Here is a 121,896-nt window from a genome sequence, read left to right as displayed (position 1 = left end):
AGATAGGGGCGGAGGTCAGGCGCAGATAGGGGCGGAGGTCAGGCGCAGATAGGGGCGGAGGTCAGACTCCCTGTCCAGAAACATCCTCAGGATGGGGCCGCTGCATTCAGCTGACAGTATGGTGTGGGGTTATCAGGCTACAAAACAATAAATAAAAAGGCTCTAGTACAGTGCCATGCAAGTGTCTTTTTTATGTATTTCTTTTGATGTTTCTGTCTTAGATTTATACCTTACTATAAACCCTTATGAAAATAAACACCTTTTACTATGCTAACATAGTTTAAACCACACTGACTTATTTGTAGTAATCCTGTGGCTGTACAAATGTTAACTTTATTAGTCCAACCAAAGAAACTTGGTTACTACACTTTTACTATAGTAAAAGCATATGGTTCATTTTCATCGGGGTATTTTTGAGTATTATACATAAGTATAAAATTAAGTACAAAATACGTTAAACAATAGTTATACTATAAACTTTAAATATTTTAAAATAAGTAGCTTTCGTTACACACTTGGCACATGAACGTCATTTTTTTTAATTTACCTGTTAAGAAATGTGTAAAATATTTAGGTATTCATATCTGCAAGGATCACAAGGAACGTCAACAACTTAATTTTTTACCTAAATTGAAGAAAACTAAAACAATTCTAAATTTATGGCTTCAAAGAGATATTTCTATTTTAGGAAGGATTCTTTTGACTAAAGCAGAAGGGATTTCAAGATTTATTTATCCTGCTCTCTCTCTTGATGTTAATGATTCAATATGTAAAGATATAAATAACATATTTACAAAGTTTGTGTGGAAAAACAGACACCATCATGTTAAAAAAGCAGTGCTCTCTGGTTCTAAGGATGAAGGTGGATTTGTACTTTTGGACTTTTGTGACTTAAATTATACCTTTAAGGTTAAATGGTTGAAGGAATGTTTGAAAGCACCTGAGTCCATATGGTACTTTATTCCCAACAACATTTATAATAGTGTAGGAGGCCTAAAATTTTTATTGAAATGTAACTACAGTATTACAAGATTGCCGCTGAAGCTGTCCCAATTTTACCAGCAAGCTCTTCTGGCCTGGAAACTTTGTCATTCGCACAACTTCTCTCCACACAAGTCCATCATTTGGAATAATGAATGCATCACTAAGGGGAACAAGTCACTCTATTTGCAGAAATGGATAGATAGAAATATTATCTTTTTAAAAGACCTTTTTGATGATAATAATCAATTACTTAATTATGAATCTTTTCTCAAAGAGAAAGCATTCCCAATAACGTTCAAAGAATATAACTCGGTTTTCAAGGCTATACCTAATGGCATATTAGAACTAATGAAAGGTTATAAAAAACAAAACGAAATTCTTGGTTTTAATTTTACTCTTTATATTAACGGTATGGATATTATGAGTAGAAATTGTACTAATAGGCATATCAGAAAATGTTTTTTAAATTTAAAGAAAATAACACCTCGTGGGAAATTTTTCTGGAATTCTCATTTTTCTGAAATTAATTGGCATGGGGCGTGGCTTGTTCCTTTTAGATTTTGTATCTCAAATAAAGTTAAGGAATTACATTTGAAAATATTACACAATATATATCCCACAAATTTGTTTATTTCAAAATTTAAACCGGTTGATAATCTTTGTAGTTTCTGCAAGACAGAACAAGAATCGTTAACTCATCTTTTTTATAGTTGTTCATTTTGCACGACTTTTTGGAAAAGTGTTGAAAGTTATCTGGCTTTTAAAACAAAACATTCAATAACAATTGAAGGGAAACAGATTATTACATATTTTGATTGTAGAGATAGAAGTTTATGTAATATTGTAAATATTTTTATTTTATTAGGCAAGTTTCATATTCATAAAGCTAAATTTTCTAAATCAAGACCATGCTTTAAATTCTTCCAAACTGAAACTGAAATATATTTTGAGTCTCTTAAATTGGTAAAAAATAAGAAAGCTATGTCAGCAACTGATATATATTCCAAACTTTTCAATTGAAAATATAAAAAACTTTTTTTTTTTTTTTTTTTTTTTTTTTTACAAATAATAAAGTTTGTAAGTCTGTTTTTTTTTTTTTTTTTTTTTTTCTATATATTTTATGTAATTATTATTATTATTATATATATATATTTTATTATTATTGTTTAATATTAACTTGTATTTGATGGCTCTGTTTTGTATCTGTATATATATATATATATATATATATTTATTTTTTATTGTGTACTATTTGTTTACGAACTGTGATGTTTGTATGTTTGTTAATTGAATTCTAAAAAAAAAAAAAAAAAGTTAAATGACGTCATCGAAGTATGTCCCAGAACGTGCATACTCTTTTGCTACACACTCAAAACCATAACGATGTACTTTTTCCTCACAAAAAAAGTACATACTTTTAGGTCGTAGTATAAGTAGGCGAACTGGGACTCAGCCTAAATGAATGTGAAATTGCCTTCGCCGAAATATTACCTGTTTTTAGTTCTGACGGTCTTACCGTAATAGCCGGTGTATACGCGCACTGTGAAATATAGGGGCGGCTAGTTTACCGCTCATTTCGAGGTGGCGGCTGGCTTGACCGCAGTGTCAGCTCTCTCTCTCTCTCTCTCTCTCTCTCTCTCTCTCTCTCTCTCTCTCACACACACACACACACGGGGAAGTCTTGGTTTCCTCCCCCATCAGCACGCACACACACACACAATTCCAACGCTCCTCTAACACAGAGATTACAGAGCAGTGTTTGACTGATGACCGTCATAAACATTCCACACACACACACACACACACACACACACACTGAAGCCCGGACAGTGTCCATTCATCAGAGCTTCAGTTCGTCGGTAAAAACACAGATCAGATCCTCCTGATCACCACACACACACACACACACACACACACACACTGGAGAAAAAGAGCGAGTCTCCTGCTGAGATGATGATGATGGAGTTTATTAAAGAGGAGTGTGAAGACATGAGTGAAGGAGTGAGAGATGAAGACACTGAGGAACAAAGAGGTTCGTGATCTTTCTTCAGTAACGATAGTGACTAACTGTGTGTGTGTGTGTGTGTGTGTGTGTGTTTACAGGGATTAAAGTTCTCCGTCGCTATGACGGATTTCCGTTTATTGCAGGGTTCCCTCCTGCCCTTGTCTTAAATTCACTTTTCATAATTGTAAGGCTGTATATGCTTGCATTTCTCAAATGGTGTAATATTTTTCTCTCCGTCCGTCCACACTGAGACGCGTTTCTGTTAATGAAAACTAGCTTTTTGAAAACGCACTCCGAAGTGGATACATCTGAAAACGCCGTCTTCGCGTTGTAGTCATAGACTGTATTAAAATAGGTTGTAGTGTGGACTGAGAAACCGGTGTTACAATATATTCGGTTCATAAAAAAATATCTGGTTCCAGTGGGCGGAGCTATCGCGGATATCCTCGAGACCATAGCGTGGGCGGGGCGAGGGGGGAGTTATCAGCGCGAGCGCCTCGTTTTGTTTTATGGAGTGTTTATTTCAAACAGGTAATAAAGTTGAACGAAGTTCAGAAGACAGAAGAACAAGAGCATGTTATAAATGGCAAAAATGGCATTTACATATTCAAAGAAAATGAATCAAAAAGCCAATTATTCAATAAGATTGTTTATAAAAGAAGCCAGGTTCTCTGCATTCTTGTTATTAATCAATAATAAAGAGTTATAAAAAAGTTTCAGCTCATTCCTCCATTTTGTCTTGAAAAAACGACATTTAGGCTATGTATGAAATGTTTACTTAACAAAATTACGTTGTTAATGCCAAAATCACTGTGATCATTGCGAAAAATACCAAATTTTATTTCATTAATTGTTAGATTCATCATCTGAAGTCCTTTGGAGACGAACACTTGTTGAAGGTCCTGCAAAACATACCATTCATACCATCAAAATCTATTGCATTACCACCGTCCTCGTAAGCAGACCCCTTCGGCACAGGATCAAGGGTTAACCTTTGACCCGACTCGCCCTTGATCATGTAGTTTTGACAGAAAGTGTTGATCGTTTGAAGTAGTTGTTATAATAATAATAATTCATGGTATCTGACAGAAAGTGTTGAAGTCTTTTGAAGTGTGTATCACAGGATAGGCTACTCCTCCATATTCCTGAGCGTATATGTAGTGTGTGTGTGTGTGTGTCTGTACTGTGAAACTGATAAGGGAAAACTGTGGAAGTTTATCTCTCACAAACGTTGAAAAACATTCAGTTCTTTTAAAAGAATATAAAATAGCTTACTAAAACCTCACACAAGAAGTTTGAATAAAATGGAGTTAGAAAAAAGTGCAATGAGTCTCTCAAAGCATCGTCTCAAAACATAGGGCGTGTGTGTGTGTGTGTGTGTGTGTGTGTGTGTGTGTGTGTGTGTGTGTGTGAGCTAGCAGGAAGCATGCCACTGCTAGATGGGAGGAATCTTTAACAAAAAAGCCTCCAGAATGGAGGAGGTCAGAGGTCATGCTTCCTGCGATAGCTCTCCCCAGAGTCTGTTCATGTGGCCAGACAGATTTTAAACACCGGATTTACACTTCTACATATATTTAGAGCAGATAACCGAGAGTATATCCTCAGTAAAGTGTGTTTCCGCACTGATTAAGGATAGTTCGGGAGATACAAGTAAAAATGATCTTATACGTGTAATAGATCATAGCTACCAGTAAGATCATGCTTTGAATTAAGACGAGTAAAATTAAATATTCGCTCAATTCGCTGTGAATAGGATGTTGTATCAACTCCGAGCCACGAGGTGGCAACCATTCCCATCCCGTGCCTGGATGCGCTGCGCCACGGACCACAGAGGCACGTCTCTGAAACATGTGTGAGTGTGAGGGGATTTTCCAAATGATGCAGCTTAGTCTAGAAGTCCTCGGATTCCTTAAAAACAACACGTTGTGACAAACGTTGACAACATGTTGTATGGACAAAAGATCTAAGATCTAAGACGACTGAGCGCAGTTTTTCAACAATCTAAAGTTTTTGACGCTGTTTAGTAAAAATAATACCTTAGGTTAAATTTACGCAAAATCATTTACATCATCCATAAGTCTTCTAAGGAGATAAATAGAAGATATGAATGTATTCAAACTTTAAAGATTTCATTTGAACAGTCTTTTAAATGAGTTTAGCATAAACTCTGGATGCAGTATATGCTCTGGACTAGACTAGCTTTACTGTGAAGCGTCAGCTCACTCTGTGGTTTATCCCTGAAGGGTCTGGGGCTGTTTTGTTCATGACAACTGAAACTATTTGCTTTTTTTATCGTTGCACAAAGAACTACTTCATTTTTACTTCAGATTTAAGACGACTAAGTACAGTTGTTCAACAATCTAAAATTTTTGAACAGACATTGTTTAATAACAATTATACTTTAGGGTCACCGTTAAACAAAATCATTACAGTAACAACCAACGGCCACACACGCTCTCGTGCCTCTGAATATGCTGAATATTCATCGTTCGGGTGGAGTAAATGAGTTTAAAGGGATAGTTCGGCCAAAAATGATATTTAACCCATGATTGACTCACCGACAAGCCGTTCGAGATGCATATGTCTATCTTTTTTCAGACGAACACATTTTCAGTTAGCCTATTTTAGAAAATGTCTTACATCTTTCAGTGGTTATAATGTGAAGCTATGGGGTCCACAACGTTGAAGTCCCAAAATGTGCATATTGGTAAATCTATTTTTGTGTTTTTATTCTGTCTCCCAAATTTGTCTGCATATTATTAAAATAGCCTTTAAATTATAGGCTGATAGCTCAAGACAACATAAGAACTGAACATCTTTTTCATACACAACCTTTACTTCATCAAAGGTTATCATAAATGTTAAGCTTCAGATGCATTAACAGTTGTTTTCTCCAGCAGCGCTTTAGAACAGTGGTCAAATTAATTGATAATAATAACTAACCATTAAGCATAAAAATAGGCCTACATCTGATCAGTTTAGTAATGTTATCATTCTTATGTCATCTGGTGTAGAAGGCATGGGTATACCAGCAAATTAAGGAAAGGTATATTTATAAATACATATTTGAATAATATAGTAAATATTTTATTAGTCCTGCTGTATTAATTTTGTCCTTGATCCCATGTTTTTCTCTTGTTTAACATTCTCGTTTTTACAGATGAATATGAATAAAATATGTAATTTTAAGACACTGTATCTTACTATAAAAGTAACTTTTTTTTTTAAACTTTAAGTAACTTAAAGGCAGATGTTTTTGTTTATCAATTTTAAACAGTCTAGATCATATTTAGGATGGGTAGATACTTTTATGCATATTGTTTTATATTATAAAAATTATATATATATATATATTATATTCTTTAAATGAGAATACTTTTTAATTATATGTCCATGACCCACCACACCTGAGAAACTTCTTTTCTGACCTCTGTTTCTGTGCACTTTACTATTGTACACAGCTTTGGCCAATACATAATTGGTTCAGTACATGTAGTTTGTGAAGCATTCAACATCCAATTAGCTATGGTGAGTCTTAACCACAATTCATATAAATAAACCTACCCATCTTTGTTGAATTTGTCATTTTGGCTGTCAATATAGATAAGGAAAAGCTTCAAAACCTTGATGAAATGAATTGAACAAATCTGGAAAGGTTGCTCAGTGTTTCTAAAGAAATGAAAGATATGTCCTTCTCTGAAGGGCACAGAACTTCACAATGAGAGGTGAGTTAAGTAACACTTAGTGATTTCTCTGTCTCTTCATGATCAAAACATACTACTTTTAGATGAGGTCTTATACTAAATTATACAGTGAGGTTTTTATTTGCCCTAGATGCAAACACCCTTTATTTTGTACTCCCATGCATGATATCAATGACAGAAATTTTGAAATATGGCAGTGCCAAATAAAAAACAAAATTAAAGAATCAATTTGCTAGAGTTTTGTCTCTGTTTTATTACAATTAAGTGCACTTACCTTTGGAATGGTACATTCGAAACTACAAATTGCACAAACTGAGTATAACATTACTTTAGTTGGACCTTGCAATTTATACATCAATACAATTGAAATAATTATCACTTAATTTGACCAATGTTCTAAGCATTGCTAGAGAAAACAACTGTTAAAGGGGTAGTTCACCCAAAAATGAAAATGCTGTCCTCATTTATTCTCCCTCATGTTGTTCCAAACCTGTATGACTTTCATTCTTCTGCTGATCACAAAAGAAGATATTTTGAAGAAAGTCGGTAACCAAACGACTGATGGACCCCATTGACTTCCATAGTAGGAAAAAAAAATACTATGGAAGTCAATGGGAGAGTAAATGAGGACAGCATTTTCATTTTTGGGTGAACTACCCCTTTAAAGCAGCTGAAGCTTAACATTTATGATAACCTTCGACAGCTGTGCATCAAAAAGATTTTCAGTTGCGTGTAAAGCAACATAGCATGCAACTCCAAGTAGCCTATGCTGTCTTGAGCCATCATTCTATAATATAAAAGCTATTTCAATAATAGCCTACAGACAACTTTGGGAGACAGAATCAAAACACAAGAATATATTTGTAAATATTTATTTAAAGGGGTCATATAATGCCCTTTTTGTACAAGCTAATATGATTCTTTAGGGTCTAAATTAAAAGTTTGTAATATACTTTAATTAAAAATTCTCATTAGTATTGTAAGAAAACACTAATTTTATCTGGTCAAAAACAGCTCTGTTTTCAGAACGCCGTTTCAGTGCATGTGTCTTTAAATGATAATGAGCTTTGCTGACCCCGCCCCTCTGTTCTGTGCGTACACCGTTTGTAACACAATAACCATAAAGTGTTGTTCATTATAAACGTGGGATTATGAATTATATTGAGAACGTCGTACATAGAAAACATGCCGTAATGTACCCTGAGTGTAAACCTTAGATGCATTCATCGTGAAGCGTGCAGCAAGAGATTTGCAAAGATTAATATAAATATTAATATAAAGGTTAATAAAACGTTACACTCACTTCTTCTTCTGGAGGTTCAGCAGGAACACGAATAGTTGGTACCGATCCTTTTTTCAGGAGCTTCTTAGCAGAACCAGCTTTATACTGACCCTCGCTTGTAAAGCAGTCTGGTGTGTGAAATGATTCGCACAAACATGAAAGCATTGACGTTGATCGTGGGGAATATTCCCTTCGAAAACAAACTCAGCCACTGCGTCTTCAGCGGTTCGGATTTAGGAACATCAAAATGATTCTGTGTTCGTTATTACACCCGAGAACAGAACACCACAATCACTGAGACGCCATTCTGCTCACAGACAGCGCTCCAGTATCAACAATGACGCGCGGACTATGATTGACAGCTCGCTCACGAGCGAGGGCGGGTCTGTGTTGAAATGCTGCTGTCAATCAACAATCGTGGGAGGGGCGTCCGACTGTGTGATGTCACACGGTCGAACGGCTTGATTTAAGAGAGGGGAAAACATATAAGAAGATTAAAAAAAAAACCACTGGATGGATTATCATTTTATGATGGTTGTGTACAGGCACTGCCAACACACATTTCAGTGCAATCAACTTGTAAAAGTGCATGTTCCATTATATGACCCCTTTAAACATGCAATAATAGACATTTAAAAAGCTTGATCTCAGTCATTCGTGAGAAACGAACAGTTAGGAGTAGTTTAGGACAAAATGCGATCTGAGGCGCTCACGCTAATAACTTCTGCCCCCTCGCCCCGCCCACGCTATGGTCTCGTGGATATTCGTGATAGCTCCGCCCACTGGAACCAGATATTTCAGGAACCGAATATATTGTAACACCGGTGGTGTTTAAACACGATGACGTAAGTTTAGTCATGTGACGCATATTGTACCAAATGATATTCATGTTTATACCAGTATTGTGCCTGTTATGTTTTCAAATGTATCCGGATTAATGTAGACGTAGCGTAGACAGTAGATATAAACTGGACACAGCGACCCCATAGGATTCAACGGAGACAAGTGAAGTCAAGTAGAAGCACTTCTTCCTGATGGCTGAGCCAGGGCTCCAGACTGCGACCAAATGGTCGCATTTTGCGACCAAAATTTGAGAGTGTGCGACTAAATTTTACATCCAGTCGCACATGTGCGACCAGTAAATTTCATCTCGTTCAAAGTGGGCGACAACCGACGTCGCGTCTGCGATGCTTTGTTTACGACATCACGACAAGAAGACTAGCATGTTTAATTTTTTAACGGTCCTCCATGAAGGGTTCCGAGTGAATGAGTGTGTGTGTGCGCGCGAGTGAGTGAATGAGTGTGTGTGTGTGTGTGTGTGTGTGTGTGTGCGCCCGCGCGCAAGTGACGGTGCGTGTCCACTGGCGCGTTGCGAGCGGAGCGGAGCGAGCGTTTTCAATTCATTCCTATGGAAGTTGAGCTTCACGCTCGCGCAGTGCATTTTGGGATTGCCAGCGGACCGGAGAAAGCGTTGAGAGCGACCGAGAGCGTCAAAAAGGTTGGGCAGTTTTTGACTTTATGCAAATATCAAGCGAAAAACGCAGTCGGCAGCCAATTGCTGTGAGGTTCGTGATGTGACATCTGTTTCGAGAGTTTAAAAATATGCAAATTGTGCCGGAGTTAATGCTGGATTTAGTGCGTAAATCATTTTGTTTACAAATTAGACGCTTTGCAGTTGTTATATATGCTAAAGATTTTATTTTGGATGTGTTCATTGTGATTATATTGGCTGGGTTAATAAAAGTTTATAAAATTGAAAGGATATCTTTGCTTGGTGCATTTGGAAACAAAGCTTGCCTATTTCTAAATGTAATGGCGTGCATCTCTGATGATTATATTGTACGTGTGTTGTAAAAAACATAGATTAAACACACTCGCAACAGACACACCCCAAAGCGGAGACGTTACAGCGTTGCCAGCGGCACTGAGCGGACTTTTGCCGCTGTAGTGGACACGCACCGTGAGTGAGTGAGCGAGCGAGCGAGCGAGAGAGAGTGAGAGAGTGTGTGCGCGAGTGAGTGTGTGCGTGCGTTAGTCTATGTGCGTGTATGTGAGTGAGTGCGTGTGTACATGTGCGAGTGAATATGTGTGTGAGACGGCTCGAGATGACTGGTCGTAAAGCAATGTGTAGTCTGACAATGTTTCTTGTCCAGGACATGACAAGATTTTTAGGAGTCGAAATCGTGTAATCTGATACATTGACTATAGTAACAGACAAAAAAATAGCGTATTCTGAACCAGGCATAACTATAACTATGGTATACTGTGGTTATGAAAGTAGCCTACACATCTTTTTACAGCACTTCAAAACTATATCCTATTAAAATGTTGTTGTTTTTAATGTGTCGACCAAAACATTTTTGTTCATCCTTTAAAGATTGTCTCTATTTATAAAACTGAAAGTTTCAAGAAGTAGGAAAACTCACACTTATTTTTTTTTAAAAGAAGACTAAATTACCATTGTAAACAGCTGCTGAGGGTGCTTATTGGCTATTTTCACTCCCTAATATCTATTTTGTCACTCATTTTGCTTTTGAAATAATATTAAGACATTATGAAGGATAATAATTAAATTTAACTTTATCTATACACCACAAATTTAGCTCAGTGCTTTGTCATCCCACAGTGCTACCAAACACTTTCTGTAGAACTTAGAGCCGCGGCCCTCAGATGTTAGTCTGGAGCCCTGTGATCTTAAAATAAAACTGCACCATAATTTCTGTACGCTTAATCTATTTATTATCAAAGCATTTGTCTGTAATAGTTATTTAGGGGGAAAATGTGAAGGTGTGCCCCTAAATTTTCTGCTTGCGCTCCTAAAATTTTAAGTCAGGGGCTACAGCGCTCCTAATAAAAAAAGTTAGTCTGGAGCCCTGGGCTGAGCGACTGCGCAGACTCACACTGAGCTTGACGACGTAGATGTGCCGAGAGAAATCTGAACCACACCTTCCGAATCCCTCAGAGACGGAGAGCGTGAGTAGGAGCTGTCCATGAGCTAGGAACAGGAGCAACTTTTGCTAAGTATTCTGATTAATTACTTTGTCATTTTGCCTCTACGGCCCCCCCGATTGCCCGCGAGCTTCTCCTCCCGTCCATACGGTAATCTCTCTACAGAGAGTCGCGTTGGTATGACGCAATCGTTAGCCTATTTTTACAAAAACTGCTTCTACGGGGCCATAACGTAAGATACAAGGTAATGGAGCCTTTTATACATTGTCGTGTTTCTTTAGAAATAAATAATGGACAAATGGAGTCTTTAAACGCCTCAGATGTAAAGTTATTCGCTGTCAAAGTGACGCCAAAATGAATGGGAGTCAATGGGATGCTAACAGCAGGTGATGGTCCGCTAATCAATGGCGGCACCCGGGGAAGCTTCAGTTTCCGGCTGATAGATTACCCCCCTGAGATGTAGCCTTAATAGGTCTTAAATCAGGGAAAGACGAGGTGTGTTCACCCTGCTGAGGGGGATAAAGCCTGGAGTGGAGCTAAAGCACGTTCCTCTCTGAACTCTAAGCGCTCTGTAATCACTCCGCTCGGAGTCCACTCCGGGTCTTCCATTCCCGCTTACGGGAAAACTGATTTCAAAAGTTATTAATGTTTTTATTTTTTATATAGGCTGTATATCATGAATGTCTTAATTTATAATACTATATGTAACATTTATAATACTATATGTAATGGTTTGGAAAGTATTCTACACGTTTAATAAATATAATTACACAAATATGTCCAAATTTAGTGAACGCGCCTATAGAGAGAAATGCACATTTTATACAGATTAGGTGGGAGTAAGTCACACATGTGCAAGTCACAAGCAAGTCTCAAGTCTTAACCTTCAAGTCTCAAGCAAGTCCAAGTCAATTTTGTGAAAGTCAAGTCAAGTCACTGCTTTATGTCAAGCAAGTCAAGTCAAGTCGTAGCTTGGGTCACAAGTCACTGGCAAGTCATTCAAACGTTTGATGATTTCACTGAATTTATATATTACAATAAGTTAAAACTACAGAAGTTGTGGACTATGGTTTTATTTGCAACATTTTTTTTTTAAATATGCATTTCCACATACAGCTGAGTGGTTACAAAAAAAAATTCAAACTACATAGCCTAAAATGTAAATGTAACTGAAATTAGGCCAACATTAAAGCATGAAAAAATAAATATGCCTCAAACATAGCAGTAGACCATTAAAAGGTATTAAACAATTCACAATTCAAGTATAATGGTTCCTATGCCACCAAAGGCATTCTTCAAACTGGCATCCCCTTTATAAGTTATATATTTTTAATTATGAAGTTAAAACCACCAATAGGTGGCGCCAAATCACCATCTTAATGTACGAGTCATAGAAGCATTCATTCAACTGATTTGTTCAAAACGGCAGATTCGTTCTGGAACTAATCAACTATAGGTCACTGAATCACAGATACGCGTAACTCTTTCTGTGGCTTGTTTGGAACTATTGTCATTGGAGAAATAGAGCAAAAACAGAATATTTGAAATATGTCTAAAATGTCACATCTCAATATTCACTCTTTGTGTACTGAACGTTTTATAAAATCATTATCACATTTGCAATCGCGCCAATATTCTGGAAATATTTTTTTAATATCATATGTTATAGGCTAATTATAAAAATAACTCATACTAGGGCAATTTTTCCACCACATTTTGAATTTTGGGTGCATATTAATTCTGCTGGCATTTTTTTTTCCCTGATAACATCTAACCCTGCTTTAAGAGAAACATAAAACACAACAAAACATTAACAGTTTTCTGTGTTGTTTTTTGTCATTGGAAAGAACGACATATTTGGCTTTAAAGCATGATTGGAAAGAAATGTGGCAAATGTTATACAAAACATATGCCATCATTAATTATCATTTGAATATTGACAACATAAGCTACATTTGAAAACATAATTGTGTATAAAGAGGCATGCTGTTTTTGAGACATGGTGAATGAAGTTCGACTGTTCGAGGTTGTGATGGTCGTCCGATATCCCTTACATGTTATTATGCGTACAGCAAATCTTCTAGTTTCTAGAAGAATTTCTAGTGTCTAGTGCAAAACATTTCTAGTGTTTATATCCAAAAAGAAAGGATGCTGGGAGATGCTTTTGTATTTAGCGCAAGCTTGTTGATTTAAAAATCTGGCTTTCCCGTTGTTTAATTTCATGGAAACAGACACCTGTGATTTTGCCAAGAGATCTCTTATTTATTTGGTTTATAAAACATAGGAGTGAGAGACAATGGACTAAGCGAAGATCTAATTCAGCTTCTCAGTCATCTTTCCTACATTTCCATCTCTTCCTGATTTTCGGACAAAAGGCTTGGTCTTTATACCACTGACCAAAGAAAAAAACATCACCATAGGAACACATACATTCAGCAGAAGAACATATGGTTTCCATTAACATAGGAATGTATAGACTACATATACATTCCAGTCTCCAACTCAGCACACACTTCAGTCCAAAGTCTCCCTTTCTCCCTTTCTCACAAAATACATTGAGTACAAACAATTATGAATGTATATAAAAAGTAATAAAAGAGATACATAATACTACTGATTATGAATATTAATAAAAAGTAATAATAATACTAAAAAACATTAAATGATGAAATTTGAGTCTTCAGAGCTCACCGCGATGTATGTTTTTTTCTGGGCTTGTGCAGCGTCACGCAATCGCGCAGAATCTGATGACTGATGTCAATTGTTCCGTTGCTTTCATTTTGTTCATCAATTGATGTTGCGATGATTTATATAAAAATGTATATCAAGTCATTCTCGAGTCATACAGTTCAAGTCAAGTCAAGTCTCGAGTCATTGGATCTCAAGTCAAAGTCAAGTCGAGTCATTTTCTTAATTTAGTCAAGCAAGTCTCAAGTCCTTAAATTTGTGACTCGAGTCTGACTCGAGTCAAGTCATGTGACTCGAGTCCCCCATCTCTGCAGATTACACCAATATTTCCCTGAATATTGCATTCTAGGGCTGGGTATCGATTCAGATGTTCCAATTCGATTTCGATTCAATTTTCGATTCTCGATTCAATTTTTGATCTCGATTCGATTTTCTATACTCGATTCTCGATTCAACTCAATGAATGTAGATTTAATACAAATACTATATTTATAAAAAAAGAACAGTGAACATAAGTTTACAAGTGGCTAATTAATAAAAAGAAATTAAGAGCCACAAACCTGTATATTAAACTCTTTTATTTTAGGTGCACTTGGGTACATTAAAACAGAACCCATCTCTAATTTTCAAATGCATACAATTATGTTAAATAAATACAATACAATTTTGATGCAAGATGAAAAGTGTATGCTGAAAAAAGTCAGAACAGTCGCATTCCTCGATCAAACAGGATCAGGTTATTTCATTTTTAAGATAAAATAATCATGAAATCGTACAAAATTAGCTGTAACATGGAGGCTGCAAGCCTATGAACAATGTAGGACAACTAGTACTGGCTTATTGGTGATAGTTCACCCAAAAATAAAAAATTATGTCATCATTTATGTATGTATTCGTCATGTATAATACATTTTTTTTCTTCTGCTGAACAAAAACAAAGAAGATTTTTTGAAGAATATGGGGAACCAAACTGTTTTTGGTCTCAAAATGACTTTTTTCCCCCCAATATTATGGAAGTCAACTTTTGTGTTCAACAGAAGAAATTTATACATGATGAATACATTCATGTCCAGCGCGCCGTTCCACCTGGTCACCACGTCAATTTTAAGTCTGCGACAGGGCAAGTTCAGTAGCATCTGTTGCTCCTGTGAAAGAATGTCACTGCGCGCCTAACTCGACCCAGCAGCCGAGAGATGGCCGGAAGTTTCAGCGCAGATTGCGACGCTAGATTTATTGTGTGAGCAAAGCAGCCGATATGGAGCAGCTCCATCATCTCCACGGCACGTATCATTTTGGTAGCGTTGTCGGTCACAATGATCGGGTCTTTCTCAGTAAGCCCCCACTCTTCCAACGCATCTGAAAGCAATGCACATGTATTTGCCCCTGTGTGACTATCCTGCATAGCTCTGGTCTGCAACACGTTTGAAATGAGAACCCAGTCATCTGGTGTCTTGATGTCCAACGACGTCACATGTGAGGGCCACTCTGTCCGCTGACTGTAGGGACAGACTAATGTTTTGCTTCACAAGGCAAATAAGAGGGTGACATCTAGTGGAGAAGACTAGTAATCAGATTAACGTTAATCTTATGTTCAATGTGTGCGGAAATAAATATGGAAAAAGAAATCGATTCATGGCCTTTGAGAATTGATTTTGAATCGACCACATTTTTAAAAAACGATTAATCGAAAAATCTTTTTTTTTGCCCAGCCCTATTGCATTCCCACAAAGCAACCCATTAATGAAGGTTCATCTCTTAATGGTTTCATTTAGATTTCCACAAGCCTGTTAGTGTGCGCATGGCATGGGGCACAGAGGCTTCTCTCCACATTGAGGAAGGCACAGAGCTCTTCACTGATCTGTCTGCTAAACATACATTAACATTAATCTACAAAAAACAAAAACGTGTGAAACCATTACATTCTTGAAATTATTTTAATTTAACAAACTACAAACCTGGTTTACAAACTAAGTGCCTTGGTCAGTGAGTATCTCTTTGGTGCTCCAAACCTGTAGGAAAAAGTAATAATGCAGCGCGAGACAACATCTGCAGATTTATGTGGAACTGCATATGCCTCGGACCCTTTAGTGTTATAGTCAACGAGGACACAGATGTACTCATTGATTTTGGTGACTTTCCCCACTAAATCCATGCCTAGCAGTTCCAGAGGCGTATCCACCTTTGAATCAAAATAGCACAATAAATACATTTACATTATGTGAAGTCACGAAATACCAGTCTCAAAACCCATGCACATCTGTGGACAAGCTTACACATATTGGGATGTACTTGTACAAGCTCCTGCTAAATTGGCATCAGGCACACTGCAAAACCTGATGTTCAGAAACAAGCACATGAGAAATGCATTTCAAAACATGATCCATTTGTATGTTTCACAGCAAAGTTAAAGGGGAATAATTTAGTATGTAGGCTACCCATTTATCGATGTCCACCCCCATCCCAGGCCAGCAGAGCCTCGCTGAAATGGCCAGCTTTGTTGTTCCCGTTCCGCAGTGTGCTCCGTGTGGGCCGGCAGGGAACTCTGTGGATATTTGGTTGGCCTCTTTTTGTCCAACAACCTCTTTATAGTTTTATCACATATATACAAAAGCAACCAAACTAACAAACCAACTAACAAAAACTCATGAACAATCTGGAATGCCTTAACATTACAATTTGTTGAATGATACATCAGTACTTCAGACCTCGTCCTCGAATACAGTCCATTTCCCACATTTATTTGCACATTGATCCTCTTGAACTCTTATCTCATGAGTCAGCCACTCCATTACACTTATTTCAGACACTAGTTTCAGCCATTCGTCTCGTGTTGGTGGGTCCGGTTTGTACCATCTTTTTGTAATGGCCTTTTTACAAGTTGCTAACAGAATTTTAAACAGGTATCGGTCTTCTCTCGACACATTGATTCCTTTCATATTACATAAAAATACAGCACTGTATCATAACCCAGGATTTTAACAATAACCAAGTGAACATCCTCCCAAAACTGTGTAATGACAGGGCAGAGCCAAAAGACATGCGAATGGTTTACATTTACCGCTCCACACTGTCTCCAACATGGTTGGGGCACTGACAGAAACTTGCTCTTAATTTTAGGTGTAATGAAACATTTTATTACTTTTTTCCAACAGAACTCCCTCCATATACGCAGCGATGTGGTAGATTGTTGTGTATTCTACACAATATGTAACTAGTCTTCCCCAGAAATATTCATACCTAGCTGGTTTCCCCACTTCTGCTTGACGTATGATGTTGCATGTCCCTTCCTCTCCATCAGTTGCTGGTATAATGTAGATATTACTCTGTACTTCCTTGAGTTGTATATTCCTATTATAGGCTAGTTCTAATTATACCATTTTTTTCCCAGGTTTACTTTTGGTTTAACTTCCTTCACATAAAAATCCCTTAATTGTAAGTATCTGAAATCATCCCGGTTATACAATGTGAAGATCTGTTTCATCTCTTGAAATCTCGTAAAACTCTCATCCTTCGTTACTGTACACAGTGCTGTTATTCCACTCGGTGTCCATTGTTGGAATCTCTGGTCAAGAGTATTCGAGGTGAAGTGTCTGTCATAAGCTACCCATCTAAGTAGAGGGAGATCTGCCTCTAATTTATATTTGCGTATTATGCTGTACCACAATTTTAGTGAAAACTGGGTGATAGCATCTATCTGTTTAAATAAATCCTTAGCTTCCCCTTCATCCCCAGTAAGACTTGAATTTCCCTCCCCTGTACATTCAGCTCTAGGTTTTTCCGTTTAGCCTCGTGATCCTCAGCACACCAGCAGACTACAGGTCTAAGTTGAGCTGCATGAAAGTATTCCTTAAGATTTGGTAGTGCCATACCTCCTTTGTTTTCCAAGCTGTAAAGTTTCATACTTGATTCTTGGCCTTTGGCCACTCCATATAAACCTAGAGATAACTTTATCTCAATAGGCAGTGATTGGAACAGGTAGAGTCGTCGAGGGAGGATATTCATGTTTATAGTCTCTATCCGGGAACTAAAGTCCAAAGAAAGGACGTTCCACCTCTCTACATCATTTCTGATGGATTTATCCACTAACATAGTTGGCTTCATATAGATCATCCTTTCCTCTTGTTAAGGTTAACCCCAAGGTATTTCACTGTAGCTGCATTCCAGTTGAGATTATATTTTTTTGTTGTATATTTTTGGATGGTAGATAGTTAAATGGTAAGATCTGTGTTTTAGCCAAGTTTAACTTGTATCCTGAGTAGAAACCAAACGCTAATATTAATTAATATGGGAAGGCATGTGTCTGGGTCCTTCTATGATGTGGTCTTCATTCCCAACCCTTATCTCTTTCAGATCTGTATTCTGCCTACTTGCTTGTGCCAGGGGCTCTATTAACCCCCTGAGGTCGGCTATCGCGCCGGCGCGATAGGCTCGTTTTTTTCCGTATGAGTGCAAAAAAATAATAAAATAAAAATATTAATTTTTATCTTTTAGGCTTGTTTTGTACATCAATCGATTCTGTTAAATGTGTATTATTTTTGTGTATACTCACAATAAAAACAAAGTGTTGTGCTTTTTGCCAAATAAAGAAAAATAAACACGAAGCAAGTTCTGCCTTCTATCTGCCAGTGTCGTCCATTCTGAAACGCGTCCGAAAATGAACAATAACTCAGCGAATACTCAGTCAAACAGGCATTCAGACACACAGGCATGAAGCTTGAATTCTCTTCTCTTAAATGAAGTAATTTATATAAAAAACAAATATTCTCATTTTGTGAAATCTGTATTAAAAGAGAGCGATTCCAGTCGACCTCATTAGAGCTAATTCAAATGTAATGTGACTCCGCCTACGGAGAGCGCACGCTATTCAAACGCAAATGAATGAGGCAATCCAAGCAAACCTGTGAACGCCCACATATCAGTTTATTCAGATCATTACTTTAACACCGTCTCAGCAGCACTGTGAGCAATAACAATAATGAAAAAAGTACCTCAGAAGTGCGGGTATATCGAGGAGCGAGCTGAGGAATACTGTAAGTTTTTTTTTCTTCTCACGTGAATCGGGTTTCTGTTTTTGATGAATGAACGGCAGAGATGCGCGCTGTTTACCACAGCTCGCAAAAAGACAGTTTAAATTTAAATCGCGTGTGTGAATGAATGAGGATGTTTTAGCAAACTGTATTACTATGAGTAAAAATCGACTGAAATATGTTGAAATAAAATGTAGGCTATTTGTATAAGCAATACGTATTAAACTGCAATTTTATATGCCCTAATATTTCATAAAAACAACGTTACAGTCAGGCGAAATATGAAAGACAACATTTTGTTGACTAGATTTGAGTACAGTTTTTACTGTAGAATATACTGAATATATATATCAAATAAGCTTTTGTTTAGCAATTTTTATATATATATAAAATAAAGTCATCAACTAAGATGTTAGCTGTTCCAATTTTGGCTATATTCAAACTAATGAATACATAGATGGCATAAAATGTAGGCCTATAATCTTTTTTTTTTTTTACAAAGAAAGAGTACACTTGAAATATTGTTGAAATTTTAATTATTGTTGTAATTGTAACCTTTTTAATAAAATAGCAAAACATATTTACAAGATAGATGTAAGCAAAATCTTAAATGGTCAATATAAGTCTTCTAATTTTTTGTCCTTGCATTGTGGCTCAGTCAGTGTCACACCTGAATGAATGGCTAATTATGCAGAGTCATTATGCATAATGGGTGGGACATTTTGTATTCCAAGGTGTAAACCACTCCTCGTTCACGCCCACTCGCATAATGGCTTTCCAAACAAAACCTGTTTTACATCAATTTAAATCAATGTATGGTTTTATCTGAACGATAAAGCAAGACTATTTTCACATAATTTTGAAGCCAGAACTCGAAGGAAGAACATCCATTTCTCAAAAGTCTTATTCATGCATATTTATTATGAGTTTTGAGGTCTTCTTTCAGCAACTTTCATTTTTTATTTTTTCAATAACCACGCATAAGCATTATTCTCTTAAAAATAAAAAAATATACATGCATGGTGATCACATATTTTGGTAGCCCTGTTTGTGCTATATAGAGTGAATTTACACCTTTGCCATTAACATGTTTATAAATAACTGAAAAAAGCACAAATGTCAGAGCATGTCAGAACACCTCCAGTGCCCAGAAAACACCTCAGACTCCAGAGGGTTAAAAATTGCGAACAATGTTGGTGATAGGCTGCGACCTTGTCTGGTAGATCTTTCTATCAGTTAGACTACCATTAATTCTTATCCTTGCAGTCGGCTTTTGATAAAGTGTCTTAATGCATTGAACAGCTTTTTGATTCAATCCAAATTTTTTAAGTGTCTGGTAAAGAAATGCCAAATTAACGCAGTCAAATGCCTTTTCAATGTCAACACTTGAGGCTGCACTAGTATTGTTATGCTTAACATGTTCAATAATCAGGGCTCCAGACTGCGACCATTTTTCCTGCCGGTGCGACCAGATATTTATTTAGGTTGCGCTGGCGCGACCACAATGTTGCAGAGCAGCGAATGCAAAAAAAATGAAAGCGGAACGAAAGTGCGCTACTTATTTATGCTTCACGGACCGTGACCGTGATTAATTTGGACCAACAACAGACAGCGCAGCGAACTTGCCAGTTGCGGGCTGATCTCGATCTAGCGACACTGTTACTTGGAGATCCAGACTCTGGAGATCCAGTGAAGAAATCCAATGAATTCGCCTCAGAATTTTATTAACATCATCAAGACATCATTGAGAAAGACTCGTTGTAGAGTTCTCTGTTCTAAACCATAGATATCAGATCAAACAGCGCTGATGTGGAAACCAGGAGAAACACTTACAGAAGGCTTTCAGTCCACAAATCAGCAACATTCACCATGGATTCAGGCTAATGTAGGAACTCTAACCATAACTATGGTATTGTGAAAGAAAACATCTTTTTCCAGCACTTCAAAACTATATTATATGTTATTTTTAATGTGATGACCAACACATTTTTTGTTCATCCTTCAAAGATTGTCCTAAAACTAAAAATTTTAAGATGTAGGAAAATCTTTTTTCTTTTCTTTTTTTTTTTTTTTTTTTTTGAAACGCTAATAAAAAAAAAAAAATTACCATTGTAAACAGTAGGATGCTTATTGGCTATTTTGACTCCCTAATAAAAAAAAAATTTCACTCGTTTTGCTGCTTAATTAATATTAAGACATTATTAATGATAATAAAGTTAATTTCATCTACACCCTAAATTAAGCTTAGTGCTTTATTGTCCGTCCCAGTGCCACCAGATACTCTGTGCAGAACCCAGTGTCTGCGGTGTCGCTGCCCTCAGATGCTAGTCTGGAGCCTGTGAACTTAAATGAAAACTGCACACTGTAATATCTGTACGTTAAGTCTAGTTATTATTAAAGAATTTGTCAGTATTACAGTTATTTTGTGGGAAATTTGAATAATTGCATTGCAAGCTGATTTAAGGTGTGCCCCTAAATTTTCTGCTTGCGCTCCAACATTTTTTTTCAGGGGCTACCGCGCTCCTAGTAACAAAAGTTAGTTTGGAGCCCTGATAATATGTAGGGTTCTTCTTATATTATCATGGGTTTGGCACCCCTCCCCCCTCTTCTACACTCATGATGAAAAGAACTATAACATGTATTGTTATAACCAAACCTCTTAAGTTTCTCACATTCTTGCCCAGACAAATGTGTTTCTTGTAGATATATAATTTAAGATTTGTCTTTAACCTGGACATTACCTTCCGCCTTTTAATGGGATTATTAAGACCTTTAACATTCAATGACAGTATCTTAATGCTATTCTCTATCATTCCCACTGATGACAGATTGCAATCCAGACCTCAACATAACAAAGGTAAAGAAACCATTGAACATCAATTGAACATAGAAGTTTGCGACTTCCAAAAACAAGGATGGATTTTCCCATCCTCCATGGTCCCTGTTGGTGGGAGGAGGGAGGGGTGCCTCATTTTCTAGTAATGAGAAAATACTAATTTTCACTAGAAATGTCCAACATATAGCGCTTAAGCCAGCTCCTCAGTCGGTTTCATAAACTGTTTGGATTAAGTCATGAGTCTTTTTTTTCTTTTTTCTTCGGAATTGTAAATGGAAATAGTCAAAAACAAACAGAAAGGGAGTTTCCACAGGCCCATGGTAGCCTGTCTGAAAAACCTGCCCTGAATCAGATCATTAAAAGGCGTAGGCTAATTTTGATAATATTTGTAGCCTCATGTATTCTTCCTCTGGGCCATACCTATCTTTCTAACTATGTAGTGGCAGGTCTCTTCTGAACTCTGTAAGCCTCTCTCTTGCGCGTTGAGCTGCTCTGTCCGAAGTGTTGATGCGTTTCCACGGTGACAGCTCATTCAGACGTTCCTCTACAGCTCTTGCAGCGTTCCTCTTCGGCGTGGTCATCGTCATCTGAAATCCACGTTTAATCAGGTCCTGGGCCGCTTCTTCCGCCCTCCCATAGATCCGCAGTCCTGAGTCCCAGGGCACTTGCATCTTCGTATAGGGTGTCTGGTATCGGATCCCCCTCTCTTTCAGGGCTGCTTTGATTGGCCCATATGCTTTGCGCTGTTCAACGATAAAGTAATAAAGGATAAGTTTCAAAGTTTTGAATAGTTCACTTACAATAGTTCCGATTTTCCCTCTTTTACTTCTGGTACACCATACAATCGGATATTATTTCTTCTAGAGCGACACTCCAAATCCACTATCTTGTCCTGCATCTCCGAGTTTCGTTTCACGACTGTTATCAGTGCATCTTTTTTTCCAAGCAGGCTAATTCCAGGTCCGCTATCCGTGTTTGAGCCTCTGTAATATTTGCGTTTTGACTCTGCAACTCTTGCAAAAGCTTTGAATTCAACGAGGTCATCCTTCATAGTTTACATGACATCATTTTTAAATTCACCCAGGTCCTGTCTCATATCTTTCTTGAAGTCCATTAGCTCTTTGGACAGCAGCGCCAGACTTTCGAGCAGAGGGTTTTGGTTAACAGTAACTTTAGCGTTAGTAGCATTACCTGAGGCTGCGTCTTCGCCGCCATCTTCGCCATGCCTAGTATCTACAGCCGAGTTTACTTGATTTTTATTCATCTACTTGTCGCTTTTAAGACTTCTTTGCATTCTCCGTCCTCTCATACTCGAGTTTAGATGATTTTAATGTTTTTTTCTAGTGATCAGAGGTATTTTTCTAAAATCGACTGTGAGGCACACACCACTACACGTCCATCTCGCTCTCTTGCGCCACCCTGAAGTCAGGATAGGATAGGTTATTTTTGATGTTCTAGTTGCAGGCAAGTCAATTATAAGAAAGCTATAGTCCATGGACAAGTTTGAGCTTTTTGTTTGTATCACGTCTTATCTTCACTGTCTAGAATAATTGTAATTTAGAATAGATTACTTGCCATCAATTTGGAATTTGGAGCAATGTCTGTGAATGACACATTTATGGTCTTTTTTTTTTTATGCCAAGTGGGTATGTGCCAGTGTTGCCAGATGTACGATAATTATCGTATTTGTACGATAATTTTGACCTCTGTACGATGTACGATCAATAATGGAAAAAATCCTATAATGTACGATAATTTCAGAACTGTGTGACACTTCAAATGATGGTCGTTGTAATAGGGCTTCTCATTGATCTAGCTGTGGATTCTACTTCTACTGGGGGAAGAACGTGTAGAGAGAGGGAGCGAGAGACCTTGCGTGTGTGCGCAAGTGTGCCTCACGAAGCGCATGTAAGGACCCAACCAATCAATTGTAAGTGCGGGCGGGCTTTTATCTATACTCCCGAATCAGAACCGAACAACCCCCCCCCCCCCCCAACCAAAAAGGTTGGGAAGTCTGTCATTTTCACTCGTGTACGATCATTTTCTTCCAAATACGATAATTTTGAGCTTCTGGTACGATACTTGGACATTTCCAATCTGGCAACACTGGTATGTGCCTTGAGGTTTATAGTTCATGATTTCCTCATACATTTTTGGATTCATTGTTGGAATGTGCCAGTAAGAACATAAATTCAGGTGAAAATGTTGTGTGGTCATCTCCCCAATTTATAAAACAATTTATTAACTTGATTAATTGATTGATTTAATTAGTGCCCTCTGAAATTGTGAGTCCACAACTTAACTATTCTGATTTCTCGAACACTTTTAAAGTATGGTTTTGTCCAGTTAACCCTTTTTTACAGTACACTTTTTTTTTTATCAGTTAACCCTTTCCTGAATGCCTAACTTCCCTGTTAGAAATAAAAGTTAAAGGTGGTATCAGTGATTTCAGGCCCAAAAATATATATATATTTTTTCCCTAACGATCCGCTAGCTGCCCGCCCCATAAGCGTGCCGTCATAAACCCGTGTCTCTGTAGGCAGCCTAGGCTCTGAGATCTGCACACCAAAACAAATGGTTTAGCCAAACACTCAAAACCAAAACAAATAGTGTTCCAACCAATCACCGACAGGGGGAGGGTGTTGTGAGGTTTTGTGCTCGTGCACGGCTGCACGCAAAGTCGGAGCTGAAGAAAAAGCTGGCTCAAAACCTCATAACACCTTCCCCCTGTCGGTGATTGGTTGGAACACTATTTGTTTTGGTTTTGAGTGTTTGGTGAAACCATTTGTTTTGGTGTGCAGATCTCAGAGCCTAGGCTGCCTACAGAGACGCGGTTTTTTGACGGCATGCTTATGGGGCGGGCAGCTAGCGGATCGTTAGGAAAGATTAGATGAATGTGATAAAAATATTTTTGGGCCTGAAATCACTGATACCACCTTTAAGAATGAAAAAAGCCTACTTTTCACATTCTGGGCTATCGGATCTCACAAATCACAAATCAAGCGGTTAAGATGAAACTGGTTTCAGTCTTCTAAGTGACCAATATATTTAGCTATAGGCATTATAAAATTAAAAGTTTTCAGACCGGAGAACCGCATCACTTGAATTCACAAACCTTGTAGAATCACATGTGTTGTTAGATAAATCAAGAATTTCTGCCTGAATTTCAAACTGCATGCTGGGGTCACTCATTTCATATTCATTGTCAATTGAATTAAAATTCTGAAAAATTTAATTTAATTTGTTCCTTTTTAGATCTGATTAAAGTGGAAGTGGAAAGTGAAGAGGAAAGTGAAGAACTGAGTGAAGTGGAAAGTGAAGAACTGAGTGAAGAGGAAAGTGAAGAACTGAGTGAAGTGGAAAGTGAAGAACTGAGTGAAGAGGAAAGTGAAGAACTGAGTGAAGAGGAAGAACATCAGAAATCTCAGAATATCACAACTAGAGGAACATCTTCTAGTCGCTCAAAGACCAAAAAGAATGTTTCACAGAAAATAACTCAAAGATCAGGAGCTAAAAGGCCATCATGCACCTGCCTTCAGTGTGGAAAGAGTTTCACATGTAAAGGAAGCCTTAGGGATCACACAAGGATTCACACTGGAGAAAGACCTTTCACATGCAGTTACTGTGGAATAGGGTTTAAACAAAGCGGAAGCCTTACAGAACACGTAAGAATCCACACTGGAGAGAAGCCTTACACGTGCAGTCAATGTGGGAAGAGTTACAGACAGAAAGGAAGCCTTGGGATGCACATGAGAACTCACGCTGATGAGAAGCCTTTTACATGCCCGCAGTGTGGGAAATGTTTTACACAGAAGCAAAACCTTAACCTTCACTTAAAAACTCACTCCGGTGAGAAGCCTTTTGTCTGTCCTCAGTGTGGAAAAGCTTTTAGTCAGCCATCACAGCTGAAAGTCCACGAGGTTGTTCACAGCGAAGTGAAGATGTATCACTGTGCTGAATGTGACAAGAGTTTCACCCAAATGTGTGGCCTTAAAAGACATTTAAAATCATTCATGCATAATAAATACAGGTCCCTGGAAAAATTCATGATCCCAGCTGTAGCCTCAGGTCATGGTTTTCCCTCGGGAGCAAATGTGTCTCAACAGAGCAATATAATAGGGTCGTCTACTAAAGCACATTACCTGCAGTGAGAAAGGCAGTACAGGGGACATGAATGTATTAGTTCAGAACACAAACAAATCATTAAGGCACGTCTGCTGTTGTGAAGGGATGCTTTTCTTAAATGTTCAGCTGTAAAAACACTTTTAAATGAATAAAAGTACATGTGTGGTACCATTCAAAAACAAGGTCTGTTAATTAATTCTACACCTTAGTAGTTTAATGTCTTAAAATAAACATGTTTGCACTGAGAATTGAGAATATTCACTTGTAATGATGTTAGGAGTCTAAAAGAGGATGCCATGATGTTGCAAAAGAAAACCAATCAAAACTAAAAATGTATTCATTTATATGCCTTTCTTATAGATTTTTACAATTGATAACAGTTTATGAAGAAATGTACTTTTCTCACAGCTATAAACACAATCTGATAACTACACCCCAATCTGTACAAACCATATTCCATATTTCAGTCAAAAGCATATTCACTTGTAAGATCGTGACACACAAATACACGGACGACTCCACTGCCATATTTAAATATTTACTCCACTTGAACACAAGCCTCAGTCATCAGTGTCCGAGCGTCCTGCATGTGTTTGGATTGTGTACTACAGTGTTGACTGGCTATGAGAAGAGAGCACTTGGGAGGCTACCGGCTCGACACAAAGGCTATAAAACCTAGCGAAAGTGTTTAGTGTGTTGCCCAGCCAGCAGCTCTTCAGATATATCTGTCAGAAACCCGACAATCTGGTCATGCTTTCCCAAGAATTTTACGTCTACTGCATCGTGATGTGCGCCAATCGAGGCAACATACACTTTGAGGCTGGAGGGGGAGACAGCTTTCACTCCAAGCCATCTTGGAGGAAGGAAACCACAGTACTGACCAAACATCTTCGGGGGTCTTCTCGGTGAGAACAGCACTCAACGAACAGGTTCCACTTCAGAGCGTAAGCGTGCCTCGTAGAGGATGCTCTAGCGGAAATGATGGTGTCTACGACTGCATGTGGTAGATCACCTAAGTCCTTCGCGTCCCATCCAGGGACCAGACATGGAGTTTCCAGAGGTCTGGATGCGGGTGGCACATAGTGCCCCGTCTCTGAGAAAGCAGGTCCTTCCTCAGAGGAATGGGTCAGGGAGGGGCTGTCGAGAGGAGCATCAGTTCGGGGAACCAGGTCCAGTTGGGCCAGTAAGGCATGACTAGCAAGACCTGCTCCTCGTGCTCCCTGTCTTTGCACAGTGTCTGTTCGAGAAGGCTCAATGGGAAAAACGCATACTTGCATAGGCCCCCGGGCAGCTGTGTGCCAGCGCATCCTTGCTGAGGGTCCCCTCGGTCAGCGAATAGAACAACTGGCAACTGGCCCCGAAGTGGTCCCATACTCTGCCAGGGCCACAGGCTGTCGTGAGAGCTTGTCGGCGGCATGATTGAGCAGGCCAGGGATATAAGTGGCACGAAGCGACCTCAGATGCTTCTGACTCCATAAGAAGAGATGGCGGGCGAGTTGCGACATGCGAGGGATGCGTAGACCACCTTGATGGTTGATGTACGCAACGGTTGCAGTGTTGTCCGTACGGACCAGCACATGCTTGCTGAGCAGCGTCTTCTTGAGAGCAAGGTGTACTGCTAGCAATTCGAGGCAGTTGATGTGCCAATGCAGTTGTGGGCCTGTCCAGATCCCCGCTACTACATGCCCATTGTATGTGGCCCCCCAGCTGGTGTTGGAGCCATTCGTGGTGAGCACAGCATGCCTGGACACTTGTTCTAGGGGCTCTCCTGCCTGGAGAAACGAAGGGTCTGACCATAGGCTGAGGGTTTTGCGACAGTGTAGGGTGATAGTCACACGGAGCATGCCGCTCTGCCACGCTCATCTCGGGACTTGGACGTGAAGCCAATGCTGAAGCGGCCTCATATGAGCAAACCCAGTGGCATTATTGCGGCTGCCATATGCCCCAGGAGCCTTTGAAAAAATGTCAGTGGGACTGCTGTCCTGCTCTTGATATTATTCAAGCAGTTCAACACTGACCGGACACGTTCCTCTGTAAGGTGTGCTCTATCACACCCTTCACCAGTAGGAATGCGATCTCTGTCCGCATGACAGGGGCCTGTTCACTCAACACGGAAGTGTAGTGAACACCCCTGAACCTGGGCGGGCGCCGGATGAACTGAATCGTATAGTCTGATGGTACGGAGGAGCCAGCTGGACAGGTTGGGAAGCGCTGTCCATGCTTCCACAAACCAAGCCAGGGGACATGGGGCACCACAGACGTACCCGCGGTGGGGCAGCGAGGTGGAAGACAGGGACCCGACTCGGAAGGTATAGCGGCCCGAAGTGGGGTCTGAGACCCCAATAAAGACATTGTTTATTGTTTAGGTATGAATAATAAAACAAACACTTGTGTGTTAACCCTCTGGGGTCGGCAAACGCTACATTAACAGGATAAAACACATCAAGTTTAATAAGAGTCATGTACTTTACGCTGTGAGGAATAATACTATCGTAATAATAATCCTGGGAAATTTACCTCACAAGTGCTGGTTTAGTTTCACTTCGAGGAGCAACAGATTCAGCTGAAGATTGTGAATGGTAAGTTCTTTATTCTTAAGTGCGTTGTTCTAATCGCGATATGGAACAGTGTCTGTAAACCGCAAAAAGACTTTAAATATGAAAAATACGCGTGTCTGTATGTGAATGAATGAATTTCTGTGATTTCTGTTAAATAAAATGTTATTTTTACATGAACACATCTACTAATTTAGTTTTTACCACACTATATTGCTATTCTGAGATGAGTAAAAATCGACTGAAATATGTTGAAATAAAATGTCTTTGTATAAGCAACGTATTAAACTGCAAATTAACATTTATATGCTGATATAGCATAAAAACGATGTTACAGATGAAATATGAATGTGAAAGTATTTATGAGTAAATGAAAAGATATCGTTGTTTAGTTTTTACTGTAAAAATGACTACTGCCACACCAAATAAGGTTTTTTATTTTTATTTCTGCTCACATGTTATGGGATGTTTTGTCAAAACTAAAGTAGGTATATTGAATTATCAACTAAGATGTTATTTTAGTGTTTGTTTCAATATTCAAACTAATGAATCCTTAACTTTAAAATACGTATGAGAAAATGTATACTTTTTACAAAAAAAGATTACACTTGAAATATTGTTAAAATTGTAATTGTTGTTGTAATTGTAACATTAATAAAATAGCAAAAAATATATTTACAAGCTAGATGTAAACAAAACCTTAATAGGTCAATATAAGCCTTCTCTTTAAATTATTTTTTTTATTGTGTTTTATTAGTGACAAATTTGGGAAAAATACAATAAGAATTAACTGCACAATTACTAGAAATGTTTACCTTGGATATTATACAATTTGCATGCAAACAAAATTTGTGGAAAAAGACAAAAAAAATTCAAGATGTTTCCAACTCTAACTTTGAACCAATTCTATAGAATGAATATATATATATATATATGTATGTATATATATATATATATGTATGTATATATATATATATATATATATATATACATAAGGTTTTATTTTTATTTTTTATTTTTTTTTGTTCTCGCATTCTTTCTTGTGGTTCCCTCTCAGTGACATACCTGACTGAAAGGCTCATTATGCAGCTCATTATGCGGGTCATTGTCTTCTCAGGTGTGAATCACTGCATTATTCATGATCATTCACGCACCCACACATATTGCCTTTCCAAAAAAAAATCATTCTTACAAAATTTAAATCAATGTATTGTTCTATGTGAATGATTAGGCAGGATGATTTCAGATAATTTTGAAGCAAAAACTCTAGGCGACAACATCCATTAGTCAAAAGTCTTGTGGACATATATTTAGTATGTTTTTTGAGGCTTTATTTCAGAAACTTTATTTAAAAAAAAAAAAATTCAATAACCATGCATAAACATTATTCTCTTAAAATACAAACATGTACATATATGTTGCTCACATATTATGGTAGCCCTGTTTGTGCTAAATAGAGTGCAATGACACTTTTGCAATTAATATGTTCATAAGCAACTGAAAAAAGCACAAATGTCAGGGCATGTCAAAACATCTCAAGGACCCCAAAAACACCTCAGACCCCAGAGGGTTAAACAGCAAGCATAAATATCGAAAAGTATAGTGCAAGCCAGTCCGGCAGAGGGCGCTTTGCGAACATTGCGAAGTCCTTTCATTTGTAGTGATGCGACGGGCAGAAGGAACTCAGGACTTTGAGTCTTGTTTGCAAAGTCAATCTTGCTTTGGTGGGTTTGTGAGTGCAAAATTATTGTGAGTACGATCATATTTACGCACTATATATATTTATTGCATGGCTTGGTTGAATTCTAATGTAGAATGCGGTGTGTTATGTCTTGATATCAGACCGCTGCTAAGTATAACACACCGTTGCCATGAAAAACAGAGCGTTGCTATGGACGCAGGATTCTAACCGTAGAGACGGAACGGACTATTTTCTTTAGCGGAAGCAATACAATCGTTTTTAAATCAATAAACTCCTTTTTAAATCAATATTTTGTGTCAAATTATTGATTTATTTGGTAGGTAGCCATGTAATAAGCGGGATAATGTAGAGCGAGGCGGTTGTTATAGCGAATACAACCCCTTCAGAATGATTCAAGACCCTTGTATTTGCTATAACAACCGCCTCGCTCTACATTATCCCTTACTTGTTTGTGTGGATAAACAACTGTATTGTGGTTTCAAACCCGTTTACTGTTTGCCGTTGAAGGACTGAATGACTTGTTTCGTCTGATTGCCACGCATACAGATAATGCTAACATTTAGGTTTTACTTTGTAATTGTTGTTAAGTAGTTGCTTGCTCTATAAGGAGAATTGGAGTTGGAATTAAGTAGAAAGTTAATGGAGAACAAAGACTTGTGCATTCTAACAGATGCACCACAGTGATCATAACTCCAAACTAGCAACACAATCTCACTCCTCCGCCATAAAAAGGTTAGGAGGAAAACTATATATAGAAATAAATTCTATAAAGAAAAGAGCCTTAAGATAAATGCTTCAGATAAATAAGGTTTTGAGCTGCATTCATTTGAAATTGCACCGTGACACCCATCCTATGATGTGATTCAAGAGAAAAGGCTAAAGGAACTAGAGAAAAAACTAAGATGACGTTGTTTAAGACAGAAGTCATTTCCACAATAAAATACATTATGCATATTTCTTGAACATTAAATTATATTACATTAGGGACGTCTCTACAATTATTAACCCAGAAAAACAAACCAAAACTGTGCTTGACATGCGCAAGTTTTCACAATTCTCCTAATTACAATTAATAATTTTCAAGTACCAACTATCGAGATTCTTAATAAATGGAGACGGAACCTTTTTCGTACTCTACACAGATCATAAACCATTGAAATCATTTGATAAACCTTAACGTTATTGAGCTTTTTGTCCAAAGCCACAGCTCCCCATTTACTTGTATTTGCTTATAGAGCGGTCTTGCCCTGATCAATATGGCGGACTCGTTGACGAATCCAGGGATTAAAGTGAAAAAAATTCTTCTGACTGAAATTTTTTTTAGGCCAAGTCATATTCCTTTAACTTTTTAAATAGTCGAGACCAATAGCGTTTTAAGGGGAGACGTTTTAAACCGCTTTAATATTGCCAGTAGGCGCAATAAGTAATATATATTTATTAGGGGAAAAGTACTTGTGTGTGTTAACAAATTTTGTGTAAACGTGTTATAATTTGCCTATATATATATATATATATATATATATATATATATATATATATATATAGGCAAATTATAACAAATTTAACACACACAAGTACTTTTCCCCTTTACTTAACATAAGTTGTAAGAATATGACTAATAGTAAAGACTAGTAGGCCTACTAATAAATAAACATTAGGCCTATGCTAAAGCTATTAAATAGCAGTCCCAAACTAGTTTTTGTTAATACAATGTTGGTATGAGCCACTACAGTCATTTAAAAATATTAAAAATAACACAAAGAAAAATAGTGGCATTTTGGGGTTATGGAAACGACAGTTAATATGGTGACACAATATTAACAATAACTGTTAATGAAACATGGAAACTGCTCCTGGTGAATAGAATGAAAATCATACCAGCATTTATTTTATTTCGTGTAATTTACAACGTAGCGGCGTTGCATGCTCGTAGTTTCTTTTGCACTTGATCAGTGAGGCGATACAGCGCGCGCCGCAGCATTTGCGCGTGCAATTGAGTGTGCGCTACGAGAACAGGATAACGGCTGACAGGACAAGACAGTCCGTTTTTCTGAGGTAAAAAACTAATTCAGCGTACACTTATGTCACTGCCTGGTAGTTCCTATTGTGCTGGGTTTTCTGAAGTAACGTTAGTCATGATTCGCCTCTCATAACATGCTCTAAACACGCGCGCAGAGTGGAATAGGAGGAGCGGGGGCGCGGGGAGAGCAAGGATTACAGCGCAAATTTGAACTATATCGATATATGCGATATGGTCTAATTCCATATCGCATTTCAAAAATATATCGATATATCGCCCTACCTGCATTATAAGTATGTCCTGTCCATGGTAACTGAAATATGTACCTCAGCGCTCAGTTGTAGCCTGACATGCACTTTCCGTGAGCTGTAATTGAAAACCCGGAGTGGATCATGAGCGGAGTGATTACAGAGTGCTTTAGTGTGGAGACAGGAACGTGCTTTTGCTCCACTCCAGGCTTTGATCACATCCCCCTCAGCAGGGTGAATACACTTCGTCTTTCCTATTCAAACTAAAATTAAGACATTTATTACACTATTTGAGAAATGAAAGCCTATTTACGGCCTTAAAATTATGAAAAGTGAATTTAAGACTTTAAGGACAGACTGGAACCCTGCAATTGACGGAAATCCGTCATAGACTTGCTGCAATTAACGGAAATCCGTCGTAGCGACGGAGAACTTTAATCCCTGCGAATCGCAGCAACGGTCCAAAGCGGCCAATGGGGCGTCTGTGTATTTACAGTTTTTCTCAATTGTTTACACACAAATTCTGGTACTTGAGACACAATGACCACAACATGTCACTCATTCACTGACTCTTCACATGGGCAAACACCCGTCACACAGTTTTACAGTTAGCAATCAGAGCTTTAGCATAAAAGGTCCACAGGTGAGCTCTTCAATGGAGCAATGGATGCCCACACTGGATTTTTGTTTTTTTTTACTGTAACTGTGTACAGTAAATTCTTCTGTTGTTTTGTATGTAGACCACTGTATGTGCAGCTTTGTGTTGGTTGGGATGTACACTGTGTACATTGTTTTTGTGGGAAAAATAAAATATATTTGTTACAGTGTATTTGTGTGTTCTGAGTATAAAAACAATATTCTCAGATATTTTACAACACACTTATGTATGTACTGTCTGTAGAAAGTGTAACACTGAACAAAAAAGGCCTAAGTCATTATGATGAATGGAGAAGAAGTGTTTTGCACTCATCATAGTGTTTTACATTGAGCACATCAGTGTTCAACTGGTTCTTATAAATGTCTATTCATATGATGGTTTGTGTGTGTCATTTGAAAACAAAATACCATTTTGAGAATAAATAACATTGTTTTGAATGTAAAGTTTCATTTTGCAGGAGAATTGAGGGGTTTTGCCCATTGTGTGTGTGTTTTTGGATTTGTGTGTAGAGTTCTGAGAATATTAGGCATGCTTTCAGAAAATGTGTGTAAACAATCGAGAAAAACTGTATTATGTCTATGGTCCGAACACACACACACTTGTGGTCTTTGCACTTGTCTACTTATATGACATATTTCCTGTATTTAGCCCAAGTGTTCGAGTAGGCGTGAAGACTGCAAGTGTGTGTAGAGCTTTTGATGAACTGGTGGGACACACTTAAAGTCTTGTGTAAAACAGGTTATGAAAATAATTAAGACATTATTGAATTAAATGAATAAACAGAACATTATTTTTTTTTTCATTTTTTTTTATTAGTTATTTTTATTTGTATTAAAACAGCCAATTAAAATAATTTGTGTTTGTGAGGACCGACCAAAGAAAGTTAAAGATGTTGTGTAGTGCATTTTTTGTTTTCCGGATTTCGCACGTGGTTGGGGATCGCATGGCAGTAGGGCTGTTCGATTCCGGATTTTTTGGAATCGATTCCGATTCCGATTCCTGTTTCTGGAATCGAAAAGAATCGATTCTTGGAATCGATTCCTCACTGTTATTTTCGATTCTTTTCTTTTTTAATACCAACAGCATGTCTAACATTGTTGCGTCTTACCGTGCCACACAGCAAGAAACTCTCTACACCGGGCGTGACAAAGCGACCGTTGCAAATCCATTTGTCCTTCCTATAGATGTATTGTGACTTGCGAGTGCTTGGTCATAAATAGAACGAGGCATTTACTTTGGGGATTTGTCACGTCGTGCTTCCTGCATCAGGTGTAGACAGTACAGTGCAAAGACTAGGAATATGTTCACCATATACATGCGGTAGATTTTATTTTACATACATACCTAACTAAACACACACACACACACACACATAAAATCGATCTATCCACATACTAAGTGTATACACTTGTATGTGGATAGATCGATTTTTATTTATTTGTGGTACATATATTTCATCCAGTATCATTAAACTATAGCTAAAATTCCTGTTAAATTCTAAAAGCATTTTGTTCAGGAACAGACTCATGCACACTTTACACATAGGCTACAAACTTTTTAGGCCTTTTAGTTTACACAACTTTTTTTTTTTTTAGGGCCTTTACACATAGCCTATAAACTCTTTTTAGGGCCTTTACACATATTCACTTTTTTTAGGCCTTTACACATATAAACTATTTTTACACGCACACCTGCGGCGACACAAATAAAGCACGAAAAGAGCTCTTTTCTGTCTGTGTCATACGTAGGTCACGTGCACACTATAATGTTCGCACCGTCTATGGTTCGCACGCACCCCTACACACAAGCACTGTTCCCACAGTAACCATTCCTCCAGCTCACGCGGCGAATGCAATAAATGTATCCTAGGTCGCGTGGCCACTATTGTATATTAGCAGTCTGAACTTTATTTCTTTACAGGTGACGTGACTGTGTTGACAGATGAATTCAGCAACTGGCTGCGGTTTGTGTTAAAAAAAAAAAATCTTAAAGAGGAGTCGATTCCCCTAATGGAATCGATTCCAACCTTTGGAATCGACTCTCAATTCCCAACGCCTCGGAATCGATTCTTTTTGGAATCGAGTCCCAGCCCTACATGGCAGACGAGATTCAGATCTCTCCAAAGATATTTGAGTATTAGATTTATCTAATTGGAAAAAAAAAATATATCGCAAGAGGAGAAGTGAAGTTTGATGTGAAAGAGACTTTTAAATTGATTTATAATTAATGCCGCAGTTGCGGAGAAGCAGCCTTGTTGCATAGCACGCTGGCATATCAAAGAGTTGTTTATTGAGGAAACCGAGATCCATAATTAGAATTAATTTTTACGAGAAGGATGAGCAAAAGATTGAGTTGTAACAGAGTCCTTCAGACCTAAAAAAGGACTATATGTTTAAGTTCATGGGGTCTTGGTCAGTTGTAGCGCCCCCTGTGGCCAGATTGGAGCATCTTGCTGGTGTCTTTCCTCTGAATGTATTAGGAATCGTTAGGTTTGATTAGCAGATACAGATCAATACATACACATGTTAATATCATTACAGTGCTTTGATGTATCAGTTTAATTTATTTATTTATTGAAAGGAATAACTGGCAAAATAGTACAAGTGCAATAATGTTGCAGCAGCTTCAGTGCTTGAACCTCTAAAATACACCGGGATTAAAATGTTTAACAAATCCCGATTCTACATAAACTATAAATGATTGACGTGACTCTACTATAAAACTAATGGAAGCTGATCTCCATCAACACTAGGATCTCTCTACAGTCTATTCAGATCCATCAACACAGTTTCACTGATGATCCAAGAAAAACATAAAACCCCGGATAGAGCGGCTGAGTGAATGTGGTCTGGACTCTGTGGATCAGGCTCATTTTGTCTCCGCTGACGCTGTAGAAGGACAGGGTTCCTGCACTGTGATCCACATACACTCCTACTCTACGGCTGGGCACTGCAGGGAGTTTAGTCTCTATGTTATTGTGTATGAATGAGTAGCCGGAGGGAGTGCAGTCCAAACTCCAGGACTGATCATTAAATCCAAACCCACACTTATCACCCCACCCCTTCCTGCTGATGCCCTTATATGACACTGATATCGACACACCACCACGCCACTCAATCTCCCAGTAAGAGCGTTCACACACACTCTCACTGCACATCACCTGCTCATAACAATCAAATCTGTCTGGATGATCAGGATACGACTGAAGCTCTGTGAAGTTGCCAGTAATCACTCTGTTCTCCTCAGACAGACGGAGGTGTGTATTCACTGTGTTCAGATCCGGAGTGAGCTGACGGGAATCTGATGGAGAGAAAACACATCACAATCGGGAATTATGAATCTGATCTTTCAATGTATCTGAACTCAGTCTCAGTGCAGTTTAATCATCATTCACATGATCAACTCTAAAGCTCTTCTGTCGTGTTTTCTTTCAGCTTCTACAGGAAGAACATGAACACACTCAGTGAGTTTCTCTGCTTGTTTTCTGACTTACACTGAAGGAAGTCGCTCCTGGTCTTGGGAGCCATGACTGTGGAAATCAACAGACATGAAGAGTGTGATTATCATGTCAAGAGAAAATGATCCTGCATCCATTGCTAACACATGCAGAAATCCTCCAACATTATTTACAGAGCCCAAATCCTAACACAATCACTATTGAGGGTTTGGTAATATTGACATGTCACCATTGTAATGGTTTGAATTACCATTGAATTGGTATTGAATTTTTATTATTGTATTTCACTATTGCCTAAAAAGAGGTATCTGGGTCAAGTGTAATACCACTGGGAGCCGCTTGAGGGCGCTAGTGCATGGAGGCTATCAGGTATAAGCCTGGTAACCCAAGAACAAGTCAGTTCATTTGGTAGAGGGAAACGCATGGTTGAACTAATGCGACCTGCCTACTCATCTGAAGTCCTGTTTTGAGGACTCGTAGAGTTTACGCTCAAACGTGAGTATTGGCTGACTATGCTAATGTCTTGGTGTATTTAGGCCTGTCGCGATAGTCGATAAGTCGATTAATCGCACGATAAAAAAAATTAGCTCGATAATTTTTCCGGCCGCGATAATTCCATTTGCATGCTTGTTTGTTTTCCTCGTCTCTCTCTCTCTACCAAAGAGACTGGATGACCACTCTCGCTCGGTTCTTTAGTGTATAGGAGGAGTGAACCCTCTTGTTGTCGGTCACATGGTCTTTGTGTGGGAAAGCGCCGGCGGGAGTGTTTGCGGTGACTGCCGGGAGAGAGAGAAGACGCTAGTTGTGAGTTGCGACAGCGAGCCCGATCACATGAAAATGCGTATCTATACCACCATGTTATTTCTCGTGCCATTTATACGCTAAAAATAGTTTTTGCGTGCATATGATACGCTCTTTATGGCGTGTAATACGCACGCACTCCTCACCCCTAATCCTAACCAAGTATTTTCAGTGCGTAGCATACACGCAATAAAGTGCGTCTCCGTCTTCCCGACAGTACACAATCACTTGACAAAGTAACAGGAGTAACAGTGCAAAATTGTGCGATATGGCTTGTTGAGGCTTTTTTTTTATTTGTTTACAAAGGTCCTAACTGTCAGTTTTGCCTGTTATGGAATGTATCACTATTTAAGCCTAATGTCTAAAGCCTAATGTTTAATATTTTTTGAAGTGCAATTTTGTTTACATCCATTTTATTTATTAACAGACATTCATTTTGTTAACAGACACTAAGAATCCATTGCTTTCATTGTTTTTGGTTATTTTGTTCATTTTTTTGGATATTTAAAATGTTTTCCGTTTTCAATGTTTAATATTCTTTAGAAATAAAAGTTTATAGATCGTTGAAAAGGTGTACCTGCATTATTATGCCATTATAATTATATTAAATGAAAATGGTCTCAGAACGACAATATTATCGTTTATCGCAATAATTTCTTGGACAATTTATCGTCCAGCAAAATTTGTTATCGTGACAGGCCTAGGTGTATTTGTAATGAATAATGAGTGATGTTAGCTATTTTGCTTTCTTTTGTAGAAAGGACTTTATCATATATATCAGTTCACTTATATCACAAGACACTTTGCTTTCAACTACAGAGCGATGTCACTAAATCACTTAATCCTATAATGTCTGAAAATGAACTAGTGCATGCAACGCTTGGCTTCACTGCTGAGGGGAACAGTAAAAACATTTGATGATCTGGTTTGTCTAGGCACGCAAAGAGAGAAGGACTGGGCAGAGAGCAAGAGAAGATTGAGTCAAGGAAAAGATGAGGAGCAGAAGAAGAAATATTCTGGTCAACCTAATCGCCTCATCTTTATTGATCCCACTTTTAGCTCTCAGTGGGACAAAGTACTACAAGCTCCTATAATTTTCATTCATTCAAACTTCAGTGATACAGGAAGCACATTTTCTTTGTTGCAGCAAAAAGTATGGCAGAGATTGAGGGAGAGGGATGAGCAATTGACCAGAAGTGCTCAAACGTTCATGCTCGCTAATGGCCAGAGTCGGAAAACTCAGGGTAAAGTACTCTGGGAACGCAAAATATATATGGAGTGAAGCGTGAAGTCACATTTTATGTGATGGACGATGAAAACTTGTCTGTTCCTGTCATCTTGGGATTGGATTTCCTCAAAGAAGCCAAAATAACTATCGATTTTATTGTTTCATGTGCATACTTGCCTGATGCTAACTCTAGTCATCCTATGTTTTAATAAAATGCACGAGCACGCTGCTGTCCAATTTTATGCTGCACAAGGAGAAGGCGTAATGATTCACGATGAGGAAAAGCTGATCGACCAAGCAGTGGAAAACTCACATGCTTCAACCAAGTAAAGAATCAATTGAAGAAGAGATTAAAGAGTTGCTTCAACTAAAAATCATTGAACCTTCTTCATGTCCGTGGACTTCACCTGAGGTGGTCGTAGATAAGAAAGATGGAGGATCCCGGTTATGCATTGATGACCGTGGTCTTAACACAAAAACTCACCTTGACGCGTATCCGATGCCTCAGATCACGGATATTCTTGATTCTCTCCAAGGAGCCAAGGCGATAAGCACGTTGGACTTAAAGAGCGGATACTGCCAATTTGAAATGGATTCTGCAAGTATGGAAAAGACAACTTTCATTACCGCTTCAGGGCTATATGAATTCTTGTGTCTTCCCTTTGGTCTTAGAAACTAGGGATCGACCGATATGGATTTTTTAGTGCCGATGCCAATACCGATTTTTTTCCATCAGCCTCAGCCGATGACCGATACGGGCTGCCGATTTTCTTGGGCCGATATTTGGAGCCGATACTGCTTTTGCTCACTCAATTTAAATCATAAAAATGACACGATGATGATAACAAATGTTACAAGTCTCAATTTAAAAAAGGAACATTTATTGAACTTAAAAAACAATATTTGACAAATATTAAAAACATGTGAGGTAGAACAAGTAAAAAAAAGTTCAGTGCTAAAAATACTGAAAATAAATATTTAAGCATGAATAAAATAATTACACTATTGCACACAGTAGCAACAAGCAAGCAGCATAACTTAATAAACGTCTGTCACAGCCATGAACTGCGCTCTCCATGATGACGAGGAAGTAAGGATTAATTTATTTCCTGCCCTTTACGACTACATATATTTATGGAGATGAGAAATAAAAACCCGCCCTGTCCAGCTATGATCAGCTGTTCGGCCGAGCTTTCGATGCTGTCGTATTATTCCACCACGGATGCGGCATTCTGAAAAGTTGAGATGTTTTTATCTCGATGCAGCGCGGACACGCTTGGAAAAAAACGAGCGCGTCGCTTCCATTATGAGCGCGCATACCGTGCGCTAACATTTGAAATAATGAACTTGAGCGCGCAAAAGACGCGATATGTGAACAGGCCCTAAAAATTTAGATGTTTTCATCTCACCACGGCATAGGAGCGCCTGGACAAATGAGAGCGCTGTGTCGCAACCGCGTCCATCCTTTTATGAGCACACGTCCAAACCTCAGCCAGGTGGTCGCTGAATAAAACTCCCACAAATATCACGAAACAACGTCAGCATTTAATCCTATGACCAGTGTTCGTAACAGCTGCCGTATGCATATGGATGGCCTCAAACTTAGCTATTTGCAGCTCCCTAAATACAATAAGCAGTTTTATAGATGAGGCATTCGCGTTTTCCATTTGGACCCACAAACTTGCTTAGTTGCACACACATATAGAGCAACGTGTTTCCACTTTTAAAGTGTATGCCAATATTTCAGCTAAGTCAAACAGTTAAAAGATGCTTTGAAAGTTTAAAACTTGCCGTTGTCTTGAAGAGGCTTCCAGCACTCTGCTAGTGTGGGAGGGGCAGTGCATGGGCTGCGCGTGAACGGCAGCGTCTCCAGCAACACAGAGCTGCCTGCGGACGCCTGTCTGTAAATAATGCCGGGAAAAAACTATCGCCGAACACAGCAGCCGCGTATCGGCCGATGCCGATACACGTCAAACCCTCAAATATCGGCCAGATTTATCGGCCGACCGATATATCGGTCGATCACTATTAGAAACACAGCAGCATCTTCCAACGGCTGATTGTTCTCAGAAAGCACAAGAACAAATGTTGCATGGTCTATATCAATTACATTATTGTGTACTCCCCAGACATCCAAACACACTTGCACCATCTCAAACAAGGGTTTCATAGTCTGCACAAGGCCGGTCTCACTCTTAACCCTTATGTTCTTCGCTTGACTACTTAGGCCATACCATCACAGTGGACGGAGTCAAGGTGAATTCAGACAAGGTGGATGCAATCAGAGCATTCCCAAATCCCAAGTCCTTAAAACAGATACAACGATTTCAAGGCCTTGCGGCTTTGTACCGACTTCTACAATAAAACAGCACCCTTACACACACTGAAGAGGAAAGAAGTGGACAGACGACTGCCAACGTTCATTTAACCTCATGAAGGATTACAAATTTAAGAATATGTTTTAGATCTGCTGATCCTATTTCCTTACATAACATCACATAAAAAACTAAGGTGACCTATAGACGAATCCGGCGAAACTACCGGAAGTAAGCGGGCGCCATTACTGAGCTGTTGCTGGGTAGCGTTGCGCCATTGCCTCCTATTGGTTTGGTTGCGTCCACTGGAAGAAACAGCCCGCGATTTACGACTGTCACTAACGTTACATCTACAACTTTCCTATTCTTCCTCTGCAGAGTTATTTGAACAGTATAAGTGTTGTTAATGGTCTGTGAAAATCGGACATAGTTCCTTTAGGAACTATGTATTTATCATCTGGTAGAGTGTGCATTATTTGACCAACCCATACGGAGCTCAGATAATTTTTTTGACCCTCTATCAGTGACCTGTAGTTGGCATTTTGTTGATCATCGGATGCCAGGCGAAGGAGAAAATACTCTTAAATACCTTTAAAACAACCGAAGGGGCGCGTTTAACATTCCTGTATTTCCTTGACTGTGACTCTCACTCTGAGAACCAACAACGCTAGCAGTTAGCTGTACCTTACCCTTTCCTTTTGAAATGTGAAAATGAGATAAATAATGGTCACAAATGAAAAACATGAATTCGTTTATTTGATATCATTAATTTATTTATTGTTGCCAAATGGACAGATCTTTTAATAGTTTCCTCGTTAGCTTGCCTAGCTAGCATAGTTATTGCCAAGCTATTTTCATAAATAATCTGTAAGATCGTTCGTTTGTACCTTCATCTGTGACTGGAGGCCACTGTCTAACATCATCAACCCAACAAGTCATACTGCCTGGCTGTAGCTGTCATCGAGGGTGCGTTTGCGTTATCACGGAGGTTTGTTTACATACTAGTAACAGCTCAGTAATGGCGTCGCCACAAGATGGCAGCCTACACAGAACGCTCGTCGGATTCGTCTATACTCTCATCAAAGATCAACTCACCAGAGCACCTGTTTTAAGTAAACCTAACTCTGATTCTTCTTTTAAAGTACAGACCGATGCAAGTGATGTGGGCTAAGGAGCTGTATTGACGCAGGAAGTGGATGGACAAGAGAGAGTGATTGCATCCCGTTTGCTTAGAGGTGCTGAAGAAATCCTATTCAGCATCAGAAAAGGAATGTCTAGCAGTAGTATGGGCTGTAGAGAAGTGGCACCATCACCTAGAAGGCAGAGCTTTTGAGGTGATCACTGATCACGCATCCTTAGTCTGGCTTTTCCATCATCCAAAACCCTCATCCAGACTGGAAAGGTGGATGATCAGACCAGGAGAGATGCGGCTGAATCACCGGCTGTGTTGTTACACACACCAGCTAAGCGTCAATGTCAATGTCAATGTCAAATTTATTTATATAGCACCATTTATCCCAACCGAGGTTGTCCAATGTGCTGCACATATTGTAATAGACAATTGCACAAAACATATAAGCAATAAAAACATTGTAATAAAACAAACATTTCAATACCACTTCCTCACTAAGTATATGCTAATTCAAAAAGATGCGTTTTTAGCATAGTTTTAAAAACAGATATGGATGATACAGAGCGAATACACAGAGGTAAAGCATTCCATAATCTGGGGGCAGCTACTGAAAAAGCCCGGTCGCCTCTGCACCTCAGCTTTGACTTTGGGATACATAGCAGTTTCTGGTTAGATGACCGGAGAGAATGAACAGGACGATACTCAGTAAGTAATTCCGAAAGATACGGAGGGGCCAGACCATTTAATGATTTAAACACCAAAAGAATAATTTTGAAATTTACTCTGTAACGCACGGGCAACCAGTGCAAAGAACGTAAAACTGGTGTAATATGCTCCCGTTTTTTAGTCCTGGTTAAGAGTCTAGCAGCTGCATTTTGAACTATTTGTAACCGGGATAAAGCTGACTGGCTAATCCCAAAATATAGTGAGTTACAGTAATCCAGTCTCGCCGTAATGAAAGCATGGATCAATTGTTCAAAATTTGTACTTGTCAAAATGGGTTTAACTTTAGCTAGTAGTCTAAGCTGAAAGAAACATGATCTAACCACAGTATTGATGTGTTTGTCAAATTTCAGCTTATCATCAAAAATAACCCCTAAATTTTTAACCCAAGGTTTTACAGAGGAAGATAACTCACCAAAATGTATTTTTGGTGTACTAACAGAGTCTGAAGGACCGAATACTATTATCTCAGTTTTACTCTCATTAAAATTAAGAAAATTTAAAGACAGCCAGGCTTTCACATCAGCCAAACAAGTCATGAGTGCTTCTAAGCCATTGGAACTCTTTTTAAGGGCAAATATATTTGAGTGTCATCTGCATAGCAGTGAAATGACAGACCATGCTTCCTAAAAATAGAACCCAATGGCAGCATATACAAAGAAAAAAGAATTGGAGCTAAGATGGAACCCTGAGGTACACCACATGCTAAAGGAGCTGACTCAGATGAGTGTTCACCCATATTAACATTAAAACGTCTATTTAAAAGATATGAATTGAACCATTCAAGAGCGCTTCCTGTTATGCCTGCGCAGTGCTCCAGGCGAGTAAGAAGGACTGCATGGTCAACAGTGTCAAACGCAGCACTCAAATCTAGGAGCACAAGCACAGAATGGTTTCCAGAGTCGCCAGCAAGTAGAATATCATTTAAAACCTTCAGGAGTGCAGTCTCTGTAGAGTGGAATTTTCGAAAACCTGATTGAAAGACCTCAAATATCTTATTTTCATCTAAAAAACTCTGCAATTGTAAAAGCACTATTTTTTCGAGGATCTTTGTAATAAAAGACAAATTTGAAATTGGTCTATAGTTATCTAAAACAGTAGGATCTAGATTTTGTCTCTTGAGCAAAGGATATACTGTAGCATGTTTTAACACATCAGGTACAGAACTAGTTTCAAAGCATCGGTTAATCAAAGTCACAAGATATGGACCCACTGCATCAAAAACTTGTTTCAGGAAATAAGGAGGCAAGATGTCAACGGTAGAGCCTGACGGCTTAAGCCGGCATACTATTTCTTGGAGATATTCAAAAGAAATAGGTTTGAATTGACTAAACTCTGCACAACAAACAGAGTAGATGGACGGATCAGAATCAGGGTGAGATATCCCCCGTCTGATGGAATTAATCTTGTCAACAAAGAATCTCAGAAAATCCTCACACATTGTTTTTGACACAACAGGGTACTTTGAGACCGTTGGGTTGACAACAGTGTTAAAAACAGTAAAAAGAGTTTTGGGTCTATGGAAATTATTATTGATAATGTCTGCAAAATACCTTGATTTTGATTCTTTCATTGCCTTCTGATAATTAAATAATGAATCTCTTTATAATTCCAGCGAAATCTGGAGCCGGTCCTTTTTCCACTTTCGCTCCGCCCGTCTACAGATCTGCCTCAAGGCGCGAACGTTACCGTCAATCCAGGGTTCAGATCTAGGTTTGAGTTTTAAAGTCTTTACAGGAGCAATTGAATCCAAGATAATCAAAGAAGTCGAGTTAAATTTAAGTAGGAGCTCATCTGGACTCAGATCACACTGACTTATGTCAACTGTTTGAACAGCATCACAGAAAGCTAATGAAAAGGATATGCTAGTAGATGGAGTAATTATTCTAGATTTACGGACACATTTAGTAACTTTAGTACAAGTTGGTACCCAGGGAACAGAAAATATAACAGTTTTATGGTCAGAAAACCCGTTTTCAGTTACTTCAAGCTCATAAAGTGAGATGCCATAAGAAAGCACAAGATCAAGAGTATGTCCCGATTGATGAGTCGGGACATTCACATACTGAATGAAATCAAAGGCATTTATCAGATTAGAAAATTCTTTAGATAATGAGTCAGTTGTGCAACACACATGGATGTTGAAATCACCAAGGATTAACAGTTTATCAAATTTGGGTAAAAATTCCCCCAAGAAGTCTGCAAACTCGTTTAAAAAAATGTATATTGTGCTTAGGAGGACGGTATATCAAAGCAACCAGTAGTGGACCATTCAGATCAAATGTAAACAACTGCAGTTCAAAACTCTGATAAGCATGAAACAGTTTGGCTGCAAGAAAATCTGTCTTTAAAAATAGAGATCAGTCCTCCACCATGGCCTGTTGTACGTGGTGAATTAAAAAAACAAACAGTTTTGTGGCAAAAGATCAGAAAACGGACTTAAGTCCCCATTTGTAAGCCAGCTTTCAGTAATAAATAAAAAATCAAGGTCCCGCAAGGAGAAGAAGTCATTAATAATAACAGTCTTATTTACCACTGATCTGGCATTTAGCAACGCCATCCTTAGACCAGGTAGATTTTCAGTCGACTCCGAATTCCGAATCCGAGAAAAACGTTGAAGATTACTCACACAAACTCCAGCGCGGTGAAAACGAGGCGAGCCGTAGGCAGGTAGCGGAGCAGCTTCAGCCATAGTCATTGAAGTGTTCTTATTCCATTGATACACTGGATCCAGAGAGCGCCAGCGAATGGAGAAATCGCCGACCAAACCCTTCACATGGAAACCCAGAAAGGATCGACGCGACTCTAGTTGTTGTTGTTGAGCCAGGAAATTCTTCAACTTAACGGCAAAGCCACTCCGTCTTCCGCGTTTTCTCCTACGCCTCCTCACCGGTAGAGAACACGGCCAGCGGCGCAGGTAGCCAGGTATGGACGTCAGAAACGGAGATGAATGAGATGAGCCGTTTCGCGCTTGATATATCAGATCGTTTGTACTAGTTTGCAAACTTAAAAGAGTTAGTCTGTCATATATCAATATTGAGGAAGCGCATTGTGTTAGATAAAAGATCAAACAGCATAAAACAAACAAACTAAGGACTGGACCAGGCGTCCAACGGCAAGCCACACACAACGGCGCCATCATGGACCCACCACCAAGCGTGGTTTTACTTCTGTCACTTGTGATCTGCCGTTGGACTTGTCTCAAATCGCGGATGAACAGAAAAAATACCCACCTTGGTTGAGTACCAAGAGATCATGGTTAAAGCCAAGAGCCAGCAAACCAAAGATCTTATGAGACGCACTACGTCTTTAAAAATGAGGTTTTATTTAGGAGTGTTCCAGACTCTAAAGAAGGCCAAAGATTTCAAATTGTAGTCCCTGCAAAACTGAAGGAAGTAATTTTGACTTATGCACATGACAGCCCTCTGAGTGGTCACTTGGGTCAATTTAAAACTCTTCTGCGACTTTTAGAATTTGCTTATTGGCCATCGATACTGTACGTACTGATGTATGGCAGCACTGCAAAGTGTTAGAAATGTCAACAGCATAAGCCCGCTAACTTAAACCCTGCAGGGGGGCTACAAGTGTGCCCATAGTCGAGCCTGGATATATGCTTGGCATGGACATCATGGGACCATTTCCACGAAGCACCCGCCAGAATAGTGGACTATTTCACTAAATGGGTAGAGGTTTTCCCCATGAGAGCTGCTAAGACTACAACCATTGTGCAAATTCTTACAGAGGAGATTTCCACAAGATGGGGAACACCAGCCTTCATCGTGTCTGACAGAGGGACACAATTCACCTCAAACCTCTTGGCCCAATTATGTAAGCAGTGGCAGGTAACACAAAAACTCACCTTCGCATACCATCCTCAGTCACACCTCACTGAACGCGTCAATTGGAATTTAAAAACTATGATTGCCATGTACGTCGAACACAAGTAACACAGTCCGCCTGTCTGAGTGCTCATTGGCTGTGTGTTCACGTCTCAATTTGTGATTTGTTTTTACTGGCCATGTGCTTGTGTTTTAGTCATGTTTGTTGTGTCATGTTTGTGGAGAGCACATGGCTTGTCATGTGTCCTTGTGCTCTCCTGTCGATTGTCTAACCCTGCTCATCCTGTCACCTGATTATTGGTTCATTTGTCGTACCTGTCCTCCCTCGTTACCTGCCTTGTTTTCTCCCTATTTATTCTCCTTGTGTTTGCAGTCCTGTGCCAGATTGTCGTCGAATGTCTACCTGCCAAAACTCCCTCTGTGTGTGCTTTCCCCCTCGGGTTTTTGTTTGTGTTCTGTTTTATTTTTATAATTAATAAAAGCCTATTCTTCTGTATTACTGAGTCCTCGCTCCGTTCACCACTCCAACATAAGAATAGTAGCCTACATTTGACATTACCTGCATAATATACTCAGCGTCTTTAAGGACTATTTGTAACAACATGAACGAAGGAAATATGTTAATATACAGTATATACAGTCAAATGGGAAACCCTTTGCAAAATGTTACACATTTATTATTAGACACACCTGTTAGGAAATATGTCAATACAAACATTGACTGTGTGAATGAAGTAAATAGAGAGTAATTAAATTTTTTTATGCATATGACACTTACCTGAAGACGGTAGAGTGTCACTGGCTTCACTCACTCACACTTTACCCACTATCCTGTAGCGGATCGAGTACTGCTTTCCAGACTCCAGTCCAGTCGGAGCGAACTCGTCCTCAGCGGTGCTGCTGATAGTCCACTGTTCCTCAGCGCCAGAATCTGCTCTCTCCACTCTGAACGCCACAGTTTCTCCAGCTGGGGATTCCTGCAGTTTCAGGGGCAGAGAGTTGGGTGTCTCTGTTAATGATCAACTCAGACAAGCTCAAAGAGCATATTAAATATAACTTACGGTGAAATCAGAACAAAATATGGTGGCAATACCGTTGTTGACCCTGTTGTGTGTTAAATTAAAGGGGTCATATAATGGTACATGCACTTTTACAAGTTGATTGCACTGAAATGTCTGTTGGCAGTGCCTGTACACAACCATCCTATCATGATAAAAATCCATCCAGTGGTTTTGTTTTAATCTCCTTATATGTTTGACCATCTCTGAAATCAAGCCGTTCGATATTGTGACGTCATAAGATCGTACACCCCTCCCGCTATTGTGATTGACAGCCGTGTTTCAACACAAGACCCGCCCTGAGCGAGCTGTGACAGCCGTCGTCATAGTAGTCCGCCATTGTTGATATGCTGGAGTAGAATGGCGTCTAAGCGATTGTGGTGTTCTGTTCTTAGATGTAATAAGGAACACAGCAGTCATTTGGATGTTCCTAAATCCGAGCCGTTGAAGAAGCAGTGGCTGAGTTTTGTTTTTGAAGCGATATGCCCAAAGGATTGACGCGGGGATTCCCTCACGGGGATTCCCCACGATCGTCTGTGCTTTCATGTTTGCGCGAATCATTTCACACCAGACAGCTTTACAAACGAGAAAAAACGGATCGGTACCAACGTGTTCCTGCTGAACCTCCAGAAGATGTGAGTGTAATGTTTTATTAACCTTTATATTAGTATTTATATTAATCTTTGCGAAATTTGCAAACCTTGCTGCAGGCTTCACGATGAATGTGTCTAAGGTTTACACTCAGGGTACATTACGGCATGTTTTCTATGTACGACATTCTCAATATAATTCATAATCCCACGTTTATAACGAATAACAAGTGGTTATTGTGTTAGATACGGTCAGAGAATGTCTAATAAGGTGTACCCACAGAACAGAGGGGCGGGGTGAGCAAAGCTCATTATCATTTAAAGACACATGCACTCAAACGGCGTGCTGAAAACAGAGCTGTTTTTGGCCAGGTAAAATTAGTGTTTTCTTACAATACTAATGAGAATTTTTAATTAAAGTATATTACAAACTTTTAATTTAGACCCTAAAGAATCATATTAGCTTGTACAAAAATGGCATTATATGACCCCTTTAAAGGTTTAATATGTTGCATAAACTGTCTCGCTTCAAACACGTGATTGTGTCGTATTTCTATAAGAGGTACAGTATCTGAAGTATCAGGTTATGTCCTATGTTCATTTTCACAATTATGAGGAAGCTTGTTAATATTGATCTTAGTTTCATTTCATTCCGTTTGATGACACGAGTGGTTAATTCGCTGCTGCACAGACTGAAATGCGCGCCAGTAATCTGCGGTGCATTTTGGGTAATGTAGTTCATAAACAGTGCTTTTCATGTTTTACAGGTAGGTCTACCATTATTTTGATTACATGAATACTTATTTTGATTCCAATTAAAATTTTTAATGTCATGTCAAGAAGTCTTGTTTTTATCAGGTAAGAAACATTTCCAAGGTGAGGCGGTTTCTGAATTTTAATAATACAGAGAAACGTATTCATGCTTTTATTTCTTCCAGCCTTGATTATTGTAATGGTTTTTGTTCTCTTCTTTGAACCGTCGCACTGTATCGCGTTTACAATCAGTGCAGAACGCTGCAGCCACACTACTGACAAGAATAAAGTTATTTCATCTTATTACACCTGGTTTAGCTTCTTTGCATTGGTTAACTGTTTATTTAAGAATCACTTTTAAATTTGTATTGTTGACATATGAAGCTTTAAATGGTTTGGCACCTATTTATTTAACTGAGCTCCTGAAAGCTTGTGAACCAGGGAGATGTCTTAGCTCTTCTTGTAATAAGCTGATGGCTGTTCCAGTGGCTGGATGTGTAATAAAGGGGACAGAGCGTTTGCAGTGAGGGCCCCACAACTGTGGAACATTAGATCATCTGAATGTGTGTTTGTTTTAAATGTCGTCTGAAAACGTACTTGTATAGCCGTGCTTTTAATATTTTATGAAGTCTTCTGTGTAGTTTGGGTTAGGGGTGGGCGATATCTCGATATTTACGATATATCGAGATATTTTTTAAACTCGATATGGATTTTGACATATCGTATATATCGATATATTGTTTATATTTAATTCTGATTTCGCCAATTTGCTTGTTTGCCTTCTCTGTGCTGTGCTCGCCCCCGCCCTCCTCCGCCTCCTTGTTCCCCCTCCCCTCGCGTGTTGTCTCATTCAAGTCCCCCGAGTCCGGTCAGGCACATCAATCTTTCCCCGCCCAGCGAGTGCTTGAAGTGCGTCAGAAACAGCGCGCGCGCGCGATCAGTTGTTGTTGGTAATTTGTTGTGTAGCGTCGCCTCTCGCCGCATTGCTTTTGTTTGAGGGCGCACTCACACTTAACATGCTCCCCTGTAGAAACGGGCCTGGCAGCTCGCGCAAGGTCTAGAGACACGGTGAAAGTTTCCTGATTGTGACGGATGGCCGAATTTACATGACACATTATGAATTAGCATTAGCCTAAGTTACCTGTTCTGCTATATACAGTGCCAAAAAGAAGAGAAGAGGATAAAGGTGGATAAAGACAGAGGTAAAGTGATGTAATGAATGAACAGTTTATCTAATTGCATAGTAGTCAGATACTATAATTTAATGGCAGTTATTTTTACCTTAAACTTTATGCTAGCAGTTGTTCTGAGTTCCCCAGAGGCCCCAGACAGTGTGATTTTGTAACAATCATGTAAATTTTTAGATGCATTTGTATCACTTTTTTTTTTTAATGAATGTTTTACTCTACAGTTGTGCAGTTTTTGGGGGATATATGGCATTTTTTTTATTTATTTGCCAAAATTAGTAATGATATTTCTATACAGGTTTATTAAAAATAGTGCAATATGTATTATTTCTTCCTTTATTTTACAGTTAAATTATTATTTTTGTATACAGGGATTTTTATTTTTTAAATGTTGCAGAAGCACTTTGTTCCTACATGAACAGCCTACCTATTTGCACTTCAATAAAAAAAGACTGTGGTATTTGGCATATTTGTTTGTGCAGTAGTTTTTGGGGGGTTATTTTTCCTGTAAAGATATCGAGATATATATCGTATATCGAGATATAGCAAAATATATCGAGATATATTTTTTTGCTCCATATCGCCCAGCCCTAGTTTGGGTCTTGATATTTTTTGTTTCTTTATGTACTGTGCATAGCTCTTCATTAATGTATTTTATTGATTGAATTTTTATATTGTGCATATTTAGATTTATATTTTATATAGTTCACGTAAGGCATTACAGATTATGTCTGCTAGGATACTCATCAAGACGGACATGTTGATATGATTTTTGTGTGCGTTTGTCTGTTGAAGTGCAAGACTTGAAAGAGAACATCTCGGTTACTCAGTTAACCTCGGGTCCCTTTCGAGAGGTCTCTCGTGTTGTGTAAGGCTAGCTTACACTATGGGAGAACTCCTTTCAAAACGCTGTGCGTGCTTCACTTCGCTCCATACAGTAGCTCGAGGCAAGACGCCTGAGGCTGTAAAAGAGTAAAGTGTGAACCCAATAAGCCAGTCAGTGACGAGCTTCATATAGGGAAAAACAAGGAATGGGCCTAATGAGGGCCAAACTCTTATAATGTATTATATATACAGTATCTCACGAAAGTGAGTACACCCCTCACATTTCACCAAACATTTTAGTAAATCTTCTCAAGGGACAGTACTATAGAAGTTAAACTTGAATATATTTTAGAGTAGTCAATGTGCTGCTTGTTTAGCAGTATATATTTACTGTCCTCTGAAGATAACTCAACATGCAGCCATTATTGTCAAAATAGCTATATGAAAGGAGTTCTCCCATAGCGCTAATAGCCTTACGCAATACGAGAGACCTCTCGAAAGGAAACTCAATATTTGTGCGCTGTCTGAGACGTGTGCGCGCTTCAGATGAGTACACACACACACACACACACACACACACACACACACACACACACACACGTGCCGTTCAGAGGGCTGTTTCTGGGTGGATGCTAGGGCTTTGCTAGGCAGTTGCTAGGGTGTTCTGGGTTGTTGCCATTATTGTCAAAATAGTTAATTATAATTATCCTTACGCAATACGAGAGACCTCTCGAAAGGATGAGAGTAAAAGTACAGTAAAGGAGAATTAGGTAGATGGGGCAGCACACCGCAGAACACAATCAGACACAACGAAATGTGGTACAACTTAAGAAAGGTGACATTCAGAAAATTAGTGAGTTTTGAGCATAGTTTTAAATTCAGGAATAGTATTGACACCACAGAGCGATCGGGGGGAGAGGTCCATAGTTTGGGTGCAGCACCACTGAATGATCTGCCCCCCCGCTGAAGCTAGGCGACGGCGAGGGCCACGAGAAGGCTAGAGTAGAGGACCGCAGAGAGCGAGTCGAGCTGACAGAGATAGGATAGGCGTGTAGTGTGAAAAGAACAGTGGCCCGACTACTATGAAAACCGGCATCATCCAAAATCCTAAAGATAAATTATTATAGTTGGAAGATATTTCTGGTGTTATAAAATATTGCATATTATTTTTCCAAGCAAAATGTATATTTTAGTCGTTCTTATATTTCTTGTTCGCGCAGCAGCGCTCGTTCAATGTGAAGTCAAGCAGCAAAATGGAAACATTTGCACAACTTTCTAACATTCACGAATGGAGAATATTCCTGTGAAATGTAAGATTTGCACTGAGGAAAACGCCATGTCTCAAATGCATAAAACAGCACAAAATATGCGGTTTGATGTGGTGGATATCGATTTGAGCCATGATGGACGCTTAAGAAACGCGTGCACACGCAATTATCCAGACTAGATAAACCTGGATCAGATTAGTAGGGTTGCGTGAACTTCAATTACCTTTTATGTAACCGCTTTAGCCCCAACTTATCTGTTAGGTTCAATTGTGTGCAATCTTCACTGGCTTCCAGTGCCTTATCTTATTAAATTCAAAATCCTCCTGCTCACTTTTAAATCTCTGCACAGTCTGCACAAATAAATACAAACCATCCAACAAATTGTATGTAACCTATGAACAAATACCAAATCTAGTGCATTAACGCATATCTGTCTGTTATGATTTAGAGACACTTGGCACTTAGTAGCGCTCCACTCTCCGCTATAAGCTGAAAGCTCTGCCGTCATAGGTTGCTTTTCACATTTTTGCTACATCGGACACCTGCGAAATTACCAAATTAGTGAATATGTCTACACTGAGCGAGTATTTTTTTTTATTGTGAGGCTGAGCTGGATTTTCCATATGGCCCTGTCAAAATTTTGTCATTTTTACGATTATATTTCCAGAGAGAATCTGGTTATTTTCGTGAGGCTGAGCTGGATCTTCCATTAGTCATCTAAACGCACCACAGCACTGGTAGCGTGCGCAGTGATGAACGCCCCAGGGACCCCGCGATGTGTCGCGCTAGCCCCCGCTGAGGTCATCAACCGTTAGAGATTCTGGCGGGTTGTGGGCGATGTCAGTGATGTCCTTCGTGTGCCTTTTTCAGCTCATTTCAAAAGGAAGATCTACACCTGAGCTGGATGGGCTGACCAAGGCCGGAAAAGGTTTTGTGCGCACTTCACTGAGGGCAACTACGACCGCGCTGACTGGCTAACAGCTAGCACTGAGCGGAACAGGCTATTTTGCTGGCCGTGTTTGCTTTTTAATAGCAGTGAGGGAACATGGACAGCCTTAAAGCTTCACCAAGGCGGCTCTCTTACTGAAGGCCCTGACTGAAACCCCACAGTATACCACTGTAAACAAACAAATAAATAAATACACAAATTAATGAATACATAAGTTAAATACATAAATATATAAATAAAAAAATTACAAATAAATACATAATTTAATTACCTAAATCCACATATTCCTAACTAAATAAATAATTAAATAAATAAACTAATTTTTGGGGAAACTAAATGAAAATGCTACACACACTGAAAGTTGACCTCATAATGTGATTGTGCGAAGGAGTTCTGGAAAGAAGTAGCCTGGCGTATTTTCTCTGCTTACAACAAACTTCATATTTTTGAAATAGACATTTGAAATAAAGAATGTCCTGTTATGGATTTGGGACTCCGGGTCAAAAGAGACGGACGACAGATTACAGCTGCTAACTCTCTGTGGCCAGTTTCATCTCCATGAATGTAAAGCCACTGATTCTAAGCCCAAATTTAGGCTTTTCTGTGCTGATTTAAAGTTATCCATGACTCTATTTGTTAATCAGCTAACAAAAAAGCTGCTAAAACTGCTCTGTTGTCAAAAAAAAAAAAAGGTTTGATTATAAGTTACCTCCTGAATTCCTGAAGATGACAAAACATTTTTTTTCGTTGTTTCATGTTATTTATTTATATTTGTTTTAATCATGTATTGTATGTTTAATTTATATCCCTTTAATTGTTCTCTTACGAGAGGTCTCTCGTACTGCGTAAGATATCTTACGCTAGGGGAAAATCCTTTTTCCACGAGATACTGAACCCAAAAATTATCCTTAATTTTTCAATAATGCAAAACGCGTTGCGGCAGCATACAGACATAGGCGAGGCAGCTCGCGCGCCTATTGGCTGTTCTGCGGCAACTGCAGCAGCCTATCGAGCGAGGCCTGGCGTGACGCCAGACACAATGAGGGTGCTTCGTGCCCGCTGCGTCACATCTCGCCGAAACGGGCGTGGTCTAGGCCTATAAATAGTTGTACAACCCGCTCGCCTGCACCCAAACACCGTTTCTATGGTTCCCGTGCGTCACTGCCGAAAGGAGAAGAGTGTTTTTAGTCCCGCTGCGGCCGGGCCGACCTCCATTTCTCACACATTTCTCATTCCCCCCTGAAGTTCGGGCGAAATGTCAATATTGAAGTGAGCAAGCCTGTTGTAATACACGTGTTCGATCCCGGGTCTACCGGCAGATAAAATTATGCCGTTAATGCTCGCTCTGTCAGTTCCCTAAAAAGGCGACTGCAGATGTGTATTTTGCAGCCAACGAGCGCGTTGTACAACCCGCTCGCCTGCACCCAAACACCGTTTCTATGGTTTCCGTGCATCATTGGCGTAAGGAGAAAAGAGTGTTTCTGGTCCTGCTGCGGTCGGACCGACCTCCATTTCTCACACATTTCTTATTTCCCTCTGAAGTTCAGGCGACTGGAAATGTCAATATTGCAGTGAACGAGCCTGTTGTAATACACACAGGCCTGCAAATAAACGCCAGCATGTTGACGCTCTCTGTTTCTATGGCAACTTCTCGCTCGTTCAGTTCCAGTAAATGTGACGGTTCCAGTGTATTCTGCAGTGAACAAGTCGGCGACGCAGCACGTTTGCCTGCACACAAACGCCGCTTTTACGGCTACCCAGATAAATCCCATAAGAGTGAATTTTCTGGTGTCCCGGCCACGGCCGATGGTGTTTTATGTGTAGAAAAAATGCCCACTGCCCAGTGCCCATTCCCACACACAAGCACAGCCCGTCACACAGGGCTCGCGCACATAAAATCGACCCAGATCGATTGCGCATTAAATGTGGTAAATGTGCCCACTACCCAGTGCCCACAAACACTACGTTCTGCATGTCTCAAGGTTTCTGTAAAAACGAAACCAACGTGCATTCGCTTTACTCAAGCGGACAATGTTTTCAGTGTGGTAAATGTGCCCGCTATCCCGCGCCCACATCCACACACAGACATGATAGTTCCTACGGGACTCGCCCAGCCCTCCCCCTCTCGGTTGACCACCGCAGAGTCGTCGAGCGCGGGCAATCTCAGAATGCTCACGACCAGAAAAATCCTCGCGCAGATTCGCCGAGGAGACTGGTTTGTGTCAATAGATCTGAAAGACGCGTATTTTCAAATACAGATAGCCTCACGTCACAGGCGATTTTTGAGATTCGCCTTCGAGGGCCAGGCATATCAGTACACAGTCCTGCCTTTCGGCTTGTCCCTGGCACCCCGTACATTTACGATGTGCATGGATGCAGCGCTCGCACCCCTCAGACTGCGGGGCATGCGAGTACTGAACTATTTGGACGATTGGCTGATTCTAGCTCAATCTCGCTCAGAGCTTACAGAGCACAAGACCATTTTACTCGATCACCTCGAGAATTTGGGTCTCAGAGTCAATTGGGCGAAAAGCTCTCTGAACCCCAGTCAGATGATATCTTTCCTGGGCACAGAGCTGGACTCGCTGTCCATGATAGCACAGCTATCACCACAGCGCACGGTAGACATTCAGCGCGCAGCGGGCTCTTTCCGCTGCGGCACATCTGTCCCGCTCAAGAAATTTCAGAAGATGCTAGGTCTCATGGCCTTAGCATCATCAGTGCTTCAGCTGGGCTTGCTCCGCATGCGCCCACTGCAGTTCTGGCTGAAAGCGCGAGTGCCACGCAGCTTTGAAACCTTGGAAAGTGGACGACTGGTACCAATCAGGTGTAAGCCTGGGGACTTCCTCGGGGGTGAGGGTGGTGTCTACGGACGCATCCACCTCGGGATGGGGAGCGCTGCTCGAGGGCAGACCGTTCTTTGGCCAATGGTCAGAACGGGAGAAGCTCCTGCACATAAACTGCCTCGAAATGTTGGCAGTAGACAACGCGCTGACGCGTTTCTGTCCCCAAATAAAAGGACATCACGTCCTGGTCCGCTCGGACAACATGTCTGTGGTGTCCTACATAAATCGCCAGGGCGGCCTCAGGTCCAGGGACCTGCACAGGCTGGCAGAACGCCTCCTGGTATGGGCTCAGCGCAACCTGCGCTCGCTGAGAGCAGCGCACGTGCCAGGGCTCCTAAACATAGGACCAGACAGACTGTCCAGGAACAATGTTCCGGCAGGCGAATGGTCTCTACACCCACAGACAGTCCAACTGCTGTGGAAGAAATTTGGCAGAGCGGAAGTAGACCTGTTCGCATCTCAAGAAAACGCTCACTGTCCGGAATTTTTCTCCAAGAGCAGGAGCGCGCTGGCTCATGTGTGGCACCGCCGCCCGCTCTATGCTTTTCCCCCTGTCTCTCTCCTGCCTCAGGTGATAGAGCGGATCAGGGAAGAAGGATGCTCAGTACTGCTCGTAGCACCGTTCTGGAGAAACCAACCCTGGTTCCCAGTTGTGATGCAGCTAGCGAGCACTGCCCCATGGCCAGTACCAGTGAGGAGAGATCTCCTCTCACAGGCCCGCGGCTCGATCTGGCATCCTTACCCGGAATTGTGGTCCCTTCATGTCTGGGCCATCAACGGGTACATGTTGAACTCCCTAAGGGAGTGTTAAACACGATCACGCAGGCTAGAGCTCCGTCTACGCATCGTCTCTACTCCTCGAAATGGTCAGTGTTTTCGGGCTGGTGCCCGAAAACGTAACCTCGGTTCTCTCTAGTAGAGGGAACGAGTACTGCGTATCTTGCCGTGCATGCACACGCTCTGGTTGCTTCGGTGATGAAAAACCAGATTATAGCTGCCTGCGAGTGGTATTTATAGGCCTAGGCCACGCCCGTTTCGGCGGGATGTGATGCAGCGGGCGCGAAGCAACCTTATTGGGTCTGGCGTCACGCCAGGCCTCGCTCGATAGGCTGCTGCAGTTGCCGCAGAACAGCCAATAGGCGCGCGAGCTGCCTCGCCTATGTCTGTATGCTGCCGCAATGCATTTTGCATTATTGAAAAATTAAGGATAATTTTTGGCTTCAATATCTCGCGGAAAAAGGATTTTCCCCTAGCGTAAGATATCTTACGCAGTACTCGTTCCCTCTACTAGAGAGAACCGAGGTTACGTTAGTAACCGAGTACGATTTATGAATAATTTTTTTAGTATCTCTTACTGTATGTTGTTTGAAAATGTACTTTATTGCCTTGCTCGACCTCGAGTTCCTTTTGTGTGTGTGTGTGATACATGTGTCCCCTGTGATCGTTGTTCAGGTTAAAATAATAATAAAATAAATTGGCAGACGCAAACGTCACGTTCATTGAGACGAGTGCATTTTGCAAAGTTACATTAAATAACACACACACACACACACACACACACCCGCGTGATGACGTCGTAAATGACTGGTCATGTTCAAGCAAACGCAACTCGCACTGAACAAAGTTTACACAGAGTAATAGTTGTGTTCATGTTTTATGATGATCGCTATTGTGATGGGGAGCCAGCATATCATTTCGCCGATCTCCTTTGCTTTCTTACAAAGTGAAAGTAAACAGAAAACGAGTTTTTCTGCTTTCATAACTCCTCAGAGATAGAGTCAGTGAATAAGATTGCTAGCACTTCTTTATCCTGACAGCTGTACATCAGAGCCGTCATCTTTTCAGATCTCACACTATTTTTTGTAGGCTAATGATTTGTAGACCACCAAAGTCCTCTGCTCTGGCTACTTTTATTGACTGAATTGACTGTCAACTGTTTTAACACATAGATATACCTTGTCTCCGCGAATATTATGTTAATGAGAGATGTGAATATTCAATACTATAGTACTCACCGACTGATCTTGTCAAGATGTTGAGGAAAGAATGTGTGACTGGATCATCAGCGCAGTTTTGCGTCAAAGCTGTATATGTTCATTCGGGATGACGAATCGCTCTTTTGAACCGGTTCTTTTTCCTGATCCGGTCGAACCGGTTCACCAGATCCGAGAACTGTGTGGCAAGCCGTTTTAGCATATAAAACTATGTTTTGACTATTCATAAATATAATTTGGATAGTCATAAATGTATTGTGACGAGTCATAATTATAATTTGACTAGTCAGACTGATATTTAGAGATATCCACAAGAAATCTGATTTGAGATATCTTTAAATACATTGACTTGTCAAAACTCCATTTTAGATATCTGTAATGACGTCAGATATCTTAGACTAAATTATATATTAGATATATATCATATTTTAGACTAAAAATGGCTATGGTTTGGGAATTTATATTTATGAGTATGGCCCTGTGATAAGGTATACCCTGCCCTTATAATGTTAATAAAATTCAGCATTCTAAATATGATGTGTCTTAAAAATGTAAGTCATCAGAGAGAAGCGAAACCAGAGATGGTCTTATTATTTAGGCGACATTGAGTGTCCAGAAAGGTGCCAAATAAATAAAATGTATTATTATTATTATTATTATTATTATTATTTCTATTGATTTGTTTCTACAGGCCAGTGTCTCTAACACAGCGAATTCTCCTGTTGACAAAACGGCTTGCCAAAGTGTCACACATACGCAAAGGTAATTAGTGATATATCTCTAAAAAAGATGAATTGTGTTTGCTCCCAGTGGAATCTGCTGTTGTGTGAGTGAGACTAGATTTACTCAGCTCCTCAGTGCTAACTGCTAACAACAGTAAGGTTAGTCTGCTGACAGAAACGCTACTGGGTTTATTTAATTACTTCAGCGATTACTACATAACATCTGGATGCATTCATATGGTAAAAGGTCTCCAGCACGTATGTATTAAGAGCTGTGATTTTAATAGCATCATGTGGCAAAACTGACCAACTGAAGTGTTCAATAAAGATTGAGAACCGCAAACTCTCCGTTTGAATTTATGTATTCTGGATTTATTTATTAAATATTTTGAAAAGACAAGAGTGAAGAACAATGAAATTCTACACGAAAAATAGTAGCCTACAAATAAACGTGTGAATGACAATAATAATGCTTCAGAATCAAGGCAGACCCAATCAGAAAAGGTGAAGACTGATTTAAAAAAGATACATTTATAAAATGTAGGCTATAAATCAAGTTTAAATGGCATTAACATGTAGTAATGACATTGATCAGTGCATTACGTTGTGTATGGATTGTGCTTTGTGTGTTGATGCAGGTTTACTCGTGTCATACAGTAATAATAACCCACAACACAATAATGAGTGTTGTATTGTGTTATAGATCATATTTATTTTGTGTGTATGTATATATATATATATAGTAGGGGCAGATACAAGCTCACACATCACTGACCTGCTGACATAATTCACTCATCAGCGACACGCATGGATATTGGACATGTCCCCTTTAAGAAGAGTTCACGAGAGTTTGGGTGTGGGTTAATGTGCGTCTTTCTGACGCACGAGTTTAATAAAAAACACAACTGTTGTTGTTCTGACTCTGCAGTCCTGCCTCCGTGTGTTTCTGATAGCACAAAAGCTACAATATCATATTTACTGTGCTGTGTTCAGTGATGAGCGCCAGTGCATTGGAAAGTTATTTTAAAATTATAGCAAGACATGAGCCCGAAACAAATGCTTACTGGGTATAAAATATACTGGAAATAAAGGCTTACACGGTTTAATCCACCGCATGCACATCTACGTCTTCTCTGCATAGTATATATGTCTCTTACAGGGACATTCTAAAGGGCTAAACGCGGCTTACTGTACTAAGACAGTGATATTAAAAGACCAAACTCAGTACACATCATATTAATAAACCATACTATATATAAAAAATCCAATGAGCCCAGAATATGAACGCAACGCGTTTAATTACACGTTAAGCATTTTCCTCCCATATCCATTATAGAAAACGCTCAATGTGTCTGGACACCAATAGGCCTATTTATATTCACACACACAAATGGTATACATTATCTATTCTATCTATATACACATGCGTGCAAATGTATTATTTATGATTTTCTGATCACATTTTTTTCCCCAAGCACATTTTACCAATTCCAAACCACATCAGTTTTAATAACTACTATTCGTTTTGTATTTAATCATTTTTAAGTGATATATAATTGTTTATGAAAATGCAGATAAATTGAGCCAAAAAAGAGATTTAAAAGGTGCTTGGAAAAAAATATCAGAAAATCAACTTGCATAATAATTAGGCCCCTTATATATATATATATATATATATATATATATATATATATATATATATATATATATATATATATGGAATAATATTATAATATATATTTTATAGTATTTTCTATATTTATTTATTTTTTATTTTTTTTATTTTTTTTTTTCTGGGGTATATGCAACACTTCACTCTCAGTTGTATTGATCAGTGAAACCTGCACTTTTCCATTCACAGTGCTAACACACATTTCAGTGTGTTTCAGTGTGTTGTTTCAGTGTGTTGCCTCAGGAACAGCACATGAGGCATTTATGATAATCAGTGCAAGCAACATGTAACCGGTCAGCTGACTCTGTGCATTGAAGGTGGAAGCAGCGTCTGCAGATCATGCTCAGGATACAGTCCTCTCTGTGCTGTGGGTCCCCCTGACACGCTGAGGTGAAGCAGAGAGTCCAGTGTCTGCTGTTCGGCTGCACCAGTGTAATCTGCAAAGACACCGCAGTCCTACCCGTGTCACATCTGAAGTTAGTCAGGAGCCTGAACGTTTGCTGTTGCTGAAGTGCACATGCAAGCTGCTACTTTCAGTAGTTTTGGAGCAGCATGCTTCACAGTTTTAAGACTGTGGATTGAACTGAACACTGAGATCTCTCGCTCTCTGTAATTTACAGTGGCGAGAACCCAGTGATAACCACGGCCAGTAATGTCAGTGTCGAAGGGAATTATGATTGGCAGTATTTCAAACTTCGTTTCACGACAAACACTCTCATGATGGATTTAGACTCACCAGACCCATTTCAATGACTGTCTTGGCCAAAGATGTCTGAGAAGACAGAAGTGTAACTCCTTCAGCTTTGCATGGCTCATTTCCTCTGTTGGTCTTGATCCTTTTGATAATTTCTTCCAGAGGAAGAAAAGGGGGCATTTTCACATCCGTCATTGAGGTTCTGCTTCATTGCATAATTTCCTAAGCCACATTTTGCCCTCTGAAATTCAAATAAAGAGTATGACTGAATGTAGTACAGTGAGAGCTCTCACTTATATTGTTTGTTGGAGTTTTGTCTGTAAATGCACAGAATTGTGTGTAGTATACAGCCATGCTTTCACAAAGGCCTGCTTTAGATGGTCAAAGTAGCAGAGGAATCCTTCTGGCCATCCTTTTGCGAAGGCATCATAGCGGGCATCAAACTCATTGGACAGGAGAACTCAATGAGCTGCTCAACCTCCACATCACCCTTTCCCCCATGTGTCTTAACCCAGTATTCCACATCTCGTAAGATGGGGTTACGGCAGAACACTGCACTTATATTGGTAAAGGTTTTTTCAAAGCACCTTTCTCCCTGACAACTGTCACTGGTGTCTTTTGGCATTTTCTGGAGTCCATTCCCAGCTTTCCTAAAATCCCAGTCAGACATTTCTCATGGTGTTGCATGAGTTTATATTCATGTAACATGAAGCCAGCTGGATACACTGGGTCACTGACCAGTGCAGTGTTTCTCATAGCCAGCACAGACATATACGAATCCCCCATTTGAAATGTTGTGCCATAACTTAGCATTTGTGGGGACTCAAATCTCACTGATTCCTCTAAGTTTGCACATGCCAAATCAACCATGTCTGTCATGCCGGCATAAACAAGAAGGTTTACCACAAGAAGAATGTGGTAACGTGTCACGTGAAACCGGGTAGTTGGTATGCCAATTCATGCAAACTAAAACAGTTCATCTCGTGAGATGCGTTAGTATGGGGCGCCGTTTGTAAAGCGGCTCACACTGAAAATAACAGCAACATTTTGTCACATTTAGCTTCAAACAATGTTTAAAAAACTGGTATGAATTTTTGACGGTCACTTTTTATACCACATTTACAATAATATTTGTCAACTTAGAGATATTTTAAATAGTTAAATCTAAATATTAAATGTTACACCTAAATATTAAATGTTACACCTAAATGTTAAATGTTAAATCTAAATGTTAAATCTAAATCTAAATGTTAAATCTAAATATCTAAATGTTAAATCTAAATCTAAATCTAAATGTTAAATCTAAATCTAAATCTTAATGTTAAATCTAAATATTAAATCTAAATCTTAATCTAAATGTTAAATCTAAATATTAAATCTAAATCTAAATGTTAAATCTAAATATTAAATCTAAATCTAAATGTTAAATCTAAATATTAAATCTAAATCTAAATGTTAAATCTAAATCTTAATGTTAAATCTAAATATTAAATCTAAATATTAAATCTAAATGTTAAATCTAAATGTTAAATCTAAATGTTAAATCTAAATCTAAATGTTAAATCTAAATCTAAATGTTAAATCTAAATCTAAATGATAAATCTAAATCTAAATCTAAATGTTAAATCTAAATGTTTCAGGTGAAACTAAATATTTAACAAATATGCAAATTCAAAATGGCGGTAATCGGATTTAGATTCAACATTTAGATTTAGATTTAGATTTAACATTTAGATTTAGATTTAACATTTAGATTTAGATTTAACATTTAGATTTAACATTTAGATTTAGATTTAACATTTAGATTTAGATTTAACATTTAGATTTAACATTTAGATTTAGATTTAACATTTAGATTTAACATTTAGATTTAGATTTAACATTTAGATTTAGATTTAACATTTAGATTTAACATTTAGATTTAGATTTAATATTTAGATTTAACATTTAGATTTAGATTTAACATTTAGATTTAACATTTAGATTTAGATTTAATATTTAGATTTAACATTTAGATTTAACATTTAGATTTAGATTTAACATTTAGATTTAACATTTAGATTTAATATTTAGATTTAGATTTAATATTTATATTTAACATTTATATTTAACATTTAGATTTAACATTTAGATTTAGATTTAACATTTAGATTTAGATTTAGCATTTAGATTTAACATTTAACATTTAGGTGTAACATTTAATATTAAGATTTAACTATTTAAAATATCTCTACGTTGACAAATATTGTTGTAAATGTGCTAAAAAGTGACCGTCAAAAATTCATACCAGTTTTTTAAACATTGTTTGAAGCTAAATGTGACAAAATGTTGCTGTTATTTTCAGCGTGAGCCGCTTTACAAACGGCGCCCCATACGTTGGTTGCCTCGTTGTGCATATACTGTGTTCTGGGCTTGTTTCAGGTTTCGTGGGGTGTTTACTGGCATGTGCTCCAGATTACCACTGCATGTTTTAGCAAGGACAGTCCTGTAGACGTTTGAAGGGGCTTGACCGTGGTCATTTAGAAGTATGTCAGAGAAAACTTCTTTTTTGGAGGGAATAAACACTCTGTCCGTTTTGGCATTTCCATGCTTTCGTGGTACAAATATACGGTCTCATTTCCCATGTAATGAATCAAATAGCAATTTGTTGCCAAATTTTTGTCATCGTTAACCACTGAGTAAAAGCACTTCCTGAATTCTGAGGTGCCTTTTCCACATTCACCAGCTCTAATGTGACAGTAGCGTTTGTAGCCATACTTTCTAATGTGATAATTTGAACCTTTCTGCTTCCACATCATTTGATCAAATCTAAAGTCCATGTTACTATGTTATATGTTTATATGTTACTCATTGTATTTTTCAACGTCATCTAGAATTGCTTCTGCTTCTTTAAGTGTAAACTGACTGTTTTTGCATTAAAGTATTTTTTTTCTATTCACCTGTGTCCAAGTGAATATATAACAAAGGGGAAAAAAAGACAAAACAATGTAATACAACAAAATAAAATATAATATAATATAATATAATATATATTAAGAATACCCTGGTAATTAGTATGACACCAGTGAAAATGAGTTGTAGCCTTTAAAAGGCTTTTTATAAAGAAATTTCGATTCCAGAAATCTGAATCCAACTGACTGACGGCCAGATCTATCCAGCGACTCCAGCAAGTTGTGCCACTGACTAGTGATGGCAAAATGAGGCTTCCTGAACCACTGAGACCTTGCAGGCCATTGCTTCAGCTAAAGGTTCATTACTCGAAGCTTCATTCAGCGTTGCTCACTAGTGACACCTAGCTACTGTGTAAAGAAATAGCAGACAAATTAATTCATTCTGAACCAGTGTCGCGCCCTCCCTCCCTCCCTCCCTAATTTTATAAAAAAAAAAAAAAATTATATATATAAAAAATATATATTTTATAAAAATGCTTTTATAACTAAAAATATTTATTTGTAATGTAAATATATTTATATTTAAATGTATTTTTTATAAAAATATTTTTATAAATAAAAAATATTTATTTATTTATTTTGTACTCACTGTTGATGTTTGTAACCTTTCATTTGCAATAATAAAAAGACATGATCAGACATTTGTCCATTACTGTGTATAATATAAAATATATATCTTTCTCTGTCTGAATTTACTTGTCCAGAGTAACACACACAGTTCATTAATTATTCATAAATTGTTTGGATAGGGACAGTATGAACAACAACAGTGACACTGTTGAGTGCAGTGCTTATGTTAGAGGGAGTGTTATAAAGTACATTTATTAATTTAACAGATTATGGATAACAGATTAAAGTAAACTGCAACAGAATGGTCCAGAAGGAAGGAAAATAAAAATAGATTTTTTTATTGAGAAACAAAATTATTTCAAGTGTTTTGGGGTTTAGATGATTCCTCTTCTTCTAGCCTGGGAAAAGATCCTTTCACAAGGAACAGAGGATGAAGGGGAACGTAAAAATGGCAGTGGTACAAATGAGGATACTGATGCTTCTGTTGAGCCCAGACAGTGGAGGATTCCCTCTTTCTTGCTGGCTCCATTACCAGGAAAAAGAAAGAGTCACAAAAAGGAAACAAATCCAAAAGGGCAATCCAAATCAAAATGCAGTCCAGTCCAGATCCAAAAATCCAAAGCAATCCAAATAATCTTATCTAACAACAACACTATAATATAGGCCTACTATAATAATAATATACTAGGCTATATATTCTAACCTGATAATGTAATAATATACAGCCCTCACATATGACACAATAACGACAATGACAATGATAGTTTTCTAACTCTCTGACTCTCTGACTCTACTACTGTAAAACTGCTTCTACTACTGCTGACAACACCCACAAGGTGGCGCGAGTTTCGAACCGGCTTTAATCCGGAAGCGACACTCAGACCGAACCGATGACGTAGCCACACAAACCGAGGCCTCGTTTGTCATTAGTCACGTGATTTTCACGTTAACAACACAAGCCTCGAATCGCGGCTTCATCTGGCACGCCCACTTTTTCTCGACACACGCTCCGACGCCTCGGTTCAAATGTCACATCACTACCACTGACAGTGTCTTATATACACCTACAGATGACAGTTACATGCATTTCAAAAGATTACATTGTGTGGTGATTGGACGATTCAAAAACAAAGATTTGTGATTGGTTGTAGGCAACCATGTGCTCTAAAAAGGGGCGTGTTCACAAAAGGGAGATGAAGAGGAAAAGTTTTTTTTTACTCCACAGCGTTTTCTTATAATGGTTTTCTATGGGAGGAAAATGCTTAACGTGTAATTAAACGCGTTGCATTCATATTCTGGGCTCATCTGATTTTTTTTTATATATACAGTAGTATGGTTTATTAATATGATGTGTACTGAGTTTGGTCTTTTAATATCACTGTCTTAGTACAGTAAGCCGCGTTAAGCGTTTTTCACATTAAGTGTTTTAGAATGTCCCCAGATACTTTTCGTTGTCATACTTTTGAATGACTTCTGTATAAAGCAGATTTAAAGGACCCAAAGACACAGGACCTTAATTATACAATTCCTATACAAAATGAGTGTGTGGAGGCTGCAGACCTGGGTCCTCGTTTATCACCGAGGCGTCGCACAGAACAGCCCTGAGAGAGGCGGACGACACTTCCCACGCAGAAGCTGTGATTTATAGAAACAAACTTGACGGGGAATGTGCGCTCCTGCACGCAAACTGTGACCCGTGTGTACGAACGCTTTGGAGACGGAGCAGTTTGGCGACACCGATGGTGAGCTGGAGTTAAATGTCGTTTTGGTCGCTTTTAGACTGAACATTTTAAGAAAATGATACATATACAGAGAGATAATACTACTATAATTTCACTCACCAAGCCTATCACATGAAGCAAACATCCATCCAGTCCTACATGTCTGCGCCAGCGAGTGCGCTGGGCCGTTTGTGAAGCTGCCGCATAGGCCTATATCTAACATTAGCCTATATCTAACATTAGCCTATATCTAACATTAGCCTATATCTAACATTAGCCTATATCTAACAGTAGCCTATATCTAACATTAGCCTATATCTAACATTAGCCTATATCTAACATTAGCCTATATCTAACATTAGCCTATATCTAACATTAGCCTATATCTAACATTAGCCTATATCTAACATTAGCCTATATCTATTATTAGTCTATATCTAACATTAGTCTATATCTAACATTAGCCTATATCTAACATTAGCCTATATCTAACATTAGCCTATATCTAACATCAGCCTATATCTAACATTAGCCTATATCTAACATTAGCCTATATCTAACATTAGCCTATATCTATTATTAGTCTATATCTAACATTAGTCTATATCTAACATTAGCCTATATCTAACATTAGCCTATATCTAACATTAGCCTATATCTAACATTAGCCTATATCTAACATTAGCCTATATCTAACATTAGCCTATATCTAACATTAGCCTATATCTAACATTAGCCTATATCTAACATTAGTCTATATCTAACATTAGCCTATATCTAACATCAGCCTATATCTAACATTAGCCTATATCTAACATCAGCCTATATCTAACATTAGCCTATATCTAACATCAGCCTATATCTAACATTAGCCTATATCTAACATTAGTCTATATCTAACATTAGCCTATATCTAACATTAGCCTATATCTAACATTAGCCTATATCTAACATCAGCCTATATCTAACATTAGTCTATATCTAACATTAGCCTATATCTAACATTAGCCTATATCTAACATTAGCCTATATCTAACATTAGTCTATATCTAACATCAGTCTATATCTAACATTAGCCTATATCTAACATCAGCCTATATCTAACATTAGCCTATATCTAACATTAGCCTATATCTAACATTAGCCTATATCTAACATTAGTCTATATCTAACATCAGTCTATATCTAACATTAGCCTATATCTAACATTAGCCTATATCTAACATTAGTCTATATCTAACATTAGCCTATATCTAACATCAGCCTATATCTAACATTAGCCTATATCTAACATCAGCCTATATCTAACATTAGCCTATATCTAACATCAGCCTATATCTAACATTAGCCTATATCTAACATTAGTCTATATCTAACATTAGCCTATATCTAACATTAGCCTATATCTAACATTAGCCTATATCTAACATCAGCCTATATCTAACATTAGTCTATATCTAACATTAGCCTATATCTAACATTAGCCTATATCTAACATTAGCCTATATCTAACATTAGTCTATATCTAACATCAGCCTATATCTAACATTAGTCTATATCTAACATCAGTCTATATCTAACATTAGTCTATATCTAACATTAGCCTATATCTAACATAGGCCTATATCTAACATCAGCCTATATCTAACATCAGCCTATATCTAACATTAGTCTATATCTAACATTAGCCTATATCTAACATTAGCCTATATCTAACATTAGCCTATATCTAACATTAGCCTATATCTAACATTAGCCTATATCTAACATTAGCCTATATCTAACATTAGCCTATATCTAACATTAGCCTATATCTAACATTAGTCTATATCTAACATTAGCCTATATCTAACATCAGCCTATATCTAACATTAGCCTATATCTAACATCAGCCTATATCTAACATTAGCCTATATCTAACATCAGCCTATATCTAACATTAGCCTATATCTAACATTAGTCTATATCTAACATCAGTCTATATCTAACATTAGCCTATATCTAACATTAGCCTATATCTAACATCAGCCTATATCTAACATTAGCCTATATCTAACATCAGCCTATATCTAACATTAGCCTATATCTAACATCAGCCTATATCTAACATTAGCCTATATCTAACATCAGCCTATATCTAACATCAGCCTATATCTAACATCAGCCTATATCTAACATCAGCCTATATCTAACATTAGTCTATATCTAACATCAGTCTATATCTAACATCAGCCTATATCTAACATCAGCCTATATCTAACATTAGTCTATATCTAACATTAGCCTATATCTAACATTAGCCTATATCTAACATTAGTCTATATCTAACATTAGCCTATATCTAACATTAGCCTATATCTAACATTAGCCTATATCTAACATTAGCCTATATCTAACATTAGCCTATATCTAACATTAGCCTATATCTAACATTAGCCTATATCTAACATCAGCCTATATCTAACATCAGCCTATATCTAACATCAGCCTATATCTAACATTAGCCTATATCTAACATCAGCCTATATCTAACATTAGCCTATATCTAACATCAGCCTATATCTAACATTAGCCTATATCTAACATCAGCCTATATCTAACATTAGCCTATATCTAACATTAGCCTATATCTAACATCAGTCTATATCTAACATTAGCCTATATCTAACATCAGCCTATATCTAACATTAGCCTATATCTAACATTAGCCTATATCTAACATCAGCCTATATCTAACATTAGCCTATATCTAACATTAGCCTATATCTAACATTAGCCTATATCTAACATTAGCCTATATCTAACATCAGCCTATATCTAACATTAGCCTATATCTAACATTAGTCTATATCTAACATTAGCCTATATCTAACATTAGCCTATATCTAACATCAGTCTATATCTAACATTAGCCTATATCTAACATCAGCCTATATCTAACATTAGCCTATATCTAACATTAGCCTATATCTAACATCAGCCTATATCTAACATTAGCCTATATCTAACATTAGCCTATATCTAACATCAGCCTATATCTAACATTAGCCTATATCTAACATTAGCCTATATCTAACATTAGCCTATATCTAACATTAGCCTATATCTAACATCAGCCTATATCTAACATTAGCCTATATCTAACATCAGCCTATATCTAACATTAGCCTATATCTAACATCAGCCTATATCTAACATTAGCCTATATCTAACATTAGCCTATATCTAACATTAGCCTATATCTAACATTAGCCTATATCTAACATCAGCCTATATCTAACATTAGCCTATATCTAACATCAGCCTATATCTAACATTAGCCTATATCTAACATCAGCCTATATCTAACATTAGCCTATATCTAACATCAGTCTATATCTAACATTAGTCTATATCTAACATTAGCCTATATCTAACATTAGCCTATATCTAACATCAGCCTATATCTAACATTAGCCTATATCTAACATCAGTCTATATCTAACATTAGTCTATATCTAACATTAGTCTATATCTAACATTAGCCTATATCTAACATCAGCCTATATCTAACATTAGCCTATATCTAACATTAGCCTATATCTAACATCAGCCTATATCTAACATTAGCCTATATCTAACATTAGCCTATATCTAACATTAGCCTATATCTAACATTAGCCTATATCTAACATTAGCCTATATCTAACATCAGCCTATATCTAACATTAGCCTATATCTAACATCAGCCTATATCTAACATCAGCCTATATCTAACATTAGTCTATATCTAACATCAGTCTATATCTAACATCAGCCTATATCTAACATTAGCCTATATCTAACATTAGCCTATATCTAACATTAGTCTATATCTAACATTAGTCTATATCTAACATTAGCCTATATCTAACATTAGCCTATATCTAACATTAGCCTATATCTAACATCAGCCTATATCTAACATTAGTCTATATCTAACATCAGCCTATATCTAACATTAGCCTATATCTAACATTAGCCTATATCTAACATTAGTCTATATCTAACATTAGTCTATATCTAACATTAGCCTATATCTAACATTAGCCTATATCTAACATTAGCCTATATCTAACATCAGCCTATATCTAACATCAGCCTATATCTAACATTAGTCTATATCTAACATTAGTCTATATCTAACATTAGCCTATATCTAACATTAGCCTATATCTAACATTAGCCTATATCTAACATTAGTCTATATCTAACATTAGCCTATATCTAACATCAGCCTATATCTAACATTAGCCTATATCTAACATTAGCCTATATCTAACATTAGTCTATATCTAACATTAGCCTATATCTAACATTAGTCTATATCTAACATTAGCCTATATCTAACATTAGTCTATATCTAACATAGGCCTATATCTAACATCAGCCTATATCTAACATCAGCCTATATCTAACATTAGTCTATATCTAACATTAGTCTATATCTAACATTAGCCTATATCTAACATTAGCCTATATCTAACATTAGCCTATATCTAACATTAGCCTATATCTAACATTAGTCTATATCTAACATTAGCCTATATCTAACATTAGTCTATATCTAACATTAGCCTATATCTAACATTAGCCTATATCTAACATTAGCCTATATCTAACATTAGCCTATATCTAACATTAGCCTATATCTATTATTAGTCTATATCTAACATTAGTCTATATCTAACATTAGCCTATATCTAACATCAGCCTATATCTAACATTAGCCTATATCTAACATTAGCCTATATCTAACATTAGTCTATATCTAACATTAGCCTATATCTAACATTAGTCTATATCTAACATTAGCCTATATCTAACATTAGCCTATATCTAACATTAGCCTATATCTAACATTAGCCTATATCTATTATTAGTCTATATCTAACATTAGCCTATATCTAACATTAGCCTATATCTAACATTAGCCTATATCTAACATTAGCCTATATCTAACATTAGTCTATATCTAACATTAGTCTATATCTAACATTAGCCTATATCTAACATTAGTCTATATCTAACATTAGCCTATATCTAACATTAGCCTATATCTAACATCAGCCTATATCTAACATCAGCCTATATCTAACATCAGCCTATATCTAACATTAGCCTATATCTAACATTAGCCTATATCTAACATTAGTCTATATCTAACATTAGCCTATATCTAACATTAGCCTATATCTAACATTAGCCTATATCTAACATTAGCCTATATCTATTATTAGTCTATATCTAACATTAGCCTATATCTAACATTAGCCTATATCTAACATTAGCCTATATCTAACATTAGCCTATATCTAACATTAGTCTATATCTAACATTAGTCTATATCTAACATTAGCCTATATCTAACATTAGTCTATATCTAACATTAGCCTATATCTAACATTAGCCTATATCTAACATCAGCCTATATCTAACATCAGCCTATATCTAACATCAGCCTATATCTAACATTAGCCTATATCTAACATTAGCCTATATCTAACATTAGCCTATATCTAACATCAGCCTATATCTAACATCAGCCTATATCTAACATCAGCCTATATCTAACATTAGCCTATATCTAACATTAGCCTATATCTAACATTAGCCTATATCTAACATCAGCCTATATCTAACATCAGCCTATATCTAACATCAGCCTATATCTAACATTAGCCTATATCTAACATTAGCCTATATCTAACATTAGCCTATATCTAACATTAGCCTATATCTAACATTAGCCTATATCTATTATTAGTCTATATCTAACATTAGTCTATATCTAACATTAGCCTATATCTAACATCAGCCTATATCTAACATTAGCCTATATCTAACATTAGCCTATATCTAACATTAGTCTATATCTAACATTAGCCTATATCTAACATTAGTCTATATCTAACATTAGCCTATATCTAACATTAGCCTATATCTAACATTAGCCTATATCTAACATTAGTCTATATCTAACATTAGCCTATATCTAACATTAGTCTATATCTAACATTAGTCTATATCTAACATTAGCCTATATCTAACATCAGCCTATATCTAACATTAGCCTATATCTAACATTAGCCTATATCTAACATTAGTCTATATCTAACATTAGCCTATATCTAACATTAGCCTATATCTAACATTAGTCTATATCTAACATTAGCCTATATCTAACATTAGCCTATATCTAACATTAGCCTATATCTAACATTAGCCTATATCTAACATTAGTCTATATCTAACATTAGCCTATATCTAACATTAGCCTATATCTAACATTAGTCTATATCTAACATTAGCCTATATCTAACATTAGCCTATATCTAACATTAGTCTATATCTAACATTAGTCTATATCTAACATTAGCCTATATCTAACATTAGTCTATATCTAACATTAGTCTATATCTAACATCAGCCTATATCTAACATCAGCCTATATCTAACATCAGCCTATATCTAACATTAGCCTATATCTAACATTAGTCTATATCTAACATTAGCCTATATCTAACATCAGCCTATATCTAACATTAGCCTATATCTAACATCAGCCTATATCTAACATTAGCCTATATCTAACATCAGCCTATATCTAACATTAGCCTATATCTAACATTAGCCTATATCTAACATTAGTCTATATCTAACATTAGCCTATATCTAACATTAGTCTATATCTAACATTAGCCTATATCTAACATTAGTCTATATCTAACATTAGCCTATATCTAACATTAGCCTATATCTAACATTAGTCTATATCTAACATTAGCCTATATCTAACATTAGTCTATATCTAACATTAGCCTATATCTAACATCAGCCTATATCTAACATCAGCCTATATCTAACATCAGCCTATATCTAACATCAGCCTATATCTAACATTAGCCTATATCTAACATCAGCCTATATCTAACATTAGCCTATATCTAACATTAGCCTATATCTAACATCAGCCTATATCTAACATTAGTCTATATCTAACATTAGCCTATATCTAACATCAGCCTATATCTAACATCAGCCTATATCTAACATCAGCCTATATCTAACATTAGCCTATATCTAACATTAGCCTATATCTAACATCAGCCTATATCTAACATCAGCCTATATCTAACATCAGCCTATATCTAACATTAGCCTATATCTAACATTAGCCTATATCTAACATCAGCCTATATCTAACATTAGCCTATATCTAACATCAGCCTATATCTAACATCAGCCTATATCTAACATCAGCCTATATCTAACATTAGCCTATATCTAACATCAGCCTATATCTAACATTAGCCTATATCTAACATTAGCCTATATCTAACATCAGCCTATATCTAACATTAGCCTATATCTAACATCAGCCTATATCTAACATTAGCCTATATCTAACATCAGTCTATATCTAACATTAGCCTATATCTAACATTAGCCTATATCTAACATCAGCCTATATCTAACATTAGCCTATATCTAACATCAGCCTATATCTAACATTAGCCTATATCTAACATCAGCCTATATCTAACATTAGCCTATATCTAACATTAGCCTATATCTAACATCAGCCTATATCTAACATCAGCCTATATCTAACATTAGTCTATATCTAACATCAGTCTATATCTAACATTAGCCTATATCTAACATCAGCCTATATCTAACATTAGTCTATATCTAACATCAGCCTATATCTAACATTAGCCTATATCTAACATTAGCCTATATCTATTATTAGTCTATATCTAACATCAGCCTATATCTAACATTAGCCTATATCTAACATCAGCCTATATCTAACATTAGCCTATATCTAACATCAGCCTATATCTAACATCAGCCTATATCTAACATTAGTCTATATCTAACATTAGTCTATATCTAACATTAGCCTATATCTAACATCAGCCTATATCTAACATTAGCCTATATCTAACATCAGCCTATATCTAACATCAGCCTATATCTAACATCAGTCTATATCTAACATTAGCCTATATCTAACATCAGCCTATATCTAACATCAGCCTATATCTAACATTAGCCTATATCTAACATCAGCCTATATCTAACATCAGCCTATATCTAACATTAGCCTATATCTAACATTAGTCTATATCTAACATTAGTCTATATCTAACATTAGTCTATATCTAACATTAGTCTATATCTAACATTAGTCTATATCTAACATTAGTCTATATCTAACATCAGTCTATATCTAACATCAGCCTATATCTAACATTAGCCTATATCTAACATCAGTCTATATCTAACATTAGCCTATATCTAACATCAGCCTATATCTAACATTAGCCTATATCTAACATCAGCCTATATCTAACATTAGCCTATATCTAACATCAGCCTATATCTAACATTAGCCTATATCTAACATCAGTCTATATCTAACATTAGCCTATATCTAACATCAGCCTATATCTAACATTAGCCTATATCTAACATTAGCCTATATCTAACATTAGCCTATATCTAACATCAGCCTATATCTAACATCAGCCTATATCTAACATTAGTCTATATCTAACATCAGTCTATATCTAACATTAGCCTATATCTAACATCAGCCTATATCTAACATTAGTCTATATCTAACATTAGCCTATATCTAACATTAGCCTATATCTAACATCAGTCTATATCTAACATCAGCCTATATCTAACATCAGCCTATATCTAACATTAGTCTATATCTAACATTAGCCTATATCTAACATCAGCCTATATCTAACATTAGTCTATATCTAACATTAGCCTATATCTAACATTAGCCTATATCTAACATTAGCCTATATCTAACATCAGCCTATATCTAACATCAGCCTATATCTAACATTAGTCTATATCTAACATCAGTCTATATCTAACATTAGCCTATATCTAACATCAGCCTATATCTAACATTAGTCTATATCTAACATTAGCCTATATCTAACATTAGCCTATATCTAACATTAGTCTATATCTAACATTAGCCTATATCTAACATCAGCCTATATCTAACATCAGTCTATATCTAACATCAGCCTATATCTAACATTAGTCTATATCTAACATTAGCCTATATCTAACATCAGCCTATATCTAACATCAGCCTATATCTAACATTAGCCTATATCTAACATCAGTCTATATCTAACATCAGCCTATATCTAACATCAGCCTATATCTAACATTAGTCTATATCTAACATTAGCCTATATCTAACATTAGCCTATATCTAACATTAGCCTATATCTAACATTAGCCTATATCTAACATCAGTCTATATCTAACATCAGCCTATATCTAACATCAGCCTATATCTAACATTAGTCTATATCTAACATTAGCCTATATCTAACATCAGCCTATATCTAACATCAGCCTATATCTAACATTAGTCTATATCTAACATTAGCCTATATCTAACATCAGCCTATATCTAACATTAGCCTATATCTAACATTAGTCTATATCTAACATTAGTCTATATCTAACATTAGCCTATATCTAACATTAGCCTATATCTAACATTAGCCTATATCTAACATCAGCCTATATCTAACATCAGTCTATATCTAACATCAGCCTATATCTAACATTAGTCTATATCTAACATTAGCCTATATCTAACATCAGCCTATATCTAACATCAGCCTATATCTAACATTAGCCTATATCTAACATCAGCCTATATCTAACATCAGTCTATATCTAACATCAGCCTATATCTAACATTAGTCTATATCTAACATTAGCCTATATCTAACATTAGCCTATATCTAACATTAGCCTATATCTAACATTAGCCTATATCTAACATCAGTCTATATCTAACATCAGCCTATATCTAACATCAGCCTATATCTAACATTAGTCTATATCTAACATTAGCCTATATCTAACATCAGCCTATATCTAACATCAGCCTATATCTAACATTAGTCTATATCTAACATTAGCCTATATCTAACATCAGCCTATATCTAACATTAGCCTATATCTAACATTAGTCTATATCTAACATTAGTCTATATCTAACATTAGCCTATATCTAACATTAGCCTATATCTAACATTAGCCTATATCTAACATCAGCCTATATCTAACATTAGCCTATATCTAACATCAGCCTATATCTAACATTAGTCTATATCTAACATTAGCCTATATCTAACATTAGCCTATATCTAACATCAGCCTATATCTAACATTAGTCTATATCTAACATTAGCCTATATCTAACATTAGCCTATATCTAACATTAGCCTATATCTAACATCAGCCTATATCTAACATCAGCCTATATCTAACATTAGCCTATATCTAACATTAGCCTATATCTAACATCAGCCTATATCTAACATCAGCCTATATCTAACATTAGCCTATATCTAACATTAGCCTATATCTAACATTAGCCTATATCTAACATCAGCCTATATCTAACATTAGTCTATATCTAACATTAGCCTATATCTAACATCAGCCTATATCTAACATTAGTCTATATCTAACATCAGCCTATATCTAACATTAGTCTATATCTAACATTAGCCTATATCTAACATCAGTCTATATCTAACATTAGCCTATATCTAACATTAGCCTATATCTAACATTAGTCTATATCTAACATCAGCCTATATCTAACATTAGCCTATATCTAACATTAGCCTATATCTAACATCAGCCTATATCTAACATCAGCCTATATCTAACATTAGCCTATATCTAACATCAGCCTATATCTAACATTAGCCTATATCTAACATTAGTCTATATCTAACATCAGCCTATATCTAACATTAGCCTATATCTAACATTAGTCTATATCTAACATTAGTCTATATCTAACATTAGCCTATATCTAACATTAGCCTATATCTAACATTAGCCTATATCTAACATTAGCCTATATCTAACATTAGTCTATATCTAACATCAGCCTATATCTAACATTAGCCTATATCTAACATTAGCCTATATCTAACATTAGTCTATATCTAACATTAGCCTATATCTAACATTAGCCTATATCTAACATTAGCCTATATCTAACATTAGCCTATATCTAACATTAGCCTATATCTAACATTAGTCTATATCTAACATCAGCCTATATCTAACATTAGCCTATATCTAACATTAGCCTATATCTAACATTAGTCTATATCTAACATTAGCCTATATCTAACATTAGCCTATATCTAACATTAGCCTATATCTAACATTAGCCTATATCTAACATTAGTCTATATCTAACATCAGTCTATATCTAACATTAGCCTATATCTAACATTAGCCTATATCTAACATTAGTCTATATCTAACATCAGCCTATATCTAACATTAGCCTATATCTAACATTAGCCTATATCTAACATTAGCCTATATCTAACATCAGCCTATATCTAACATTAGCCTATATCTAACATCAGCCTATATCTAACATTAGCCTATATCTAACATCAGCCTATATCTAACATTAGTCTATATCTAACATCAGCCTATATCTAACATTAGTCTATATCTAACATTAGTCTATATCTAACATCAGTCTATATCTAACATTAGCCTATATCTAACATTAGCCTATATCTAACATTAGCCTATATCTAACATTAGCCTATATCTAACATTAGCCTATATCTAACATCAGCCTATATCTAACATTAGCCTATATCTAACATCAGCCTATATCTAACATCAGCCTATATCTAACATTAGCCTATATCTAACATTAGTCTATATCTAACATTAGCCTATATCTAACATTAGCCTATATCTAACATCAGCCTATATCTAACATTAGCCTATATCTAACATCAGCCTATATCTAACATCAGCCTATATCTAACATCAGCCTATATCTAACATTAGCCTATATCTAACATCAGCCTATATCTAACATCAGCCTATATCTAACATTAGCCTATATCTAACATCAGCCTATATCTAACATCAGTCTATATCTAACATTAGCCTATATCTAACATTAGCCTATATCTAACATTAGCCTATATCTAACATTAGCCTATATCTAACATTAGCCTATATCTAACATCAGCCTATATCTAACATTAGCCTATATCTAACATCAGCCTATATCTAACATCAGCCTATATCTAACATTAGCCTATATCTAACATCAGCCTATATCTAACATTAGCCTATATCTAACATTAGCCTATATCTAACATCAGCCTATATCTAACATTAGCCTATATCTAACATTAGCCTATATCTAACATTAGCCTATATCTAACATTAGCCTATATCTAACATTAGCCTATATCTAACATCAGCCTATATCTAACATCAGTCTATATCTAACATTAGTCTATATCTAACATTAGCCTATATCTAACATCAGCCTATATCTAACATTAGCCTATATCTAACATCAGCCTATATCTAACATTAGTCTATATCTAACATCAGCCTATATCTAACATTAGCCTATATCTAACATTAGCCTATATCTAACATTAGCCTATATCTAACATTAGCCTATATCTAACATTAGCCTATATCTAACATTAGCCTATATCTAACATTAGCCTATATCTAACATTAGCCTATATCTAACATTAGCCTATATCTAACATCAGCCTATATCTAACATTAGCCTATATCTAACATTAGCCTATATCTAACATTAGCCTATATCTAACATTAGCCTATATCTAACATTAGCCTATATCTAACATCAGCCTATATCTAACATTAGCCTATATCTAACATTAGCCTATATCTAACATTAGTCTATATCTAACATTAGCCTATATCTAACATTAGCCTATATCTAACATTAGCCTATATCTAACATTAGCCTATATCTAACATTAGTCTATATCTAACATTAGCCTATATCTAACATTAGCCTATATCTAACATTAGCCTATATCTAACATTAGCCTATATCTAACATTAGCCTATATCTAACATTAGCCTATATCTAACATTAGCCTATATCTAACATTAGCCTATATCTAACATTAGCCTATATCTAACATTAGCCTATATCTAACATTAGCCTATATCTAACATCAGTCTATATCTAACATTAGTCTATATCTAACATTAGCCTATATCTAACATTAGCCTATATCTAACATTAGTCTATATCTAACATTAGCCTATATCTAACATTAGTCTATATCTAACATTAGCCTATATCTAACATTAGTCTATATCTAACATTAGCCTATATCTAACATTAGTCTATATCTAACATTAGCCTATATCTAACATTAGTCTATATCTAACATTAGCCTATATCTAACATTAGCCTATATCTAACATTAGCCTATATCTAACATTAGTCTATATCTAACATTAGCCTATATCTAACATTAGCCTATATCTAACATTAGCCTATATCTAACATCAGTCTATATCTAACATCAGTCTATATCTAACATTAGCCTATATCTAACATCAGTCTATATCTAACATTAGCCTATATCTAACATTAGCCTATATCTAACATTAGCCTATATCTAACATTAGTCTATATCTAACATTAGTCTATATCTAACATTAGTCTATATCTAACATTAGTCTATATCTAACATTAGTCTATATCTAACATCAGCCTATATCTAACATTAGTCTATATCTAACATTAGCCTATATCTAACATTAGCCTATATCTAACATTAGCCTATATCTAACATTAGTCTATATCTAACATTAGTCTATATCTAACATTAGTCTATATCTAACATCAGCCTATATCTAACATTAGTCTATATCTAACATCAGCCTATATCTAACATTAGTCTATATCTAACATTAGCCTATATCTAACATTAGCCTATATCTAACATTAGCCTATATCTAACATTAGTCTATATCTAACATTAGTCTATATCTAACATTAGTCTATATCTAACATCAGCCTATATCTAACATTAGCCTATATCTAACATCAGTCTATATCTAACATTAGCCTATATCTAACATTAGCCTATATCTAACATTAGCCTATATCTAACATTAGCCTATATCTAACATTAGTCTATATCTAACATTAGTCTATATCTAACATTAGTCTATATCTAACATCAGCCTATATCTAACATTAGTCTATATCTAACATTAGCCTATATCTAACATCAGCCTATATCTAACATCAGTCTATATCTAACATTAGCCTATATCTAACATTAGCCTATATCTAACATTAGTCTATATCTAACATTAGTCTATATCTAACATCAGCCTATATCTAACATCAGCCTATATCTAACATTAGCCTATATCTAACATCAGCCTATATCTAACATTAGCCTATATCTAACATTAGCCTATATCTAACATTAGTCTATATCTAACATTAGTCTATATCTAACATTAGTCTATATCTAACATTAGTCTATATCTAACATTAGCCTATATCTAACATCAGCCTATATCTAACATCAGCCTATATCTAACATTAGCCTATATCTAACATCAGCCTATATCTAACATTAGCCTATATCTAACATTAGCCTATATCTAACATTAGTCTATATCTAACATTAGTCTATATCTAACATTAGTCTATATCTAACATCAGCCTATATCTAACATTAGCCTATATCTAACATCAGCCTATATCTAACATCAGCCTATATCTAACATTAGCCTATATCTAACATCAGCCTATATCTAACATTAGCCTATATCTAACATTAGCCTATATCTAACATTAGTCTATATCTAACATTAGTCTATATCTAACATCAGCCTATATCTAACATTAGTCTATATCTAACATTAGTCTATATCTAACATCAGCCTATATCTAACATTAGCCTATATCTAACATTAGCCTATATCTAACATCAGCCTATATCTAACATTAGCCTATATCTAACATTAGCCTATATCTAACATTAGCCTATATCTAACATTAGCCTATATCTAACATCAGTCTATATCTAACATTAGCCTATATCTAACATTAGCCTATATCTAACATTAGCCTATATCTAACATTAGCCTATATCTAACATTAGCCTATATCTAACATTAGCCTATATCTAACATTAGCCTATATCTAACATTAGCCTATATCTAACATTAGTCTATATCTAACATTAGCCTATATCTAACATCAGTCTATATCTAACATTAGCCTATATCTAACATTAGCCTATATCTAACATTAGCCTATATCTAACATTAGCCTATATCTAACATTAGCCTATATCTAACATTAGTCTATATCTAACATTAGCCTATATCTAACATCAGTCTATATCTAACATAGGCCTATATCTAACGGCAGATGACGGAGAACCGCTAATCTTCATTATGAGTCATAATCATAAATACAGTGCATGTTCACAATAACAGTTTAAATAAATAAAAGAGTGATTTAACCCTCATGTGGTGTTCATGTCATTTTTGACTGGAGAAGATTTTCTTTTTCCTGAAAATACTAGTTAATGTTATCGCATTGAACTGAAACTTAGTGACTTTGTTCACAGAGACTATAACAACTTGTCCAATTATTATTATTATTATTTTTACTTTTTTTGTGTTGTTTTTTTCACCTTGTTACTACACCTATGGTGTTCCCGGTCAAAAATGACGAGCCTACACAAAATAGCTTATAAATCCCTCGTTATGCTATATTATCCCCAAAAATTGGATTCAATCTTTTTATCAACTTGTTTTCTTTCAATTAGGACTGGTTTTGTATTCAATTTTCAAACAGTTTAATTGTAGGAGTCATTTATCCGAGCTTATGCACCTCAGTTTTTGAGTGAAAAAAGCATTATTTGTTAATAATTTTGGCAATATTGAGAAAAATATGAAAATAAATTGCACTGTTGATCACACTAGTCTACTTTAATGTTTAACCAGGAAATTTCTTTTGAAATGCTTTTATTTTGTACAAAATGACACAGAGTCACACTTGTGGTGTTCCCGGTCAAAAATGACCAGCCTACACAAAATAGCTTATAAATCACTTGTTATGCTATATTATCACCAAAAATTGGATTCAATCTTTTTATCAACTTGTTTTCTTTCAATTAGGACTGGTTTTGTATTTCATTTTCAAACGGTTTAATTGTAGGAGTCATTTATCCGAGCTCCTGGTCATTGAAAGTGAATGAGGGAGACTGAAAATTAGAGAAAAATTTAGTTGTCAGGAGCATGTTTATCATGTTCACATATGTATATGTGTGCTTGCAGACATAGAGCCATTGGACATGTGCATGCATGGAATGGATACATGTATGCCACACACACACACACACACACACACACACACACACACACACACACACACACACACACACACACACAACAAACTATTTTCTGAAAGAAACATTCTTTTTCACAGTGATACATTTTTTTTATCTAATATCCATTCATCAATCTGACATTACCACATTCGAACACACACTCACACACCTAAACTCACACTCACGCACAAACTGGCTGTGACTGCAGTGACCCTGCTTCAAAAGAATCTCTCTTTCATGTCTTGTTTCATCACACCTTCCAGACAAAATATTATGACATTTTGTTTTGGAACTGTGATGTTCTCACACAGAACCAGACGATATTTACAAATATGTGATAGCACAGGCATATAAATGCCTGACAGCACCTTGCTTGTCATTCATTTGTGGCAGCACAATGGCAAAGCAGCTCTCTGCACATGATGTTATTCATCAGATTATTGATTCAGAAACTAGTGAGGAGGAGGAAATGCAGGATGCATCTTGCAGTGAAGGTGTTTTAGAAGAAGATGTTTCAGAAGAGGAAGGCACCACTGAATCGGCTACGGAGCTTGAAGAAACTGATGAGGAGCAGTCTTCTGGTGATGAGGGCCCAGCTGAGGATACCGTTTCATTTTGGTCAAAAGATGGAAATTTGTCCTGGTCTTCGTCCCCACCTATGAGGCAAGGCAGGTTTTCTGCTGAAAATGCCAGGGCTAACAAGATATGCCATATGCCGAATTGATGACATAAAATCATGCTTCAACTTGTTTGTGACGGAGCCAATTGAAAACATAGTCATGTCCATGACTAATTTGGAGGGGAGAAGAGTCTTCAAAGATAACTGGAAGATGGTTGATTCAACAGACATCCAGGCATATATGGGTCTCTTGATTCTGGCTGGGGTCTACAGATCCCGAAATGAATCCACCGACAGTTTATGGGAGGCAGACACAGGTCGGGCAATTTTCCGAGCCACAATGTCACAACAGACATTTCACATGTTGTCACGGGTGATCCGATTTGACAACAGAGAGACAAGACCTCAACGCCATCAAAACGACAAGCTTGCTCCAATTCGAGAGCTCTGGGACAAGTGGGTGGAGAGGCTGCCACTCATCTACAATCCAGGTCCAGTAGTCACCGTAGATGAGCGCTTAGTTGCTTTCAGAGGCAGATGTGGATTCAAGCAATATATCCCCAACAAACCTGCCAAATACGGGATAAAGCTCTGGACAGCGTGTGACTCTAAAAGCAGCTACGCATGGAATATGCAAGTCTAAACAGGGAAACCGTCAAGTGGTGTTCCAGAAAAGAACCAGGGCCAGAGAGTTGTTCTTGATATGACAGAAGGTCTGCAAGGACATACAGTGGTATGCGATAATTTTTTCACTTCCTATAAATGATGTTTTATAAACAAAGTTCGGGAGGAGCACGTTCAAATAAGCAATCCAATCTACTCGTCATCAAACAATTATGTCTACCCTAATCAGCATGACAAGAAGTATATATATATCCACACTGTCAACTCACCTAATATTCCTTTACAGTTTTCCAGCATCCCTCCACCACCCCGACTCCTCACTCTTGGCTTAATCTTTACAGCCAGGAATACGGGGGGAGTACTCTGGGTTCGGGCCGAATACCGAGCCCGGAGCCCTCTCCTCGGACAGCACGCCAAATACGCATTTATTCTATCTAACTTATTTGTAAGTGTGAACTCGTGAATCTCGGCAAAGAGCTACTGAAAAAAAAACACCATGGTGGGGACAATCAGAAGGAACAAGACGGAGCTTCCTCCTGCACTAGTGACCAACATGAACAGGGATCTTTTTTCCACCAAGTTCGCCCTCACCGACACACATGCACTTGTGTCATACTGTCCGAAGAAGAGGAAAAATGTCCTATTGATGTCAATTCTCCACAAAGATGCTCTTGTGAGAACCAGGGAGGACAAGAAACCAGAAGCCATCCTGTACTACAACGAAAACAAAGGGGGAGTTGATAACCTTGATAAGGTATGTTATTTTTTTCATTTTTGTTTATTGCCTAATTGTTTTATAATGTAATATTACAATTCTCTAATATGGTAATATAATTATTGTGTTGTGGGTGTGTGCGTGCGTGCGTGTGTGTGTGTGTGTGTGTGTGTGTGTGTGTGTGTGTGTGTGTGTGTGTGTGTGTGTGTGTGTGTGTGTGTGTGTGTGTTTTACGGTTACTGGCACATACTCCTGCAAGAGAAAAACGCTACGATGGCCCATGGTGTTGTTTTTTAACATCCTCGATGTGTCAGCGTACAATGCGTTTGTAGCATGGATGGAGGTGAATCCAGGGTGGAAAGAGGGGAAAACCTTCAAGAGGAGGCTGTTCCTAGAAGAGCTGGGGAAATCCATGGTGACCCCCCTGATACAGAAGCGCCAACACATACCCCGAGCACTGCCCTCTGCTACATTGGTGAGAGACATATGGCGCTTTTCCACTGCATGGTACGGTACGGCTCGGTTCGGTACGGCACGCTTATGGCCGTACCATGCAGTGGAAAAGCGCCAATACAAACACCAGAACCAACAGCAGCAGCAGGTCCTTCAACTGTCACAGGCAGAGGAAAGAAAAGGAAGAGATGCACTTGTGCCCCAAAATATGTGCAAACAAGCACTGTCTGTTTCAAATGCAGAGCACACATTTGCAAGGCACATAGATTATGCTGTTGTCAGTCACGTACATAAGTGGCACAAAATGACCAATTGCAAGTTACCTTAAAAATGCTTTTGTTAGTCATTTGCATGAGTTTACAACGAGACCTGGTGTTTGTCGTTTTGGTTAGTTCATAATTTGGAAAACTGAAAGAAGTGTTTGATTTGTGTTCTCTATATGACAGCGTTAATGTGTTCTTTCTTGTATGTCACAATGGTTAGATTTGTCAAGGAACAGCACAAGTGTTACTGTGCACCCCTTTTCTCAAAATAAAAGCATTGCAAAATATAAGTGCTGTGTTTTGTGATCTTCTACATTAACTTTTTAATGGCCGGTCATTTTTGACCAGGAACACCACAAGTGTGACACTGTGCCATTTTATACAAAATAAAATCATTTCAAAGGAAACTTCCTGGTTAAACATTAAAGTAGACTAGTGTGATCAACAGTGCAGTTTTTTAAAATATTTTTCTCAATATTGCCAAAATTATTAACAAATAATGCTTTTTTCACTCAAAAATTGAGGTGCATAAGCTCGGATAAATGACTCCTACAATTAAACTGTTTGAAAATTAAATATAAAACCAGTCCTAAATGAAAGAAAACAAGTTGATACAAAGATTGAATCCAAGATTGGGTGAAAATGTGGTTAAATGAGTGATTTATAAGCTATTTTTATAGGCCTGTCATTTTTGACCGGGGACACCACAAGTGTGACTATGTGCCATTCTTTACAAAATAAAAGTTTTTCGAAACAAACTTCCTGGTGAACCATTAAAGTAGACAAGTGTGATCAACAGAACCAATATTTTTTCATATTTTTTTCATATTTCCAAAATTATTCAAAAATAATGATTTTTTTACTTAAAAAATTAGATGCCTACTCTCAGATAAATGAGGCCCACAATTAATTAGATGCAAATAGAAATATAAAACCAGTCCTAATTGACAGAAAACAAGTTGACAAAAAGATTGAATCCAAGATTGGGTGAAAATGTGGTTAAATGAGTGATTTATAAGCTATTTTTATAGGCCTGTCATTTTTGACCGGGAACACCATAGGTGTTATAGGATTTTGAACACCACATGAGGGTTAAACTATAATCTACTTCTGATATACACATTTATGCCATTCTCATTTATGGAATTAAACAATTAAATTACATGAAATCATTACTGAGAAGTTACAACAGTTTTTTATATTCAATAAATATAAATATTTGTAGGGGATGCGATGCACTTTTCCTGTGGCATGTTGTGTTTTAATGTGTAACAGCAGATTGTCTGAGAAAATATTTTTGTGCAAATAATGGCTATCTGTTTCATTTAAAAATATAAATCAATTAAAAATAATATTTTGCCAGTGGAAAAGATTGAGAAAATCTTTATCTGAAAAGTATTTTATACTATTTGATTTATTTATTCAAAAACAAGGCAAGGATTGGCTACTAAATGATTTTTAGCAATGTAATGTGACACACATCCGTATTTCATATTTTCCTAATGTCTTCTACCGTTAAACATGGAATGAATATGCAGATGAGGATAGTAAAACGAGGCGTTGTAAGCTCATATATGGTTATTTCGGGGAGGAGACGCATGTGCGCATAATATTCCTCTGACTGGGGTTTATAAAGTGAATTCTGCACAGGTTCTGGCGTACGCACAGATTTATAAGTCTTGAATATTTATTGTCGTACGTCATTTTTGGCTTTCGGGCGCACGTACACTTTTAGGAAGGTTCCTACGCACAGTTTTATAAATGAGAGCCCTGGAGCCCGGCAGTTTCACGGCCCTGTTGTTCCTGATGCGTCCAGTAGGGGGAGGCTGTACAGCGACACGACCTGAGGTATGTTAAAGGTATAGCGGAGGATTTTACCCAATTTGAGAAAAGAACCGCCCTCTCCACTTTTTGAAAACATGCACATGCGCATCACTCTACCTGCTCCCGAGAGGGAACGCCTATTAAATGTGTGCACGAGAGAGAGCGTGCACGAGCCTAGTTGCTGTCGGCATGGTTCATACAAGCCTACTTTCCAAAAGAAGATTTGCACTTTTTCCACTATGTCAGACTTGGCACCGGTAAGTGAAAATCTGTTTACGACAAGCATCTCTATAGCTAACTTTAGCTTGCTACAGGCCAATAAACAAGCTATCGTCTAGCATCTAAATTGTTTTTGTTTTATTGCTGGTGCGTTTAGAGCTTTCAAGAAGAGAGTCTTGTAGGTGTCAAAGGGATAATAAGAACATTTTCTAAGTGTGATTTTGTTTTTACAGGATAGGATAAAGAGACTGACATTAGATGAGTGCCACCAGCTTCTACAGAGATGCCTCACTCGTGAACCTAGTCTCATCTTTGACCTCATGAGTCTCACCCCTGATCCCCCTCCACCAGCTGGTGTGTCTGTAGAAACTGCAGAAATATGCCAACACTGCTGAACAACCACAAAACTGCACATCACTGTTGCCACACATGGAGCTGTACATCTTGCAGGAAGGTGTGCTGAGACGGGCCAGGCGAGTCTGGGATGACCTTAGGGCAGAGGTGGACTTCCAGGATACGGGAGAAAGTCACAGACATGTGACATGTGACATATGCTGCATATAGGAACTTTGTTGTCTGGCAATATGGTGTTCTGGGACCAGGATGTAGAACTGTTCTAGCTTCATGCTATGTGTGGAAAATTAGAGATCTTTTCCCGGATCCTAATGGCAATTACGTAGGCTTTATTCCGGCCAGAGTGTAAACCTATTGTGTACTCACAATAAATCTTCTTCATTGCACTTTATTCTAAGATACCTCAGGAGCCACACTTGCACACTAACATAAGCTGGATCAATACATGTGTGTATTTGACACTACAATTATTATGTGATATGCTGATAATAAAGTCTCTTCCAAACATATATTGTTTTTACTTCTATAAAATATTTGTAAGTGGCTTTAGAAAGTTCACAAAGGACAATAGTCCATGTAGGCTTGTATGTGATAACTGTTTAGAACTTACATGTACAAATGTAAATACAATTTACCCCTTAGAAAACCATAATTGGGTGATTCTTAGACTATGGGCACTTTTATGTACTTTGGTCATATTTTTAAAAATACATACAATTTTGGACAAAATCCTCTTTCTTTTTCAAACTAACAATAAAACCTCCTTAAAAACTTTTTACTACCTTTCTATTATGATTTCTTCATACTTTTCAACCTCCTTATAGGTGTCAAAATCACTGTTTTATCCTTGTTGCACACCCAGACTTTTTAACTTCAACAATGAAAATACAGTTTAAAAGTATGACTTATCTGGTAACTATAAATATACTTAAATTAAGCACTAGTAAAATAATTAAAATACATTATAGTATTTAATGTGAGACCACCATCAATATTACTTTTTATACAAAATATAGCTGTCGCACAGTATTGGTGTCATTTCCACCACAACACTGTAATGTCCCTTTAAAACGTTTGTGTGAAAGATTGTTTAGGTGGTTTCTATGGAAATGTTCAGAGACATCAGAGCACATGTTGGACATGGAGGCCATTTTAAATTTTCATCAAGAACAAATAAGAAAAATCAAGATAAATATTGCTTGATCAGTTAATATATTTATTCTACGTCATTTCCAAACATGCTGTACCTTCAAGGGTGTTTTTAAAAAGTTTAATATTTTAAGTTAAATAAGAGTATTTTGCATACATGAAATGCTAAGTATAAATTCAAAGCTGATCAGTGAAGCTATCTTCCATTTTTTCACAAAAAACGTCTCAGGTTACGACTGTAACCTATGTTCCCTGAGAACAGGGAACGAGACACTACGTCAGAATGACGCTATGGGGAACGCCTCAGGCGTGACAGGTGTCTGAAATCAATATCAAATCACGGCAATCACATTGACCGGCGACAGCCCGTGAATCATTAACGTGAATGATTAACATGCGACCTGCAAGTATAAAAGGGCGCCTTGCAAACATGACAACATCCTATCGTCTGAAGGGACTGTTGCAGGCAGGCCCCGAGGCATGGCAGGAAGACGTAGTGTCTCGTTCCCTGTTCTCAGGGAACATAGGTTACAGTCGTAACCTGAGACGTTCCCTTTCGAAAGGGAACTCTACACTACGTCAGAATGACGCTATGGGGAACGATATACCAACGCCACCATGCTAAGGGGAGTGCATGCCAAAGGCAGTGACAACTGTCAGAACCGGCAATTCAAATGAACGCTAGTACCACTCACCCCCAGGTCACACTGAGCTGTCAGTGACAGCACTCCCTACGGTCATAGCCCAAGCTAAATGACACCACAGAAAACCTCCATAAACATAGTTTAGTGAAAGGTCTACCTGGGCCTGCTCAAGGGCCTAGGACCACAACTTCAACTTCTTAGAAGGGGTCCCTTCTAGGGAATGTGGCTAGGGAACCTGAGGGAACCCCAGCCAGTCACTATTCAGGGGAACGTGCCACCTGAAATGCCACCAGGCAGGCCTGACCTGGTGTCACCATATAAGACACTACAGTCTGGCCACTTCCTGTCTGTCCGAAGACAGAGCCTCTGGACACTTGCCTTTAGGAAGGCATCCAACCCGAGGGACTGCGAAGCAGGCAGTAAACCACTCGGACCGGATCTCAGAGACGGGATATCCTGGAGAGTATGACTCAGCATAGTGCTTTACAACCCTTGCCAGCGAGGGGAGTTTCTCTACTCGATCCACGGATCAACCCAGTGTTTGTGTTTCAAAACACTAAGGAGGCCTGTGAGGGCCTAAGGACTGATCTAACTGGGAGGCCTCATGAGAGGCCTACGACCGACTGATCAGACTCAGGAGACCACATACTCATACTGACCCTCAGTGAGGGGAGCATTAGATCTACCTGGTAGGCAACCAGGCTGTAGCAGGATAAAGAGGTTCCAGGAGGGAACCCGTAGCAGAGAATACAAACTTGAGTCGAGCCAGTGCGCAAGCTCACCTTCGGTAGCTGCCTGATAAGGTCTGCTAAACTGAAAGTAAGCGGCCACTAGCTTACAAAACCCAGCACCACAGTGAAACTACTCAGGGAGACCTGGAGAGGCCTACTACCTGACAACCACAGTATGTGGGAGCTCACCTTCAGAGAGGCCTGGTGAAGCCTACTATCTGATAACCACAAAACGTGGGAGCTCACTTTCAGAGAGGCCTGGAGAGGCCTACTACCTGACAACCACAGTATGTGGGAGCTCACCTTCAGAGAGGCCTGGTGAAGCCTACTATCTGATAACCACAAAACGTGGGAGCTCACTTTCAGAGAGGCCTGGAGAGGCCTACTACCTGAAAAACCATGCTCAGTGGAACACACAGTAAGTGGGAGCTAACCCTTCAAGGAGGCCTGGAGAGGCCTACTACATGACAACCACAGTATGTGGGAGCTCAACTTCAGGGAGGCCTAGTGAGGCCTACTACCTGATAACCACAGCGCATGGGAGTTCACTTACAGAGAGGCCTGGAGAGGCCTACTACATGACAACCACAGTATGCGGGGGCTCAACTTCAGGGAGGCCTAGTGAGGCCTACTACCTGATAACCACAGTGCATGGGAGTTCACTTACAGAGAGGCCTGGAGAGGCCTGCTACATGACAACCACAAAACGTGGGAGCTCAACTTAAGGGAGGCCTACTGAAGCCTACCACAGTACATGGGAGTTCGCTTACAGAGAGGCCTAGAGAGGCCTACTACCCATTACCAGAAAAACCACATTAAGTGGAAACTCAAAGTATGTTGGAACTCAACTCCAGGGAGGCCTGGTGAGGCCTACTACCAGAGAACCATGACATGAAGGAGCTTACTTTCAGGGAGGCCTGGAGAGGCCTACTACCTGAAAACCACAGCTGACATTGGGCCAGACTGGCATTCCAGTTGACTGTCTATGGGGCTTTGCCTTCAGGGAGGCCTTATGAGGCCTACTAACTGATAGTTCAACCTCAGGGCCACTTAGTACCACAGTATGAGGGATTTAGCCCTCAGGGAGGCCTAGTAAAGCCTACTACCTGACCCCCACAAAAAATGTGGGAGCCCATCTCCAGGGAGGCCTGAAGAGGCCTACTTCCTGAAACAGTCTAATCAGCTGGATGTGACTGCTGCTGGGGACTCGCCTAACAGGGAGGCCCGGTCGAGCCTACTAGCTGATAGCGAGTCTTTCTGCTACTTTAATGAACACTGCTGGAACCATACTAATAAAAAACTTTCCTAAAGTTTTGACCTAGTGTATGCTCCACAATGTTGTGACCCACCTCCGAGGAGGCCTGTTAAGACCTACTACTCGGTAGTGAGTCTTCTGCCCGAACTACCAGGGCCAACCAACGAAGGTGAGCTGGCCTAGGAGCCCTATCTTAGGGGCTACCCGGTCAAGGAGGCCTGCTGGGGCCTACTACCTAACTGTGCAGCCTTCAAGGCAGAAAAACTGTTACTACAGCACTTACAGCATCCTGGCACCTAATCACATTGCCAAAGGCAGTGTACTCAGCAAAAAGCAATACCCTCATAGCAGGGGAGTACAACATACGCCACTCTGCCTAGTGGAGGCCCCATTTTAAGGGCCTACCTACTAAATGCATGGGCATCAGCTCATGGCAATGCTCTGGCTTCAAGGGAGCGGAGTTCAAATACCGGAATGAAATGTAGTTAGAACTCCCTGCTCACCCGGAGCCATCGTGGTGTGAGGTAGATAATACAGAGCTGAGAATGGATTACTCAAAACTACCCCGCGTTTAGTGGGGGAGAAACACCATATGCCCCTGAAATGTTAGACAGGGAGCGGGCCTGCAAGTGGCTCCAAAGGGTGACAGGGATTTGTCCTGTGCCCAGCCTGGGGAAGCGGAGCTTGCTTGCAAGCCAACCAACCTTCACCCATCGTTCGAGTGGTTCAGCTCAACGGGCTGAGTGGAGCCAGCTCTAGAGGCCTAAAAACAAGTAGCTCTGTTCGACAGGGTCTGGCAAACTATCACATCGCAGAGCGAAAGACAGCCTGACCCGCCTGAAGGATCATACCTCAACTACCACCCTGCATTACTCTATCACCCCTGAATGCAGTGAAAGGGGCGGGCCTTGGCCAACAACTCCCATTTAAGGGAGGAGGCTGAAATCTAGGGGAGGAAGCCTAACACATAATGAATGCGGCAGCTATACTTAGCAGAACGCCTCCAACATCCCAAACATAGCCTAGGCCAGCTACAGAGGCGGCCCGGGTTAGGGCCGACCCATAAGCATAGATCTACCTGAGGGCTCAGAGGAGCCAAAGCCAACTTGATTGAGAGGCTGTGAAACACTCAACCTACTGACACCTTACAGAGCTCAGGGGAGCGAAGTACTCAGGATACAAATGTCACAAACTGATAGGTAAGACATAAGATCTATCTGAAGCGCCAGCGTCAGTCTAAACCTAAACAAAAAAGCTTTTTTTTTTTTTTTTAGGAAGACCAACTACTCTACCCCTGGGTGGCTAATAGCCCTGAGGCTAAACAGAAATGAGCGGCGGCCCACCACGCATAAAAAATGTTATGACCGGAAGGCCATCACACACTCAGCACGGAAGCCAAATCTTCTTTGAGCTTCTCCCTAATTCGTTCCAGCCACCAACTGAGGGGAGGCTTCAGGGCCCTGAAGTCCAAAACTTACTTTACCTTATTCCTCCTTGCCAGTACGACTCCCTAGGTCTATACAGGGAACGAGGTCTGTAGAGAAATAAATGTCAGTGTTATTTGTACACACAGATATTCTTAAAAGACCAATCAGCTCACCTGCGGCATGCGGAGTGAAGACTCCACCAGAGATTCACAAAAACCTGGGGTCCACCACTTTTACATGCCTAAAAGAGGCGCTCACACTAATCAAGCCAAGGCGGGCCAACAGAACATAGTTCTATCATGGGCCCAGCCCCAGGCCTGATGTAGCAAGAACGCCTGGGGAGTCAGGAAGAGAGAGAGGGCTGGTAGAAAAAGGCCCTCCAGGGAGATCAACCCTTACTCACGCTGTGTGCGCTTGCGCTGGATGACCTCCCTTAGATCCCTCTTCTTGCGGGAGGCTCGCCTTCTCTGTGTCCTACTCCTCCATGGAGGGGGCGCACGAGAGGCGACACTGGACCTCTGGTCCTGTCTACGGTCCTCGGACCGAGAGGGACCAGGGCCTCCCGTCTGCCTGGGCTTGGACCCGGATCTCAGCGGTATACATGTTTCAAAAGCAGCTGAGCGTGCCTTCGCCTCTCTAAACTTCCCAACCACCGTCATCCACGGAGGTGCCAAAAAGCTTAGAAGGCGAAACTGGTGAATTGAGGAGAAAAGGATTTCTCTTTCTCCCCGATATCAGCCATGTTAAGTCACAGATGCCTCTCCGTGGCCACCATCGCTGCCATCGATCAGCCGATCGCGGCAGCAGGCCCGGAGAGACAAAACTGTGGTTCGACGCAGCTCAGCAACCGCCTCAGGGGACAGCCCCGCCCCCTGGTCGAGATCCCACAGCAGGTCAGCCTGGTAAGCTTGCAGCACCGCCATGGTATGGGGAGCAGCGCCGGCCTGACCTGCTGCCGTGTATGCTCTGCCATTCAAACGAGCTGATACTTTAAGCGGTTTGGATGGCAGGGTTGGAGCTTTAAGTGTCGACACCCGCCCAGACACGAGATATTTTGTGAACGTCTCGTCAATCGGCGGTATCGACACATACCCATGCTTCCCGATCCACTCAACATCAGCGAAATCACCCCGCTGATGTCAGTGAATATGAGCAGAGCATGGGTTCTTCCAAGCCCTCTCGATCTCAGTATGGAGATCAGGAAGGAAAGGAAGGCTCACCTGAGCTGGTGCCATATGTTCAGGGAGAAATCGATCGTCAAGCCTGCCGCGAGCGATCTCTCCCTGAGCGCGCCGCCATGGCAACTGAAGTTTGTCGGCGGCGCGCCCCATATCAACCACCAGCTCAGCATACACGGGGCAGGATGGCTGACGAGGCTCTGGATCTAATGCATCCTCATCAGCCATTTCTTGCCCGTCCTGAAGAGCACTCTCTGCAGTACCAGTAGGAGAAACGTCTCCGTCATCCACCTGCAACACGCTCTCGTCAGTCGATGACGCATCTGAGAGGGTTTTTTTTTTTTTTTTTTTTTTAATTTGCACAGGACGCTCCCTCGAGAGCGTCCCGTGCGTGCTCTTCACTCAGACAGAAAATGCACATTTCATGTGTGTCACCCGGCAACAAAAACCTTGGGCACGGGTCAACACATATAATGAAATTCTTACCTTAGGACTTGCCTTAAGTGTGCGCTTCATTTTCTAATTGCCGTTAATGCTTGACATTAAGACCAGACAAAACAGTCCCTGAAGACGAAAAGATGTTGTCATGTTTGCAAGGCGCCCTTTTATACTTGCAGGTCGCATGTTAATCATTCACGTTAATGATTCACGGGCTGTCGCCGGTCAATGTGATTGCCGTGATTTGATATTGATTTCAGACACCTGTCACGCCTGAGGCGTTCCCCATAGCGTCATTCTGACGTAGTGTAGAGTTCCCTTTCGAAAGGGAACTACAGAAATGTCATTTCCACCACAGTCATTTCCACCACACTGCCCTCTGTGGTGGAAATGACAGCATGTGTGGTGGAAACATGCTGTACCTTCAAGGGTGTTTTTAAAAAGTAAAACATTTTAAGTTAAATAAGAGTATTTTGCATGCATGAAATGCTGAGTATTAATTCAAAGCTATCAGTGAAGCTATCTTCCATTTTTTCACAAAAAAAAACTACAGAAATGTCATTTCCACCACACTGGCCTCTGTGCTGGAAATGACAGCATGTGGTGGAAATGACATTTATGATTACAAAGTACAATTGATATGGATTGCAAGATTGACGTTGTGAATTGAGTTTACTGAGTGTGATGAGTTTAAGAGTTTTCAAAATATATTTTTCAAATAAATATTTCTCTAAATATTACTGTTTCTCTACATTCACGTTAATTCATTGTCATTTCCACCACCACCCTGTCATTTCCATCACCACACACATTTTTTAAAAACATTTAAAAAGTTCTCATCACACATTAAAAATATATCCACAATTTACGAGATCATGCTCTACTTAATATAAAAATTCAAGTTATTTATTTTCTAATAAGCTCTTGCCCTAACCAAAATTTCAGAGTGTGACAGGTGTACAGTTCACCATTTGGTCCTTAGGACAGTTAATTTATCTCATTGACAAATGTATAATTTTTGTACATTGTGGAAAAACTGATAAAACTAGTTACAAAAATGATCTTAGACAATTCTTGAGTGGCATAAGTTATTCTGTTTTTAAATAACAGCTGTATATAGAGATGTGGTGGAAATGACATTTGTTCATTGCAGGTCGGACAAAATGTAAAATATTAACAATTTCTCTTGTAATCTAAGTTTGTCCTCTTACAGACCTTAAAACTAGACAAATTATTTAAACTTATGAGACTGAGTTATGTGACTTTTGAACAAGTTTTTTTCATTCAACTTCACGAGCCTAAAAGTGCCCGTAGTTGAAGAAACGCCCAATTACGAATAAATGTCTTGCACATGGGTCATGAGCTTTGGGTCATGACCGAAAGGACAAGATCCCGGATACAAGCGGCCGAAATGAGCTTTCTCCGCAGGGTGGCTGGGCGCTCCCTTAGAGATAGGGTGAGAAGCTCGGTCACTCGGGAGGAGCTCAGAGTAGAGCCACTGCTCCTCCACATCGAGAGGGGTCAGTTGAGGTGGCTCGGGCATCTTTTCCGGATGCCTCCTGGACGCCTTCCCGGGAAGGCGTTCCGGGCATGTCCCACCGGGAGGAGACCCCGGGGAAGACCTAGGACACGCTGGAGAGACTATGGGCCCTATTTTAACGATCTAAAACGCAAGTGTCAAAGCGCACAGCGCAAGTAACTTTGTGGGCGGGTCTTGGCGCTGTTGCTATTTTCCCAGCGGGATAAATTACTCTTGCGCCAGGCGCAAACCTAAAATGGGTTGGTCTGAAGCAGCTTCATTATTCATAGGTGTGGTTTGGGCGTAACGTGAAATAAACCAATCAGAGTGTCATCTCACATTCCCTTTAAGAGCAGACGCGCTTGTTCTAAAGCGGATTCCTATTATAACGGCGGATTTGCCAGGCGCGCGCCAGGAGCGGTTCACAGCCAAGGAGAGCAACGCTCTCGTCAGGGACGTTGGGGATGGAGAAACACACCCAAATTAACTTCGGTTAAAAAGGCATATGATAATTTGGGTAAATGTGTAAGCTAGATGTATGCTTTTATAATAAATTGTCTATCTATCTATCTATCTATCTATCGTAATAATGTATGATTTGCAAAAATGAAAACTGCTGCTTCTGTGTAGATGAGAGAATCAAAGTGTATGCGCGTTGTGCACACGCTACATTGATTATGGCCAAGCATGCGCCCTTAAAATAGCATATGAATAACATGCGCAACTCGCCACTGACTTTAAACTATTTTTTCCTGGTTAGTGGCGCAATTGTTTTCTAAACCTGCAAAATAGCATGAAGGAACGTTTGCGCCGGAACACACCTCCTTTTTTGCGCTGAACCGCCCAATGAGCGCAAGTTCATTCCCTAGTTTAGCGACGTGCTTCTGTGGAGGGAAAAACGCGCTTTGCGCGGGTGCAAAATAGGAATGATACATGCGTCGGTGTACAAAGTCAATTGCGCTGGGTGCAAGATAGGGCCCTATGTCTCCCGGCTGGCCTGGGAACGCCTCGGTGTCCCCCCGGAAGAGCTGGAGGAAGTGTCGAGGGAGAGGGAAGTCTGGGCATCCATGCTTAGACTGCTGCCCCCGCGACCCGGCCCCGGATAAGCGGTGGAAAATGGATGGATGGATGGATGGATGTTTTGCACATTTTGTATTTTATTTGCTTTTATGTATAAATTATATACTGTTCTTTTATACATGGCATACATTCACCAGAAAATGTTTGATATGGCACATTATGTACAGGGGAAATATGGCCCCCTTTATATATAGCTAAACTTCTAAAGTCACATTCTCTTCAAGCACCACATCTACTGACAGGTCATGGGTGAGATGGTTGACCGGTTAAAAAAAACAAAAAAAAAAACATAGGTTTACATATTATCAGGACTTTTTTTTAGGTATAAAAAGATATACCTTTTTAAATGAATTTTAAAAAGGTATATCCTAGGTATATATAGGTATTTTTAGGGCAGGCCCACCAGACAACAGCCCCAGCCTTCGTGGATCATCAAGAGCAAGAGGCTGCTTTCCTGTCATCCCCCTAGGAGCCAACAGTCTTGAGTGGAGAATGGCGCTCTGTAGATCTGGGATGTACTTGTAGGTTTTTGGATTCTTGATGGTGTACGGCCGCCACATCCAAGGGCGTAACTTTGGGTCTACCATTGGGGGGGTTAAACTCGCGGCATATTTATTAATTTATTTATTTATTGAATAATTTTCTTGTGTAAAAAGTAACATGCTAATTTGCCGTTCCTGTATTAGAAATACATTGTGATACTTTTACTGATTTAGGCTACTTAACGTAAATGCAGCTGTTCACTTGACTATTCATGCCATAATGACACAGTAGTTAAATTAAGTGTTTAAGCCACATGCAGGGGCGGAGTGGCAATCGGGAGAGTCGGGACTTTTCCCGGTGGGCCGGTAGTGTTTTGAGGCCGCGGAGGGCCGGTCTGATAATAGTTATACATTGCGAGTTATTTTAGCAACACCCGTCTGGCGGCCTGATGTGCGGCCGCTTCTCGCTGGTCAAACTGTGCAGCCTCTCTGCTCAACACAGTATATAAAAGTGCTCAACCCGTTCGGCAGGTCCAACCATGTCTATAGGATTTTCAAAAACATAGGGGGATCAGTGAGCGGCCCCTCCCAAAATCGGGTCGGCCTTTGATGTAAAAAGCCGCCGAACACCTCTTTTTCCTCGTCACGTCTTGGAAGTCTAACGTCCGTAAGAGTGAGTTAAATGATGGAAAGGCAAAAAAGAAAACTTATCTTGTTATTTCGAGATATTAAGACGTTATTTCAACATAATATCTCGTTATTTCGACATAATAAGGGGGCATTCTAATCTGCATTAAGCTAATCTGCATTAAGCTAGCCTACATTAAGCGTTCTTAGGCCTAATGGTTTTCTATGGGAGGAAATTGCTTAACGTGTAATTAAACGTTGCGTTCATATTCTGGGCTCATCTGATTTTTAGTAGGCTACATAGCATTTTTTATGATTTTAGTATCATAATGATTAATAAATGCACGCACAATTATCCGTGAACTTGATTTGAACAAACGCCTTTCAACTTGTGCAAAATTCAGAATTAAATGAATGTGCAGCAATTTGCACAAATAGAGAGTCTGTAGGCCTATTGTAGCCATTAAATAAGCGCATTTAGTTTCATATTTGTTAAAATATATAATGTCATTTCTTTTCCATTTATGTTTATTTATGAAAAGTGAACAGCACGAATAAGATATGATGCCTATCAAGAGACAGAGGGTCAGACAGACATGATTTTGACCATTTCATTCAGTTTTGTTTTGTAGAAAACCTTTCATTAAAGTGAATTTCGTTTTGTATAAATTGTATCTTAATTTTAATCATTTTTTAAATAATAATAAGCAAATATAACAAACAGACAATATAGCCTAATCATGGAGGCGCCCGCGCGGTCAATTGCATTGCACGTTAACTGAGCGCATCTCATCCGAACTAAGTTAACGAAACTCAGTGTATGCCTCACACAGACATGCGAAACACATCAAATACACAAAGCTTGAAATAACTTTAAACGAAATAATTCAAAACGAAAAGAAAAAGGCTTGCCTACTCTCTGATTACGTAATCATGCATTTCTCTAGGCGCGTTCACTATATATGGCGATCGTCAACTTCATCTTTGCAGCCGACACCCGACACTGTCAGAAAACACTAATTTATTACTAAAAATCAATGCACGCGTTACCGGATTTACAAATGCACATCTTGCTTGTTGCACGCACATAAATGTTGAAATAACGAAATATTATGTTGAAATAACCTTATTAATAAGATACTAATAGCCTACATCTTTTAGAATATTTGATTGAATGCTGAATGTTGCGCTTGTTCAATTTAATAAAATTAAAACTTTAATTGTGATCATTAAAATAATTGAATATTAAATATTTAGTGGCCAAGTTTTGCTCAATTATTATTTGTATAACTGCGCAGCTCCCCCGTCAATGATCTAGCACCCCTCAGCACAAGCGTTAAAAAATCTGGCGCTGAGAAGGTCAGACTCAAAAATTATGGAGGAGGAGGCAGTGAAATGCTCCAAAATAACAGACATGTTCCGGGCATCAACAAGCAAAGATACTACAGGTGAAATAAACTGAAGCACATGTTGTCAAAGCTAGGCACAGATGGGAATTAGCACCAGCTATGCAGCCAGCCAGCCAAAAGCTTGTGTAATTTGAAAGTAGCAGTGGTAAATATGAGGCAAATAAAAAGTTTACTATTGAGTGACTATCTAGGCTACTAGTGGCAGATTTCCTAGTTTTAAAACGAGTAACCTCCCTTGGCTGCTGCTGCTATGTTAAGTGTATACAGATTATGTTAACACTAGCAGAAGCTAACGAGCAAGGTGTCGTGTCACCGTGAAAATGCCATAGACCCTTTTCAACAGGGTGATGATGACACGTTTTAACGGTCATCATCCGCATAAATCCTGGAAAGTTTTTTTTAATATTTTCAATTGAAAAAAATATGTATTTACATTTAACACTATTTTATATTATATTACCTTTAATAAAATTACAAAAAAAACCGAGTTAATGCTGCTGTGAGGGTTTCTAATGCTGCGTCTGTGGGAGTGATGACAAAGTGACTTATATTTCTCTCTTCTGAGTTCTTCTGACTGCCGTTATCCATCTCTCGCAATTTTTTTACTCTTTTAGAAAGTTGTGAAAAAACTATAGAGGAACCAAAAAAAATCTATTTAATATTCTCTCATTCACTGCTATATTTTTTAGCAAAGGTTTTTTTTTTTTTTTTTTTTTTTTTTTAACCACCGAGGGCCGGTGGTCTACGAAATTTCCCGGTAGATTTTTTGGTCCCACTCCGCCCCTGGCCACATGTCTCAAACTCAAGGCCCGCGGGCCAAATCCGGCCCGCCACATTATTTTATGTGGCCCGCGAGAGCATATGGGTGTCTTAAAATTAGGGATGAAACAAAATTTAGGCTGCCGAAAATTTTCGGCCGAAAATAACATTTTCGGTTTTTGGCCGAAATATACTAAAAAGCCACCGCGCCCCTCCGTGTTCGGCGATGGTTTGACTCTGGCCAGAGACAATTTATATGAGACATGCCACTTCCTCAATCCTCAATACAACTATATAGACGAATCCGGCGAAACTACCGGAAGTAAGCGGGCGCCATTACTGAGCTGTTGCTGGGTAGCGTTGCGCCATTGCCTCCTATTGGTTTGGTTGCGTCCACTGGAATAAACAGCCCGCGATTTACGACTGTCACTAACGTTACATCTACAACTTTACTATTCTTCCTCTGCAGAGTTATTTGAACAGTATAAGTGTTGTTAATGATCTGTGAAAATCGGACAGGTCCTTTAAGAACTATGTATTTATCATCTGGTAGAGTGTGCATTATTTGACCAACCCATACGGAGCTCAGATAATTTTTTTGACCCTCTATCAGTGACCTGTAGTTGGCATTTTGTTGATCATCGGATGCCAGGCGAAGGAGAAAATACTCTTGAATACATTTAAAACAACCGAAGGGGCGCGTTGGGGCAGTAACGTTAGTAACATTACGGTATTTGCTTGACTGTGACTCTCACTCTGAGAACCAACAACGCTAGCAGTTAGCTGTACCTTACCCTTTCCTTTTGAAATGTGAAAATGAGATAAATAATGGTCACAAATGAAAAACATGAATTCGTTTATTTGATATCATTAATTTATTTATTGTTGCCAAATGGACAGATCTTTTAATAGTTTCCTCGTTAGTTGCCTAGCTAGCATAGTTATTGCCAAGCTATTTTCATAAATAATCTGTAAGATCGTTCGTTTGTACCTTCATCTGTGACTGGAGGCCACTGTCTAACATCATCAACCCAACAAGTCATACTGCCTGGCTGTAGCTGTCATCGAGGGTGCGTTTGCGTTATCACGGAGGTTTGTTTACATACTAGTAACAGCTCAGTAATGGCGTCGCCACAAGATGGCAGCCTACACAGAACGCTCGTCGGATTCGTCTATAAGGAAAACCCGTAACGGCAAAGATGGCGGCTGTATGCACATGTCCCGCCCCTCCCGCTGGAAAGCCAATCATCTGCTTTTAACAGTCAGCAGCTGACCACTAAGGAGCGAATGTACAGTGACGTGACATAACTGCCATATTCAACCTGTGCTTTCACGCTGTGGCTGGCGCTGAGCCAAAGACGGACGCGCTCAGCGCTTGTCATCTCTATCACAACTGTTCAGTGTTTTAACCACATAATGTTTATTTTAGGTTTCAGACATTTAAATACATATAATTGTTTAAGTGCTTGGCACAACACCGGCATTCTGGATAGAGACGTAAATGAAGTTTGGTGTCCTGAACGTGAACCCTTGCGCATGCGTAGTAAAGGTATAACCTGTGGGGAAAAAGGCATTTTAAACCTTATTTTGGGGCAAAGTCATCAAACTTTTTCAGCGATTTTTATCATATTTTACTGCTGTTTCTATACATGCAGTTTTTATGTCCCAGTGACCAGTGAAAGTAAAGTTCTGACTCTCTGCCGAACTCATTTAGATAGGAGCCTGGTCTTGTTAGTCCGAAATAGCTGCCCGGAGGCGTTGCCAAGATGGCGGCCGAGTGGCACGACTTGCCTAAAAGGACTTTGCTCTGGCTCAGCGTGTTTTATGACTTTGTGTGCGAGTCCGCTTCCGAAGATGCAGAACGATGCATATCATTCCGTTCCCCTCGGTTCCGCTGTGTGTGTGCGCTGTGCTCTCCGCTCCGTGTCCACAGCGCGTTCTACTCAATGTTCCGCAAGCAACCTCCGTGTGTGTGTGTGTGTGTGTGTGAGTGTTGCGAGTTCTGCTCACGCTCATTGGAAAGGCAAAGTCCGCTTAAAAAACGTGCCGACATGAAATTTCTCTGGACTTGTTTCTTTTTGCAATTGTAGCCTACTACTGTGCTGTAACATGGTGTATATCCGTGCTGGGCAACACTGGTAAAATTACACGAATCACGATCCTCTCATTCACTGGTCCTCTCCCTGATCTGCTCATGCTCTGACAAAAATAGCTTTGTAGTACTATAGGCCTACTTTATTTTGACAATTGGTAAAAAAATTCTGTTAAATCTGATTCTGCTGCATATAACTGATTAAAGAATAATATATTGATATTTTATATTATTTTAAAATAGGTCCCAGTATTAGCCTTTTCACCATTTGTATCACTCCGCTTGTCTGTGTTTGCGCCACTTGCATCATTAAGCCAGTAGGTGGCGACAAGTGACTGTCTTTAGGGGTGAACAATTGAACTTTAAACTGATTAGTTTTAAAAAGATTGCACTGGTTTTTGATTGAAATGTAACATCTATGCAAAATAATCCTTGAAAGATTTCTCATTTAAGGCCATTCTCGTTTGGAATATGTGATTGAGTATTGTCAACAATAAGCAGAAACATTCTGCATTTCCATTTTGTAGTGTGGATCATTCATTGCACCATTTATCCTCATTCTCATTTTTAAGAATCTGTTATCTTGACAAATAATTTATGCTACTGCCCACTGACATGCTTTTAAAGCTATTGTTATCCCCCCAAAAATTTGGCCTTTAAACACCTTAAAATGCACATATGTAGGTCAGAGAAATCCAAAATTTATCAGGGGAGCATGCCCCCGAACCCCCCTAACTACCTCACATTTGAATAAGCATGACTGTGTGGTAATGTGTGCTGGTGTGGCTAGTACAGTGCCAGGGCTGAATTTTTGAGCCAGTTTGCCCCTGCATATATACAATAATACAATATTATCTGTATCAAATCATTATTACCTAGTTTCGGGCTCATCCCCTGATGTTTTTAAAAGCTAGAAACACCCCTGCAAATGCATATACAATATTTGTAACTTAAATAAGTAATAATCAAATAAAGAGACAATATATTAACATTTTAAAAGTCTTACAGTTACAACCGGCCCTTTGAGGGCAGCCATAATGCTGAAGTGGCCCTCAGTGAAAATGAGTTTGACACCCCTGGTTTAAGCACTAGCCAGCAGTGGCAGCTTCCACTTAATTGATTTTTTGTGTGTGTTCAATATCGTAAGAAAAAAAAAAAAAACAAGAACTTAAAGTTTAATCAATTGCATCACTGTATTGGCACCTACATGCAGCAAATGTATTATGCACAATTCAATACATTACACAATACAGGGTGGCACACTGGAGTGCAGCTTGCACCTTTATTCTGAACAGATTTCTCATATTGGTGGGCATCACCAAAACTCACCATCCACTAACAAAATCTAAACAAAAGCATGTAAATACAAAAGAAGGCCTATCTGTAAATCACATTTTAAGGTATGTTACAACATATTAGGCTGCAACTTAAGTTGTGCTTTGTTTAGTTGTGCTTTGATTCATTTAGTCAAACTCCATGCAAAAAGAACAAAAAATAATTTAAAAAAATAATAGTAATAATCTCAAATTGAGCTGGAGGTGGTAACTTAAATTCCTAATAATGTACGTATTTTTTTAGGTAACGTATTTTAAATACGTTGCGCATACAGCTCAACTAACGCGATCGCTATAAAGGTGTTTGAACAACAAAACACATCCACTTGCACATATTTGACAATCGGAATATCAGATATATGCTGCTATAGCTAACAAATTTGTGACATTTTTAATAAAAAAGGAAATAAAAGCAGATCATCAGTCATTCAGCACTATTGTGGCTGCGGTGTGACAAGCAATGAATGACGCGTCTCCATGGGAACCATAAAGTGATACTACGATCAATAACGGTCGCCTTGAAAAACTTTGAAACTTAAGGCCCTTTCACACTGGATGCGATTTTTACGCACGAATAATTCACGCAATGGTTTTATTTTTTGATCAGCTGTTTGTGTAATGAGTGCTTTCACACCGAACACGAATGTGCTGCGGCGGAAAAACTTTTTTTTTTTTTTTCGATGTCGATTTTTTTTTCCTTTTGCGGCGACAGAAAAGACTTCAGCCAATCATATACTACAAGGACAATGATTGTGTGGCGTAGCATTGCCAACCAACTTGGTTATCACGACTGTGAGTATGTTGTGTGATAGTTTTAGTTGTTGTATAGTCCTGTGCTGTGTAGGCTAGCAGGCTAAACTACATTTGGGATAGAAAGCTAATCGTCAAAGATAGAGATAGAGACCGTGTTTACGCGGCTCATGTGATGGGTTTTGACGCGAACTATTCGCTTTTTCGTTACGCATCCGGTGTGAAAGGGCCTTAACGTGTGAAAAGGTTACGTAAGGCTTACATTTAAATGTGTCTTTGTTTTGTTTTGAGTGTATGGTCAATAAATAAAGGAATTAAAAAGATGGGCACAAAACCTGTTTGTCGCGCCCCACTTGTCATGTCCCGCCCATCCGTAAAACCCCAAGTGGACCTCTAGGTTGAGGTCACAATGCAAGTGAATGTGAGAAAATAATTATTTTCTGGTCCCGTTTGAATTGTGCCATGAATTGAACATATGTTGTCTGTGAATTTTTTATATAACTTTTCATGTTATGAGTTTGACAGTATATGTTATGATTCTTCGGCTAGCAGTTGTGGAAAAGACATAATGAGAAAGACTACATGTCGCCTATGTGACGTCATCCCATAAAGTTGACTTACCCGTGGTTTTCACCAACCTCAACGATTTTGTCCTCTCCCTGAAAGAAGGCGGTGAAGTGCACCAAAGACACAGCCATGTTTAGCGGGATCCGTGAGCTAGTGTCCGTGTGCTAGTGGTGTTGACGTGTCAAACGCGTCGAAAGCAGCGAAGTGAACAAACTTGGTAGAGAAAGTGGGTTGGGTAATACCAAGTAGTCGGTGCGGTGGGCGGGGGTACATTACAGATTTTTTAAAATATGATACTATCTTTCTTGCTGGCAAATGAAATTAATAAAGAAAACGAACAAAAGTATTAATTCGGAATATTTCATATTTATTTATTAATTATGGAGTGTAGGTAAACAGTTATAAGAAACTTACTGATGTGAGCCATCTGCATTTGTTCGTTCTCCTCGGTTTAGGTGGTAGGTATAATCCAGCTCTGCCAACAGGGTCCGAGCATACTTACACGAAGAACACGAGACCTGTGAAACCCCCGCTGACCTGATGAAGCAGAAGACCTGGATCCTCCAATTTGCATTAGGTATGTGTATTATTATTATTTTATCATTTTGTAATGGAAAATATTTTGATGCTTGCAAGTTTTGTTTAATATGTTGTATGATTTTCATTGGGGTAAACCTTACTGTTGCATTTCCAAAAGACCTTCTTCCTGCAATCAGTCTCCGAAAGCAATACAGACGCAACTGCTAGGGCTATCACCTGTATGTAAAAACCCTTTGTAGGTGTTGGTGTTGGAAAGGTCTTTCTGACATTCCGGGCGGTGTCTCCAACACATGGAAATTTAATGTCTCTGTCTCCAACATCCTATTGAATTGTAATAGCTCTGTATTGTTCCAGGCCATCCCATGCGGAGCCATTGGAATGCGTGGAAAGCTGCCGGACTAATGTTAATTAGCACCTGAGTGGCTGGCAGAAGCTTTTGTTTTCCGGGTGATGGTTCCCTCTGTGTAATTGTTTGTATTATTTAATGGATCTGAAGTCAAAGCTGAGCATGATGATGCATCACTAGTTTTCATTAGTCTAGAACAGTGCACTGCACACAGCTGGGCAAAATAGTGCCGTTTTATTCTATTGCATACATCTTAAACCCAGGCAATGCATAGGCCTAAATATTAGTGGTGTCAACAATAATCGATTCGGCGATGCATTGCAATGCGGGGCATGCACGATTCAGCATCGATGGCAAACGCAATGTAAGCGGAACGAAACTGAGGCTGAGCTGACGGACTGTTTATCAGTTTGGACCAACGCAGCGCGAGCCGATCTTAGACTACACAGCGCTAAGAGATCCAGTAAAGAAAGCATTTGAACTCGCCACTAAAGTAATAACATCGCTGCGAGATCTAGAGAGAAACATTCACATTTCTCCGTTATTAACTGATCAAACAGCGCTGACGAGGAAACCAGGAAGAAACATTGTGATATGAATTATCCAGTGTCCACAGATCTGCAATATTCACCATGGATTTACTGTAGTAACACTAACTGCAACCATGGAAGTTTGGCAGGAATAGTAGGCTATGATGCTTTCAAGTAACGTTATGTCGGATTTATTTTGACATTATGAATAACATTAGAGAGGTTAGAGTGCGACATCCATCAAACTGACAGTTTTATGACCCTTAAGCCCCGCCCCCTTTTGACCGTGGGAATTTTCCCACGCTTGCCCCGCCCCTTTCTACCCCCCTCCTCCCACCTCCGGACAAGTCACGTGACCGTGAGAATTTTCCCACGCTTGCTCCTCCCTTACGGGCATGAACAGAACCAGGGAAATATTATTAATTATATTTAATAATATAAAACATTGTATAAAGTTAAAATACACATGTGTTCTCACACATTAAAAACTTTAAAATGTCAATGACAAAAGTTTAATTTGCATTTTCTTAAAGATATCAAAATGTGTTAGTATTAAAATATTAAAACATATCAACCATTATGTTAAAAATCACAATATTAAAAAACAAGTATTAAAAACTGACTTTGTTGAAAGAAGAACAAAAGTTTTTTATCCGTCTCCAAAGGCTTAGAGCTTTTAACTCCAAAATCCGAAAAAAGCGAATAGTTCTATTTTCTAACATACATTTAAAGAAAAAGCTGTACTTTCACAATTACATTGTGTTTAAAGGTGTATAAAACATTGTTTAAAGTTTAAATTATATTTTCTTAAAGATATCAAAATGTGTTAGTATTAAAACATCTAAAACAACATTTTATGTTAAAACATAAACCGTGGGAAATTTTCCCAAGATCCACATTAAAACATCTAAAACAACATGTATTAAAATTATACCGAGCAAATAGTTCTATTTTCTAATACATTTGAAGAAAAGTTGTACAATCACAATTACAAGAAAAAGCTGTACTTTCACAATTACATTGTTTAAAGGTGTATAAAACATTGTTTAAAGTTTAAATTATATTTTCTTAAAGATATCAAAATGTGTTAGTATTAAAACACCTAAAACAACATTTTAAAGATGTTAAAAGTTTAAATTATATTTTCGTAAAGATATCAAAATGTGTTAGTATTAAAACATCTAAAACAACATTTTAAAGATGTTAAAACATTAATGAAAAAAGTTTAAATTATATTTTCTTAAAGATATCAAAATGTGTTAGTATTAAAACATCTAAAACAACATTTTATGTTAAAACATAAATGTTAAAACATTGAAAAAGCAATATTCAGCTCCGGACCGTGGGAATTTCCCATGGTCCCCTTCCCTACAAACATCCCCACCCCTCCCCACTTCTGTATTGTTTAACAGATAACATTATGACAATGTATATTAAAACTTTTTAAAGAAATGTACAATAAAGACAACTTTGTTGAAAGAAGAACAAAAGTTTTTTATCCGTCTCCAAAGGCTTAGAGCTTTTAACTCCAAAATCCGAAAAAAGCGAATAGTTCTATTTTCTAACATACATTTAAAGAAAAAGCTGTACTTTCAAAATTACATTGTGTTTAAAGGTGTATAAAACATTGTTTAAAGTTTAAATTATATTTTCTTAAAGATATCAAAATGTGTTAGTATTAAAACATCTAAAACAACATTTTATGTTAAAACATAAACCGTGGGAAATTTTCCCAAGATCCACATTAAAACATCTAAAACAACATGTATTAAAATTATACCGAGCAAATAGTTCTATTTTCTAATACATTTGAAGAAAAGTTGTACAATCACAATTACAAGAAAAAGCTGTACTTTCACAATTACATTGTTTAAAGGTGTATAAAACATTGTTTAAAGTTTAAATTATATTTTCTTAAAGATATCAAAATGTGTTAGTATTAAAACACCTAAAACAACATTTTAAAGATGTTAAAAGTTTAAATTATATTTTCGTAAAGATATCAAAATGTGTTAGTATTAAAACATCTAAAACAACATTTTAAAGATGTTAAAACATTAATGAAAAAAGTTTAAATTATATTTTCTTAAAGATATCAAAATGTGTTAGTATTAAAACATCTAAAACAACATTTTATGTTAAAACATAAATGTTAAAACATTGAAAAAGCAATATTCAGCTCCGGACCGTGGGAATTTCCCATGGTCCCCTTCCCTACAAACATCCCCACCCCTCCCCACTTCTGTATTGTTTAACAGATAACATTATGACAATGTATATTAAAACTTTTTAAAGAAATGTACAATAAAGACAACTTTGTTGAAAGAAGAACAAAAGTTTTTTATCCGTCTCCAAAGGCTTAGAGCTTTTAACTCCAAAATCCGAAAAAACGAATAGTTCTATTTTCTAACATACATTTAAAGAAAAAGCTGTACTTTCACAATTACATTGTGTTTAAAGGTGTATAAAACATTGTTTAAAGTTTAAATTATATTTTCGTAAAGATATCAAAATGTGTTAGCATTAAAACGTCTAAAACAACATTTTAAAGATGTTAAACATTAATGAAATAAGTTAAAATTGCATTTTTCTCTAAAAGAGTTATTAAAAATGAGTTAAGATGTTAAAAATCAATAATTTACAGAAAAGTAAGTGCATCCATCCATACAGTATTTGTAAAACTGTTACATAAAACACAAACTAGTTTAAAAAGTGTCTCAAACACATAATATTAAAACCACACCATGTTAAAAATCACAGTATCTAAAAATACTAATCCTTACGTTTTTGTAAATCCGTTTGTTGAAAGAGAGCCAAAAGGTATATCCGATGGTATTTACCACATCAAATGTATATCCAGAAGGTATATCCAAGACCAAAGGTTTATCCAACAACAAGGATATATCCATGACCAGAGGTATATCCAAATATATATCCAAAAGGTATATCCAAGACCAGAGGTTTATCCAACATTAAGGGTATATCCGGAACCATAGGTTTAGAGATTTTATTTACAAAAGTTACAAAGTCTCGTGAGGAGTTCAGCAAAAAGCGTCCACACGGTTACATCCCAAAAGTTAGACTGACCTCTGTGACATCTGCCCTGTAGCCACAGGTAGACCACTCCCACCCTAGACCCCTCCCACCCCTAGAGACCACCCACCCCTAGAGATCTCCCACCCCTAGACCCCTCCCACACCTAGACCCCCTCCTACATCAAGATCCCTCCCAAGCCAACTATGTTTTGCTTTAATTAAAAAAGAGTTTTGTTTTCCGCAATCATTTAAAAACTTTTTAAAAACAATGTATGTATAAAGTTAAAATACAACGGTTTAGTATTCGTACGTTTACAACGTTATCTGAAAAAGCTAGAATTAATAGCTAGATTTTAGTTAAAAATACATAGGTGTAGGCTAGTATTTAAAACGCTAGGCCTATCAGAAAAATGTAGACAATAATGTCTTCTTACGTATACAGATTTTAAAACCTGTTAAAAACAAAAAAGTCAACGTTAAATAATTTAAAACAAGTTATAGAATGTCTTTCACGAACAACTTTTAAAGATGCCAGAAAAATGGTAAATTATGTTTCAAACGTGAACAACATATCAAACAACAACAGTTAAAAAATAATACATAAAGTGAATAGTTTTAAGCAAAACTTTTTAACATTACAATTCGCTATAAACTTTTGTATAGATCTTAGCTAAAATAGATCTTTCACTGTCTCGCAAAGCATCCTTGCGCTCCGAAAGCACAACACGAATGAGAAAACGGTCTGTGAAGCGAGTCTCCGCCCACCTAAAAACTTTGCCAATGCAAATACACATGTGTAGAGGTATAGCTACAGATTTAAATCTTGGTAAAAAAGGCTTAATCAAAACAACATTTTAAATTTTTGTACATTTAATTTAATTTAGTTATTAATCCGGTATTAGATCTTTCTAGCCTAATATTGTTTGATGTGTTATGCCTAAAGCAATATAATCTTGTATTGCTTAATATTAATTGTAACTGTTATATAGTTACGGTTAGGGTTTGACTTATGGTTAGTTACTTGTAACGTAATTTACTGTTATTACTATTAAGTAAATGTAGTAACGTATAAATTTGTCACCTTATAATAAATGTTACCAGGAGTTCTTAAAAGAACCAACTTTTCTTTTTGTTATAACTGACAAACTGGAAGGTAGACAAATATATTCCACCACAAAGTTTATTCACAATAATCCAACAGATGGAGTGGCAAGCGGTGACAATTAGGAACACGTAAAACTCAACAAGCTCCTAGAACTGAAAATAACTGAACACATGGTGACAAGTGTAAATAACATTTCAATAATACTTTTCCACTAAAAGAGTCACAAGTAGTCTAATATTACCAACTAATGTTTACACATAACAAATGTAATAGAAATACAGTTACACATACACGTAACATGTACAGAAATCATATGGAAAATAACATCAATCAAATGAGTTTGTTTTAAAAATAACAACAATCAAATTAAAAAAAAAAAAACGAAATTTACCTTCTCATAAAAGGACCATGTAATTCTCTCAATATTCTTTGAACAATGTTTAGATTTTCAGAAATGAATGACAATGCAATTGTTAACATTTGTTGATCGCTTCTCACCTGTTCAATCTCCTGATGAACGCTTAATAGCTCATTCCGTAATTGTCTGTTTTCGTCCAATAATTGCCCGTGGCAGATCCCAAAAAATTCAACACTGTTCCTTAACTCATTCGTGTGTTGATTTTGGTGATCTAAAATTCTATGAAGAATCGTTACGACGTCTCTTTGCGATTCTGATGTAATCTCCTCCATATGCTGGTAGGTTAATGGTTGTGCTACGTTACCTAAAATACCCAAAACATTTCTATTGATACTGCGTAATGTATCATAACTCAGTCTGTGAAGATCTCGTTCGTTGAATAACGGGGTATCGTTCCGTACAGAGTTATCCTCATCGGAGTTTGACGATTCCGACACAGAATCGCTGACTTGACACAACACGGCTGCTTGGGAATCCAGGAATATTTCCAATTCTCTTTCGGCGTAATTTTGTTCTAGGATCAAACATAAAAATAATTTATTAAATGAAATGTTTAATAGATAAAATACAATAAATGTATAGCGACTTACCGGTATATTCCGATGAGTTTACACTGGGACTGGAACACAGGTAATGTGAACCCGCGATCCGTTTTCTATAAGCATCTCCAGAAGCCCCATGGTAATCAGACGTGGACAGTAGGTCTACAGGAATGCTTTGTTCTGGAAAATAACATTTATTATTTTAAAATTCAATGAATAAAAATATTATGATAAGACAAAAATAAATACCCTAAATATAACGTACCCTCGTCAGGATAGTGTAATTGGCTATCATTAATCGAATCATATTCTCCGTAAACATCTCGTAGCCGTTTCACGCCTCGTCCGGATACACGGAAATTCATGCGCTCGGTAGAAGTTATCGGCCCGTAGCTGCACGTTGGTTCCTGATCTGATTGTCCGTAGGCATACTGTTCAGGGGTGGAAGATGGGGTTATGTCCTCGTAGGCCGACACACCGGGAACATCAACCAATGTAGATAACTCCGCAGCATTGATAGTGTTGTGAGCCACTGTGTCCTCTGGGATACCTGTTGAAATATTGTAAAGGGTGTAAGTTTTTTCCTTTTTTAAAAAAGTTATGAAAGATGATACTGAAAAAATAAAACACTCACCTTGAAAAAATTCACTGGGTAAAACACCATCGGGAAATGAGCTGTCATCTGGTCACCGAACAAAGATATATAACGTTATTAGGCACGGGTTACTGACAAATTCATTCCATAAAAATGTAATAAACCTTTTGTTGAAAATACTTACAAAGATCGTTTAAAATTTGTGATAAATCTTCATCATAGCACTGATCCGATGAAACTTCTGCTTCGCGTTGATTTCCAGACATAATGCAGGCTAACTTACAATTCGTGTTTCGACGGTCTGTCTCGTTCGCATAGAGTTCCGTAAATGATTTAGACAGCCTCATTTTAAAGACTGTACAGCCATTTTAAAACACCTTTTTACCCGCCACATTTTCAAAGGGCGTCTATCTCTGTAGGTGGTAGAGATTCTGAAAGGTGATTGTATGACTAGAAATACGTATGACGGATCTGATCTCATCTCGTTTACTAAGATCTGTAATAATCTAATTCACACAAATCCGTCAAAAGAGAAAAATAAGATATGTGAATGCTAACACCAATGCAGACACAGTGCCGCCAAGTGTGTGTGTGTGTGTGTGTGTGTGTGTGTGTTTAAAATCCTTAAAAACTCACTGCTCTAAACTTTTAAATATAACTTTGTACCAACACATAAGTTTATTTAGTAGATTTCATGCCACATTGTAACATGTGGGGGGGGTAGTTGTAACATAACATATGACAGCTTAAAATCTTATCTGATCTAATAAAAATATACAAAACAAACTAAATATTTTCTAAATAAAATTCAATTAAAAACGTTTTCATATAAAATAACGACAATTTTTAATAATTAAATATAAATTCATTTTTGAGTTTTGACTACAAACACATGAAAACACGGCTATACCACATAGTTAAAACACTAAATATTTATTAATTCCTGTAGGCTACATTGACTTTCAGTCTTTATTCACCTCTTCTCACGTTTTCTCAATAAAATTAATAAAAACGACTGCACAACTGGGATTTAAACCCTGCTAGTGTCTTCTGGTAGTTACCGAAGCATTAAATAACTATCTCAACTGTTAAATAACATCTAGGAGATTAAGGCCACATTTACACATAGCCGGGTATTTAGAGAAACGAATATTTCTCCCCCTCCGTTTTCAAAAATAACATCGTGCACACAACATCGTTTTCAAAAAAGTTGTCGTTTACATCAACCCGCATAAATACAATGGGTGGCAGTGTAGGGAGAAGGATAAAGCCATGCAAGCCAATCAGAATCCTCAAAATCGACAACAACGAATAGCTCGAGTGACTTCCTGTTCCTTTCAAAACAACACACATGGCGCGAGGTTTGTTTCGTGTGGACAGACAGCGAAGCAAATGCAAACAGACCAAAAGCGTTTGCACAAAAGTAAAAATGAGTACCACTTTAACAGCATCCATGATCAAATAGTTGGCAAACAAACTCTAAACATAGGGCGCTCACATGACGAAAGCATTTTCTGGCGCATAATGTGACGTTTGAGAACCTAAAACCCCGTCTCTCCCGGTTGACACGGTAACACATAACCGGCGTTTTCAGAAACCTCCACTTTGGCCGGAGTTTTTAGAAATAATCGGGTTTTTTTGGGATAAAAACGGCGTTTTCGTGTAAATGACAGGCCAAAACGCAGGGAAATATCTGCGTTTTCCCATCGTGTAAACGGGGTCTAAACATGTTCAGATTTGTCTTATTTTAAATAAACACAAAAATAGAGATGAAAATTAGCTTAAGTAAGAAATTTACCTTTGCTATGGTTTAATAAAGTGTCTATGGGTATCTTCCGAAAAAAAAAATGCTGGTATTTTTCTAAAGGCTATGATGTTGATATAGCAACTAGTACACAAAATTTTGTCATCCAAACATGTGCTGAAGTAAGTAACAAACGTGTTAACTAACATCAACGTTAGGTTGTCAACCGTGCACCCCTATATTAAAAAGACCGATCTAAATGATACAGATATAATTTGAAATAGTGTAAAATGAACTGAAGTAACTTAGTAATAAGAATGTCGGTAGCGTACATCTTATTTTACACTTTTCGATTAGCTATCTACCTTTAATCTATCATCAACCTCTTATCTTTTGTTAGCATATGTGTGTGTCCGTGTGTGTGTGTGTGTGTGTGTGTGTGTGTGTGTGTGTGTGGTAGTGATGCGATAACACCTTTGTAGACATTCTGTCACCAAGTCAACGTTTGTGTGTGTGTGTGTGTGTGTGTGTGTGTACTTTATATGGTGACGCAAGAGTTGCAACTATGGCAACTGAGAAGACCATTCTTTGTGAAGAGGTTTCAGAGACTGATGAAGTCGGTATAAATATACTACAAAATATCCCCAGTGTTGCTAATAAACTGGGTGGTATTTAAGTTCTGTTGCTTTTATATGAAAATAAATATAATGAACAAGACAGCGAAAGTAGCCTACTTATTTAATTCCATTCCAAATACATGTTTATCAGTTTTTTTTTTTTTTTTATATAAAAATTACATTGCATAACCCATAGAGATCGCACTGAGATAGTTTGGGAATATTACCACATAACGTATACACATAAAACATAATATCAGTGTTTTATTAAATTCAAACCTTTTAAAAGAGAACAATACATCATGGTTGTTTACTAACCAGCATGCATCTCATCATGATCACCTCCAGTGGAATTCTAACGGAACTGCAGCCAGTCCAGAAACTGGAAGTAAGCAGAGAGTGCCAATTCTCTTCCTATTAGACATTCTCTGGTTCAACCCTGAAACCATAGCAGTGCAGCTCTCGCGGTACTTTGTTGGCATACGTCACAGTCATGTGGAGTCGGTGTGATGCAGGCTCAAAATTGGTCTATGGTCGTTCTAGTTGTTATGGAATTCCGGCAGTTCTAGTGTTAACTTATTTCAATGGTGTTTTAACATTTTACATAATGAATGAAATGCTATAAGACTGATGTATTTTAACACAATGAAATTACAACTGTCTTCTTTAATAAATGACGATGATCACTACTCTGAATATGTTTTTATTATTATTATTTACATTGAACAAAACAAAATGCTCTGATTGTCTCAGATAAATGTCTTCTGTTACAATTCACATAAAAAATCACAAGTACCCGACAAAAGTAAAATGTAAAATTCTGTTCAAAAATGTTATAGGGTTTATAGGGTGACGATTTCCTATGGTAAAATAAAACCATACAAGTGTAGTCTGAATCGTTGTGCGTTCTTAAATCTGATTCACACAACGAAAATACAATAATTATGATTTTGAGACTATGTTTTGAAAAAGATAGACATATTGCCATGTATGTGCAACACTAGGAAGATATGTGTTTATTAAAAACTCTGCACCCTATCTGTTTGTAACTTTACAGGTAGGCTATATTAAAAAAGTTCTTAGCTACTTCAGGCGTGGATTTATTTCGTAACACCTCGTACAGCCACATTTCAAGAAAAATATCAATAATAGTTAGAATATATTTAATATTGACGTTCTCTTTAGAGAATGCATGTATACAGACAGATCTGATAATCTTACGCCATATTCCTGTAACACAGTCTGTTTTAATCTATCTTTATAAGCACCAGAATCCGAAGGATAGTCAAATATCTTTATTAGTTCTGCCATGTAGGCGCTATGAGATTTCAATCAATAAGAATCAATCATGTTACAAAGTTGTACATTATTTTATTTTAGAATATAAAAGTCAGAAACATTTTTATTTCACAATATAAAAGTCACAAACATTTTTCACTACATAAAAGTTACAAAACATTTCCAAACAACAAAAATGTTTTTCTTTTATTAGAATGTAAGAAGTAGAAAGTTAAAAACATGTATAATATGAATTATATCACAAACAAACAAAATTTAATTTCACAGACATTTCAAATTCTTCTCCATGATGCATTCACCTAAAATATAAAATCATTTTACAAACATTTTTAATCATTTTACAAAACACTCAAGGACATATTATATATTGTCCAAACAAAAGGCAAATTTATACGTGTATTTTTTAAAAAAGCAGGTTACATTGACAAATTATATAGTCTATTATCCACACAAAAAAATACATTTCTAGAATGACACGCAAAATAGACTTGATAATCCGGTGACCTGTGAGTTCCATGGCATCCGACCGTCTCATCGACAGACGTGTCTGGGGTCTCGGCGACTGTGGCAGGTGTTTCCAACTCCATACCTTGTAAGGAACACCAGTTTGTGATATCCAGGTTCAGTACAGAATTTATTTACCCAATCGACGCTTTTCTGAGGTAATCCATTTGTCATAATAGGTAATCCATTTGCTGCATCCGGTAATCCTTTTGGTACGTATCCGTCGTAGCTCCCAGGGGTTGGAATGATGATGAAGAAGAGTCACCTCCTTGAGTCACGATACGTTTGAATGAATCGGCTAGTCCAGAGAGTAGTTTCTTAATGGTTGTAGATCGTGGGAGGTGTTATCTGGGAGCCCCGCCTACACGGGACCTCCCACTCGGGATGGAAGAGCTTCACTTTAATGTTGCTGTAACGCTCATACGCGCTGGTCCACTGGAAAAACTGATTGATCTTGGAAAAAATCTCAGCCATCACAGGTAGATCCTTCCATTGGAACATGAATTTCAGATCATATAATTTTAAATGATCTTTTTCAGATATCGGCCAGGTGAATTCTGGGTACGTTCCAAAGTCGCTACACAGAATATAAACATAGTCGTCCGAATGTTTATTTACCTGGTCAGCCAGAATTCGGTATCTAGTACCCATTGTTAATCCTGCCCACTCGCCAATAAAAAGGGGCGTGTCCTTACCTTCCTGTAAATCTGGCCATACTTTTGAGTAGAATAAAAACCAATCTCTTTCAGTGAATTTTAATGCTGGATCATCCGTTGAATTCATGGTGAATCTCTCATTGTTATCCACGTTAAAAAATCTGACTTCTCTGTTGATTTTGTCATAATCATATGTACACGCACGTCCTTCAGACAAGTGAAAAGTATATTTCACAGAATCTGCAGGCTCGTGAAGAAATCGCGTTAAACATGGCCCATGGGTTTCCCGTTTTTTTCGTGGTGCTAAAGTCAAATCCTCCATAGCATCAGTAATCCTTCTCTCAGGTGTTTTCGGTGCCGCAGTAGCCATTGCAGGTTGTCTGGTATGCAAAATCAGAAGTATCTCTAGTAGTGCTTGAGTTCCTTTTTAAACTCTGTCACACTGTGGGAGGGAATTCCCACGTGATGTAACCATCGGCGTCATTTTTTACGCACACCTTTAAATCGCAACAGACCTCTCACCTTTGAGAGGCGTGTTAGTGGGTGGAGTCTGTGTCACGTTCTGGCCCGTTAATGTATATGTCATTTAAGTTCGGACACTGTGCTGAACGGTCACTTTTCACGATAGGGTGTCTTTGTTGTCTCCCCTAGTGATTTGGTCTTTTGAATCTTACACAAATGTTTGGACACACGTGATTCGTGTATAAAGATGATTTTTTAAAGTTAGTACATAAGCGCAACTATTTACACACATACGAAGTAGGAGAATAACTCCTACTTGTGAACATTCCATTATCTGTTTATCTGGGGTCTGAGACTAGCCTTACCTCATATGTTTCTTTAATTTGTGGAGGATGTTGAAGTGTTTTAGTTAAAAAAGGTATTAGTTAATAACAAACAAACAAACATTAAAACATTAAACCCCAATGGATCCATACTATTAATACATAAAATATGGTATAATTACAGTTTGAAAATGACTTCCATAATATTTTCTTTTAGTAAAGTCGTGCATCCAACACAAAGTTCTGTGTTTGTGGGTATGATCTCACAAAGATTACATCAATATTACTTTTCTCGAACACAACATGTATGGACTATGTTTCGTTATCTAGGCATAACACATCAAACAATATTAGGCTAGAAAGATCTAATACCGGATTAATAACTAAATTAAATTAAATGTACAAAAATTTAAAATGTTGTTTTGATTAAGCCTTTTTTTACCAAGATTTAAATCTGTAGCTATACCTCTACACATGTGTATTTGCATTGGCAAAGTTTTTAGGTGGGCGGAGACTCGCTTCACAGACCGATTTCTCATTCGTGTTGTGCTTTCGGAGCGCAAGGATGCTTTGCGAGACAGTGAAAGATCTATTTTAGCTAAGATCTATACAAAAGTTTATAGCGAATTGTAATGTTAAAAAGTTTTGCTTAAAACTATTCACTTTATGTATTATTTTTTAACTGTTGTTGTTTGATATGTTGTTCACGTTTGAAACATAATTTACCATTTTTCTGGCATCTTTAAAAGTTGTTCGTGAAAGACATTCTATAACTTGTTTTAAATTATTTAACGTTGACTTTTTTGTTTTTAACAGGTTTTAAAATCTGTATACGTAAGAAGACATTATTGTCTACATTTTTCTGATAGGCCTAGCGTTTTAAATACTAGCCTACACCTATGTATTTTTAACTAAAATCTAGCTATTAATTCTAGCTTTTTCAGATAACGTTGTAAACGTACGAATACTAAACCGTTGTATTTTAACTTTATACATACATTGTTTTTAAAAAGTTTTTAAATGATTGCGGAAAACAAAACTCTTTTTTAATTAAAGCAAAACATAGTTGGCTTGGGAGGGATCTTGATGTAGGAGGGGGTCTAGGTGTGGGAGGGGTCTAGGGGTGGGAGATCTCTAGGGGTGGGTGGTCTCTAGGGGTGGGAGGGGTCTAGGGTGGGAGTGGTCTACCTGTGGCTACAGGGCAGATGTCACAGAGGTCAGTCTAACTTTTGGGATGTAACCGTGTGGACGCTTTTTGCTGAACTCCTCACGAGACTTTGTAACTTTTGTAAATAAAATCTCTAAACCTATGGTTCCGGATATACCCTTAATGTTGGATAAACCTCTGGTCTTGGATATACCTTTTGGATATATATTTGGATATACCTCTGGTCATGGATATATCCTTGTTGTTGGATAAACCTTTGGTCTTGGATATACCTTCTGGATATACATTTGATGTGGTAAATACCATCGGATATACCTTTTGGCTCTCTTTCAACAAACGGATTTACAAAAACGTAAGGATTAGTATTTTTAGATACTGTGATTTTTAACATGGTGTGGTTTTAATATTATGTGTTTGAGACACTTTTTAAACTAGTTTGTGTTTTATGTAACAGTTTTACAAATACTGTATGGATGGATGCACTTACTTTTCTGTAAATTATTGATTTTTAACATCTTAACTCATTTTTAATAACTCTTTTAGAGAAAAATGCAATTTTAACTTATTTCATTAATGTTTAACATCTTTAAAATGTTGTTTTAGACGTTTTAATGCTAACACATTTTGATATCTTTACGAAAATATAATTTAAACTTTAAACAATGTTTTATACACCTTTAAACACAATGTAATTGTGAAAGTACAGCTTTTTCTTTAAATGTATGTTAGAAAATAGAACTATTCGTTTTTTCGGATTTTGGAGTTAAAAGCTCTAAGCCTTTGGAGACGGATAAAAAACTTTTGTTCTTCTTTCAACAAAGCTGTCTTTATTGTACATTTCTTTAAAAAGTTTTAATATACATTGTCATAATGTTATCTGTTAAACAATACAGAGGTGGGGAGGGGTGGGGATGTTTGTAGGGAAGGGGACCATGGGAAATTCCCACGGTCCGGAGCTGAATATTGCTTTTTCAATGTTTTAACATTTATGTTTTAACATAAAATGTTGTTTTAGATGTTTTAATACTAACACATTTTGATATCTTTAAGAAAATATAATTTAAACTTTTTTCATTAATGTTTTAACATCTTTAAAATGTTGTTTTAGATGTTTTAATACTAACACATTTTGATATCTTTACGAAAATATAATTTAAACTTTTAACATCTTTAAAATGTTGTTTTAGGTGTTTTAATACTAACACATTTTGATATCTTTAAGAAAATATAATTTAAACTTTAAACAATGTTTTATACACCTTTAAACAATGTAATTGTGAAAGTACAGCTTTTTCTTGTAATTGTGATTGTACAACTTTTCTTCAAATGTATTAGAAAATAGAACTATTTGCTCGGTATAATTTTAATACATGTTGTTTTAGATGTTTTAATGTGGATCTTGGGAAAATTTCCCACGGTTTATGTTTTAACATAAAATGTTGTTTTAGATGTTTTAATACTAACACATTTTGATATCTTTAAGAAAATATAATTTAAACTTTAAACAATGTTTTATACACCTTTAAACACAATGTAATTGTGAAAGTACAGCTTTTTCTTTAAATGTATGTTAGAAAATAGAACTATTCGCTTTTTTCGGATTTTGGAGTTAAAAGCTCTAAGCCTTTGGAGACGGATAAAAAACTTTTGTTCTTCTTTCAACAAAGTCAGTTTTTAATACTTGTTTTTTAATATTGTGATTTTTAACATAATGGTTGATATGTTTTAATATTTTAATACTAACACATTTTGATATCTTTAAGAAAATGCAAATTAAACTTTTGTCATTGACATTTTAAAGTTTTTAATGTGTGAGAACACATGTGTATTTTAACTTTATACAATGTTTTATATTATTAAATATAATTAATAATATTTCCCTGGTTCTGTTCATGCCCGTAAGGGAGGAGCAAGCGTGGGAAAATTCTCACGGTCACGTGACTTGTCCGGAGGTGGGAGGAGGGGGGTAGAAAGGGGCGGGGCAAGCGTGGGAAAATTCCCACGGTCAAAAGGGGGCGGGGCTTAAGGGTCATAAAACTGTCAGTTTGATGGATGTCGCACTCTAACCTCTCTCTAACATTGCTGCCCTCAAATGTTAATCTGAACTAAAATAAACCTTTGTTTATAAGCACAAAATATTACATTTAATTTTTTCCAAGGAGCTGTTTTGTTTTATATGCTCCTAAGAAGAGTCAATTATAGCTCCATCATTGCTCAAAGAAAAAAAATATCATACTTTATGATGTTAGTTCTAATAAAAAAAGAATAAAAAAAAAAATCAAGGAAATTTCTCTGGCATTTCTTTCTTTTTGCTGTATCGAAAACGTACCGAACCGTGACACAAGTGTATCATATTGAACCGAACCATGAATTTTGTGAACCGTTACACCCTACACTGTTTATTTTCTGGCCTTGAGTTGGACAATAAAGTTGAAATTTAATTTCAAATGGTTCTCAAGCAGAGAGAAGAGAAACATTTCTCATTCAAAGCACTGAAAGCAGTGATTTATGTTTTCTTTTTCAGGTTTGAAAAAGCCATATTCAATACCCTGTACCATTCAATTTTATTTTATTTAATGACATTTATGTCAAAGATACAGGAGAGTGATAATACACACATAGCAGCCAATAAAATCTGTTGCTCAATATCTGACTGCTTGTATTGCCTCATGACTGATGAAAATTTTGCCTTGTTGTGTGCAGTAGAATTTTGATGCATCGCAATGCATCGTAGAATCGAATTGAATCGAATCGTTACCTGGTGAATCGTAATCGAATCGAATCGTGAGGGCAGTGCCAGTGCACACCCCTAATAAATATGTATATGTACTCTAACTGTTCAGTACTTGAGAGCCACGGTGAGTTTACGAAACGTAGGCTGGTCAGATTTGTACTCCCAAGTTCACATGTTCGTCACAAAATTCCCCCCAACAGCCAAGACTAATCTAAACAAGATCTAAACAGGTTATGAAATTGTGAACTTGGAATATAAATCTGAAGACACGCACATATAGCGCTTTTCTTGGTGGGCTATGTTGGATTGACTTCGTTTACTTCTGTTGCAAAGACGATCAACACAGACTAGCCGACAGTCTGCCATGAACGTGAGATGACGTTTCACGGCCAAATCAAA

At 37.8% G+C, this 121,896-nt stretch overlaps 2 protein-coding genes across 3 annotated transcripts; one reads left to right on the top strand and one right to left on the bottom strand.

Annotated features, from left to right (window-relative positions):
* The first annotated feature begins 2,562 nt into the window (after window positions 1-2,562).
* Window positions 2,563-25,846, top strand: LOC308696322 (uncharacterized protein). The gene is made up of 2 exons (XM_081374898.1): window positions 2,563-3,016; window positions 24,731-25,846. Exons 1-2 carry the CDS (start codon window positions 2,935-2,937, stop codon window positions 25,624-25,626), a joined length of 978 nt encoding a protein of 325 aa, XP_081231024.1. The 5' UTR covers window positions 2,563-2,934; the 3' UTR covers window positions 25,627-25,846.
* A 7,765-nt stretch (window positions 25,847-33,611) lies between these two features.
* LOC308696037 (stonustoxin subunit alpha-like) lies at window positions 33,612-57,907 on the bottom strand. 2 transcript variants are annotated; one of them, XM_081374380.1, is made up of 5 exons: window positions 57,770-57,867; window positions 47,057-47,255; window positions 38,754-38,865; window positions 36,277-36,312; window positions 33,618-36,083 (listed from the first exon to the last, which is right to left on the bottom strand). In XM_081374380.1, exons 4-5 carry the CDS (start codon window positions 36,308-36,310, stop codon window positions 35,563-35,565), a joined length of 555 nt encoding a protein of 184 aa, XP_081230506.1. In that variant the 5' UTR covers window positions 36,311-36,312; window positions 38,754-38,865; window positions 47,057-47,255; window positions 57,770-57,867; the 3' UTR covers window positions 33,618-35,562. The 2 variants fall into 2 exon arrangements, with proteins under 2 accessions (XP_081230505.1, XP_081230506.1); XM_081374379.1 differs by lacking the exon at window positions 38,754-38,865 and having other exon boundaries at window positions 33,612-36,083; window positions 57,770-57,907.
* Between the last annotated feature and the right edge of the window lie 63,989 nt (window positions 57,908-121,896).

This window comes from Scardinius erythrophthalmus (genome assembly GCF_964197995.2).
Source record: "Scardinius erythrophthalmus genome assembly, chromosome: 9".
Taxonomy (NCBI): Eukaryota; Metazoa; Chordata; class Actinopteri; order Cypriniformes; family Leuciscidae; genus Scardinius; species Scardinius erythrophthalmus.
Note: the sequence above shows the minus strand (reverse complement) of the source record. Positions and strands in the feature narration are given on the sequence as shown.

Coding starts and splice junctions, on each gene's coding strand:
- LOC308696322 (XM_081374898.1), top strand. CDS start 2,935: ATGATGATGATGGAGTTTATTAAAGAGGAGTGTGAAGACATGAGTGAA. Junction 3,017..24,730: donor AGACACTGAGGAACAAAGAG/GTTCGTGATCTT, acceptor GTTCCTTTTTAG/ATCTGATTAAAGTGGAAGTG.
- LOC308696037 (XM_081374379.1), bottom strand. CDS start 36,310: ATGGCTCCCAAGACCAGGAGCGACTTCCTTCAGT. Junction 36,084..36,276: donor CAGGAGCGACTTCCTTCAGT/GTAAGTCAGAAA, acceptor TCTCTCCATCAG/ATTCCCGTCAGCTCACTCCG.